The sequence below is a fragment of the Hakea prostrata genome, chromosome 11, assembly GCF_041222555.1.
Source record: "Hakea prostrata isolate BN-2017 chromosome 11, UWA_Hpros_2, whole genome shotgun sequence".
Classification (NCBI taxonomy): domain Eukaryota; kingdom Viridiplantae; phylum Streptophyta; class Magnoliopsida; order Proteales; family Proteaceae; genus Hakea; species Hakea prostrata.
In genome coordinates, this window is record NC_142610.1 from 20929322 (window position 1) to 21040486 (window position 111165).

The window sequence follows — 111165 nt, forward strand, 5'->3', positions numbered from 1 at the left end:
AACTTCTCCTTGACGGCCAAGAGCTTTGCCAAGTGATTTGCTTTCTCTAAACCGTGCTTTTAGAAATCTTGATTTGACTTTCAATGCCTTTGAGCTAGTCGGATTCTATCTTTTGACTTAGGGGTGTCAACTTGCAGTCCGAACCGTTCAAACCGAATTGCATGCACGCGGCCGGTTATAGCCTAAATTGGCTCGAACAAAACCTTAATGGCTGTGTTTGAACTGAGGATGACAGAGACCAAGCCCAAACCGCAACCCGTTATAACTCAGTTTTATAATTTTACATTAAATCAGGCAGTGGGAATAGACTATCTATCTGGAAAATTGAGCATGAATTCAAAGATCAAATAGTCATTCAACTATTTGTAAGGACAATTAGAAGGACTAATTAAGTATGAATGCCTCAATTGAATTTACCAAGTGTGTTTAAATTAAATAAATATTTATTCAATCCAAAGGTTTTTTTTTTTTTCATATCAAACTAAATACCAATACAAAAAAAAAATTTGAATTTGGGGGGAAAAAATCAATATTCTCAGAAAACAAGGACAAAATAGTGGAATCCTGTCACACTAAACAGGAATCAACATATTCTCATGTCACCAGATTAGTTACAAGAGATGAAAGAGAACAAATCTAAGAAGCATAATCACACTATTCATCCTCGTCTGTTGAAGATATAACATCTGGAGCCTCTTCAATATCTTCCTGTTCTTTCTCCAAATCATGGGACTCACACTTACGATCAGAAACAGCCAAAGCCTTGAACCTAATGAGGGTATTAACATGAGGTATCCAGCTGTGTCTTTTGAACTTAAGCCTCATCTTGATTCTGGTTAATTCTCTGGATTTGATGTCATATTTGTATAAGGCAGTATTTGAACCACCCACCTTTGACATGAAGAATATAACTGTACCATCAATTGCAGCAGGTGAAAAGTTGTCCAGATCTACTCTTGCCATACGCCGGTTAAGAGGGTTCAGATAATTTATATACTCTGAAACAATTCTATGCTGTTTGATCCATACTTGCTTCTCAAAGTCTTTCAAAATCCACACATCCATTCCAGTTCTAGAACTATAACAGACAGAAAGAAATCCACCCATATTTAGCATTGCATTGGTCTTGAATTTACCACCATCGATACTGTTATGAATCGGGAGATTCACTTTGCAAAATTTTTCGTTACTTACATCCATAGAGATAATGTATTCTTGTGATTCAACACCCCAGTACAACATGCTCTTATTAACCACTACAGGATCTGACCATCTGAAATCTTCATCAAAAGGCCTCTCTTCTCTGTCCTTGAAAGGCCCAGGAAGCTTTCTCCAAGTGTTATCTGGGTTCCCTAATGTAAATATCTCAAAACCAAATAGATCAGCATATACATGAACAACCTTATACTCACCTGTAGAAGGTACAAACCCAATCCCACACCCACAACTACATCTCCGGTGTGAGCAACCTGAAGGACATCGAGGGATTGTTGTTACCTCTTGCTTAGTGATTGGATTGTTGACTCGAAGTTGTCCTGCTCGATATCCAAGAGATGCAAGTAATAGACCATTACAACTACATCTAATTTGTCGACCAAATGGACAATTCTGTGGATATGGGTGACATGACCATTCCAACTCATCATCTTTGATATCTATTATTTTTGACTTATGGAACATATTGTCTTGAACGATATAAATTGGCTTAGAATGAAGCATAGATTGATCAACAAAGGAAGGTGAAGATATAATGGATTTCCATTGTTTGCAGACATACCTATGATTCTTATGAAGCAATTCAACTGGGATTCGAATGAGGATGCTGAAGATAATCTTTTCACAAAAACTTTCATAGGGTATGATGTTCTTCTTCTCCTTCTTCTGTTTGTTCATCTTCTTTTTTTCTGAGTTGCTCTTCTCTATGAAATATTCTCCATTATCTGTTGTGGATACTTGTTCCCATATGGAGTTACCCATGTTGTTTTCTTCCTCGGCGCCACTTATCTTTGCGTCTACGATGATGAAGAAGAGGGATGATGAAGAAGAGGGAGGCCGTAGTATATATAGGGATAGCTTCCTCTTCTATCTGCGAAGTTAAAAAGGAATTAGAGACTTCCCAACTGATTTCGAACTCTTCTTAATTTCACTCGACTTCTAGTCGGTCTCGAACTCTCCCTTAAGAAATTTTATAGATTTCCTAGTTGATTTCGAACTTCTCTTTAAGAAATTCTAACTGAGCGCATTAAATACAACGAAATTTTTGAAAAGTCGGTTGTGATTAAAAGATCAAATTTTTTGGTACAGGATCAAAATACCAAATTACTGATGCTGCATTTGCCTTCCAGCTCCTGCAAATTAGTCTTCTTGCCTTCTGAGGAGTTTTGAACTCATCATTAACCTCCTTATTTTGACGAGTTGATACATATTATACATAATAATTATTTAACGATCCAGAATTCTTCAAAACCCTAAACCTAGAATCATAATTACAAAAATTTGGTAAAAGTAGTTTAATTTATCTAGTCACCCCGTATCAAGATACTAGAGCTTTATTTAAGTACCATCACTACCATTAGCAATGTGAACATACTAAAATTACCACCACTGGAGGAGTAGTAGGAAAGTTAGAACCTACAATGTCATGGGATCAACTTGCATCCAATAATATAATGATCCCATTCAGACCCACTTTGATGAATTTTACACATTGTCAATAAAAATTGAAAAGAAAAAATATTTAAATTACTACAACTTAAATTAAGCAAAGTTGAATACAATGCGGCTTGCTCTTGCATCCAACTTTATGAATAAAAGCATCAACCCACTTTGATGAATTTTACACATTGTCAATAAAAATTGAAAAGAAAAAATCCATACTTCTCAGGTTGGCTGAATGGAGAGGTTGTGGGTTCAACCTTTGCCTACGGCATTTCGTTAGATCCCGACTTTACTTGTGCAAAAGCCTTTGACACTGTTTACCTTTTTCAAAAAAGATTAAGAGAACACACGCCTTAAAAGTACAATCACACTCATCCAAATTTAACAACCCTAAAAAAACCTCATCATTGCTTCTTTATATATATTCTACCGGTTCTTTCTCCTGACCATGGCATTCACGCTTGGCATCAGATTTCACCAAAGCCTTGAACCTAGTGAGGGTGTTTAGATGAGGTATAAAAATATGTTTATTCTTCACCCTCATCTTGAACTTCGTTAATGTCCTTGATTCCATCTCATATCTGAATAAGCCAGAATTTGAACCACACTGTTTTTTAATATAGAACACAAAGAACAAAACTGTACCATCAGCTGCAACAGGTAAAAGATTGTCCAATCTTGGCATACGACCAACAGGATTCGTATATGTTATCTTCTCTGGAACAATGCTATGCTGTTTGATCCAAATTTGCTTCTCAAAATCTTTTAAAATCCACACATCTATTATAGTTTTGGATCTATAACAGAGAGCAAGAAACCCATTCATCTCTATAATTTCTTCAGTCACGAATCTCCCACCATCTTTATGGTCATGAATGGGGAGATTGGTTTTACGCAATTTTTCATTATTTATGTCCATAGAGTATATGTGTGTATGTGTTTCAGAATCCCAGTGCAACATACTCTGATTAACCAAGATGGGATCAAACCATCCGAAATTATCACGGAATGGCCTCTCATAAGGGTTATTCAAATGCCCATGAACCCTTCTCCAAGTGTTCTCTGGGCACCCTAATGTGAATATCTCACACCCATAGAAATCATTAAATACATGAACTACCTTGTACTCTCCTGTAGAATTTTGCAAATGCAATCCCACAACCACAACTTCTGCTCTGGTGTGTACAACCTGAAGGACATCGAGGCAGTATTACCTCTTGCTTAGTGATTGGATTGATGACTCGAAGTTGTGGTTCTTGCTCTCTTCTTAGAAGAGATACAAGTAATAGACCGTTACAACTACATCTATGTTTTTGAGGAGTTTCTTCCCACGGTGGATTCCATGGATATGGGTGACATGACCATCCAAGCTCATCGTCTTCAATGTCAAATCTTCTTGTATTGTAAGGATACCAGTATTGTCGGATGATGCGGATCGGCTTAGAGTGAAGCATCGACTGTTCGATTAAAAAAGGAGAGGATATAATGGAATTCCATTGTTTGCAGACATACCTAAATTTCTTATGAAGCAATTCAACTGGAACTCGAACGAGAATATAGAAGATGATCTCCTCGGGTATGGTGTTCTTCTGCTGCTGCTGCTGCGCTGCTTGTTCGTCTTCTTTTTCTCTATATAGCTCTTCTCTATGAAGAATTCTCCATTATCTGTTATGGACACTTGTTCCCATATCGATTTCGATTTCACCATGCTGCTTTCTCCCTCGAAGCCGCTCATCCTTTGATTTTGTGCTAACCAAAGTTGAAGAAGGAGAAGAACACTAACCTATAGCCTTTTCTCTTCAGTTGTGCCTTTGAAGGAGATATTACAAATTTTCCTTTTTTTTTCGTAGGGTGGGGATGGGTGGAGATGTTACCTATGAATGAGAAGTATATTGGAATTCTACAAAGATACAGAGTCTCATGTTTTCGTTAAACTACGGTTTCTAATTTTTTGTTTTAATTTAAATATTTTGAGGGAGATTTTTAGTTTTTGTACGAAACGTTTTAATTCTTCTCAACGTATAAAACCTAAAAAAAACCTAAAAGGTTAGGTTTTTTTTTCTTTTATCTTCTTCTTTATCTTTTGTTTTGTTACTTGGTTTTTTGTGGGATAATTTTTTTTTCTTTTGGTACAAAGGCCTCTTTGTCTTTTTAATATAGGGATAATTAATTAAAGAATGAAAATAGTGCCCCGCAGTAGGAAGAAAGGGGGGGAGGGAATGAACCCAGGGAGTTTAGAAACCGCCAACCAAACCACAAAACCAAGAAGGGAGGTGAATTCGCCAAATTTGAGTGAATATCCCCCGGTTTCATTAATTATTCATATTATCTCCTCCATTTATATATTCTTTGGGATTAAGAATGCTTTTGTTTAGCGTTATGGTTGGGGGAGTGATAAAGTTATGGGGGGACCCAAGAAAAAATGGTTGAAATGTCTAAAACTTAATGATGTAATACGGAAAAGTGAATCCTATAATTCACCACCAATTTGGTAATAGTTTTTGCATATTCATGACTATAAAGCCTATGGTGGACAAACAAAATTTAATGGTTAAGAGAAACATAAGAATATATCAATAGAAGGGTCGAACATCGGCTGTTGTATTCCAAATAATTACAAGCACGATTAGATCGTGGTTCTCTAATATCAACAACTTTGTGGTTGATTCACCTCATCACTAAGCTTTTTTTGCTTCCTGGAATATTCAAGTCAATTTCACACTCAATCGGGAGATTGCTCACCATTGGCCTCCTCAACCTAGAGTCATTCTTACTAACTGTGACGGATCTTTGCATGGAGATTTTGATGGTTATAGTGGTTTTGGTACAATAGGGAGGGACTCTAATAATGATGTTATATTTTCTATCATCGATGAAGTAAAGAACATCTCTATTCTTCAAGTTGAGATGATCATCATTAAGATTGGTTTACTATTTGCTTATTAGAGGGTCTTATCCCGTGTCATTATTCAATTTGATTCATTGATGGCTGTTAACTCATTTTGGGAACCCATCAGGCTTATTGGTTCACCTTTGATATCCTTGATTTAATGGATTCTTTCAATAACTGTATAATTCATCATAGAGTTACAGAGACTAAATTTGGTGTCGTTTATACATTGAAAATACTATATAATATTTACCTTTCAGGTTTTTTGGGTAGAAATTTATCAGGTTAAGGATTGCATTCATGCAAAGCAACACAAACCCAGCTAGAAACCTAGTCCGATCAAACCCTTGGAAAACCTATTATTGGTTTGAAATAGAGGGATGCTTCTACTAGAAGGGTACCCTCCCAGAATCGCAGAAACTCCTCAACAACAAGAATAAAACCAAAGAATGATAAAGTAGAACAACAGAAGGAAACATGTTAAAGAAAAAAATAGAGATTTCCTACTTGGTTTCAACTTGGAATTTTCTGCAGAAGTAAAGCTCTTGTGCCATGCCAAACATCATCTGGCACGAGGGTATGAAGAGGTATTGTGTGATCTTTAGTTTTCAACTTTGATTTATACTCGATCTTTCCATTTCCTTGGTTTCTTTCTTTCATTTTTTTCTTCTATTTAAACGGTTTTCAACTTTGAGTTATATTCAAATTTTTCTTCGGTTTCCAATTTTGAGTTATACTCAATCACATTAAGTGCATCGAATTCTATGTAATTAAATTCTAAGGTCATATATTTTGGTTGAATTTTAAGGTGTCATATACCTCATTGTACAATGCCAATGATGGGTTAGTCAAGCGGTTAAAGACCCGCCCTCCCACGGAGAGGTCCTGGGTTACAGCCCGAACCAATTGGGTTAAACTTTGCTAACATTGGATCAGATCTTTTTTGACAATATAGATTTGAGCCACTTAATTTACAATATCATGTATTGATCAAACTTTACAAGAAACAAAAGGTGAACCACTTAATTTAGGAGTCATCATTCGATAAAGTCCGTTGTTTTGATGTACATGAACGGGTCAATTAAGGATAAAAGAAAGAAAGAAAACTATTCTGGAGGATTGAAAAAGAATATGAAAGATCCTCTTAACATTAGAGGTATCTTCAACATCCAATTGATGATGTCATGAGACCTTCTCATTAGAATTTGGCAACAAAAGATACTTTGATAAACAATACCCTCAATACAATATAAATCTAAAACATTGCTCATAAGCCTAATCTATACTGACATTCAGGCATCAACCAATCGTCCTCTATTAAGTTGATTTCATAAAGGTATAAATTTGTTTTTGTTAATTTTATCAATTCTTTTCTATTGTGTGGTATAACTTTCGAAAATTATGCCTTTTGTTCACGAGGAACTTTAGAAGAAGGGATAAGAAAAAAGGATAAAAAAAAAAAGAAATTAGAAAAGAATAATTCTGTTGTATATTTTAGAGGAAGAATTTAGCCTTTCTATGGGAATATATATTTCTTATAAAATTAATTTAAAAAAAAATTACATTGAGAATAAAATAATAAGGCAGCTTCATCACCAGCAGCACGATCCCTTGATCTTCTTATCTTGAATAGCCAGTTCGATCTTCTCCTTCTTCTTTTACTCTTTTCTTTTTCTTTTTTTTTCCTAATAAAGCTGAACACCTAACTCCATGGCCAGCAGCAAAGCAATGTAGCATGCTACAGTTAGAAAAGAAAGTAAGTGTAAGATAAACAATTGCAATCAGCTAGCCCAATTTGAAAATTCTAGAACAAATATACATGGCCATGTGTAACCCTTTTTTGTTTTGAGAGGAGGGTCTGAGGATCAGCTTGGGTGGAGAGGATCTCCACTTGTTTTTGTATCTTGTGAAAAGATTAAGAGAATAGAGAAGCAGGTATTGGTGCAACAGAGAGGAAAATTGTCCAGGCACTTTGCTTGTGCGGAAGCTTTTGGCACCAGGTTCGCCAATTTTTTGAAAAAGAGTAAGAAAACATACCTCAGAAGTATAATCACACTCATTGTAATTTAGCAACTCCATCAAAAATATTCCTCATCTATTGTAAATTCATCACACGGAAAGGCTTCTTCATCTTCTACCAGTTCTTTGTCCAGATCACAGGATTCACACTTAGCATCAGATATCACCAAAGCCTTGAACCTAGTGAGGGTGTTTAGATGAGGTACAAAAGAACGTTTTCTCTTCATCTTCATCTTATTCAACTTTGTTAATGTTCTTGATTCCGTCTCATATTTGAATAAGCGAGATTTTGAATCAAAGTGTACGTGCTTCATATGGAACACAAAGAATATAACTGTACCATCAGCTGCAACAGCTAAAAGGTTGTCCAATCTTGGCATACTACCAACAGGATTCGTATATGTTATCTTCTCTGGAACAATGCTATGCTGTTTGATCCAAATTTGCTTCTCAAAATCTTTTAAAATCCACACATCTATTATAGTTCTGGATCTATAACAGAGAGCAAGAAACCCATTCATCTCTATAATTTCTTCAGTCACGAATCTCCCACCATCTTTATGGTCATGAATGGGGAGATTGGTTTTACGCAATTTTTCGTCATTTATGTCCATAGAGAATATGTGTGTTTGTGTATCAGAATCCCAGTGCAACATACTCTGATTAACCAAGATGGGATCAAACCATGAGAAATCATCTCCTAATGACTTCTCATAAGGATCATTGAAAGGTCCATGAACCCTTCTCCAAGTATTCTCTGGGCATCCTAATGTGAATATCTCACACCCATAGAAACCATCAAATACATGAACTAGCTTGTACTCTCCTGTAGAATTTGCAAATGCAATCCCACAACCACAACCAATATTCTCGTGTGAGCAAACTGAAGGACATCGAGGGAGTATTACCTCTTGCTTAGTGATTGGATTCACGACAGCAAGTTGTGTATCTTTCCATTGACGACATCTTTGAATAATTACAAGTAATAGACCGTTACAACTACATCTAACTTCTCCATTCCCTGGGTATAGGAAACATGGCCATCCAATCTCATCATCTTTGATGTGTAACATTCTTGAATTAAATAACAGGTCGTCTTGAACGATATAAGATGTCTTAGAGTGAAGCATCGACTGATCGATTAAAAAAGGAGAGGATATAATGGAATTCCATTGTTTGCAGACATACCTAAATTTCTCATGAAGCAATTCAACTGGAAGTCGAACGAGAATATTGAAGATCATCTCCTCGGGTATGGTGTTCTTCTGCTGCTGCAGCTTGTTCGTCTTCTTTTTCTCCCTATAGCTCTTCTCTATGAAGAATTCTCCATTATCTGTTATGGACACTTGTTCCCATATCGATTTGGATTTCACCATGCTTCTTTCTTCCTCAATGCCGCTCGTCCTTTGTTTTTGTTTTAAACAAAGTTGAAGAAAATAAGGAGATAGTAAGATTATTTCTATCTGTACGATAATAATAGAGAACTATGTGACAATAGTTAGAAGAGGGACTTGCATCTTTATATAAACAAATTCGTCCATAATATTACTCAATCAAATCAATAAGAAAACCAAATCAAAGTATAACACAATCAATAAAACCTATCTTATATGAAATATTTTATTAATATTCTAATAAAAAAATAACACTAACCTATTGGCTTTTCTCAAGATGAATTAGAAGTATATTGAAATTCTACATAGAACATATAGAGTCTCATGTTTTGATGAAACTACCGTTTTTACTTTTTTTTTTTTTTTTTTTTTTTAAATTTAAATATTTTGAGGGAGACTTTAGTTTTGGTAAGAAATCTTTTAATTCTTCTCAACGCATAAAACCTAAAAGGTGGGTTTTTTTTTTGTTTTTGTTTTTTTTTTTTGGTTTTTCTTCTTTCTTTACTTTTTTGTTTTGTTGAAGAAAACATGGTTGGAATGTCTAAAACTTAATGATGACTAATACGGAAAGCAAATCTCATGATCACTTGGTGATAGCTAGTATCACACCTTGGGGTCGATTTTACTTACCCAATTTGTCCTCTATGTAAAATGGAAACTGAATCCCATAGATCACCTTTTTTTTGGTACAAAGGGGTTTTATTAAGTCGGGATGGAGATATTAATATGCCTCAGCAAGAGTCGAACCAACAACCTTTTTACTAAGAGGTGTTGTTTTCACCACTAAAACAGAGGCCTTGACAGATCACCCCTTTTTAAATGCTCATATTCATCTACAATTTGGCAGTAGAATTTGTATCTTCATGGCTATCATAAAACAATGGCTTTCAAGTGGACAAACGAAATTCAATGGTTGAGTGATTGCTTCACTAGTGATGATGTGTTAGCCAATGTACACTTCTTTAATTTGATCCCAACCATTTACTATCTCTGGCAGAGAGAAACATGAGAATATATCAACGGAAGGGTCGAACACCTTGTGCTATATTCCAAATAATTATCAGCACAATTAGATCCCATTTTTCTAATATCAAAAACTCTAATTCACCTCATCACCGAGTTTTCTTTGCTTCTTGGAATATTCGAGTCAATTTCACACTCAATTAGGAGATTGCTCATCATTGGCTTCCTCCACAATCTAGGGTCATTCTTATTAACTATGGCACATCTCCACGTGGAGATTTTGGTGGTTTTGATACAATAGGGAGGGACTCTAATGGTGATGTCATATTTACTACTTCTGGTGGAGTAAAGAACATCTCTATTCTTTAGGTTAAGATGATCGTTATTAAGACTGGTTTGCTATTTGCTTCTCAGAGCGGCTTACCTAGTATCATTATTCAATCTAATTTGTTGGTGGCCATTAACTCTGTTTTCGAAACCTATTAGGCTCATTGGTCCACCTTCTACATCTTTGAAGACATGATTGATTTAATGGTTTTTTCTGTAACTGTGTAATTCATCATGGAGTTAGGGAGACTAATAGGTGTGCCGAGTTACTTTCAGGACACTAAATTTTGAGCAAATAATTTCTTTTGACTGCTTTGTTTTCTTTGTTCATTAAGAGAGACAAGGTCGATGTTTCTACAGAATCCCTCCTCATATTCAATATAAGTATCCTTATATCCTATAAAAATATTATTTTGTTATAAAAATATATTCTGTTATTTTTTTACTATTTATTTTTATGGGGTTTTTTTTGAGGGGGTTAAAATTTGTATGATTTTTTTAATGGTCTTTGTTGTGGAAACTAGGGTTTAAAGTATCGGTATCAAGTATCGTATCGGTCAAGTGATTTTAAGAGATGTGTCGTTTTGTATCGAGTATTGTATCGCTCTGGCTAATGTATTTTAGTGTAATTTAATAGAGAGACGTATCGAAATGTATCGTATCGGTTGGGTCAAATATGGATGCGTATCACTAGTATCATATGGTATCATGGGATACTTTAAACCTTGATGGAAACTATAGCCTTACATCGAAAAGTAAAGAACTAAATATTTGGTTTATACATAGAAAACCTAGTCTGACCAAACCATTAGATTGGTTTGAAGTAGAGAGGTGCTTCTACTAGAAGAATACCTTCTCAAAGAATTGCGGAAAGTCTTCGACAACAAAAATAAAACTAAAGAATGATGAAGTAGAATAAGAGAATGAAACATGTTCAACAACAAATAGAGCTCTTGTGTGATGCCAAACGTCATCCTGCATGAGGGTATGAAGAGGTATTATGTGATCTTTAGTTTCCAACTTTGATTTATACTCGATCTTTCCTTTCCTTGGTTTCCTCAATTTTTTTCTTTTTTCTTTTTTATCCTATTTTCAACTTTGAGTTGTATTCAAAATTTTCTTGGGTTTCCAACTTTAAGTTATACTCAATTACATTAATTTCATTGGATTCTATGTGATTAAATTCTAAGGCGTCTGTCAACACAGAGTTGCTCTAACAGTAAGACATATGCCTCTTAATGAAGAGGTTTCAGGTTCAACTCTTGCTGAAGCACTTTCCAGAGGATGTAGTTGAGGTGGTCGCACACTGGCCTGGATGAACCTTAATTTCCCAAAAAAAATAAAAATTCTAAGTGTGATATTTGATTTTTTTTTTTTTTTCCCCTTTTGGTTGAATTCTAAGGTGTCATATGCCTCATTGTCAACCAAGATTGTGCTTGACCATTTTGTGTTAGTTCGATTAGTCAAAAGGTTTTAACTCTAATTGGGTCTTGATTGGGCTGAGCTTGAAGCAGTAGAGCGCGAACCAAATGGTTGGGTTAAACTTTGCTAACATCTTATCAGATTATTTTTGACAATACAGATTTGAACCAATTAATTTACTATCTCATGTATTGATCAAATTTTACAAGAGAAAAAGGTGAACCACTTAATTTAGCAGTCACCATTGGATGAAGTTTGTTGTTTTGGGGTATATGAATGGCCCAAGGATCCAAACAAAAAGAACACTATTCAAGGTACAGACTGAGAAATCTATTTGGAGGATCGAAAAAGAATATGAAAGACCCTATTAACATTAGAGGTATCTTCAACATCCAATTGACGACAGTATCTTTATAGATGTCATTGATACTTTCTCATTAGAATTTTGCAACAAAAGATACTTTGATGAACAATCCTCACAATACAATATAAATCAAAAACATTGCTCATAAGCCTAATCTATACATGCATTCTATCATTAACCAACATCCTTTATTAGGTAGATTTCATAAAGGTATAAAAAGTAAAATTGTGCAAATTCTTTTCTATTGTGGGATACCCTTGGAAAACTATGCCTTTTGTTTGCCAGGAACTTTTGAAGAAGGGATATGGAAAAGAAATAAAAAGACATTAGAAAAGAATGATTCTATCTTATATCTTTAGAGGAAGAAAGAAAGAATTTGGTCTCTTTAGGAGAATATATATTTCTTGTAAAAAAAATTAAAAATAAATAAATAACATTGAGGGTAAAATAATAAGGCAGCTTCACCAGCAGCACGAGCCCTTCTCTGCATGTATGAATAACGAACATCAAAGGAACTCAACAGATCCCATGCCCCAGGGATAAGATTTAAAGCTTTCAAGAAAACCACTGATTAACATATATTCTGAATAAGCTTTACCACTGAAAGGCTTCTTCATCTTCTACCTGTTCTTTGTCCAGATCACAGGATTCACACTTAGCATCAGATTTCACCAAAGCCTTGAACCTAGTGAGGGTGTTCAGGTGAGGTACAAAAGCATCTTTTCTCTTCACCTTCATCTTATTCAACTTCGTTAATGTTCTTGATTCCATCTCATATTTGAATAAGTCAAAATTTGAACCACTGTGCTTCATAAAGAACACAAATAATATAACCGAACCATCAGCTGCAACAACGGAAAGGTGGTCCAATCCTGGCATACGACCAACAGGATTCATATATTTCATCTGCTCTGGAACAATGCTATGCTGCTTGATCCAAATTTGCTTCTCAAAATCTTTTAAAATCCACACATCTAATACAGTTTTGGATCTAATTAGGAGAGCAAGAAATCCATTCATCCCTATAATTTCTGCAAATATCCGACCATCTTTATACCCATGAATTGGGAGATTGGTTTTACGCAATTTTTCGTCATTGATGTCCATAGAGAATATGTGTGTTCGTGAATCAGCAATCCAGTGCAACATACTCCGATTAACCAAGATGGGATCATCAATCCATCGGAAATCATCACCTAATGGCTTCTCATAAGGATCATTGAAAGGTCCATGAACCCTTCTCCAAGTATTCTCTGGGCATCCTAATGTGAATATCTCACACCCATGGAAATCATTAAATACATGAACTACCTTGTACTCTCCTGTAGAATTTGCAAATGCAATCCCACAACTACAACCAATACTCTCGTGTGAGCAGCTACCTGGAGGGAGTATTACCTCTTGCTTAGTGATTGGATTGATGACAGCAAGTTCTGCAGCTTCCCATGAATAATATATTGTTGAAGTTACAAGTAAAAGACCATCACAACTACACATAATTACTGGAGGAATTTCGTCCCGCAGTAGATCCCGTGGTGATGGGAAACATGACCATTCAATCTCATCATCTTTGATGTTTAATATTCCTGAATTTAATAACAAGTGGTCTTGAACGATATAAGTTGGCTTAGAGTGAAGCATCGACTGATCGATTAAAAAAGGAGAGGATATAATGGAATTCCATTGTTTGCAGACATACCTAAATTTCTTATGAAGCAATTCAACTGGAACTCGAACGAGAATATAGAAGATGATCTCCTCGGGTATGGTGTTCTTCTGCTGCTGCTGCTTCTTCGTCTTCTTTTTCTCCATATAGCTCTTCTTTATGAAGAATTCTCCATTATCTGTTGTGGACACTTGTTCCCATATCGATTTGGATTTCACCATGCTGCTTTCTCCCTCAACACCACTCATCCTTTCATCCTGTGCTATCCAAAGATGAAAAGAGGTAGAAGAACCAGTAACCTTTATATAGTCCTTTCCTTTCTACCGAAGAAACAAAGTATAATGGAAGTTACCTAATCTCATGTTTCTCAAACGAGGGTTTCTTTTCTTTTTTATTCCCACGTTTTCTTTAAATTTTGCCGCTTCTTTCTTTCTTTCTTTCTAATTTTTTTTTTTTTTTAAAGCTGAGGTTCATCCAGGCACCTTGATTACATCCACGGGGGAGACACTGTGCAAACCCACGGACCTCTCTACTAAGAAGATTTAATTCATTTTTTTGTACATAAGCAGGGTGGACCTACATTGAGTCGGAAGGGGTCATGCCCCTCCTTTTTTTTTTAATTTTGATTAATTTCCTTAACTTTTTAGTTTTTTCTCTTCTTACATATAAAATAGGGATAATTACTGTTGCCCCCCTGTAGTTTGATTTTATTACTAATGAAACCATGTTCTTTACGAAATTATTGTTGCCCCCCTTCCTTATAACGGTGTTAAGTTGCCGTTAAGTTTGAATATGTAATGTCTAATTTGCCCTTCATTAAAATTAATAAATCAAAAGACGATGCTACCCCATTTATAAAACCCGATTAAATGTCAATTTTAACCTAAACTTCATTTATTTTGAATTAATGAAATGGGCAAAATCCAAATCCGATTTGGTTTCCCACCTTCACAAAACTTCATCTATTTTGAATTAAAGAAATGAGAAAAATCCAAATCCAATTTGATTTCCCACCCTCACTACACTTCAGTTATTTTGAAAAAATTGTAGGTGTTATTCAGTTTCCAATTTGAGTTGAATTCGATTTTCTTTCCTCTCCGGTTTCTATTTGAGTTTTATTCAATCGTTCTTTCTTAATTTGGTGGTTTTTTATTTATTTATTTATTTTTATTTTTATTTGAGAATAAAACGGATTATAGTTAATTTTTTTTGTCCACAGTTAATTAAGGGTATTACTGTAACTTGACAAAAGGGTAAATAAATATAAGGATATTTTGGGGTGTTTGAGAAAATATAAAGATGCCACATCATCAGTTAACTAACGGAACTTAACAGTAGGGGGCAATAGTAATTATAGACAAAGTTAAAGGTTGGATTAGTAATTTTGAAAAGTACAGGAGATACAGTAGTAATAAAATCAAAGTACAGGGGGTCAATAGTAATTATCCCTATAAAATATCACTATTCGACCCCATCAATATTGAAAACAATTTTTAAACTTAAAATAATGGATATAAATGTCATTCTTAATTAAAAACTAACTTCTCAATCCCTATTTATTCTCTCATCTCTTCTCTTTCATATTTTCTTCCTATTTATTCTCTTTTTTTTTTTATAAGTGTGGGTTAAAGAAAATTTGGAAAAAAATCTTCTCCATAATTAGTTAGCTTTTATCTTTTTCAATTTTTTTGTCTTTTGCCTTTCTTTTTTTCAGTTTTTTTAGTTTTTTTTATTTGATTTTATATTCTCTATTTCTTTATTTCTCCTATAACTTTTGTTATTTGATTTTATATTGTGAATAAAATGTTTATAGTTAGTAAGGTAATTAATTATCATTGGTTTGCATCTCCTATCAAATAAAATTTTGTTTTGCATCTAACTCTTTAGGGTTGAAATCATATGTCATTTCTTTTATATTGTTGCTTTAATTTGCCTAACTAACAGCTAAATCAGACTAAATGATCTCCATTAATTCAGGATGAAGTCCTAAAAGAACACTGAATGTAGCTCTTCTCCGAAGTCCAACTTCACCATCTAATCAACATCATTGTTTGCACCCCTACATACGTGGTTAAAGCGTATGCTATTATTGTAGCCAACCATGGATCAAATCTTATCCAAGAACGGAACCAAACTCACTCCCCTCCTAGCCACATCCCCAATGAGATCGATGGCACTCGCCGAGTCCGACTCAACCATTAGGGGTTTCCAAACTCTCTCTTTTGCAACTTCAAGCCCAGGAAGATTAGCATGAAGCTCCCCCACTATAGAACAATCTAAAATCAAGCAAGCAAACCCTCCAAGAAAAATGGGTATCTATAAATTTTTCTTTTAATTATTTATTTATTGTTCATTTTTATGGTTTTTGTTACAAAATTTTTTGTCACAGTTGAGTAGTTAGTTACTTGATTTATAGAAAGCATCAAGTATCGTGCTTGACCATTTTATGTCAGATTTGGACGGGCTCGAGTGGTGAAAGGTTTTAACTCTAGTTGGGTCTTTTGACTGGGCTGGGCTCTAAACAGTGTAGCCCAAACCATAAGGCAGATTTAAATTTTGCTAACATTATGTTTTTACCATATAGATTTGAACTACTTAATTTACATTCTCATGTATTGATCAAACGATACATAGAGATGGACGTGAACCAACAGGGGTTGGTCCAAGTGGTAAGCAGCTTGATCCCCTTAAGCAAAGTTCCGGCATCGAAACCTTGTGGATGCAAAAAATCCCCACTGAGAGACTCACCCACCACAGATAGGTGTGTGACCCGAGTCGAACACCGGATTAGTCAGGGCAAAGCCTTGGAAACCGAGGTTGGCAAAACCAAAAAAAGAGATGGAGGTGAACTACTTAATTTATTGGCCATGAATTAACTAAATTCCGATTAGAACCAACAAAAGATACATCCCTTAGTTGTTCTACTACCCAAATGGAGATTCATCTCTTGGTTTTCCTCTTAATGAAATTACTTACAGTTGTTCAAAACTAAGGGAAAAAAATGTTAGAACCAACAAAAGCTGTTTTAGTGAGAAATGCCCATAACACAATATAAATTTGAAACTGTTCATGAGTCTAAATTGCATAGTGATTCTATCATCAACCACCATCCTTTAATAAGTAGATTCATAAAGGCATAAGAAAATTTGTACCAATCCTTTTCTTTTGTGAGATACCTTTCGGAAATTATTCTTTCTGTTGCAAGGAATTTTATAAAAGGGAATTAAAAAAGATATAAAAAGACAGTAGAGGGGAATCATTCTATTCTCAAACATGCATCTTTTTAGGAAGAAAGAAAGATGCCTGGTCTTATATGAGAACATACATTCAAACATATTTGCTCTTAGTTTCATCATCTTCTTCTTCTCATCAATCACACTTCCTTCCTTACACACTTATCTCACCCATCTACGTAACATGAATGTGAGAGTCAAAAGACTTCAAATACACATTAATTTTGCACAATGTGAAGAACCAGAAAGAGATCAATCTTTTTCTCAAATATATAAACCTCATTAAATGACTCATAAATTGCTTGAGTACGTCATTTAATGAAATGTTGTTTTGACCTTCTTCTTGAAAGAGACATTCATTTGCTTTAAATTGAAGCTTATCCACAGGTCATCGAAATTTAAATTTTCAACGATACATGAGTAAACAAGATTGTCTTTATCACAACTAACATCTTGTCTTCTCTTAATTTTTCATGTAGATATAGTCTTGTTCTATAGTGTGGTGACAGGACTACAAGAGAATCGACTCCGGATGAATACATGATCAACCAATATTGTGTTAACACTCTATATAGCCTTTCCAACTTTTGCATTTTAAAAGATAACATATTTTTTTCATTAAATTTTAAAGAAAACCACCTAATGCATTGTCTTTTGATGATGCAAATGGGATTGAATACATAGATCTCGCACTAAATTAGATCACAATTTGCGATACACTGACTCTTGAAATCCAACAAAAGAGACATTATTATACTTTATCCAAGAAAAAAACATCTCACGTAAGCTCTAATCGTCAAAGGGCCAAGGTAGTTAGAACCCTAATTTGAGTTGAAGTAGGAAAGTGTTATTAGAAGGGAAATACACTCCTTATTTGTTCAAGTGTAAAGCTCTTGTGCCATGCCAAACATCGTCCAACTCGATATTGCATGATCTCCAACTTCCAAATTTGATTTTGTATTCAATTTTTCCTTTCTTCAGTTTCTGACTTTGGGTTATACTTAATCACATTAATTGCATTTGATTCTATTTGGTTAGTTTTTAAGGTGTTGTATAGCCCAAAACATATAGAGTTTAACCTTTATTTTTGACCCATCTAATTAATCTGATTAGATTATTTTTGACCATATAGATTTGAAATACTTAATTTACAATCTCTGGTATTGATCAAACATACATAGAATGAACCAGTTAATTTATCGGCTATCATTGGCTAAATTTCAATCAAAAATTTAAAACCAATAAAAGATACATCTCTTAAAAAAATAATAATAATAAATAAATAAATAAAAAGAGAAAGAAAGAAAGAAAGAAAAGAAGAAGAAAAAAAAAAAAAAAGAAAGAAAAAGAAAAAAAAAAGAAGAAAGAAGAAAGAAAGAAAAAGAAAAAAAAAAAAAAAAAAAAAAGATATTTTGAAAGAGGAATGTCATGGTACAATATAAATTTGAAACATTATTTATGAGGTTTAACTACAAAGCAATATTATCATCAACCACCATTCCTCAATAGGTAGATTCCACAAACTCATAAGAAAATTTGTACCAATCATTTTCTTTGTACCTTTTGAAAATTACGCATTTTGTTGCAAATAATTTTATAAGAAGGAACGGAAAAGAGAGATAAAAAGACATTACAAGAAAATCAGTATGTTTTCAAAAATATGTCTTCATAGGAAGAAAGAAATATGCTTGATCTGATATGCGAACGTATATTCAAGGTATTTGCTTATTTCATCTTCTTCTTCTCTTCGATCGCACTTCCTTCTTTACACACTTATCCCACTCATCTACTGCTCCTCTCTCCCTAAATCAACCTCACTTCATGCCCAACAAATTCATTACATATTTCCATTCCCTTCACTACAAACTAAGGTTCCTCTGGGTATGAAAATATATAGGTTCTTCATGTAATCTAACGTGAGTATAAGAGAGAAAAAAAAAACTTCAAATATGCATGAATCCCACACAAAGTAAAGAACCAAAAATAGATTAATCTTTTTCTCAAATATATAAACCTCTTTAAATTACTTATAGTCATTTGACGAAATGTTGTTTTGACCTTCTTCTTCTTGAGAAAGACATTTTTTTGCTTTAAATTAAAGCTTATCCGTAGTTCGCTGAAGTTTAGATTTTCAATGATGCATGAGTAAACAAGATTGTCTTTATCATAACTAACATTTCGTATTCACTCAATCAACTAATGTTATATTAACACTATATAGCCCTTCTAGCTTTTAAATCTTAAAATATAATATAGTTTTTTTATTAATCACCTAGTGCAAGTCTTCTGGTGATGATGCAAGTGGGCTTAGATATATGGATCTTGCACTACAATAGTCAATAGATGACAATACACCGATTCTTGAAATACAACAAAAGAGACATTATTATACTTTTCCCAAAAGAACGACATCATAGTGATTCAATCATCATACAAGATTTCAATTTTTTTTGTTATACTTGTGGCAACACAATATCTCATCATAGTCACACATTGAGGATTAGCTTAGTATTATATAACTTGCCTGTCTTTACCAAAAAATGCTTGTAAGTAATGTTAAAATTGATAAGTTTTTATTCATTTATTTAAGTGGTCAAGAAAAATTCAAATTGGCAATCAAAAACAATTACTTACTTTTCAGCATTGTATGTAGAGTGTACTTCTTTTTGTATGCATGTATCCTTTAACTTTTAAAAAAGTGATAAGATGTATGATTTTTGTTTGATTAATACTCAACATTTGACTTATTGCAACAGTGAATCATATAGCATGTGAGTGTATCAAGATATGTGATAAATTTACGATTATATATGTAGTCCAATTAAAATTTTGAAATAGTTTTAAAAGTATATTTGAACCTTTCACATGACATTAAAGCATAATTATCTGATCAACAATATTTAATATGTAAAAAAGTTGTTATGTGCTGGCTTCGTTTTATTTTGAGCACTTTAAAAATGATCATGGATTGTTGTTTAGTGGTGTAGGTCTATACTTGGTGTGAAAATCAATGAGAGAAAAATATAGAGTATATGATATTGGTAAATAAATTCTTTTTATCTATAAAGGAGTAATTAGGTGGTGATGCGACATCTTTACAGTGTTTGCCATCCAAAATATTAAAATAAGATATGATTATTATTCATTTAAAGTTTCGGTAATAATAGATTAAGTATTGTTATGTTAATAAAAAAATATATTATTTGACTATTCGAAAGTTGTTGTACACTAATACTTTCATGTGTATCTCTGATCTCTTTTTCACATGAAATGTTATCCTCTTTTACTTGATATTCTTTATCACAAACCATCATAGGAGTATTAATTATTCTAGCTCAACTCATCTCATTTCATTGGATACCTAACCTTATTAATTCATATCTTGACTTTGTCTGATTGGCAATTTTGTTGGATTTTATTTTCCCAAACTCAACTCCTAGATTATGTTTGAGATCCCAAAGTAGCATTTATGACTAACATTTTGTGAGGATTCTTTTTTTTTTCATTGTTTTTCATTGGGTTCTAAGTATAGTTTGTATTTCCTATTCTTTACATTTTTCAATTGTTTCTATTTCAACTTGTATTTAATTCTAAATCACATCATGTCTAAGGGCTAGGCCACCAAAAAAGAGTGAGTCAGGGAAGCCTGAACATGTTATGATGAAAGATAAAGTAAGAGAGATAAATATTAGATTGTATATCGTATGATCGAGAAAGATACTCAAGTTGCAATGAGGTTTATTCTCGAGCTTGGATGCCTTCTTTATTCTAAGTCACATATATTTATTATATCTCATTCTTAAAATTCATAATTATTTATCTATATATTTTTTTTTCATTTTTTGCACATAATTAATTATTTGTGCTTTGAAATGGTTAAAAATGTGAGTATCAAGTGATGTAATTTTATTCGAAAACTTCACTAAAAAAATCATGATTTTCACAAATTATGTGCTAAAAAAAACAAGCTAATTTAAAATATAATGAATTTTAATACCCATTAGCTTTTTTGTTAAAATTTTATCAAATTGACTATTGAAGTAATGATATTTCACACGTGAAAAAATAATCACAGGAAAAAAATTAAAAATTTCAGTAAAGTAATAAGAAAATTTTCAAAAAATTAAGAGGAGAGGCAAATGCTGATATGTTACGCATGGAGGGGTGATGCATGGCCCCCTGGCCCCAATGTTGTTTTATCCATGCACAAGAAAGTTTGATCCAATTATTTTATTTTGTGAGATATTTTGCAAAAATTTTGTTTTTTGTTGTGATGAATCTTATAAAAGAAATCGAAGAGGAGATAAAGAAGATGCAATAAATGGATTATTCTATCATCCAACATACATTTTATGTAAAATATGGTCTTGTATTGTGAGAATTTATAAATTTCAAATAAGTAGTCTTCAAATCATTAGATTGGAATCGTTTATTAATAATCTTTGTTAAAATTAACTAAGAAAATAAAAAATCTTGATTAAATTTTAAAATACATACTCATTTTCTCTTTTAATATTCATATCCTCTTTGAACTCACTTTATTCTTACACACATTCTATTCATTTACTATTCATCCTTCCTCAATCCACCCCACCAAATGTCCTATAAATTTATCACACATTTTCATTTCATTCATTGAATTTGAAAATATATAGATTTTTCATGTAACCTAACATGAGTAAGAGAGTCAAAAGACTACAATTACATATTGATTCCGCACATGGTGAAGAACTACAAAAAAAATTATTTATTTTCTCAAATATATATAAATCTCTTTAAATTACTTATAGCCAATAAATAAATTTTTAGTAGTATAACTTCAAACTAAGGTGAAGAACCATATTAAAAAAATAAAAAATCAAAACAAACAAACAAACTCAAATGTATAAACCCCTTCCTTATAGTTATTGTTAAAATTTTTGTATGTATTTTATTCTATCCCTATCACTTGGATTATCTTACTTATAGCTTTGATGGATATCTAACAAAAAATGTTTTTATTTTTTATGCAATATTTCTTGTGGTTTTCATGGGTTATTTGGTAACTACTATAATATAAATATGAACGTTTTCATCACATTATGATAGAAGTGATACATCATTTGTTTAAACTTTTATCTTCTGGATCCAAGTTTAAAAGAATGTTATTTTGACTTTTCTCTTCTTGAACGAGACTTTCAATACTTACTTTAGATTTATGTTTATGAATTTTTTAAGCCATTATTACCTAAGCGAAAAAAATAAAAGACCTTTAAAGTGTAGAGTTTCAACAATGCATAAATAAATAAGATTTTATTCATCACAACTAATATCTTTATCTTATGTTAGAAATTAGACTATCATAATAAATTTTTAATGCAAATTTTTGTTGTGTAGCATGGTAAAATTGCATGGATATTCGTTCCAAATACATAAAGACAAACCAATATATATAATTGCTCCAACTTTTAAATTTCCAAAAAAAATACTTTTTTTTATTAATAATAAGACGTTAGATGCAAGAAAATTGATAAGTTGATTTCATGCATATTATTTTATATGATTAATTAACTATATTTCCATGTATTTACAATTGTTTATATCAATTTACCCTAATATGATATGAAAATGAATATGTTGCACCCTTTCCTTTAATTTCTATAATTTTGGTGATTTTATATATTTCCTAACAAATTCTAATAAAGATTTATTACTTTTACATGTAGGAAATTATCAATCAAATCTGGGTATTATTGCAAGAGTCCTACCTCAAGTCAAAAACATAAAGAGAATGAGTCCTTGCATGCTTCTACGTTTTATTTCCTATTTAGGATTTGATCAAAGAAGGGAAAAGAGGAAGAAGAATCCAATTCAAATAAGAAGGATAGAAGAATCCCGATTTTGAGGGTCTCTGTCCAGTTTTGATCAAGATCTTCATCGGATGGTCATATGATGTCCGATCGAGCTGATTTTTGGAGGAGAGCTTCACGACTTCTTGGTCTTCAAATCCAACGGTGGGATTATGCATTGGAGATCTCTAAGTTAGTCCGATTCATACGTCAAGACACTCCTTGGTTAAGTCAGATAAGAACTCTGAGTTTAATTAATCTATAAAAGGAGAGCAAACTCCAGGAAGAAGGGGAGGACGTTTTTGGGAGCTTTGGAGGAGCGGAGAGATCAAACCAGGAGACGTTGGTTGGCTTTGGAGATCTGAAGCTTGGGAATAAGTTTTTCTTGATCTTCTTTCAATGTTCTTGAACTCCTCTGTAATGTTTTTAGTTTCTAGTATGAACTAATTTAGTTTTTCTAGGGATCAGATGTAGCCTATCTTTGAATTCCCACTCTTGAATTCATCAATATAATTTTGAATATTGTTTCCTTTGATTGAGTTTTTACTTCTATTCTTCATGCTTTTGATTAATTGGCCACTAATCAACTGATTTGTTAATCATAATGATCTGAGAGGGGATTTATGTGTCTAGTTCATTGGAGTAAAAGCCATGAATTACATGTAGGATAGAGATATACTTACATGGTTTGTGTAGTTGTTACATGGGAATCCACAGAATTTAATGATTTCTCAGTTGTTGTAACCCACATAGAAATATAGTGGGTTAGCAATTGAGGGAGTTTCTATTAGTACTCGAGAGAGACTAATAGATAGGAAAGGGAATCTCGACTATCAATCAGGAAATATTTCTCAAATTATAAAGAGGGAGAAAATGGTGGGAATGCTTAGTTATGGTGAAATCTGACCCCTAGGTCTTTAGCAATTAATAATCTCAATTTAACTTTCAATTTGCAATATAGTCTAGAATAATTATCTTCCTTATTATTTGTTCAAATAAAATTGGTATAATTAATTTGGTACTTAATCTATAGTCTTCGAGGGATCGATCTTTTATCATATATTACTTGTTACGACAGAGTACACTTGCGTTGTACTTTTTCACAACAAAAATAACTTAAAAAATTGTTTTTTAAAAAAAAAAAAAAAAATAAGAGGGCAAAAAACGATATAAAAAAAAAAAAAAAAAAAAAAAAAAAAAATAAAAAAAAAAAAAAGACATTATTGTGAATCTACTGGTATAGTTATATATGATTTATATATATGTGCCTTTAATCCAAAAAAGAAGAAGCTTGTAGGTGATGTGACAGTTGACAATTTAATTTTTATAATTTTTTTTATTCATTTATTTAGACGGCCAAGACAAATTCAAATTGACTCTCAAAGTATCTTTTCGATCAGCATTTTATTTATAGTGTATTTCTTATTGTCTATATCCTAAATATTTAAAATATATGACACGTGTAGTTTTTATTTTATTAATATTTAATTTATTTATAATTTGACTTGTTACATTACAAGACCAGCACCAAGTGTTGCATCAAGATGCTACGTGATAAATATGTGAGTAAGTCTCTAAGGGCTTGTTTTTATTACTTGAGTATGGAGATTTCAAATATCTAGAGATTTCAAATTTATAAAATTAATTGTTTAGTTAATATGAATTTGTGGTTCGAAGAGTTCTATCAATATCATTTTGTGAATGCTTAAATGTTTAGTGCTTTTATAGTAGAGGTGAAATCTCTTATACCCATAAATCTATAAATTCACGTTTTTAATATAAAAATGTGAATCTTTAAATTTCATGAATCCAAGGATTCACACAATCAATCAAGTATAAATTTTTCATTTATGAATGCAAAGATTTGAAATTTCTGAATTCATGCAACCAAACAAGCCCTAAAACACTTGCATTCCTCCCTTTAGTCTTCACATATCATGGGTATTTATGTGTTGTTGTGTAGTGATGTAAGCCTATACTTGGTGTGAAGATTCATAAGAGATAACACGTAAAATGACATTGATATGTATGAATCGTCTTCTTCTTTCCTTTTTTTTTCTTCTTCTTCTTCTTTTTTCCTTCTTCTTCTTCTTGCTTTTTCTTTTTTTCTTTTTCTTTTTCTTCTTCTTCTTTTTTTTTTTTTTTTTTTTGGGATATGAGGTCCATCTAGATCAGTTCATACACACATCGACTACATTCTCAAGAGAATTTTTAATTAATATAGGTGGGCTTCGCCTTTAACCTCAAAAAGATTCGAACTATAGAAGCATTGGTCTTTTTTTATTTATTGAGTAATTAGGTGATGATTCTAAAAGCTTCATTGTTGGTATCTGATAATTACATTGCTGCGGCATGTTGCTTACAATCGAATAGATTATTTGTTGATGTTTTAATAATTAAATCTTATAAATAAAATATTATTTAGACAATTGGAATATAGTTCTATTGTTATACGTTTATGTCTGCTGCTTTCTTTGTCACATTAAAAAACTTTGTTATACTCTTATATTTGATATTTTTTTGTCACCTTCATTCTAAGAATCTAAAGCTCTTTTTGGTATCAATTATTATTTTCAATTATAAGATTTTTTTATTATTATTTTAAATTGTCTGGCATCTATTATTAGTTTTATTTTTATTTAAAATAATAGAAAAAATTTCAAAATCCATAATGAACTTTTTGTCTATTATGAATTATGATAAGAATTTTATTCTCTTCATTTATACACAAGTCTACTTAAAATTTTATAGCTAAGATGAGGGTAAAATAGTCAATATATATATTTTTAATAAAAATCATAATTTTTTCCTTTTTTATTAGTTGCTCACTATTATTTACAAACAATTTTTTATTTTGATACCAAACTTATTTTTCATTCAATTATTTTTTTTTTCCATAAAATCACCAAACCATATTTCATTTTGATCAATAATGAATTCTTGTACTTATTTATTTTAAATAGGCTTAATAGAGAATGATAATTGATACAAAAAAAGAGCCTAAGTCTCGTCCGATCCATTTTATTTACTAAATGAGTCATTCAACTTTCAACATGAGTGGTAAGAGGGAGCTTGAAACATGCAATACTGTTAGAGGTAGTAGTCATCGGATTTGACTTAGCACTGCGTTTGTTTGCAAAGGTAGGGTGGGAAAAAGGGGTAGGGAAAAAAAACATGTGAGTCCCATGTATAGTGGAGTGAGGGAAAAGGAAAGAAAATGAAAAAATTTTATGAAAAAAAATATTAATTGTAGGTCCCACATTTTACTTTTTCACAAAGTCCTACAAATTTTGTGAGGGTTTTGAAAAGCTTGGGGTAGGAAAGTTGGATTATCACCTCACCAGACAAGCATACAAAAATTTGTCTCTAACTTTTCCACTCCAAGCAACCAAACAATCTGCAATTTTATGATTTAAAGGAAAAATATAAAAAAATTTATTTTTTTCAAGAATTTTTCTACCCTTTTTTTTTCCACCGCACCTTTATTCCAGCAAACAAATGTAGTCTTAAGGAAAACCTTAATTTTAGCTTATGAAACAATTTTCTCAATAGGTGTGGAGATTTCTCGCTGATATAGCCTTATAATTAATCATTAAAATTATGAGATGTGACAATAAATGCTTCAGGGGAGTGAAGTTTTTCCTCATGGCCTCATTGGTTTTTACGCTTCTATATAACAAACTGCTATTATTGTACTTGCAAGATGGAACGATACATCATTTTTCAGTCTCTAGGATTCTTTCCTTATTGAGCTTTATATAAGGGTGTCAATCGTTATAGTACCAACCTTGAATACCGAAATCCAGAACCGTATCATACCGAATTTACACGACAAAGTAAGGTTTCAGTATTAAATCAATGCAAAAAAAATGATTAAAACACTGTATTTAGTATGGTACAATTTTAGTATAAACGAACCAATGTCACTTTTGTTATTAGTTCATTAAGATCATAATGAAATTGCGATCAAACAATCGATAAAATTTGATATTAATAGAGACAAAACAAGTAAATCTAATTAATAAAGACAAAACAAGTAAATATAAGAAGAGAAGTGAAAGACGGAACGAAAAGCTGAAACAGTAAATTAGGGATAGGGTAAAGGTAAAGTGTTTTAATTGTAACATTACATTTATATCCTTTAATTTGGTACGGTACCAATTCGGTACATACTGACAGCATGAATACCTGAAATCCGAACTGTCAGAAGAAATTTTGTTTTGATACGTACCGTATTGAATTTTGAATGGTAGAGTACGGTGCGATTTTAGACTGTACGGTTGAATACGATTAGACGGTTTTAATATACAATTGACATTCTTAGCATTAATATAGTCCTCTTTCTAACAGCATAGAAGAAAACCTCAAGAAATAAGTAATTACATTGCTGGATCTGCAACTGAAGCCTGATGGTCTTAATCATAAATGATAGAAAATAAATATTGTGACCTAATTTTTTCCGTTAAACTTGGTAGAGATCTCATTATCTCATTTGATAAAAATGAGACCCCACGGATCAAGGAAAAGAAAGTTGGTACACGTCATTGCAGATTTCGCCATTTAAGAAAATAAAAATGAAAAAAAGAAAAAGAAAAAACTGAGTGCGGTTAAAAAGAACAATCTTTTAATTATATTCTAGAATATTTATTATTCTGAAAGCGCAGAGTTGCAAGCTTGCGGCGGCTTTCGGAAAGAGAAAAAAGTAAATATCTTTCTTATTTTAAAAAGTAAAAATATTCATCCAATAGCCTCTCAACACGTGGAGCATTGGTGCCTTAAAACACGCGGCGCTATTGTCTCAACTTTTTTTTTGTTTTTTTTTAGGTCAAAATCCCTACTTTTTGATAAAGGTGTCATCGTTCCAATTGCCGATACTAAGTGGATTTAGTTTGGTTTTGACCTTCCTGCTCGCGTTCGTGGTTACATCAGCCATCAATAAAAATGTCTTTAAGTTCATCATTTTTTTCATTTATAACCAAAATATTGTTGAGCCTTCCAGAACCAAGGCTCGATCTCGCCTGGAATCCTTCGTTTGCGTCTGGCGTGGAAAGAACACAGAGAGAACCACACTTGCTGTCACTGCAAATTGGAGAAATGGCGGCGATCGCTGAAGGGCCCTTTCCGACGACGATTCAGGAGGAGAGTACCGGTGAGCCATCAGATGCTGTTGTCTTCTTTGGAATTAGTTTGGCCTTGGGTATTGCTTCAAGACATCTACTTCGAGGCACTAGAGTTCCTTACACGGTTGCCTTGCTCATCATTGGCATTGGTCTTGGAGCTTTAGGTCTGTTAAACTAACCTCTGTTTCTCTTTAATTGTAGTTCTTGTTCTTATTGCTGTTTGTGTTCCAATGGTGTTATTGGTGGAAGTTTTTATCGATTTGGGTTTTTAATTGTGTTTTAATTTCTCGATCAAGGAAGGTGTCAAGACTTAATTTTTCTGTTGGGATTTGCCGCCGGGACTTACCGTCTGCCAGCTTTGAGTTTTGGATGAGTGTCAAGAGTGTAACTGTGCTGTCAGAAGACTTAAATAATTCATTAGTCTTAACGTTTTCCTGCAAATGATTGCAATTTGGAGGTGGTAGGAAATTTTTGCACTTATCTGAAGTTCGAATTAACTGGGATTCCCCCCCTTTATCGGATTGTTGGTTGGGGTGGTGGGAAGGGAAGATTAGCTTCTATACCCATTGCTTGTGCCTGTTTGACTGGGAGATGAAGTAGTCATTCCTGAGCTGAAAAGAAAAATGTATCTGATCCTACTCAAAGTAGTTGATTCCTGTTATTCTGGATTAGTGGCTCCTACCTTTTTACCTAATTGCCTTTTTAAATGTTGATGTCATTGTTGCACTGGTGCTATTTTTTGAATAAAGAAGGGAAAATAATTTCTTTCTTTGCAGATGTAAGGTTGATAATTTTAGTGTTTTGGTCATTGATGTCTAACACTAGTTTAACATTATGGGATCCCTGACACTAGTTTTAGAATTTAGGGTTTGCCCAAAATCTTCCAGCAAATGAAATAGAAAATAATATGGGATGTCTAGGGGCTACTGGAAAGTTGTGGGAAGTTCTCAGGAATGATATGGTTCATCTGATTCAGATGGGAACTGGAGCAAAAGATGAGGAAACAAAATTATGTGTGATGGGTTAATTTGGAGAAAGGGAAAAATTGGTGTTTTATCAAAACCCAAGATGGGATCCTTTACTAGGTAAAAGGATATTACACTAGGGAAAAAGGGAAGGGAAAAGGAAGACTATGGGTGGGGTTTTCAGGGGTTTAGGAATGGTTCTCCGGAGGCCTATGGGTTGGATCTTGAAAAGTCTCGGGCAATCTTGGACTCTCTTTCTTGCTTTTTTCTTTTACTTTCTTCTTTCTCCTTTCTTTTCTTTCTTTTTTCTGTTCTTTTTTGTGGTTCTGCCACAAGACTTAGAAAGGGACAGGGAGGGGCCAAGAGAGAGAGAAAGAGAAGGGGGAGGGGGTCCAAGGTGGACGAGTCACGAGGGTGGGGTGCTGCCTAGGGTTATTGTAGGGGTGGAAGGGGATTCTTGGTGGCTGCAATGGGAGGGGAAGGGTTTCTTGGCTGTTGTACTTAGATTCAAATTCTGCTGCTGGAGTTGTTGATTGGCTGCCGGAACTAAAGGAAGGAATGCTGCAATTGAAGTGAAAGATCTGAAAATCCGCTGTGGCCCTCCCAAAGAGAACCATGAGCTGTTTCCTACAAACCATATTCAATTCTTATATCACTGCAGGCTAAAGTTTACAACCATTGGCTGGTTTATTTATAGCCTTACATAAAAAAGAATGAACTTAAACTAGGAGACTCTACCTGGACTCAACTAAGACCAACTTAACTAGGGTTTCCTTTATAAATTAGGATTCCTTTTTACAACTAATTAATAACCACATAAATTAAAAGAACTGACTTATCTATGAGAGTCCAACTTTAAAGAAAGTCTCCTAAGGACTTTAGAACTCAAGTCTCAGATCAAATGAAGACTTCTAAACAAAACATGATTATGGAAATAAAGAAATAAATTCTGAAATTAAATTCCAGCAGATAGTTAGGGCTGAAATTGACCAAATTACCCCTTTTAGGTTCAGCCAGCCCTGGATGGGCCTACTTTAGGGTTTTGTCATGGGCGGGTCAACTCTATTCACATCATTATGCTATCATTTGAACCATCTTAACATGAATCATACATTATACCATGGGTTTAAACTTAATTAACTTAATTAGCTCAAATCCTGAGTTTCAACTTTCAATCCATTAACCATTGAAATGTGCATTTTCATTAAAATAAGCTAATCGATTCATTAACCCTTGAAAATCATGATTCAGATCATAATTACCTTATTGCCATTGCTTAGTCCAATATGTGCTGGCTTCTCCTCGAACTGGACAGTGGAGACCTACTAAGTCTATAATAAAATAATATTAAATATAGAACATGGCATGTGGGGCATCACATATAGCATCTTTGTATAATTTCCTTTTGTATTACTTCTTAGAGTTCTAATGAAAAACAATCTATTTGATTCAGTCATTGGTTTAGTGTGAGATAAGAGAAGGTGCTAGCATTGGAAGAGCCGAAGATGAGTGGAGCACAGGTTCAGGGAAGTGAAGGATTTGGATTATTTTGTTACAATATGAATTTGATATATAGTGGATATGGTTTTACAAGAAATATATAATTAAATAGTAACATTTAGTCTCATATCTTTCATAACTAGATGATTTTGGGCAACTTGAAGGGTCTAGATGTCTTAGAAGATCTAAGTTTTAGTACCACGGTAGAGGTATGGCAGATGATCCAATGACCAGTCTTCTTGCAGTAATGTTTGATGATCCATCTAGATTAGTTGGTATTTTGCTCTGTAGATTTTGTATTTCATTTAAATCAATCTTATCTTTCATCACTGTTAAGTAGATTGTCTACATATATATTTTTATGTCTCTTAATCTATAATATGCAGAGTATGGTACAAATCATCGACTAGGAAGGGTCGGCGATGGAATTCGTATCTGTAAGTTAAATCCAAGTTCCTTAGTCTTCCTGCTCAATGAAATGTGTTTGTTTATCTGGTGGTTGAGGAATATTTCCTTGTTGAGAGTTATATTTTTGCCATGTGGAATTGATTCTTTTCAGATAATTTCGGCTTTGGGTAACAAATCTTTTTTGGTATTGACCTGAATGATCCAACTTGAAATCTGGATAAGGATTTCATTTATTATTTTTTAAAGATGCTTTGTCATCCTATATGATCACTAAATCCTTGAGTTTAACAATTGGATATCCTTTGGAATGGCCACAATTTAAATCTAGTTTCGCATCTCTATTGTATGGCTGACCAAGCATTGGAATTCTTCCCTTGTATTTTTTTGCCAAGGAAACCTTTTCTGCCAATTTCCAAAACTTTATTTTTACAAGTGGTTGATGTAGGGGGAACCCTAGAGACTGGGGGGGTATAATAAAAGGGCAACAAACAAAGAAAGGGATCGCAGCAGCTAATAGATGATAAACATGCTGATAATAGACAAATAAAAGGTAATAACCAATATCAGCCTAAAACTAATAAGCAAGATTAAAGAATACTCAATAGGGAAACATGGGGAAGGAGATTATGCAATGTAACACCTAATGTTTTTTGGATGAAATGTAACACCTATTTGAGTGCATGTTAGACAAGAACTCTTAATGCACTTGTTATCCTAGTCCAAAGACGTTAAAACTAACAATAAAATCCAGCAATTATTGAAGGGTAAAGATCCTAGGTTTTAATGCAAATAAACCTACTGCAAGGAGTGCTAAACAGACTGTTTTAAGTTAAAAAGAAGGTGAATATTTGAAAACAGCGGCATATGCAAGTACTTATCAAAACTGGGGCAGGGTTTTTCTAAGTAACAGCGAAAAGGAATTCCTGCTGGTTCTGACCGTGGCTGCTAAACATCAGTTAGAAAGTAATAATAAATGAAACAGGGGTAGATACAGAAAAAGAAGGAAAGGAAAAAAAAATGAATGCAAGAAAGGGACGGTAGGGTTATCGTTGCTGAAAAAAATAAGGGAAGGAAGAATATATACGGATTATTAATATTGCCCCCTATATTCTAGCTTAACTACTAAAAAGACCCTATTCTTTATAAAATTACTATTGCCCCCTTACTTCTAGCAATGTTAAGAAACCATTATGGTTGGACGTTATAATGTCTGTTTTGCCCTTCTAGAGTTAAGAAGCCAAAAGGCAGTACCATATGAAATACCAATTTTATCCTTGTTTATTGTTATTTTAGATCCCAAAAACTCGAATTTTGATGAGATGAAAACGGGTTTACCCCCCCACCCAAAAAAAAAAAAAAAAGAAGAGATGTTCCGGTAAGAGAAGAAAACAATTTTTTTTCCTTTTCTTCATTCTTTTATTTTTTATTTTGATAAGAGAAGACTATTTAACACTTTAGGTTTAGGGTTAATTTTTTCCTTAATTATTAAGGGTAGTAATATAATTTGGGGATAATAACTGTTGCCCCTTGTACTACAGCATAATTACTACTTTATCCCCTATTATTTTTGAAATTGCTAATCCAACCCTAGACTGTCTATAATTATTGATGCCCCCTGCCTTTAAGCTCCATTGGTTAAGTGATGATATGCCATCTTTGATTAATTCAAAAATCTAAAAATTACAGTGGAGTTTTATATTACTTATTTACACTTTATATTAAATTATATTACTGCCCTTATTAATTATTAGGGAAAAATTAATCCGATACCTAAAGTGCTGAGCCATCTTCTTCCCCTGTCAAAATAAAAATTAAAAAGGAAAAGAAATAACTTGTTTTCTTCTCTTACTTTTTCTTTTGAAAAAAAAAAAAAAAGGTCTTTCTTCCTTTCCCTTTCAACGATTCTGAAGCCAACTCTTTCCTCTCTCTAGATCAAACCCAAAACCGAGATTCAAATACAAAGTAAGAATTTTTTTTTAGGAGAACAACATATCGCTACGGAAGAAACAATACAAATTCAACCTACAATTAGAGAGAATAGAGGGAGAAGAGTCAAAAGAAACATTAGATAAAAAAAGACTAAGAAGAAGATTGATAGCAATGGGAAGAAGAACAAGAAGGGTTTCAGGTAGTTTTCAAGCTGGGAAAAGAAAAGTAAAGACTACATTGACAGTTGGCAAAGGATCAAGCTGCCCCAGCAATGTAGGTTGATGAATAAACTGCAGTTTCTGCAAATGGGTTCAACTAAAATTCTAATTTTGTAAATTAAATTAGGGAAATTTTGACTTTCTGTTTCCTTTCCTGTTTGATGTTCACATTTTAGCACTTAACTGAATTGAAGGATCTGGTGAGGTCTAATCCAAGATTGTGATTACTAGATTTATTGCTGTAGCGATTTTTTCTTTTTAATTTCATCTGAACCCATTCTTGATTCCGAAAAACAAAATTTCAGGAAGTTCCTAGTTTTAATAGGTTGTAATTCCCAATATTAAGCAATTGTGAGAGGAAGAAAGTGCTAAGTATGGTTTTTATTTATTTACTTTCCAATGTGATGTTATCAATTTTAGGAAGTTCCTACTTCCAATAGGTTGTATTCCTTGTGTTGAACTATTATGAGGGGAAGAGATTGCTAAGTATGTTGTGTCTAAAATAAGTATTTTGTTTTTTTTTCTTTCTAAATGAGGATAATATTTTCTTTTAGTTTCTTAATTCTAGTAGGGCAAAATAGACATTAAACATTTAACTGTAATGATCACTTAACATTGTTATGAGTGAGGGGGATAATAGTAATTTAATAAAGAACATGGTGCCTTTAGTAATTAAAGTATATTATGGGGGGGGGGGTTGGGCAACAATAATTATCCCTATAATTTAATATAAAGTGTAAATAAATAATATAAAATTTTAGGGTTATTTTGTGGTTTTTTGAATAAATAAAAAAGCCATATCATCACTTAACTAACGCAGTGTAATGGCTGGGTGGGCATTAATAATAACAAGCAAAGTCTAAGGTTGGATCAGTAATTTCAAATAGTATAGGGGATAAAGTAGGAATTAAACTATAGTACAGGGGGTCAACAATAATTATCCCTAAAAATTTTCACCATAAATATCCAAAATATCCTTTTATAGAGTTTTTTGGTTCCTAAAATTTAGTTACTATTCCTTATTTTTTTAACTACTTTAACAAGTAATTTACTCTCCATTTTAATTATCAATCATAAGCTTTGTAAAAAAATTTCATTTAAAATAAATTTGAGCCTTCCATACTGACTTTATTTTTGCTAAACCAATTTCACAATATCTTTTTTATCCATTGTATCTTAATTTATATAAAAATAATTCTTTAATTGTTAGGAGTGAATTGGTGGAAAATTCTAAAATTTACATCAATATTTTTAAGAGCAAATTACATTTACATCCCTATGTTTGTAGACAATTACATTACACCCCCTATAATTTATTCTATTATGTTTACACCCCTTATGTTTTTAATTATATAACTATCGTATCCCTACTATTAGAATGATAGGGTTAAGTGATGAGTCATCATGTAATGTATTTTCAAAATTCCCAATATTATCCTTCTTTATTTCAAAAAGATAATGCATGCACCACTTAACCCTATTATTCTAGCAGCTGGGATATGGTTGTTATATAATTCAAGACATAAGTGGTATAATTAATAGAATAAATTATAGGGGTTGTAAACATAGTTGTTTACAACATGAGGGTGCCAATCTAATAGAATAAAGTATAGGGGGTGAAAACATAAACGAATATATGTATGGGGAAAAGAACAAAAGGAAGAGGAAATCGTACAGCAGAAAATATTAAAGGGAAGTGAAAAGAACAAAAAACCGTAAAGGGGAATATAACTAATAAAAATATCGAGGCAGAAAAGAAGGGGAAGTTTTTTGTCAGAAGACGAACAGATAATTAGTAGAAATATAAAAGAAAAAGAAAAGGAAAGGTTTTCGTGAGAGAAGGGGCAAAAGAAGAGGAAAACGAAAAGGGAGCTGGGTAAAGGGCTGTTAAACAGAGAGAAGGAAGAAAAAGAAAAGGAAACTAAAGCAAGGGGCTGCTGTACAGAATAGAAAGAAGAAAAGAAAGACAGAAGTAGGTGGCACAGTAGTTTGACTGCCGTGCAGAAGAGGAGAAGAGGGCAGGGGCTGTTCACGCCCAAAAAAAGAGAAGAGAAGGCAGAAGAGAGACTCACCGTGAGAGAAGGGGAGAGAGGGGTGAGATGAGGAGATAGAAGACCTCAGAAAAGATTCCTGAGCAGAAAAATAAATTTGATTTTAATTCATTCAATAATTCAATAATCTGAATCATGCATACATGGCTTTATAAGAAAGAAAACTAAATTCAAACGGCCAAGTCTACTACTCAAAATCCCAAAAAGAAACCCGGGTGATCCTAACACTAGGGTCAACACTTGAAACCCACAAAAGGGTCAACACTTGAAACCCACAAAATAAGTTTAATTGAAAATAATCCTTGGGCTGATTGGATCGATCCAAAACCCAATTACATTAGAATAACACCCCCCCCCAAAAAAAAAAAAAAAAAAAAGGAAAAAAGAAAAAAGAAAAAACAAATTAACCTGAAATAACCCACATAAGTCTCAATGAAGAACCAATTAAACCTAAATAAAACAAATAAGCCACCTATGTATGGTACTTATCGTCGAACCAATGGAATTTGCCAATCTGGTAGCCTCTAAACTCGTTGTTGATCAACATAGGTGCTGCAGTGGTTTTTTTGTCCTGGCTGTTAAATGAAACTATGTTGTCAATATCAACATTTATTGATCATGTTCCATCTCAAACACAATTTCCTACATCAAAATATGGAGTTCTGAAATTTAGTAAAGGACTAAAATTTGTAACTTTCTTTGAACATGTGGGAATACAAGGCTACAATTTAGATATTTTTAGGGGCCAGATATTGGAGATGGGACATGAAACAGGATACATGGCTGTCGGGGGAGCTATCTATACAGTAGTTGCCTTGACCAAAGGACTTCGTACACATGTAGTTCTAAAGTCGTGGGATATATCACTAGCTAATCCTGATGCAAGGGTAGAGGTTGTTCTGTTGTGAGCAGGTTTGAGTCCAGAAGCAGCCTATCTGTGAAAGCCTCATGCACTGATACACCCATTAATTTACAATCTAATCTTGATGGCTGCAAGAAAAAGGATATTCTGCTTGTGTTGTTTTTTATTTTAAAATTTTTTCTTAATTAACATAATAGATACTAAATTTATCTTGCTAGTGTTAAGAATAATTAATGAAATATCAACTTATTGAAAGGTTTGTTACTGCTTTTTGTAATCTATTGGGGGTTTTTGTGTTGATAATCACAGGGGCAAATATTAATCCCGACCTTCTATTGGCTGTTTTTCTTCCTGCTCTTCTTTTTGAGAGCTCATTTTCAATGGAAGTGCACCAGATAAAGGTTCGTGTACTACTCTTTTCGTTTTCATTCGTCATGTACCTTCTTTGTGCTCCCCCTTTGCTTTCATAGAGGAGATTACCATTGAAAAAGGAAAATTTTTAACTTGGCCAGGTCAGAAAGGGTTAATGAGAAAAAAACTGAGATGCGCTTATAGGCAGATGAATTAAAAAAATGTTGAGATTGTAACCATAACAGGTGAAACACCTAATGACTCCTAACATATAGAAAATGATGAGAAATTCTAGAAATATATACAAGTTGCTTACATTTGTAATGGGACAACCTAAATGTCAAAATGGTTAGTAAACTTTTCTTGGGCCACACTTCCTTGTCACGTGCAAGGTTTGCAAACTTGATCTTGGGTGCCAACTTGGTGGTCAAAAAAAAAAAGGGAAAGAGTTGAGATAATTTTTTATTTTTTTCTTGAAATTATAGCCAGATTTGGGCGGGAAGCATCAAATTGATGTAAATTTCCAAGATATATCTCTGAGATCTTGAGATATCATGTATATATATAGTGATATGACCGAGACTTGAACTTGTATGTGATGTCGTCTCTGTCAGCCAAAAAGGAGATATTTCCAATATCTCTATGAGTTCTTGCATTTTGGTTATATGCTTGACATGGACCAAGAAGGTTTCTCCATGTGACAAGGGACAACCACAGATTCTCAATGTGACAAGGGACAACCACATACCCATCTCACTGGTCAAACTTTTGCCTAAAACAACCTTATGAAATATTCAGTAAAAAAAAAAATTTCTTGTGAAATTAGTAAAAGAGGGTATAGAATGTTCTAAGATCCAAATACTAAATAACACTAAATATTTCTCTGGCATGTTTACAATAGTGTCATTTTAGAGAGGTTTATATCGCTGTTGATAGAGCATTTCAGAAATTGTATTGATTCCGTTTGGAAATTATTATCTTGTCACAGACATTATATGATTCTCTATATGGTTTCATAGGCTGAAGTGTCTTTCAGTGGAAACCTAGGTCAGCTTACTTCTTGGCACGTGACTTACCTAGAAAAGGGGTTAGAGAAGCCTCAACTTGTGTTACTGCTTATAAGGACGGCAAGAGTTTGGGTATGGTGGTCCAGAGGGGGAGTTTATTCATAGACAGTTGAAAGGCAATTCTGCTCTGGCATTCAACAGGATTTTATTTTATTTTTGCAGTTTTTATAACATGTATCATGTATAAGTAATAGTTTTTACAGAATAATCAAAATTTGTCTTGAATAAAGTCTAATTTAGAAATTGTGGATTCTTTCAAGGGAGTTGCTAAGACCTAAATTCTGGATGTGGATTCCATCCAAATTTGGTCAGTGGCTTGAAAAATCCAATCTCAGTGCAGGTAAGAAGCCAAAATCATTGTTTATCCAAAAGCTCAGACTACTAAGGACTACTAAGGACTAAGGACCATATGTCATGTGACTCAGGGCAAAATATGTAGGGGCAAAAACGCATACACAAAATGATGTGGCTATGCATAGAAATTAGGATTAATTTATTTCAAAGATAAAATCTATATATTTTATTAGTTTAATTCTGTTTAGAGTCCTATGTGGAGTTTAGGAAAGTAGAGTTTTAGTCAGTTGAGCTCCACATAGAGTTAAATGATATTCAGTTCCATATTAGGAATATGTTCTTTCCCCCCTCTTCTTTTAAACAGTGTGCACTCCCATTGGTGAAGACAGATTTTGAATTAATTTTTTTTTGTGGGATTGAGGTTGATGGCTTCCATAAGATGTGTATGTTCTCCTCTGCTCTGATTTTCTCTCCCTCTCTTCTCAATCTCAGTCCTATTCCTAGGTTCCCTATTTTCCAAATATTGGTTTCTGAGTCTTTTTCCTTCTGTGTGATACCAGCAGAAATCAGGAAAATATTCTGTTGGATCATCAAGACAGGTCATCTGGTCCTGTGACATAAGTTATAAACTCTCTTCTCTTGGGCAATTATATTCCTGCTTCAGTTTAATATGTTGAGAATGATGACTGAAGTTCAGGTCCAGTTTGCTCTCAATCGTCAGGCTCTGGTTGCAGAAGTTTCCCTGAGGCTATTGCTTGTCTCAGGACCAGATGACCTGTCTTGATGATCCAACAGAATCTTTTCCTGATTTCTGCTAGTATCACACAGAAGAAAAAAGACTCAGAAACCAATATTAGGAAATTAGGGAACCTAGGAATAGGACTGAGATTGAGAAGAGAGGGAGAGAAAATCAGAGCAGAGGAGAACATACACATCTTATGGAAGCCATCAACCTCAATCCCAAAAAAGAAAAAAAAGAGGGTAATATGTCATTTCATTAGTCTTTGTTATAGTTGATGGAGAGTCCCTTACAAAAGGCTAATATGTCATTTAATTAGTCTTTGTTATAGTTGATGGAGAGTCCTTGTAAGGGTTGAGCTATAAATCCATGTCCAATTAGAGTTTGTTTTCAAATTCAGTCAAGTTGTTAGAGTCCAACTAGGACTCCTATGTTGTTTGCAATTAGTATGTGTTAGGGCCCTAGGATGAGGCCATGTGAAGGAGAGAGAGAGAATTAGGGTTAGGTGAAGGTAATAAATAGAGGGACAATTGAGTGGAGAGGTATAGAATGTTTTATGAGAGTTCTTGGGCAGCCGTAGGCTGAGGGACACCACTGTGAGGTGTGGGGGTGACTGGCACCATTAAAACCAGTTTATCAGTGTTATTTCTTGCAATTTTAGAATTGATTTTCTAAGATATTATCAGGGTCTTATCAGTATGTCAAGGCTTTATATAACCGCCCGTCACATGTAATGGCTATTCTATTCACATTATTATTAAGATCGGCTATTGCAGCCTGTCTTTGTTGTTCTCAGAGAATAACATGCTCCACCAGTGTAAGGTATCTCCAGGTGCTTGAGTGAAAGGGTCTGTAATGAAGTCAAGCTGAGATTTCTCTATGGCTATGGCTTCTGCTTGCTTACAGTTCTGTCCACCATCATTACCAAGGCTTTCCTTCCAAGTATTTGGTAAGCTGGCAATCTCCCATGATCCCGTATCCCTTCCTTCTCAGCTTTTTCTTTCCTTGAATTTTTGGACTCCTCAAAGCCCCCAAAACAAGAACCCTCATATCTTCCAATTTAACCATCCAAACCCAACCAAAGTTTGGGGATCATAGACTTACATCATTTGCCCGGATTCTGTCCAATTTCAACCCATTTTAACACCTGTAGACCATTTTCCCATGTCTAAAATATTCACCCATATCTCCAAGATGTTTCTTGGTCCCATTTGAGTTGGTTCTCATAAAAGAACTTGGAAGACTGTTCCTCATTAAATTGAGGCTACATCCATTATGCTGTTCATTCCCACTCAAGCATTTTCAGTTTCAAGAATGCCCCTCCACCCACACCTGAATCCTCTACTTATAATCTGATAATTTACAACTCTACCACCCCCCACCACTTTGGATTAGTTACAACATTGCAATCCAAGTATGAACTTCTGTTTATTTATAATTCTGTAACTAGTTTTTTGAACTTCCAAATACTCACGAATTGCCACTTAGCTTATGAATTGAGATATCTAATACTTGGGTTGCTCTATGAGCAATGCAATTTTCCATCCTGGATTTGCATTACAAGCCCCCACATTTACAAGAGATCTACCTGACTTCTTGGCTTTCATACAATGTTGAAGTATCAAATCCAAAAGCTTAAAGCTCCTAGGTGGAAAGGACCAAGTGGTATGTGAAGTCATCCGATGTCCTAGAGTTACTCCTGTCTCCATTAGTTCCTGTGACAACTATTATTCATGTTTCCTTTGTTGCTTTTTATCAGAACCATGAAATTAATAAATTTATTGACCGCTAAAATAACACTTAGAAGAAGTGGTGAAAAGACATGCATGGCTTAGGCCTTGTATCGAGTATGACCTTGACTAGAGCTGATTAGTTCTTGGAAGGCCGGGATGCATGTAGCCGACCCCATTTAGTTGGGCTGGGTTGTTGATTGATTACTGAAATTTATCAGCAATTTTTACTTACTGAGTCAAAAAAAGGAGGAATTGAAAGTTGGAATCTGGATATTAAATATTACAAGAAAACGAGAGAGAGAGAAGAGAAGAGGATGGGAGGGGGAGAGAGAGGTTGTGGCAGACTTTTGTCTGCTAGACAATTTTTTCTTCCAAATCTATATTTCCTCACTAAGATATATATGGAATTATGTACATGTACAACTTCCAAGGGCGGTGAAAAGTTAAATAATGGGAAAACACAATGTAAGACAGCAAGTTAACAAATTTGTTCTAAAGCATTAAGAACTTTTGGAATCTCATTTTTTTGAGAAGGCAAGACAAGATTGAAGACGAAACAGAAAACGTTACAAGATTCTGAGCTCAGTCTAGATCTTGGTTCAAGTGTTCAACTCAACACTTGAAAGTAACCAAATCTCGCTTGAGACGGTATATCTTGCCCCAAACTTGATCATTTTTTTGTGGTATTTTTCTGTTGGAAGCTAGGAAGCTCTTCTCTTCAAGTTTTTGGTGAATTTCCCCACGAAACTTGTCATTGTTGGCCCTGCAGTGCATTGCCATGTGTCCATGACATCTAGCTTTACATCTACGAACTTATTGTAGTCTGAGCATTTTTATTGTTTATTATTGGGGTGGGCCTTGGCGCAATGGGTTGGTGGATCACAGTTGTAGCCTTGAGGTCAAGGCATCAAAACAGCCTCCCAGCAAAAAGTGTTGGGGTAAGACTGTGTAGGAAAACTGGAAAATTGCCCCTTGCACTCTGCTTGTGCGGATGCCTTTGGTACCGGATTCACCCTCCATTGATTTATATAAGTTGCTTTACATGAAATGGATGATTTGATTTTTTTTTAATTATATTTTTTATGACTAGGATATCTATTGAATTGGATATTTCATAGTTCTGGTTTATCATAGGGTTTATAACCTGTACTTCGATTTCAGACTCTAATTTATTTATTTTTGAATAAATCTGATGGTGCCATTGTGATTGAAAGGCTAAAATAGGCTGCAGACTAAATTTCCGACTCATACCCAATCAAAGACCCTCCAAGATGGTCACCACGGTTGGCAGGAAAAACATACCTTCACTCACTGAGTTTTCATCTGAGTTGGTTTTTTGAGGGTCCAAGTTGATCACTGAGATCAAGATCTTGAGTGATGATGTCCAAGTACCTATTGTACATATTTCTGGCATTTCCCTTCAATGGGGAGAATAAATTTTATACCTTCACAGTTTGCACAACACGATGCTGAATTGACGAGGTAGAAGTCCCTTGGTTGAGATGTCAACTACTTGGTTAGTTATCTTAACAAAAGGTGTACTAATGTAGCTAGAGTCAGCCTTTTACTTGGTGAAATATTGGTCCACCTCAGTGAGTTTTGCCCTATCATATTGCATAGGATTATGTGCTATGTTTATGTCATCCTTTTCATCATAATATGGTCTCATAGGTGCCTTGGTGCCAATATCCAACCATGGATTAATGTTTCTGTTGAAATCTTTCAACCCTATGAAAATCCGAAATTGCGGTGAAAATGGCCAAAATTTCGTCGAAACTTGGAACTTTTTCCTACAAGTTTTGACAAGAAGTCTCAGAGGGTTTTAGGGGGTGTTTTGGGGTGGGACTCTGCATAAAGCATAAAGAACATATTGAGACATGCATTTTGCTAAAAAAAATCAATGTAGATATGCCATTCAAAGTCATGGTATACAATTATACATAGAGATTAGAGAGGTTTTTGACATATACACTATAAACATAATTTTTCATTATATAACTTCAAAGTTCAAAACTTCAAATACATAGTAACTAACAAAAAAGGGGAAGTACAAAACCCACTACTGACTTAATGCTAAGATGAGTGCCTCGGTGGATCCATCCCATGAGCCATGTAGTATTGATTCTGTCTGAATCTCTCCTCATCTCCACTGGACATACATGTCCCATGACATGTTCCTCCTATGGTTATCGAGGTAGTCGACCACTGCAGCTCTATAGGTTTGGTCATCCACTTTGGAGGGAATGTACAATACAGATGTGGAATAGAAGATGGCTCTAGGAGTGGTGGTGCTTCCTAGCCAAGCATGGACTCCACAAATGTCTCAGCCCTCAAGACATCTTGTACGTGGCGCTGGTGTACTGATATATTACACTATCAGGGCCTGGAAAATATGGTTGAATCTGCCCCACTAGTTTCTGATGACCGTAAGGGGTACCATAAGGCATGGAAGTAGATTCAACGCTCTCCGTGCCACTGTCCTAGGACTGGGAACCAATGGGTCTCCAGTATTTGGATTCTCTAGCTGTGGAGCCTTTGGACTCATCCACTCTCATGGATCCCATCGAGCATGCCAAGCTAGCCACATCCATAGGATGGTAAGAGTAAGACCCATATGATGAGATGTCATACTCATATCCATGCTGTTTTCTCTTCCCCTTCCGGCTGTAAGTTGTAGTATAAGCATGAGATGCTACTCCACCATGACCTGCATCCTTTGTGGCATGAGTGAATGACTCTCCCTCGTGAATCTCAGTGCCTCTCTCTACCCGTAACTCTCAACTGATGTTGCTGGCGCTGTCTCCCTAAGATCAGCCGAATCCTGATCACTAAGTCCATCATCATCCTCATCCTCATCCTCACTATCGTCTCCACTGCCAAGTCCATCATCATCATCATCCTCCTATGACTAAGTGGCATCATCATCGGTGTCCGACCACTCAATATTATCCTCACGGTGGGTGGATGCATCGGGGTATGGTATGAAGCAATGGTTAGGCTCGATGTGCACTCTCCCATCTATGGCCAAGAACTCATCCACATCAACTCCCATATCCTGTGTAATGTGGCTGCTGGGTCGACCTCCCACCTCATATAACAGTGGCTCTCTGACCCACTCAAATAGGGGGTTCTCTTCATCATCAACCGTGAAGATCTCAGCCAACTTGATCTTATTCTTATTTGGTCCTTCTTCCATCCTCTTTTTATATGCTACTCTCTTAACCTCATATTGTAGTGGACATATACAAGGTCTTCCAGCTGCTTCACCCCCAATTGATTTTGCCTCTTATAGTTGATCAAGTTGAATGTGCTCTAGTTATGCGCACACCCAGTGGCAGAAGATATCTGCGGGAGCACATTACTTGCAAGAAACAAACCCAACCCAATTAACAAGGCTAAAAAGTAATTGTACTTGTAAAAACTAAAAAGTAAAATAGACCATATAAGATTTGGACTATCTAGGAGTGGTGGTCTTGTGAGCCTGAATAGCCACTGCGCGATCGGAACTCCCAATGACATCTCTAAAAGCCTTTATCTACAATAAACAATAGCGATGTTAGTATTTAAAAAAGAGAGTAATTAACCTAAGTACTATTGTACTAGTGTTCTCACAATTCAGAATCTTACCTTATGATTGATGAATGCTTGTATAGTCAGATCCGGTTCCAACCTTTCCACTACTTGATGAACTGCTTGGATCAAGTCTTGCCTCATCCCAAGATCTTTACTACATTGGTACATAGGATTTAGATAATAGGGTATCAAATAGACAAACATATGAGATGGTAAGAAACTCGTCAACTACGCTACAACATAATAACTTAGAATAATTAATAACTTTCAACTCGCTAGCCAAATGTTGTGGATGTTGCAACTGCCTCTACCACCTCTTCCACCTCTCCTGAATGATCTGGAGGAATCTGTAATTGTCCCCAGGGTAGACCTTCCCAACCATCTCCTTCATCATCGCCACTACAGCCCATATTCGTGGTAAAGTTGGTTTCTTTTATTGATCTACCAACTTCAGGATGGTCACCAAAGGGTGAAAAAGCTTCACCACTATCCTAAGACTTCCTAAAAGTTATCACTTGATATGGTGATCCGTGCTTATCTTCCTTTTGGGGAGTGAATCGGACCAATTGAACCATTCCTGTGATACAAACTGCATGTAAACATTACATGCAGTTTGTACTTCTTTTTAAAGCTCTTTAAGGCTGCGTTTGTTTGCTGGAATAAAGGTGGGGTGGGAAAAAAGGGGTGGGAAAATTCTTGAAAAAAGTGTAGATTTCTTACTTTTCCTTTAAATCCCAAAATGGTACATTGTTTGGTTGCTTGGGGTGGGAAAGTGGGAGATAAGTTTCCTTGATTCAAGGAAACTTGTCTGCTGATGTGGCAGCCCAATTTTCCCACCCCATGCTATTTTAAAACCCCACATATTTGGTGGGACTTTGTGGGAAAGTTGGGAAAAGTAAAAAGTGGGACCCACCCCTATCACTTTTCCACAAAACCCTTTCCTTTCCTTTCCTTCTCCCTCACCCCACTACACATGGGACCCACATGTTTTTTTTCCCACCCCTTTTTTCCCACCCCACCTTTGCAAACAAACGTAGCCTAAGGAAATTAATTTGTCTGGTGATCCCATGCCTCACCAAGTCACCATCACTCATCCTTCTCAACATACTCAATGCAAATCCGTGTTAATAGATGAACGTGCTCACCTATCGTGCCCGTTCAACAACCTTCTTCACAAATTTGATTTGCCCATGTCCTTCAACATTATATTGATACGATGTGTGGCACAGGGTGTCAAAAAAGCCTATAGCTGGGATTCTTTATCAGCTTTATCCCAACCTTCCTAAAGTTGGAGCCATTACTGTAGCAACCTACACCAAGTGCTCAACTCTAATCTCTCTCATACTCTCTTTAGCAGCCCATAAATGTACTTTACATCCCTCTTCTCCTTAGATGCATCAATAGACTTGAGGAACACCGTCCTCCCATCACAATTCAACATAAAGTTGTTGATAAACTGTCTAGTGGTTGTAGTCCAACCATTACATATCATGGTCACCCCATAATGACTCCACATTGGCTTAAGACCATCAATGAAAGTCTTCAAGTCCTCTTTATGCCATGATAAATAGACATTGTAGATCTCATATGGGGTTGCCCCAAGCACCCCATGCCCAACACCACTAATCTTGTCCATCATAGCCTTATAATAGGGCCCCTGTGCAGCATTTACACGAATTCGGTGATAGAATACCCAATTCGAGAAGGCCATTCCCACCTTTTACTTCACATCACCTCATAAATGCTTCAATTTGTTTTTGTTTCGTTTGTGGCTTCCTAAACAAGTTCGGATTGGTGCGTAGTATTTGGATATCTGGATTAGTGTGACTAGGTCTAGGTGCATTAGATGTAGCTTGGGATCGTGGGGGTCGGGCAAGGGATCCGACTCTCATAACACTATGGCTCCTCCTTATAGTGGAGCTTCCTCCCCCACCCTCTCAAAATCTAGCTCTTTGGAGGACCCTATACCCATGGCCCTTTGTGTCCTTTTGACTTGATCGAGTCTATGAGACTCTCTACTCATCCTCAGTGCTCTCTCCATATCTGTCTCTCGGGATGATGCGTCAAGGTCCCGCTTAGATAATGTCCTGCTCTCCCACCTTCTCTAAGCATGCAACATGGAACTGATCCCTATTTGCCCTCTTCTCTTTCCCACCTTTTATATATTTTGCCATTGCAAGTTTTACCTCATAAGGAAACTAACTAGGGAAGTGTTTGCATATATTCTCAAAACATGTTAGTTGATGGATAAAGAAGGTTTTTGGTGGCTCCCAAATTATGTGGGATAGATTAGAGAAGAAGAAAACAAAAGAGAAATGTGGGAAGATTGTAGCGGGGAAGAGGGGGGAAGAACACTTGAAAGAAGAAGAAGAAGAGAAGAGGAGAGAGAGAAGGCCGGGGGAGCTGCAAATGTATGAAGCTCAAGCTTTAATTCATCATTTCTATTCCGTCCTCAACAAGCTGATTAGAGGTGTTCAAATCATGTACTGAGATTTCGATTTTGAGGCCGGTTTCAACTTGGAAAAAAACCGAAATCTCCATGTTTCGAAACCTAGTACTTTTTTATTTTTTGGAATTTTTGACCCTTGGTTTCGGGTCTTACATAACCTCCAAATGATCTGAATTCCTGCCTTGTACCTATTTAAAACATTATGAAAACAATGGAACTAATATTTTGCCCCCCCAAAAAAAAGATCCATCGAAAAGTTGATATTCAAGTATATTAACATATGACAAGAACCAAGAAGTAGCAACTGTATTTTACATAGCATGGTTGGAACTTAAAGCATCCAACTTATAGAGTTTCAAACTTTCAAGTTTCAATTAAATAAACAATTAGAAAACAAATGAACAAAAGTGCTACATTGTTATTGTGCTAGGTCTAATACATGTGTCCCTATATGATCTTCTCCCCATACTAAGCAGTAAACACAATACATATTGCATGACATATAGACCATAGTAGTCGACGACTATAGCTCTATATGTCGACTCATCCACATGGCTAAGATATCCTGATGGTGGGAAGTCTAGATAAATAAATCCTGATACAGGGATTGGTGGTCGTGGTACAACGTCAAAGATTTGCTCCACAAATGTACGTGACCTTGAAGTAGAACCCTGATAGTCGAGAGGGACACCATAAGGTTCCACTAGTGTGTGACTCTAATAGTTTGGAGGGATACCATAAGGCCTACCTCCATAAAGTCCATAACTTAAACCAAAAGCAAAGCCAACACTCTCAATAGCACTATTATGTGATTGGGAATATGTGGGTGTATACCATCTTGATCCTGTAGAGGTGGAAGCTCTGAATCATCTAAGCTCATGGATCCCATAGAGCCCACCAACCTCCCCGCATTAACTGGACGGTAAGACCCATATGATGATGTGTCTTCTATGCCATATCTATGGTTTTTTCCCCTTCTCCTTCCTAGTATATGTCGAAGCAATATGACCTCGAGATGTAGCTCCACGATGGTCCAAATCTTGTGTTGCATGGGTGAATTGACTCTCATCCATGAATTTCAGTGGTTGTCCTATCTAAGATCAACTGAATCTTGATCATGAGGGGGGGATGCCTAAGTTGCATCATCCGCGGTGTCTGACCACATAATCAAATCCTCACTCTGGGTGAATGCACCACGGTGTGGCACGAAGGGACGGGCATGCACCGTATGTGCGCTCCCCTCCTAAGTTAAGAAGTCATCCACATCAGGCCCCAATTGCTCTGCAATATGTCTATTGGGACAATGTCCCTCCTCATCCAACAATGACTCTCCTCTATCCTTGATCCACTCAATTGATGGGTTGTCATCATCATCCTCAATCTCAAAGAAGTCAGCCAACTTGATCGTGTACTCTCTCTGTCTATCCCCTGGCTAACATGATCCTCCCTCAGTCTCATATTATAGTGTATGTAGACAATGTCCTCTAGACGCTTCAAACCCAATTGGGTTGCGTTTCTCTGAGTGGATGTGGTGAAGGCACTCCAATTCTACTCACACCCAGTGGCATAACGTGTCTGTGAGAGCATTTTACATGCAATTGCAGTCAACTGGGGTGAGTTGCGGCTGTATTGCAACCACCATTCAGATTTAGTTGCAACTAATATAGATTTCTAGTCAATACGTTAGATATAAATATAAATAATTAAATATATAATGAATTAACTTACCATCTGGGGTGGATTCTGGTCTTGATATGGCCACAGAGCCATTGAAACTCCTCGTAGCATCCCTAAATGCCTTCATCTAATATAAAGTGAAAACAATAGCTTGGTTAATACTTAATAACTGAGGGAACACCGGACCCCCCGAGGGGGAGCAAACCACAAAACCGAGACGCACCGCCTCCCGACATAGAAAAACAACAAGGACAAACACAAAGACAAGCCCAAAAGTAGAACTAGGAGAGAAGAAGAGACCCACCCACCCAGAGAGAGAGAAAGCCGAAGGAGACCACGAAAACAAACCAAAAAAAAAAAAAAAAAAAAAGCGAAGAGGATCCAAGAAACGCAGAGAAAACAAAAACAACGAAGAAGGAAAACACCAAACAAGGAACCCAAACACCGACAAACCAAGAATTCAAAACCCCAAAAAAAGAAAAACAAAAAAACACAACGAACAAAACTACGGCCGAACCACAACGAGAACCAACAAAACGAGGAACCACACGCGAACCCAAAGGAAAACAAAAACAAACCAACGAAACAACACCACAGAGCAAACGAGAAGGAAACAAAAAAAAAACACAAACACCACACCCACCAAAGGAAAACCCACAAGAAAAACAAAAAGAACACAGCCAGCCAAGAAGCACCACAAGGAAGAGAAAGAAAAACGGGGGAAACACCAGAGGAGAGAGAAAGAGCGACCAAACCAAAACACACAACACACAAGAAACGGAGGGAGGGAAGAAAAAGGAACAACGAACAAAGAAGCGAAACACAAAACAAGGAGAACGAACAAACCAAAAGCCGGAAGCAACCGAAAGCCCCCCCAGGGCCACCCAAAACCCGGAGAACAACACCGAACGAAGGAGGGCAGGCAGGACACCCCAGGGGCAACGAAAGACGAAAACAACGAGAACCCCGGCGGGCAGGAGGGAAAGGGCAAAGGGGGACAGAGAACAAATTCCCCCAACCACAAGAAGAAGAGGGGAAGAAGAACCCATCCACCACAGATTCCAATAAAGGGCAAAAGCAAAAGATAGTGCGTGCTAAGACGGGGGGGGGGGGGCAAGTCGTTGTGGATTAAGCATCACCAACCGGGGTCCAAATGAAAATTACCCTAACTTAGAATGAGATTGTGAAGTTTGAATTATGAAATCACAATCTCACCTCTATATTGATGATTGCCTCTCCAGATGGATTCGGTTCTATACTCTCCACTATAGTTTGGACGGCATCTATAAAATTTTGCCTCATTCCAAACATGTCTTTGTAGTGGTACTTGGGATTTAGATAGTATGCTATGTAACAAAAAGTAAGAATAAGAGAGAATAGTGTGATACTGAAATGAAAATTAAATCCACCACTAGACTCAATAACTCGCCAGCCTTACGTAGTGGATGTTGTAGCTGCTGCTCCATCTGTTTTGGATGATTTGGAGGATTTTCTAGTTGCCTCGTAGGTAGATCCGAGCAACCTGCTTCTTCATCAAACCTATTGCAATCCATATGTGTGGTAGAGTAGGTCTTCTTTGTTGATCTACCATCCTCAAAACATGCACCACGGGCTTAAGCATCTTCACAACAATCTTCACATTAGTCCAGAAGGTGTCACTTAATATGGTATTCTGTGCTCTCCTCCCTCCTATGGTTGAAGAACCCTCCCAATTAACCACTCCTTCGATGTGAACATGGTCTTAAAGCCAACCTTCTTACTCTCAAAGCTTTGTAGTGCAATCCAATTGGTTACAAAGCAGCCTGGCCTCACCAAGTCACCCTTACATTGGCCCACATCATCCATGGTGCATAGGTATGGTATAGATGAAGGTGCTGATTTGTCAAGTTTGCTCCATCACCTACTTCACAATATTGCATTGACTTACGTTTTAGCATGAGGTCAATGTAATGAGTAGCACGTGGAGTCCAAAAAAGCTTATATTTGTCCAGATAAGAATGTCAAAATTAGTAATGAACCATCAACATCAAGTATGTCTGTATGTTATATGTATTTAAAATTAGTACTAGAAGTAGAGCCGTTATCTGTCACAATCTAGGGGTTCTCCATCATCTTTAATCCAGCTTTCTTGTAGTTTGAGCCAGTATCTGTCACAATCTGGACCACAATTTCCTATCCAACCTTCCTCACCACTTGCTTCAACAATTTATAAATATATTTTGCATCCTTCTTCTTATTGGATGCATCCACTAACTTGAGGAACACTGTTCTCCCATCATAGTTCAACATGATATTAATGATGGACTGTCTTGTGGAACCAGTCCAACCATCACATATAATAGTCACTCCATAATGAGCCCACATAGGGTTCAGTCCTTGAATGTAGTCATTCAAATCCTATTTTTGCTTAGGCAGATACGCATTGGAGATCTCACGTGGGGTGGGCTCTGTATGCCACTCCCAAGCTTGTCTATCTCCTCAATTATATCCTTGTAGTAGGGCCTTTGGGCTGCATGTGTTGGAATGCTATGGTACAATGCCTGAAGAAAGCCATCCCCCTTTTTCCTTCACACTCCCTTACAAGTGCTTCAACTTCTTTTGTTTATAGTTTGACTGCCTAAATAGGGCCGAATCTGTATGAAGAATCTCAAGATTAGGATCTATAGCATGTGCTGATGAAGATCAGGCCCCGTATTGCGGCCTGTGAGATAGGAATCTCCTCCCTCACGCTTTGACTCCTCCTCATAGAGGCTTGGGAGCTGTCTCCCATACCTACTGGCTCTTTAGAGGACCCATATCCCATAGCCCTTTGCTGCCTCCTATTATTTATCCTTGCTTGCTCCTTACTCATCCTAATTGCTCTCCTCATTTGTGTTGTTTCTAGGTTAGGACCGGATCCATACTTTGCTTGCTCATCTAAATTGAAGTCCTGCTCTCCTAGCTCTAGGAGGTCATTTAAACAAGCATCCTCAAACTCCTCCCTCTATAATCTTTTCTCTTTTCTCTTTTGTTTTCCACTAGTCAAGTATTGTGCCATTGCCTTCTTGATCTCTGAGGGCACTTAGGGCATCCTGTTACATTCCTATCTCCCCTAGCTAGGTGAAACTTCAATCTAGTGGCCCCACCTCCTCTTATTTGTTTCTTGCAATAATTATACTCACTCTTCTTATTAGCTGTTAGTAGACCTCCCGTGTTGCCAAGCTATGTTTGACATCTTTCAAAGAAAGTGCCTGATATCATATAAAAAATACACACTACATATCTTAAAATGCATTACAATATGCTCCAAAAATTGCATACATGCTTTTACTAATATTCTCCTACTTTTAAATATAAATGAAAATTAATTAGTATTTTTTAGATTTTAAATAATTTTATAAAATATTTTTAGTATTTTTCATATAATTAAAATAAATAATTAACAACAGTAAATTTGATTCAACACCATCATAGTATAGATCAAGTGATGGTGTCTCACATACATTAAGTTGAAGCTTATACATCATGTATACATATGTATTTTAGCAATATACCTAATTTAATAATAATTTCTAAAAGAGAAAAATAAAAAATTAGTAGCAAGAACCAAAAATTAATTTTAACACTACACTATCATAGATTAACACCTTAGGCTAAACATACTTTAATTTGAAAGCAATCCAACTTGATTTGAGGCATGAACAAAACAAAATAAAAAATGGGAAAGTTTGTTAACTTACCGTGTAAGAAGCTCAACAAACGACTAATGGAGAACCAAATGTGGTGTTTGAAGGCAATGGAGTTCTAGAAATTAGTTGAAATGGGGGTAGAAACCAACAAAAATGGATTACTAGGGTTGAAACCAACTTGGTGGAAGAGAGGGAAATTTGTGGAACCTACGAAATATCGTAGGTTCCGCACGAAACATGGTATTTTTATTTAGTAGTTTGTGTTGTTTCGGTCGAAACTGGTCGAAGTGTCGAACCGTATATTTCAACCAGTTACGACCGAAATTTCGTGTTGTTTTGGCCAAAACAATGTAAGAATACGAAATTTTGAACATTTCGTTTTGATTTGAAAATTTGTACGCATTTAGGTCAAAATTTTGCAAGTTTCGACCAAAATTTATTCCATGGTTCAAATGACAAGAGACATACTTCAATAAGAAAACAAGTATTGTCAGACTCTTGGCAATGTAAAAACTAACTAAAACTGATCTTACTAGGGCTCTTAGCAGTTTAAAACTAAGACGGATCCTTAATATCCTACCCACATGAAAAATTTGATTGCATAATTATCTTAATAAATAAACGATAAAATCCTACATTATCTAAAACTCCCACATAGAACAACATCTCCTATTTTATCTCCTTGCAAGTGGACTTGGCACCCACCAAGAAGGAAGAAAAATCTCCTAGGTGACTGTTCACATTATTGTAGTGTGACCAGTAACTGGTTGTGATGCATCACCAAACACCGAGTTTAAGGTGAAGGGTGGACACAACTAGTAGCAGAGAAAATGGCAGAACTCGATTGGCTTGAGTCAAGATATCGCGAATCGATGAGTTTTGGGGGCATTTATATGTCAAGTTGGGTTGATATCTGGTCCAACTTAGATCTTGTTTTGGGATGTCCACTCAACCTAGATTTGTTATTAGATTTTTCACTTTTTATTTCGCTTGGGATCTCAGCTTGCCTTTTGGAAAAAGTGACTAGATCTTGCAAAATCTTGACTATGCATCTAATCCTATGTTTGATGAAATAATGTAAAACATTGAAATAGATTGTAGTTTTGTTCCAGAGATGCTGGAACAACCGAACAAGGACTTACTTCCTTCCCATCATGTTGGTTGAAGAAGTTGTAGATGTGTTCAACAGGTCTTTTGGGGATGGATTATGTTTGCACAACATCAATGCTCCAACTTGAGGGGAACTGTTATTGTGTTTAGTGTACTCTTTATGTGATGCATACTAGTTAGGGTTTTAGTAATGGTTATTATATACACCCATGACCCAACAAAAGGAAACCTTATTTTTTAACTAAAATGTAGAAAGAAAAGGTTGATCACATAAATAATCCTCGGATGAATTTTGCCTCCCATTGGAGGGCGTGAATTTCACACTTCTAAACATCTTTGTATATGATTTTTTTTTCCAGGTTATTCAGAAGTACTCATTACTATTAAGTAAATTATTTGTCTTGGCATTGTGGTGGAGCCTGTATTATCTAACTTTCTTGGATGCAGAGATGCATGGTGCAAATGGTTCTACTTGCAGGTCCAGGTGTTCTAATTTCAACCTTCTGTCTTGGAACTGCTTTGAAGGTATCCTTTGACTCTTTCTGGTCAGATCGATGCTTTCTTCCCTTTCCAATAATTATTGCAATGACATACTGCAGGTCACGTTTCCTTATGATTGGGACTGGAAAACATCATTGTTGCTTGGAGGGCTTCTTAGTGCAACTGACCCTGTTGCTGTTGTGGCTTTGCTGAAAGAGCTTGGTGCAAGTAAAAAATTGAATACGATAATTGAAGGAGAGTCCTTGATGAATGACGGGTACGTCTGTTATTTGTTTATTTTTTGTTATTTTCTTGGTTACAGAAATTAGAGTTATGTTTCTGACAGGAATAATGGGGTTGGGTGTTTACTTACATAAAACTAGTTTTATCTCTACACATATTAGTTGGTCTTTCTTAGAGACTTCACTTTCTATTCCAGGACAGCTATTGTGGTATATCAGCTATTTTACCAAATGGTGCTTGGCCGGAGCTTCAGTGTCGGAGACATAATTAAATTCCTAACACAAGTTGCACTTGGAGCGTATGTGACATAAGTATTTGGGATGGATTTTTGTGTCTGAAATATAATTGTGACTATAAGTCTATAACATGTTTTCCTTGTGCAGTGTAGGCATTGGTCTTGCCTTTGGAATAATATCTGTATTCTGGCTGGGGTTTATTTTCAATGACACAGTAATAGAGATTTCGTTGACGCTTGCTGTGAGCTACATTGCATATTTCACTGTAAGACTCCGTCTGAAGCATGGTTTCCTATCTTAAAATCTTTAATGCATCTAGTGTTGCTGATTGATGTGACTGATGTTTTATGGTTTTATGCATGTCAAGACTTCTTATTTCAAAAGCTAGAGTGGTCAAATTAGGGCTGCAACAATGTAAACACTGTAACACACACATGCACATACACACACACAAAAACACATACAGCTTTGCAAGTGACACCATCACTGGGCAACAAAGAGTCACAACCATGGTATGACTTGGTGAAACGAAACATGAAGGTGAAATGAAACTGGATTAAGTTTTGGATCAAGAATTCGGCCGTGGGGGTGCTCTTTCTAATTTTGACATAGTATATATATATATACACTCATGGAAATTTCACGCCAAACACAGAAGCTCCCATTTTTGTTTCATTTTGTGATTTTGGACCATTTTGACTCCATTCTTGCTTAAATCAAGGGGGAAACTCTCAGAGTTTTACCGGCAAACACGTGCTTTAGTAGATGGGTTACCTTCAGTGTGTTGGTATTGCCATATGCATGGAGGTGGAGTCTCATTATGTTTGGCACTTCTTAGAGTCTATGTTGTGAGATGCTACGCGGCATAGTCGTGGTGCAATACACGTCAGGTTCGATAAGACTTATAGTGGGATTGAACAAGGCCGATATAGCAGCTTCTATTACCCTAGGTTTTGAGGATTTTGTTTGGTTTTGTATTTGTTATGAGTTATGAGTTATGACTTGGTGTTTCGTAATTAGTAAATTGTAATTGAAATTTAACCACTCTTGGGATGTAGTTATCAAGGCCATGGTTTGAGATGATGAGATCTCAGTTCCTTAAAAAATGATGAAAATCCTCTATCATCTTGGTGGGTATTAAATCCTAGTTTGTTTTGGAATTTGGTATCTAGCCTATTTTAGGCCTCCTAAACATAGTGGTGGTCTTAGATTTGTGAGAAAGGAACTGTAAGTGTAAGTTCCAATTCGACCCTGATTTTGAAACTGATACGTTGAAAGACTCAACATAATGACTTATAAAACATGATTTACACAACCATAACTTGATATAAATGAAAACAAAAAAGTTTAAAAGTTAAATAATACATCAAACATGTTTAGTTGTTCACAACTTTACATTACAACATCGATGCACTTATAAGTTACACCTCGAGAGCACAAAAGTTGAATCATTGACCATGCAGCTCTTCCAACTTCTGCTCCACCAGCGTAGAACACAGTTTTTGAAAGAAAAAAAATGAAGTTTAGGAAGTACACTCACCTTACTTCAAGATTGGCTTCAAAGTCTAGATCATTGTTTTGGATGAGCTAAATAGCTTGTTGATGCAGCCTTGGTAGAGATCTGACGAACTTTCTGGTGGAAAATCCGGTCAAATCACTAAAACCAACAAAGGGAGAAGGAGTGTCGAGATACATCGAGATTGTGATATCTCATCGATTGAGATGGATCATTTACAAAGGCTGGGTTGAGCCAAGATATTGCGAGATCCAAGATCTTGGCCCAGGTATTGAATTTTTTTTTCCGGTGTTATCAACTTGTCGCACATGAGATCTAGTCTCGAGGTCTCAAAAGAGTGAGATCTCAGTGAGATTTTGCGAGACCTCAAACTATGGTCAATGCAACGAGGCAAGGCGAGGTGCTTTAGGCCAGTTGAGGTGGTCAGATGATGAGGTGCTTGTCGAGGCAGTTAAGGCGTTCTAAGTGACATTCTTGGTGAACATCCTATACATTCTTGTTCATTATGAATATGCATAAATATATCATATCTTACATAATAAAAAGACTAAGATTAGGCTACCTTAAGTCGTCCAACATACCAAAAACATCTACAGTAATCCACTGGGTCCTAAATAAATTATATGTAGTATGCAAATTAAAAAAAAAATGTAATTCAAGATATTAATAAAATGGGATTAAGGACATGGACGCATAAACAGCATAACGTGCCTTCATTAGATATCTCTAAGATTAGACTACCTTAAGTCATCCAACATACCAAAAACATCTACAGTAATCCACTAGGTCCTAAATAAATTATATGTAGTATGCAAATTAAAAAAGAAGTAATTCAAGATATAAATAAAATGGGATCAAGGACATGGACGCATAAACATCATAACGTGCCTTCATTAGATATCTCCAGCACTAGCCCCACCAGCACCACTGATAACAAAACTAAAATTCCCCTTTCTTCTACTTTTAAAAATGTTAGAAATCAGATAACAAAACCAATATTTCCTATGATGAAGTACAAAATACAGAACGAAGAACTTGATGGAAAATAATTACTGGGACAAGTATGAATGAAGCCTGAGAACAAGCAGCCTATAATGAGTTTGATTTAGGAAAAAAAAAGCCATGAATGAAGAAAACCTGTCGGGCAAAGAGAAGTTGCAAGAAAATGCAAAAAACTGAAATTGTTTTTTGCACCTGATTGTTGCTTGAGAAGAACGCTCGCCGGAGACTGTGACGGTGCTCCTATGTCTCTCAGAAGCAAGAAATTTAACAAAAAGGTTTCCATCAAAGAACCTTGCCAGAGTTAGCTTTTACTCAGAAAGGATCTTGGTTGAGTGGAGTTGGGTTGCCCAAATCAGGTAAAGTATCATGCTGCATTGATGATAATGCTTCTATGCCTCACAAAAGCAAGAAATTAGAAGAAGGTTTTTGGCGAAGAACCTTCGGAATCATGGGAGAAATATTGGAAATATAAGGATCGAATCGAGATTGCCGGAAAATCGCCGATTTTTCCAGGAAATAAAATCGCCATTTCGAACAACAACCTTTGGTGTGCCGTTAAATCTTTTGACTCATCGTTTGGGATTCTTCTGTGGTAGAAAAGAAGAGAAGAAGTCATCTTTAACACTATGTGTCCGACCAAGCCAGAGACCGGGAAGAAGGAGAAGGCCAAGTTCGAGAAAATACCCCGTGGCGGGGACGTGCCACCAGCTACCCCTCTCTCTCTTCTCATTTCCTCCCCCCCCCCGCTCTTCACTCCCCCCCCCCCCCCCCCCCCCCCCCCCCCCGCCCCCCCCAGGGGGAGGGGTAGGGCTGGCTGGAATAAGCCTTCGCCTGAGAAAGGGGTATTGCTGGAGAAGAGATGGCAATGTGGGCAATGGGAAGAAGGTAAGCTGGAGAGTCAGTTGGAGAAACCTAATATGGCTGTTGTATTGTGCGAAGAAGCCAAGACCCTGCCTTATGCACATTTACTAAGGTGAGCCTCACCTTATGCCTTAGCACCTCTGCTTGGACACTTAGGCGATGCCTTGACAACTATTGTACTTATTGCTTTTGTGTTATGCACATTTTAATGAAGTTTCAGTGTTTTTTTTTCTTTTTTCAATTATCAATTGAAATTGCTTCTTATTTATGTCAATTTGTTTGAATTTGTGAAAATACAACATTTGGTCTCCTTCACTTACAACCGTGCACGTGCTTCACCGAAAAAAAAAAAAAAAAGGAGCATGTGCGTATAAAAAGACCGATATGTGTTGTGTATTAGTCTAACAAATAATACAAATGCATTTATTAGCTTTATGATAGGCTGTCCAGAAAAAACCAAATGAAAAACATGTACAAAAATCCACCGAAACCATCCACTGAAACCTGACACAATCTTGTACCAGTTTCCCCGAAATTTTGGTCCTCTTGAGGTGGTCGAAACCTCGAGTAGAGACAAAATTTTGAACTATTGTCACAGCAACAATCAAGATATTGGTTCAGGACCAGCTTTAGTCAGGCCTGAAAGCAAGATGTGCTGGATATCATTGCAATGTTTTAACCTGAGTTCCATTTCAGCCAGGTCCAATACTGGAACAACTCGAAGATTTTGGTCAGTTTTTTGCCAAGAATTTGTTCCATAGGCACAGCAATGCAAACTATTCATGCTTACCAAGGATTGGGACTCCCAACCTCTTGATGGATACAATGTTAGCTTTTGTCTGTGAAGACTTAATACTAATATTTTGGATGTATGTAGCAGACATGTAATGCCACAAATACCTCATGAAGAATCAAATGATTTTACACAAACTGTGATTCGAGTCCCTCCCCCCTACTGTCACATGCCACCTGAACTACTTGGTTTGGGGCATTACTGGGATGCTATACTGACGCACCATACAATCCAGGATTGCTTGCTTAATTGTGACATCTCACATCCACACAAGAGATCTCAAAATCTATGTCATTAGGCAGCGGAAAGGAAATTAAATTACACTAACTAAATGATTAAGCTTCTCACAAACTAGTTATCGTAGTGCTCTGGTATCTACTTGTCTTATTGCATTCCAAGTATCATTAAAAAAAAAAAGTAATGTCTCTAAGCTCCAATGGCACAAATGTCACACAAACAATTTGGATCATGCATATGAACCTCCTACGCCAACCAGGTGTACTCCTTCAAAGCTGGAATATCACCTGCAGCATTGACTATAAAAGAGCATTTGTTGAGTATCAAGTCTTTTGACACAAGCTTAGTGAGGGAGATGCAAGTGCATTGCAGTCTTTATCTCTAAAATGTAACAAATAAACACAATAGAGAACAAACATGTAAGTGAGCAATTAAACAAAATCACATTCTCTGCAATGCATCTTTTCCAATTATTAGGAAATAATACCTAGCAAATCATCTCTATGTCTCAATTGTATAGTAATACTAGCAACAGGTTCAGGTTAAGTAAATTTTAGCCTTCCCCAGTGCAAAAATGCCCAGAGACGCAATCCTTTATAGCCTCATGAGGCATAAGAGATTCGTCGATGCATACCGTTTGCCTTTTGAAGCCATTAGTCACAACCACCTGGTGACCTCTAATATTTTTTGGCTTCATCGCCCTTAGCTGGTTCACAAACTCATGATGGTCTGACCTATTTCTGGTAGAAAACATCTATTATAGGCCTGATAGCATAGCATGTTCTCATCATCTTTACTGATATAAGATTATCCAACGCCTAAACCATTGTTATGATGTGAACAAGGCTGACCCCCCTTGGCCGCCGAAACCCTAAAGTGGGCTCATCTTGGGCAGACCTATTTCTTTTGTTTGTTTCTTTTTTGTTCTGAAAATTGGGAACTGCTGCAAGGTCCAAGGAAGGGGGAAAGGAGGGGTGGTGGGGGCGTAAGGTTTAGGAAAGGTGGGGGAGGATTCTGGGGTTGCTGCAGGGTGGGAAAGGGTTTCTTGGGTGCCGCAGGGGTGGGGGAGGAGCTGGGAGGTCTGAGCAAGGGGGAAAAAGAGTGGGGGATGGGGACTACGGCTGCTGCAGGGTAGGGGAGGGTTGGGGAAGGGGCTGTACTTAGTTGAGGGAGAGGGAGTTGCTGTAGATGGAAGATTGCTTGCTGGCTCAATAAAGCCTTCTAAATCCATGTGGCCCTCCCAAGTAGATCATGACCTTGTTTGCCTCCAAACAGAAAATTTTATTGATCAATTCAGCGTGTTACAATGAGGTAGGGTGGACTATAGACAGCCTTACACTTGGAGGGAAGAGACTTAAGACTCAATCTTGGAAACCTACCTTGACTCTACTAGCGAATCCTTTATACACTAGGAACCCCCTTACAACTCAATAAATGACAACCACAAATAAAAGAAAGCATCTTGCAAAAATAACAACTGATTACCCAAAAGGAATTTTAATTTAAAATAGATTTCAATTGGGACTTCCACTCTAACTGGGATTCTCAATACTAAATCAATTTAAGAAATTAAGTTAGATATGGACTCACAAAAACAAAATAAAATAAATCTATTGGACTAAAATAATATTCAAAAGAAGTCGGAAAATGACCGAAATACCCCTGAAGCCCACTAGGTGCACTACTTTGGCTTGTGTCTAGGGCCCAAGTTGCTGGTTTGGCTTTTTTTTTTTTTTTTTTTTTTTTTGTGTGTGTGTGTGGGGGGGGGATCGTCAAGAGGTTTTAGCCATATCTGTTGATCCAGAGGAAGAGGACGACTAGATTTACCTATTCTTGAAATCAGACTTGCAGCCAACAGTCAAACTGATGACTTCAGCCTACCTAACCAAGGGACCAGGCGCTTGCTTGACGCAGGGCTTCCTCTTCTTGGGCTAGTTCTCCCTCACCGGCTACCAGCTCTCCTTACATCAAAGGTTCTCTTGAATGCTTTAGTGTTTTGGTGAACTTCAGATTATCTGGGTCACATGATCTTTTTGATCCAAAAGAACAAACTTCAATGGATGTCATGATGTAGAGATTTGTTGAGTTGTTTCACCTTTGGTATCTGAAAATTCCAACTTTTTTGTGCTAGGCTCAAAATGAGGCTGCTGTTTCAGGTGTCTTGACAGTGATGACTCTTGGGATGTAAGTTAAAGATACTTCCACACATATTTTATTTGTATATGTATATGTATATAGGGATAAATGGAAAATGAGAAGAAAGATTCCCCCTTGATGTTTTCTTCTGGATGAATTATTCCCTTGATGTTATCCATGCTCAGGTTTTATTCTGCAGTTGCAAGGACGGCTTTTAAGGGTGAAAGTCAGCAGAGCTTGCATCATTTTTGGTATGTAGTATGAGACTGGCATATGTAATTTTCCACTGGTTTAAGTGATAGCTGGGGCTTCTTTTAGTTTCACGTCTGATTATTTTTAACTCCAAAAAAAGGCGCTACTGCTGAGTTTTTTCAGCAGTTGACTGAAATTCATTATGCTCAGTATGATCACTTGTGCATTATCAATTGGGATATCTTTCTAAATTAAACACATTGATTTTAAGAGTTGACTGTGTAAGCAAGAGCCTGATAATTGATTACACATGCATTAGGCTCCTTTATGGACTAGGCTCGTAATTGATGATATTCTATTAATGTGATATAGCCTTGGGCATTACAATAAAATCATCCCAAATAATTTGTCTGGTTGTAAAGATTATAATATGAATCTAATCTCCCTAGCTTTATGAGTGGATTCACTGTGGTGTCAGGTCTTGATACGTATCAACAACAATATTGATGTGGTGCATGTTAGAATGAACACCAAGAACTGATTTAACCGAAACAGAAACTAATTGAAGGAACATAGAGAATTAATGTGGTTCACACACAAATGTGATGTGCAGTTTGCTTTGTCCATGGGTGAAGAAGAACTTTCAGTATGTAGGAAGAACTAAGAAGATTATAATGGAGATCTCTCAACTAATCACCAAAATGGCGTTATAGAATCTCTCACCCAAATTTTAAGGCAAAGATCCCAAATCTCACAATGAGTGTATAATCTCTTTCGCTATTCTAAGTGGTTTTTCTATTCTTGGTAATGAAAAACTTGTCATTCTTAATTCTTGGCTTCAGGATTTCCTATATAATTTAAGAGATGCAATAAAAGCTTTTTCTATTCTTTTGTTAAGCGATTTATGTATTGGATTTCACTCGCCCCATGGTTGGGAATTAATGATTGGCTCTGTCTCCAAAGATTTGGGATTTGCTCATAATGATCAAATTATATCTGGTTTTGTTTCTACTTTTCTAGTTATTTTGGATACAATTTTTAAATATTGGATCTTCCGTTATTTAAATCGTCTATCTCCGTCACTTGTAGTGATTTATCATTCAATGAATGACTAAAAAAGGTCCACCATCATTATAATTAATTTGATCATAATCTTTCTTACTTTGTACATAGTACATAAAGTATTAAACATCTTAGGCACTCTTTTATCTTTCTACCCACACAGGGTATTCTTCCTATATTTTAGGAAAACTATTCTAGTACAATACCAGAATTGTGGATAAGAAACTATCCTAGCAACCTACCTAATTTATTATAGTAATTTTTGGGATCAATGATTGTACCATGCAAAATAGAAATACCTTTTGTATAAGAGAACAAGAGGTACATATATATGGAGTTCAAATCGGGTACATGGGTTGACCCATCAGGTCGGGTTGTATGGTCCAAGCCATCTGCTTCTATCACTAATCTCATGATAAAATAGGTCACTTAGATGTTGGTGTGAGTCCATTTTTGAATTCTGGGTATTAAGAATTTGGCACATATAGTGTGTAACCAATAGCAACCTACCTAATTTATAGTGTGAGCTTCATGATGGAGATCGAGTGAGGACGGGCAGCTTCTTTTCGTGTGAGAGAGCGAGAAGTAGATGGAGAATGATAAGATAAGAGTTATAGATGGAGAGTGATAAGATAGAGTTAAGGGTTTGAGTTTGGTAGGTTTGTGTTTTGTTGTCAAAAAGACAAAAATACCCCTGTTGGAAGATGGGGTTTCTCTTCCTTTTCAAGAGAAACTTTTAATTTTTTTGGGTTAAGAAACACCAATTTGGTGTTTCTCAAAGGTGGGCTCCAAAGTGTTCCAAAACCTCGGTGTGTTCAACACCCCCCCCCCACCCCACAAAAAAAAAAGAAAAAGAAAAAGAAACAGAACAGATTACCCATACTTGATTTGGTCCATTTCTGGTCCAAAAATGCAGAAAATCACAAGAAACAGGAAACAAGAATGTTACCATACAACCCCTAAACTTCTCTTGTTTGATAGCATTGCAAGGTTGAGACCTCAAGCTAATGAACTAAAGTTACATCGAATAAATGTCAAGTGAAGCTTGACCTATGCTTCACAAAATAGAAATGTCACAAAAAGAGGAACTTAAAAAAGTATATACTTCTAAACAAACTAATAGAGACTCTAAATCATCTCAGCAACTAAAATAGAAACTTACAATAAATCTAGTATCATACATCAAAATATAAACTCCTAAAAGAAAAATAGTAACAAACTGAATTAGAAGCTGCCTAAATGAAATATAATATACTTTCTAAAACTCAATATTGAAACTAAACCGTGCAGTGTTAGGATATAATCATTGTCAACTTGATGGGCCCGCAAGATTTTCTAGAATGCATCCCTAGACAAGGCAATAGGTTATAATGCAAACAATGTTTTGATTCCCCCCCCCCCCCTTTCTCTTTCATATTTCGAGATACATGAATTCCCCATCAAAAAACCCCACCCACTCAAAAGGGAAAAAAAATCAAACAAAAAAGAAAGAAGACGAATGTGTAGATATTGCATGTAACTCATGAATGGCAAGTGAATCCTCATTTTTTGTAAAATCCAAAATAATTGAGTTTTGTCTTTTTTTTTTTTTTTTTTTGGGGGGGGGGGGGGGTGTTGTAAATATTGACTTCTCATCAAATTTCATTGTGTTATCATTTATCGGTTGTTTGAGTGGTTTTTCTTGCTTTATTTTCAGGGAAATGGTTGCTTACATTGCTAATACTCTTATTTTCATCCTAAGGTATAAGAGTAACTGAGCATTCCTTCTTGGTTTTTACTGTATTCATTTGATACTGAAATGTATTGATTGGTTGGCCATGCTTGTTCAATTTTTTTTTGGGTATGAATGTATGATTTCATCACCAAAGTGAGAGGAAAAGGCTTATTTTTTTAATTTTTTTTTGGGGGGTAGGGGGTAGGGGACTAGGGGTGGAGCATCAGATCAGGGTGTGACAAACAACTTAAGTAGGGTCCAAAGGCCTGCAACAGAGGCATGGTCCCTGATTTTCTCAATGGAAAGATCCTCAAACTGGAGGCCAGGTAGGGATGGGTAGAGGGTTTTTGTTTTTTTTGGGGGTGGGTAGAGTTTTGCCAGTGGGAAGCATTAAGGGTGGAGGGAGAGGGGGCGAGGATAATAGGATGGGATGAAGGATCATGGAGGGGTTAGTATCCATAGTTAGATAGGCCAAGCAAGTAGGAGGCCCACGAAGGCAGCCAAGGTCAGAGGCGAGGTTCAGATTAGGGGGAAAGCAACGGCTCAAGTAGGATTGGGCAGAAGAACAAGAGCAACTATGCTTTTGCCCAGGTTGAGGGTTGGGGGCCATTAATTGTAGAGGGGATGGAAGCGGTCCACCTGAAAGGTGTAAAAAAGGGGTGTTGCGTGGATTGAGGAGTAAAAGAAGCCTGGTCGAGAACATCAATTGGAAGGAGATCAAGAGGATATGCTCAGGAATTGTCGGGGCGCAAGTTGAGTTGGTCAGAGAGCTTGTCGACGGAAGACGAGAGATAACCATCTATGGATAGTGCCAAGCACTATCATGTCGATTTGGTTAAAGCCTATTTAGGACTCTGACTAGTGGAGAAATCATTGGAAGAAATGATCCTGGATTTCTTTTCTTCCTCTGCTTTCTCCATCTAGGGCTTTATATCTCCCATGAGAAGCCTGGATCTATGCAAGTCTCCTTCAAAGATGGGATTCTCAGGCATAGAGGTATGACGATTATTAGGAGTGGGAAGACAACCATACTTGCAGATTCAGGGTTTTGAATCACAACAGTGGAGAGTTTCGAAGGGGGAAGCATGAACTCCATTCAGCTTCATAAAGAATCAAATCATCATGGGGCTTAGAGACTGATGTCCAAAGGATTTGCAATGGAGACTTGTGTTTTCTATGGGGTTGGGGGTTGGGGTTTGGGGTTACTTCTAATTGTAGAGAACTTCTTGCCCGATGGAGAAGCCATCACTATTGTTAATCTTGATGAAAGTTGGAAGGGGAGAATCTGTACGAACCTCAACATAAATTTTTGTACGAGTTAGACAATCTTTGACAGTAATTCTTACATTTGAGAAGAGGGGGATTCCTATAACAGGTCACATCGTGATTTGGCCTTCCAAACACCATGAGCGAAGTGGTAGTCCAGGGGATGAAATCCACAATGGAACAAAGGAAGGACAACCCATCTCAGTTGAACGTTTCTATGCTGGTGCCTAAGGAAAAGTGTATTTCTCCCTACATATGTGTACCCTCCTTTGAGATTGTGACATTTGTTTGAGAACATGAACATGAAGAAACCATTGTTGATAAGAAAGGTTTTCAGAAATCCTGAAGGTCTCGCATCATTTGACAGTGGAAGCCTGACTATGTGAAAATGAGGTCAGGAACCAACATCCGGGTCTTTCGAACAGTTATCTAAGAGTCTGGGTCATTCATCAAGCACGCCCGTGTGGGGGGGGGGTGTAGAGGGCAACTGTGGAGCCGTTGAGAGATGGAGCTATTACGCTAGGGGATGATCCTTATCTGGAGGGGTTAGAAGCATGTCGGAAAAGGGGTTTACGTTGTGGAGTAGATGAGGGGAGTGGTAGTAGCAAGTAGATAGGGAGGGGTGGTGGTAGTTTGGAAGCAGATGATGTAGGCTGTGTTGGTGAGATCTCTGGATGAGGAGGTTTGCTATGAAGCTTCCAACAAGAATATTGGATATGACCAGGTTTGCCACAATGATGGCACATCTTCACAAAACCAGATTTGTGAGAGGAGATCTGATGTGAGCCAGGATCTGATGAGATCGAGGTCCACCACAGGATCCTCTTCTAGAGAATCAGTAATCTTCTAGGTTTTGTAGCCTATGGTTGCTGGTACTTGGCTGGTTTATGGGTGCTAGGGTTCAGAAAGGGGTAGAATGGGTTCAGCTAGGGTTTACAATTTCAAGCTTCAGACTTCTCCGTCCTGTTGAATTCAGATCTGAATCTTAAAGTTTAGGATTTTGGAATTTAGGGTTTTATGGGTATTAGGGTTTCTGCGGTTTAGTTTAGGGTTAGGGTTAGGGTTACGTCAAGTTTCAATTCATGGTAAGAAAAGTTTTGCTGAAAGCGTTATGGCGTGGGCGAGTGGTTTGAGAGTTTGGTTGGGATTAGGGTCAGGTTCCTAGGTAGTGAAGGGACTGTAACTAGAGTTTTCTATAGGATTTAAAGAAGGAAAAAGGCTGGAATTGGGGAATCAAGGGTAGGGGAGATAGAAGGGAACTTAATTCTTGAAGGGCGTGGGGATTAGATGAGGGGTTAGGGAATTCTAGGGTTTGAGAATTTTGGAAAATTCTGGTTTTATGTTTTCTGGGTTTCTTATGCTGCCGCAGGTAAGAAGGATGAAGAAGAAGAGAAAGTAAGAAGGGAGGTGCTGTAAGGTTGTACTAGGGTTGGCAGAGGAGAGGTTAATGAAATAGGGGTGGGACAGGTATGGGGTTGCTGCTGCAGGCTCTGGGAAGGGGCAAGGTAAAAAATTCGATCGAAATGAACATTTCGACCTTGGAAAAGGTTGAAATTTCGACCGAAACTAGATACTTTTTTCCTGATTCTTGAAAACTCAATTTCAAGCCTCAAATGCACTCAAATTGATTTGGATTTTTGCATACTAGCTATTTCAAGCATAATAAACACTATAATAACTACTAGTTTACTAAAAAACTACTGAAAATGTAACATCCAACATTCCAAGTATATAGTACATGAATCAAAGAAGAAGCTGTATTGTTATTACTTACAAGTTACAAGTTACAACTTACAAGTCTATTCTATTCAAGCCTCAAGGTCTCCCTCTTCCGTCTGCACCCCATACAAATGACAATATAACTCCCATGATGTTTGCCCCCGCCCCATATAGTTTTGGACATAGTCAAGAACTGCACCTCTGTATGTTGCCTCATCCACATGCATAAGATTCCCTAACGGTGGGAAGTTGTGAATCTCCAAAGGAACTGGTGGTGGTGGGCCTTGTGGGCTGTGGAATAGTGTGGAAGATCTCGCTCAACAAATGAAAGACCACCCCCGCCCCGGCTCTCGGGACTAGGAGAAGGATAAGGATACTGATAAGGTCGCAGTGGCTGACTTCGATAATCGACAGTGGGAGGGACACCATAAGCTCCATAGGTCGCTCCATAACCATAAGGCTCCAGTCGTGGCCGACGGCCCGACCACGAATCCGATAGCCGGGGAGGGACACCATATGGTCCATAACCATAAGGACCATAACCATAAGTCGACTCGGTAGAACCAATACTCTCCACAGCAGTATCATATGAGGACTCTACAGGCCTATGCCATCCGGATCCTCTGGAGGTTGAGGAGTCTCTAGCATCATCAATGCTCATCGATCTCATAGATCCCACCAAGCTCTCGGCATCGGATGGACGGTAGGACCCATATGATGGCGTGTCCTCTCGTGCTCCAGCCATGCTGTCTCCCCTTCCCCTTCCTCGAATATGTAGAGGAAACATTTTTGCCTCGAGATGCAGCTCCGGTATGGTCCGAATCTGTGTTGCGTGGGTGAACCGACTCTCTCCCGTGAATCTCGGTGGTCGTCCGTCCTCCCCCCTTGACTCTCACGTACTGCTGGTGGTGGTGGTGGTGGTCTCTCCCTAGGATCAGCTGAATCCTGATCACAAGGTCCCACACCCTCTTCATCCCCTCCATCATCATCATCACCGTCATCATCACCACCATCGTCGTCATCGCCGGAGGCCTGAGTCACCTCATCCTCAGTGTCGGACCAGAAAATCAAATCCTCACTCTGGGTGGATGCACTAGGGTGTGGCACGAAGGGACAGGGCGGGCTCGCATGTGGCCTCCCCTCCCGGGCCATGAAGTCCCCCACATCAGCCCCCATCTCCTCTGCAATCTGACTATTGGGAAGACCTCCATCCTCATCCAGCAATCCGTCTCCACTATCCCTGATCCAGTCAACTACTGGGTTATCATCATCATCCATCTCAAATATGTCGGCCAACTCGATATTGGTGCTCTCTCTATCCATCCCCTGTCTAATATGATCCTCTCTCAGTCTCATATTATAGTGTAGGTAGACAAGGTCCTCTAGACGCTTCACACCCAATCGGTTGCGCCTCTTCGAGTGAATGAGGCTGAAGGTGCTTCAATTTCACTCACAACCAGTGGCAGAACATGTTTGGGAGAGCACTTTGCTTGCAATCCTACTCAAGTTGTGTGAATTACGTCCAAATTGCAACCACCACTCAGCTGCAACAAACATAGACTCCAAGTCATTTTAATACTTAAATAACTAAATTAAAGATAGAATATAATAATTAAATGTATAATGAAATAAATGAATGAACTTACCCGCAGGGGCGGTTTCCCGTCCTGATACGGCCACAGCACGACCGAAGCTCCCAGTGGCATCCCTAAAAGCCTTTATCTAATATATAAAGAGAAAAAACAATAACTAGCTAGTAGTTACTAGGTTAATGACTTAGTATAAAACTACGAATTGTGAATATCAAATGATTCTAATCACTATCTCACCTCCATAAGGATGACTGCTTGTTTAGTCGTATCCGGTTCGAACTTCTCCACTACGGTTTGGACATCATCCATCAAATCTTGCCTCATCCCAAGATTGTCCTTGTAATGGTACTTGGGATTTAAATAGTATGCTGTGTAAGAAAAAGTATGTCATAAAAGGGAATAGTTAATGCTTAATAGTGTGATAACATAATGAAAATTAAATTAAATACTAGACTTAACAACTCACCAGCCTTATACAGTGGATGCTGCAACATAGACTCCCATCTACTGTTGATGATTTGAAGGACTTTCTTGTTGCCGTGTGGGTGGACCTGAGCAATTTGCTGCTTCATCCTATCTACTGCAGCAAATATGTGTGCTAGAGTAGGTTTTCTTTGTTGATTTACCATCCTCAACACATTCACCACAGGCTCAAGCATCTTCACCACTATCCTCACATTGTGCCAGAAACTCTTATCAAGGATAGTCAACTGAGCTCTCCTTCCTCCCACTGATGAAGAACCCTCCCAGTTAAACCACTCCTCTGATGCAAACATACTCCTAAGGCCAGTCTTCCTACTCTCAAAGCTCTGCAGTGCTATCCAATTAGTAGCAAATCTGGTTATGCCTCGCCTCACTAACTCACCCTGACACTTGTCCCTCATCATCCTTAATGCATAGGTGTGGTTATATATGAAGGTGCTAACATGTCGAGCTTGGTCCACCGTATTCTTCACAAGCTTGACCTTTCCAATCTCCTTCAACATTAAGTCAATGCAGTGAGTAGCACAAGGAGTCCAAAAGAGCCTATATCTGTCCATCCATCAAGGCATCAAGCCATCAATACAAAGTTATAAAGTGTACATGTATATGTGTAATGTAAATATATGTATTTACAAATGAAAATTAATACTATATGTTTAGACTTTAGATACCTGGAGTTCTCCTGCATCTTCAACCCAGTTTTCTTGTAGTTGGAGCCATTATCAGTCACAATTTGAACTACATTTTCCACTCCAACCTCCTTCACCACTTGCTTCAGTAATTTGTAAATGTATTTTGCATCCTTCTTCTCACCGGATGCATCTATTGACTTGAGGAACACTGTCCTCCCATCACAATTCAACATGAAATTGATGATGGACTATCTAGTGGGACCAGTCCAACCATCAGCCATCAGAGTCACTCCATAATGATTCCACATGGGCTTTAATCCCTTAATGTACTCATTTATGTCCTCTTTATGCTTAGGCAAATACACATTGTATATCTCATATGGAGTGGGGCCCCGTACACCACTCCCACATTCTCGCCTATCCGCTCAATCATATCTCTCGTAGTAGGGCCCCGGGCTGTATGTGCTGGAACACTATGGTAATGCGCCCATTTGGAGAAAGCCATCCCCACTTTCTCCTTCACACTCCCCCATAAGTGCTTCAACTTTCTCTGTTTATGCTCAGCCTCGCAAATAGGGCCGGATCATTGCGAAGAATCTCAAGATCCGGATCTGTAGGATGTGCTGAGGAAGCTCGACCCCTTGTAGGGGCTTGTGGGATAGGAGCCTCTTGCCTTACACTCTGAGACCTCCTCATAGGGACTTAGGAGCCACCTGTGCCTCCCATACCTACTGGCTCTCTAGAGGACCCACAACCCAGACCCCTTTGTTGCCTCCTGATGTCATCAATCCTCTGTTGCTCCCTACTCATCATCATCGCCCTCCTCAGCTGATCGGCCTCTGGATCAGGGTCACTTTCTCCTGGCTCATCCCTACCATAACCCTCAGGATTTGGAAGGTCATCTAAGCAGGCATCCTCGAACTCATCCCTCTGTGTTCTCTTCTCTTTCCTCTTTTGCTTTCCACTACTAATATATGAGGCCATTGACCTCTTGACCTCTACAGGCACCTTTGGGCACCCTGTTACATCCCTGTTGCCACCAGCTAGATGCACCTTCAATCTAGTGGCCCCACCTCCTTCTATTTGTTTCTTACAGTAATTACACTCGCTCTTCCTCTTATCAACTGTCAGTGGCCTCCCATGATCCCAAGCTATGTCTGACATGTTTAAAATAGAGTGCCTGATACAAGAAATACACACTAAGTATCTTGAAAAGCTTCACAATATGCTCCAAAAATGACATACATGCTTCTAATAATAACCTCATATTTTTAAATGTAAAAAAATATATATGTATAACTATATAAGAATTTTTTAATATATAAATAATTTTAAAATATATAAAATACACACTAACTATCTTAAAAATATCCACAACATGCTTAAAAAATTGCATACATGCTTCCACTAACACTCTCCTATTTTTAAATTTAAAACATAAATTAATTATTTTTTTAATATTTAATTTTTTTAATTATTTAAATATATATTAAATACAGTAAAATTACATAATTAACAGAAGTACCAACTGAAGAAACTTGGAAGCTTGTAAAAGTTTTACCTGAAGTAGCAAGGTAGTGGGGGTGTCAAAACCTAACCCGAACCATTAAAACCGGACCGAACCGACCCGTTATAGCCCAAACCGGCCCGCACCGAAGCTTAATGGGCTGTGTTTGGGCTGAACAACCTCAGCCCGCAATGGTTGGGGCTGGGCCGAGCTAGCCCGTGTGTGGCCCACTAGCTCGAACCGTTTGGCCCGAAATCGGCCCGAACCTGAACCAACCCGTTAAACCCATTATAAATACAACAACAACAACAACAACAACAACAATAAGCCTTGTCCCAACTAAATGGGGTCGGCTACATGGATTCTTGCCCTCCAATCAGTTCTGTTCGAGGCCATGCTAGATACAAGGCCTAAGCTATACATATCCTTTCTCACCACTTCTCCTAAGGTTATCTTAGGTCTACCCCTAGCTCTTCTAGTTCCTTCAATATGGATTATATCACTTCTCCGTACAGGAGCATTTATAGGTCTCCGTTATAAATAAATAAAATAAAATAAATTTAAATGTAAAAGACAAGAAAACCCCTAAGTTTCTATTTGTTTTCTTAATTGTTTTACTTTGGAATATGCAAACAACAAGCCTATCAAAGCCTTCACCATTTGGAAGACGGGCTTAGTAAATATTTAGCAAGTGTATTATCATTTGAAAATCTTTTAATGTTTTATTTTGATCCATTTTTACAAGCGTTAAGAAGGGAAAGGAGAATAAGCAAATACAACCCACTAAAATTCATCAAGATGCTAGCTTTCTTTTGTATATTAGTTCTATAATTTTTACTTCTTTGTAGAAAAAAAGTTTTTGGTTTTGGACACCCAACACAAGAGACTTGAAAATAACTTAATGCTTATATGTGTTACATGCTCTTGATAAATTCCAAACATCAACAAAGTACTCAAAACATAGCGCTAGTAAACCCGAACCCAAACCGTTAGTCAACCCGAACCCAAACCCAAACCGCACCGGCCCGAAACCGTTATTTTCTTAATGGGCCGTGTTTGGGCTGAGTGCTTTTCAACTCGAAACCGGCCCAACCCGAACCGTTGACACCCCTACAAGGTAGGAGTTGGTTTGATTAGTAAAGGAAGCGGTGGTAAATGCTGTACCGGCTGTAGAAGACTGTAGAATACGTCGCAGAGTAGCAAACTCCTCCTGTGAAAAACCAACGTCTGCAGAGGGTGTGGTGGGAACTGTCTTAGAAAGATTAGCCTTTGGTTTTCCCTTTCTTCGTGCTCGTTTTTGCTCAAAATCAGCAGGCTTTCCATGCAGTTTCCAACAATTTTCCTTGGTATGATATGGTTTGTGACAGTGCTCACACTTGACAATCTCCTTAGCCGGATCAGATTTAGTACGAACAGACTGTAAAGCTGATTTCTCCATAATAGGAGTATGAAGCATGGCTAATCGATGACTTTCCTTACACTGAACAAGAGCATAAGACTGTTCTAGTGTAAGAAAGGGAGAACGACTTAAGACTTGCTCTCTGATCTGATCGTACTCCACATTCAAACCGGCCAAGAAGTCATATACTCGAATCTTATCAATGTGCTTCTTATAAGTCGCCATCTGGATTAGTGGGGTGATAATCCCCATAATGATCCAAGTCTTGCCAAAGAGATCGCAACTCAGCATAATAGTGGGCCACAGTCAGTTCCTTTTAGGTAGTCTCATGAAGCTTTTTTCGTAGCTCATAAATCTATGCATCATTCCCCAACTGTCCATATGTTTCAATAGTAGCCTTCTAGATTTGGGCAGCAGTATCAAGTAATAGATATCCACGGGCAATATTTGGAATCATGGAATTCAAGAGAAATGACATAATAAGAGAGTCATTCGAGATCCATTTATCCTGTGAAACGCCTGTGGTAGTGGGTTTGATAGTGGTGCCCGTAATGTATCCAACAAGTCCTCTTCCAGCAATAGTTAAGTAGCCAGATCGGGACCAAATCAAATAATTTGTCCCATCAAATCTTACCGAAAGAGGATGAAGAGTGGGGTAATGTTCAGGGCCAATGGGAGCAGTAGTACCCTCAATAGTTGCCATGTTGAAAAAAATTGTCTGCAGTTCTTCAGTCTTCACCTTTTGAAAAAAAACTAAAATGTCGCAGAATGAAATAGCCAAATCACCTAAAAAAGGTTATAAATACCCCCTCTTTTTTTTTTTTGGCTAATAGAACCAGAGAAAAAAATCTGGTCTGGTCTACTGGTTTTTGGCTAATAGAACCAGAGACAAAAAAAGGAAAAATATGGTTCTGGTCTAGTCTATGAACCAACAAACTGAACCAAACAAAACACCGAACCAGAAGTTGAACCCAACCAAATAAATCAATAACCAATTGATATCTTCTTCCTCATACCTGAAAAAATCGAAGACGGTAGAGGTTACCTGGTTCAATGGCGGAAGCAGCAATGACGTCCCTGGAAGCTAGAAGCAGATCGATGGACTTTCTCTTTCTTTTTTTCTTTGTGTTTCTTTGGTCGATGGTGGAAGCAGCGATGAGAGCAGCACCAGTAACAGCGACGATAGCAGCACCAGTAGCAGCGGTGGAAGCAGCAGGGTTCTTGACGATAGCAGCAGCTGTAGCAGCGGTGGTATCAGCAGGGTTCCTCTTCTCTTCTTCTTTCCCTCCTTTTTCTTGTTCTTGCAGTGGCAGATTTCTGTCCAAAACTGAAGAATCGATTGGTGCAGAAAATTTCTGAATTTGAATTTCTGCGATAGTTGCAGAAAAAAACCTGCGATGGTTGTAGAAAAAAATCTGCAATTGTTGTAGAAGAAAGAACACTATGATGGTATTACAGTTGCAGAAAATTCCTACGATGGTTTTTACGGAAGGAAAAGAATTGAAGAAGATCAATCGAACGTAGGCTTTGATGCCATGTTGTAATTGTTGTGGAATGGCTTATGATCCATGATCTCAAGCCCTTTATTTATAATTAAGTGGAAAGTAGACTATTACAAGGAATAGAGTTTACATGAATGCAAACTCTAATTTAACTCCTAGACAAACTCTAATTGGATTCCTAGTAGAATCCTACACTGCAGCTCAATGTTTGCAGAAGTTGAAGAAGCAGACATGGTATAATGACCCTTTCTTCTGTTGTTCTAATCTGAAGCCTTAATCTGTGTAACTCAGAGAACTTGAAATGGCTTCTTGCAATCCATCTTCCTGCCGCAGCGTCGATTGGGTTTTCTGTCATTTTTCAGGTATGCCTGGTCAAAATCGCTGCTGTTCGAATGAAAGAAAGAGATATCCAGCGACTGGATCAAGATTTCTCTGAAGTTTCAGTGATTTTCGCCTGTATTTCGCTGGTTCGCTGTTCCAGTGAATTTTAGTAAAGTTCGTTTCGGGCCTAGATTTGTATCTCTGTATAACGAAACGGCAAAATACGTCGAGTTTGGGCGATATTTTGCCGATTTTTCCTTTCTTGCCTTGATGGACGGTGTTTGCTGTTCCAATGTGTTGATGCATCTATCTTTCACTTTAATTAACATTTTTTCCCTACTTAAAAAAGGAGGAAGGTGGTATATTTAAGAACTTAGCAACGTCTCTTCTTTTTTAGACAAGTTGACCAGCTATTATAGACTTATTGATTGAAACAATCATCAATGTCTTATTACAGTGCATTTTATTTTGTCTTCGGTTTTGGATAATTAATCTGCTAGAACTATAATATCTCCGGTTATAGTATGATGCATGCATCAATTGCTTAATGTGTTCCATTGCTTTTGCAGTGGGGTTGTAATAGCTCAAAGTCTTTTCAGCGATGACAGTCATATTGAGGGTGATGGTTAGTCCTTCATAGATGCCTTGAGTTCTGAAATATTTTGTTGTTTGTGCAGTCGAATGTAATTTGTGAATTTTTCACCAGCTCTGTGCTCTGCGTCCTTGTTTCAGGAACTTCATGGGGCTACCTCATTCTCCTCTATGTTTTCATTCAGATCTCACGAGCCATAGTTGTAGGATTATTGTTCCCCTTCCTTCGGTATTTTGGATATGGTTTGGATTGGAAAGAAGCAATCATTCTTACATGGTCTGGTCTGCGAGGGGCTGTGGCATTGTCACTTTCACTGTCAGTTAAGGCAAGCTCCAATCCACCTCCCCTCCCCAAACATGTTGGACTGAATTTTAACCTCGACTAACAACTTAAGACATTAAAAGCTTATAAATGTATTGCTACAAACTGGCATGGCTTATTAGTTCTTCTTGATCACATTGAACATATTATTAAGGTGTGTATCTGATGGTGAATGGAGATTTAATCTCTTTTGGATGTTAAGGAAAAAACTTAAAATCTGTCTGCCTAGTCAGCCTATTAATTGAAATTCATACTACTATTAAATTTTAATCCCGTATTGAAGTCTCATCCTGTGTCCAGGAGTTCTGCACCAAGTGAATGTACTGGTTTCTCTTTGGTATCTCCAACTGATATTCTAAGGATTCATTATTCTTATTTTCATGGACTACTTTTGTTCTACCTTTGGGGTCATGGTAGCAGGATTTTAAGTATTCTTATCATTTAGATTGTCAACTTATTCATACTATTATTATTCTGTCTTGAAGCGTCATCCGTGCTAGGAGTTCTGCACCAAGTAGACATATTTGCTATAATTCTACTGGTTTCTCTTTGGTATCTCAGTTGTAGATGTGCTAACTATTTTTTTTTTCCCCTGATGCATTCTGTGGGTAACATTTTACATGGTAGAATATTTTTAAGGTTTTGTCACCTTGGTATCGTTTGTGCTGTCTGATCTGAAAGTGGGTAGAGTTCTGTCTATTCATCAGAGAACTCTGAAGCTAATAGAGAAAACTTGTCAATAAAATCTTTGTATTTGTTTAAGAACTCTTAGTTAAGAGTCCTTTCCTAGTTTAAAAAGTTAAGTCTAATTGTTATAAGGAATTCCAATCCAAATTGGATTCCCTAAGTTGAGTCCAAGTATGTTTCCTAATTCGAGTCAAGTTAGAGGGTCCTTGTTGCATTCCTTCAATGTAATGAGGCTATAAAAAAGCCCCTACTCCTTGGAAACAAATCAGATTTGAATGAATAAAAAAGAGCATGGGAGGAAGACTGGGAGTCATGGGAGAGATCCTACGACCGGAGTTTTGAAGTTTTCTTATTTTTTTGCAATTTTAGAGTATCTTCATCATCCCCAAAAGCTTGCAGCAGTAGGATTGTCAATAAAACCTCGTTGACCCGGACCAGCCCACACCTGCCCTGGGGCCAGCCCGATCCCAGCTTGATTTTTTTTTCAACCGGAAGGGTGGGCTTGGGTTACAAAATAATCAGCTTTGACAAGGTCGGGTTTGGGTCCGGATTTAACCCTCGGGCAGACCTAGCCCAGCCTAACCCGACCCTGTGTTAGTTTAGTTTAATTAAAGTTATATTTAAAATTTAAAATGGCTTTAAACAAAACAAGTATCTCTTTTGTTTTGGTAAGTAACAATTGAGTATCCCTTCTTTTTTGGTACTTAACAATCTCAATAAGTCAATATCCAACTAATCTTAAATATCCAAATATATTTCCATGAATCTCACATTCCCAAATCAATAATTGTGTATGCTTTTCCTTAATAATAACAGTTAGTACCCACTAAAAAGATGTTTCTCTCCATAAATAAAATAAAAAATTTATTTGTAAATATGTGTAATATAGTTGGATGCTATACTTTTTCTCATTATTATCTTTTTCCCCATCGGTAACTTTTATATAGGAGTAGTCAATGGTAGATACTAAAACAACTAGATTTGTCGCAACTTTAGATGGTTAGATCTGACCAGCAGCTATGATGAGATTGAGAAGTGAAAAGAAGAGGGGATGAGCAGGTGACAAAGGAGAGAAAGAACGAGAGTGTGTTTTAAATTATTAAATTAACCCTTGAAAAATAAAAATTTGGGTCAGGGTTAGGGTTAATCAGGGCCAACCCGACCCTATTAGGGTTAATTAGGGAGGGCTGAATAGGGTCAGCCCTATTAGGGTCGGGGTAGGGTTGGGGATAAACCGTGATAGGGTTGGGTAGGGCTTGGGTTCTAATTTCAATCTTGGTATGGTTAGGGTTCAAAGCTGGCCCAACACAACCCATCCCGTTGACACCCACATGCGTTAACCACTAAGGGCCTCCAATTTTCTGCAACAGTCTTACGGCCCCAACCCTATTCCTTTCCCCTAACCCTGTGGTAGCATCTCCTCACCTCCCGTATCCTTTTTTTTTTCCAGAATTTTTTGGGTACTTTTGGACTTTTTACCTAAAATTCAAGGTCAGATCTATTGCAATCTAACCATTAGATGTGTCCCAAACTTTAGGAATATCATTCCTCTAACCGTAGTGACCTTCCCTCCTAATTTTAGCCCAATCGAACTAACCAAGTGTCATAAGCCAATAGGAAACCTAGTTTGAACTGTAGCCTCAAGGGATTAATTCTGAAGTTATAAAATAAAAAAAATCAGAGTTAATTCTAGCCTAACTGAACCATTCAATACTTAACCCTAGAAGCCTTAAACATACAATTCCTAATTTTGTTTGAATTCAGCAATTACATCTCTGTTAAAACAAGTTATTTTTCATTAATCTCAGCCTCGGACCTAACCTGGCTGAACCCTAAAACCTTCCCAATTAATCCTAAAACTTGGAGCTTCAAATTAACCTATCCGTAAGGTGTTTGGTATCCCAAAAAAAAAAAAAACTGCTGTCCACTGAGATTTCAACCGAACAGCAAGGGTTCATTTTAAACCTCGATTTTCTGCTGGTTCTATTTGAGAAGATACTGAAGACTGGTCCAGACCTTGGGTACATCAAACAGTTGAAAAGTTGCATCACTCTAGGAAGTAATTAATTATCTGGTGTAACAAGAATTCCTCTATGCTAACTGATCAGTTGTATCAATGCATGCTTTGGAGGGTATAGACTGACAGAAAGAACAATGAGTCTAGTGTTCCATATGGCATACCTAAGTTAAGAATGGGCATGTCATATGCTCCCATATTTTGGTACATAGTCCCTTTCTTTAGTCCCTATATGGTGTTGAGTCCCATTCTTTTGTTCCTATATGATGGTGAGCTTTGTTATTTCATTTTCTCAAGTTGTGGACAACTTTATTAGTTGCTTATTTCGTTTCTTACATTTAAAAAACTTCAGTATACTTTCAGCTGATCTATGGCTTTTTCATGGTTACAGCGTTCCAGTGACACCTTATCTTCTCTTGATGCTAAAACCGGAGTTCTGGTACCTATTTTTTTCATAATATCATGTTGGATTCCTGTGTAAATCAACCCAGATTTTCAGAACTGAAATTTTCTTCTTTTCTGCAGTTTGTTTTCTTCACTGGCGGCATTGTGTTCTTGACTCTTATTGTAAATGGCTCAACTACCCAATTCATTTTGCGTCTTCTGGATTTGGGTAAGCTATCACCAGAAAAGGTAAGGCTTTATCTATTTGGAGAATACTGTTCCCATTTGATTGTATCATATGTTCCATCTTTCTGTGTATCATATTCAACTGTTGAAATAATGTACTCCAGTACCCCCACGATATCCTGGTTTTTCCTTTGGTTTTTATTATTTAACACTATTCGCATCATGAATGGTGCAAGGCAACCAAAGCGTTTGGGTCAAAAATTTTCAATACAACTACTTTTACACTACTTTTTAATTCAACTACTTTCTATAATAAGCTAAACAAACATTCAATAGTCACATTCATCCAACAAAGAAAGCATTCAAGAATCATAATTATCAAAAATTATCCAAAATAAGAACACAAACATAAGTTCATCTCATCAAGCATCATAGAAATGACTATGTACTAACAGGGCCAACACTAAAAATTAATAGATCTCATTATCCCAATTTTCAAGTCATTGTCCATTTAATGATTCATTGATTCTCGATGTTGAGTATGGCTCATGCTTCACATTTTGTTGCCAATGGGCATGGGGGTCCCGCTCCTCAGTGAGTAGGTGGGTCTAGAGAGGCTACTCCGGCGGGGGTGTGGGGGCGTGGCCCCTGGAGCTTGTAGAGGTCGTAAGTCACTTTGGGCCTTGAAGTTCCTTTGCAATTTGGACATCAATTTGGAAATGACTAAGCTATTAAATTTATATATGGCTTTGTAGAATAAAGTTTGATTTAAAAAAAATAAGTGAAGAAAAAATATTATGTACAAAATATAAAAAAAGCAGCTGCTTTAGCATTTAGGGGGCAATAAGGCGCACAAGGCGACGAAGCAGTAGCGCTTAGGCGAAAAAGTGGCAAAAAAAACAGCGAGTCAATTAAGCGGTTCAAAACAAGGTGATTGAAAAATCACCTTGCCGCCTAGGCGGTCGCTTTGACAACACTAGTGTTTGTAGAATTACAACTTGTAGTTTAAAGTTAACTTAGAGACAGAATAGGAGTACAAATCAGATTAGAAAATAAATAAAACATAAAAAGACCAAAAAACACAAGGAGAGGGGGGGGGGGTTCCTATTTTGGTTAAGACTCTGCCCAATCTCTTGCGTTAGCACAGGCTAGCGCTGGTTCTGGTTCAAGTCCCTCACAAAACACGACAGATATTGATCCTTTAACTTCGATTCAGGTTTTTGCACTTTGATATCCTCTGCATATTTTGCATGGCATATTTCTTTTCCTGGGAAATATTAATTCCAATCAATATGATTTATCTGATATAAATTGCAGAGACGCATAATGGACTATACAAGGTATGAGATGATTAATAAAGCACGAGAGGCTTTTGTTGACCTTGGAGATGATGAAGAACTAGGACCTGCTGACTGGCCCACAGTGAAAAGATATATTGCTTGCTTAAGGGACCTAGAAGGTGAAGATTTACAGCCTCAGATTACATCTGACAATGGTCACAGTTTGCAGCTTATGAGTTTAAAAGATATACGTATACGCCTTTTAAATGGTAAGCTCTAATTTGGACACATGATACAGTGAAGCATGTCACAAGCACATTTAAATTGGACTTTAACACTCACCATTGACTATTGTATTATCTGTGGTATTGATTTTCCTTATTTTATCATATAATTGAATTGGTGATAGTAATATCCAAAACTACCATGGTGAAACCACTTATTACCTCTTGTATTAACCCTTGTATTTTGTAATCTGTTCTGGATTTTATCATAGATCTAGAACTCACAAGATATCAGCAGGACCTCCCAAATTGTCTTGCTTTTCCGAAAGGCAAGATGAGAACCCTGGCAAAATAAGGAGGTGCAGTATCTTGGTTGAGTCTAGATCTTGAACCAAGATCTCAGTTTGATCAGATATTGACCCAACTCAACATATAAATACCTCAAGAACTTGATCGAGTTCTTCCAGTTCCTCTGCTGGAAGCTGTGTTCTTCACCCTTTGGACTTGATCTTTTGCTGGATTTTCCTGTAGATGATTGCTATTATATCTACCTACACCCTACAACCAATCTGGCCTTCTTTCAAGATTCAAGCACATCCAAGAGAATGTTATTTGAAATTTGCTTATGTTTATTGAAGTTATTTCACACAAAACGTATCTTGCCAAGATCTCACCTAAACTCTGTTTTATGGGGTAACAAGTTGGCACATTCAGATGCTTTTTCTGTGAAGAGGACTTCTGTTGTTACTAATTTCCTGCTGTTGTATTCTCAATCTCTGCTACCATAGTGCACGTTCACTGGTGGTAATTAATAATTGGGGCCTTAAACCAACTTGCTGTGGATTCTGTAAATGCTTGACTCAGTTGTTTTCAGTTATGCCTTTGGCTTCATGAATCAGTTGTAGGCTATTGTTACTAGCTAATTTGGTATTATGCTTTAAAAAGTTAAGCATTTCTGTTATCTGCTCAAAACTTCCATTATGTGTAACAGATCAATTATTTGTCAACAGTGGAATAGTCATTTTCTCTTTCCTAATTCGAAGGTTTTTACAGGTGTTCAAGCTGCCTACTGGGAGATGCTTGATGAGGGAAGAATAACCCAAGCTACAGCAAATCTTCTGATGCAGTCAGTGGATGAAGGGATTGATTTAGTGTCCTATGAAGCATTATGTGATTGGAAGGGCCTTAAAGATCATGTTCATTTCCCAAATTATTATAGATTCCTTCATATGAGTGTTTTTCCTCCGAAGCTGACAACATATTTCACAGTTGAACGTTTGGAGTCTGCATGTTACATTTGTGCTGCCTTTCTCCGTGCCCACAGAATTGCAAGGACACAACTCTATGAGTTTATTGGTAGGAATCTTTGTTCATAAACTCAAATTATTTTGACTTATTTGTTTTATAGAGTGACACTATTTTATTAAATTCCTTCCATTACATATTTTTATTGAATTCCTTCCATTGAATAGAAGATTGCAAGAATTACTTCTTTTTTTCCTTTTTTTTTTTTGGGGGGGGGGGGGGACAGTTGCAAATTTTCATAATTACGTAATGCAATTCAATTGTATTGCATCAAGGACATTCTTTTTTCCTAGCTTTTGTGATTTTTTCCCATGCCTATTGAGGTACAAACACTACCTTGGACCAACCGAACCCAGCTAGGTCTCCATACCAAGATTAATCCAATTGAATTGTGTCACACCCCACTTGAACTACCAGGTTTCGTGTGGTACACCGGTACACCCCACTATCCAGGATCGCATAGGTTAAGAGCCACATCTGACATCCACACCATAGATCTCAATATCAACAGCATAAAGAGAATCCATTAATCTTTTTTTTTTTTGTGGGTAATTAGTCCGTTAATCTTAGCAGTAGAAGAAGGTCTAAAATATATTTTATTCAAATGATTAAGGTTCTCACAAAAGAATGCTACCTATTTGTCTTGTTACATCCAAAACACTGTTACAAGGTGACAAAACAATTAAATGAATTAAACTAATTATCTTGAATAAAAGCTCTAATGTCCATAATTGCAATCGGCAACCAAACAACAAGCGTCATGTATCTCTATCTCCCTCGCCAAACAAGCATATTCTTTCAATATTAGCACATCACATGTCACAGTATCAGTATCTAAAAGAAAACATTCTTCAAGGAGTAAGCTTTCCATCACAAGCTTGGTGAGGTAAAAATCAAGTGCAGTGCAACTCTACTTGATGCACCTGGTTGTCTAGCAACAGTTTCAGGTGTAGGGGTTCCTCCCTACACTAGCACCATTAAGTGGAGATCATCTCCCCTACACCAGCAGCTAAAATTGTGGGTTTAGCTTTAGGTTCTTATGAATTTTAAATAGCCTACAAATTGCTTTATTTAAGTATTTTTGAAGTTGTAATTCCAACAGGAAAGCTGAAGTTACTGTTCATGTGAACGGTAACTCTAGTTTATATTTTAGTCCTAGTTCTAGTCTAAGTCTTGTGTCAGCCGGTATGGCTATATATGTTGATGTAATTAACTAATTGCTTAGTTAACTCTACAATTCGATTAATAAAAGTCTATTTTTAGCATTGATGCTTTATGAGTTTGTGGTACTAATTTCCTTTCTCTCTCCTATGATTCCCCTAAGCTTTCCCATTCGATCTTCATGGAAGAAGCTTCAAGGTTGTTGGATATTCTACAAACTTCAAGGATTAATCCAAGCATCCTATGGCTGTTCTTCAATAACAGTGAGTTCTTTTTCTTCTGGTCCTCTAAATTCCAATCCCCAATGACCCTTCTTCTTTCCATTTTTATTTTCCTGAAAACCTGGCCAGTAAAACTTATTTCCAGCCCAAGCTATCCATTATAGAAATGCATCTCGTATCCCATACTTATCATCCCCTACTTATCATCCCCTTCTTCCAATCAAGATTGTACATCATAAATTCATAATACCATCCAATTCCACGGTTTTAAACCCCTTTCTTGAATTTCCCTACTCCCTAAAAAAACTAAATTTAAAATTAAGATCTACTCCAATTGAACCCTTAAAACTGTCCTGAACTTTAGGGATCATTACCCAAGTTTCACCCAAATGCAATAACTTTTTCTTCCCATATCTCAAGCACCTACTCTACCCATCTAGACACCCCATTACTTTGGGTTTGGAGAGATATAGGCTAATAAATGCATGGCTGTATGTGTCAGGTTCTTGTGATATGGGGATGGAAAAAGTTACTGTAATGGGTTGAAACATGGAGGGATTGTAGGTAATATAGTGATATGATTCCCCAAGTAGGTATGGATGGTTAAATTAGAGAATATAAGGGTTTTTGTTTGGGGGGCTTTTAGTGAGTACAAAAAATAATAATCTTGAAATCCGATGGTCAGATTGGGGTCAAACGGGGATCTACTAAGTCAGGGAGATGATGTACGTAAAGCATGGGACAGATCCAACGGTTAGATTGGTGGAGATCTAACCTTGAATGGTCTCTTGAAAAGTCGGGAAATTCTAGAAAAACAAAGATGAGTAGTATGAGAAGGGAAAGTGGAGTGTAGGCTACCAGGTACCTGGATGGGGGATCCTTGTGAAGCTTTGGAATGAATGAGGGTGGAGTTTATAGGCTGTCAATTCAGGTGTAGCAAGAATCTAATCTTGACTTCACCATGGACCTTAACTGTTCTTCAATCTTGGACCTCCAAGTTGAACAAACACAGTTGCAACAGCAACACACAAGAGAATACTCGAATTGAGATGCTTTATTGATCATATCAAATCTGCCTAATTCCATCAAGTGGAAGGACTTGTTTATAGATAACATTGATTAGGACTCCGAGCTGGTTATGTTGCCCAAATTCTAGGGTTTTTGCACTTGATTATTTCCCCCCTAAAATTAGGGTTACTCCACGATCCTCTCCTTTTGAACCAGCAATTAAGGACTAACAATTGTAGTTGATGATTATGTGGGATTGTTAGGTAACAAATCAGGTTTATCGATCACTAAGATAGGATAAATTTTTGGTGGGTTAGGGTTTTGGGAAAAGATATGGAGAAAGTTTGATTAATAAAACCTAGATGGGTTGGGATAAATTAGGAAAATGTTAGGGTAAGTTATGGTTTCAACAAAGCCCAAGGTTGGATGGTTTATTTTGGAATTGAAAGAGGTGGGAAAGGGAAGCCTACAATTGGGTCTAGGGAGGGTTTAGGGATGAATGGATGAAGGTATGGAGCTGTTTTAAGGTTCTTGGCTGATCTTGAATGGTTCTTGGAAACTTCTCTTTCTTGATCTTCCTTCTTTCTTCTTTCTTCTCTTTTTTTTTTATTTTCTATTCTTTTCTGGAGCTGTTTTAAGGTTCTTGGCTGATCTTGAATGGTTCTTGGAAACTTCTCTTTCTTGATCTTCCTTCTTTCTTCTCTTTCTTTTATTTTCTATTCTTATCTTTCTTTGGTTTAGGAGAGCTGGTCACTTGAGAGTGAGTTGAAGAAGGCTGGCGCAGGCATTGAAGACAATGCAGGAATTGCTTGACTTAAACTCTCAACCCAGGTGGCAGGCTAGCTTCCCACAACGCCAAGTCGTTCAAATGTTATTAATCTTCAACTGAATTGTTTAAAAGGAGGTGGGGGCTTTAAATAGCCATGCACTTGGAGGGAAAGGACATGGACTCAATCAAGGAAACTAAATTGCACTCAATTTGGGAATCCTCTTTAAGGTAGGATCCCCTTTATGACTTAATTAACCACTAAAAAGGAATCTTCTTAAAAAACTGTCAAAATTAATAACTAATTATCCAGAAGAAATTTACTTTAATGTTGATTCCAACTGGACTCCATCTCTAACTAGGATTCTCAGTACTAATCCAATTTATTTAAAAAAAACAAAAACAAAAGCAGATACAGACTCAAATAAATATTAGAAAAATTACTGAATTCTTTAAGTGTCCAAAGGAGATGGGGAAAGACCAAACTACCCCTTGGAGGGTTTGGCCAACCCATTTGGTGCGCCCAACGGGCTTTGGTTCTTTGGCTAATTTTGCTGCTTAAATTTTTTTTTTTTTTTTTGGGGGGTGGTGGGGGGTGGGAGGTTGGCCTTGCTTACATCAGCTAGACTCAATTGAAATAAGAAACTAACCCAAATAAAAACTAAATGACTTTGACTAGGATACTTAAAGTGAAAGAAAAACATATGTAAGGACTATTTTGCCCTTATAACTTAAGGAATTTACATTGACTAAATTAATTAATTAAACTATTTTCATACTTAGCCAAGACACTAAACTTTTGGTCCTATAAAATACCATGACCACAGAAACATATTAATCAAGGCCCAACTCTCATATCAAAAGAAAATAGGCCAATTCAGTGCTAGATCTACATCAATACGCCTTCCTTTGTTTTATTTCCTGCATTCCTTGTTCATTTTCCTCGTTTCCAGTTTTACCCTCCCATCTTTGCATGTTAAGTTCTCATTGAGTTTCCATTTCAACACTTAGATTTATGCTGCCATTCTTTTAGAGGGATCCCTCTATTTAAAATCTTGCCATCCACTTGCGTTGTTCTATTTATGGACAATTCTGCCATCCCTTAGGTCAGCATATGGTGGGCTTTCATAGAGAAATAATTAAAAGTATACGGAAAACAGGAAGACAAAAACCACATTGGAGAGGAGGGGAGAAGATCTCTCTAAACAAAAACTGCATTCATGTTCCCATTGCTTTTCATTTTTTTTTTTTTTTTGGGGTGGGGGGGTGGGGTGGGGGAGTCACATCATATATAAAGGAGGCTATTTGACTTCTAGAATTAGCCTAACTCTCTATCTAAGAAACTAATTCAAATTGGGAAAACCAAAAATAATTCAAAACCAAATATCATATGAAGTATGAATCTAACTTCTAGAATAAATAGAACAAAAGAAATAATGACATTATTTCCCCAGATAACATGAACTCCTAATTTTCATTAGGCAGATGACTCGAATTGGACCAATCTCATTTTCGCCTGGAAACCTGGTTGGGTTTAGGTTGGTCCAAGGGCAGAATTTCTGCATCACCTGTTTTTGGGGCTGAAACAAGAATATGAGACTAAATGTAATTTCGAGGGAGGATATAAAGCAAGATTAAAAAATTTCCATTTCTACTGATATTTAAATGTTTTGCCAAAATTGCTGAAATTTTATCTATTTTGGGGAATTTTGCCATATGATGCCTCAAATCCATACAGAAGTTGAAATGGGCACCAAATGGTTGACTACCAAGCACTGATTCAGCAGCAAACTTAAAAATTTTCCCAGTCTGAGGTCCTGTAGCTGTCCTAGCACTCTCAGGTGTAAAGGGAGTGAAGTTGCTTTTTTGTCGAAATCTTGCTTTTTTCAATGTCCAAAATCTGCCAAACAAAATGAAATTTACCAAAATCTGGATTCATCACCAATTGACTAGCATTACATTGTGGCTTTTTTGAAACCAAAGTATTTTGGTAAAATTTTATATACTTTGTCAAATTTCACAATTGTGCTAAAAGTCATCTGCATACTCTTCTCTGTGTGCATCACTATGTGCACCTGCAGCTGAAGGTGCATCTTTATCTCAACATCTAACCAATCTATTTGGGTTCTACAACATAGTGACCCAAATTTTCACCCTCTTTTTTTGTAGGGGCAGGGTTTGTGGGGTTGAGAAACACCATATACCACATATTCACATGAGAATGGGAATGTTAGTCGTATTTTAGTGCAAACTGCGAAGTAGTGTTTTATTTATCACATACTTTCTACCTGTCTTTGTAGGTGAAAATGAAGTTACATCTACAGTCATTAATGAAAGTCTGGCTGAAGGAGAGGAAGCAAGACAATTCTTAGAGGATGTTCGTCTTACATTCCCCCAGGTTCGTATTCTAAAATAGTCAATGGTACATTTTTCATAAGTGAAAACTACAGTTGCATGAGGGATAGGATTTGATTGGTTTGTTCTGTGAAAGAGTTGAAAGAAAATTACCAAGAAAGATTTAGAAGAAATTATTCTACTCTTCTTTTCGCATTTCTTGGGGCTTGGGTTGGACAACCAGTGTTGGGATCATTTTGATTGTTCGGATACTATTTTACTCTTCTTATCGGTCTCTTATTGTGCAATTAAACATCCTGAGCAAGTAAACTCGTGTATGTATGTCTGTGTGTGTGAGAAAACCTAGTTTTGGGTTCCTCCATCCAATGTAAAGAGATAGAACCTAGTTGTGGGTTCCTCCACACAATGTAGTCACACACAGTAAGATGTTATATTCTTTTTTTTTTTTAGTTTCATGAATTTGATTCAATGGAAATTCTCAGGTTTTGCGTGTTGTGAAAACACGGCAAGTGACACATTCAATTCTTCAACATCTAAGTGAATACATCCAAAATCTTGAGAAGGTTGGATTGTTGGAAGAGAAAGAGATGACTCATCTTCATGATGTGGTTCAGGTAATCTGTTACTGATTATTTTTCGTGTTCAATTTTATTCTTATATTTCACAGTTCCTGACAATCTGCATTGAACTCTCTCACCAGACTGACTTGAAGAAACTTCTAAGAAATCCTCCCTTGGTGAAGATGCCAAAAGTAAATGATTTGCTAGGAACCCATCCATTTGTTGGAGCTCTTCCTCCCAAAGCACGTGAACCTCTTGTGAAAAATACCAAAGAAATAATGAAAATGCGTGGATTTGCACTGTACAAAGAGGGATCCAAGACAAATGGGATATGGCTTATTTCAAATGGGGTAGTGAAGGTAACAAATATTCTTATTTCGAGTTAAAGCCCATCAGTTGTCTGGTTACATCATGTGTTTGTTGAGATGTTCAAATTAACAACCCCTCCCCCCCCCCCCCACCCAAAAAAAAAAACCCTTCTTCTGGCAGTGGGAAAGTAATATGTTGAGAAACAGACACTCATTGCATCCAAGATTTTCACATGGAAGTACTTTGGGCCTCTATGAGGTTTTAGTTGGGAAGCCTTACATATGTGACATGATCACGGATTCTGTTCTGCACTGTTTTTTTATCGAAACAGAAAAGGTACTCTCAGCACTCAGGACAGACGCTGCTGTAGAAGATTTCTTGTGGCAGGTAATTGTAATGGCATCTCATTTGATATAATTTCATCTTTGTGGCCTCATAATGAATAAGGAACCATTAGAGTTGGAATATGTCTTGATGGTTTATGATAAATTCATTCTGGATGGCTTTGCATGATTAACATTATGTCAGTATCTGAGAATTTACCAGATTATATGACATGACATATTTCTTTTGCAGGAAAGTGCAATTGTCTTAGCCAAACTCTTTCTTCCTCAGGTATTTGAGAAAATGCCAATGCAAGAATTGAGAGGTCTTGTTGCAGAGAGATCAATTATGAACATATACATAAGGGGGGAAACTATAGAAGTACCAAACCATTCAGTAGGTTTACTTTTGGAAGGGTTCATAAAGAACCATGATGTTCCGGAACTGATTAAATCTCCAGCCGGACTTCTGCCACCCTCTGGAAGGCTAAGCTTTATCAATCTAGAAACATCAGGTAATTCTTCTTCCAGATTAATTTTAGTACCTTATTAGTAATACTTGTGGTACGTCCTACTACGGTACTATCTAGACGATTTTTCAGCTTATTAATGTTGACTCCATATTATTGAAACAATTACCTGCTTAAAAATACAGAAGGTTTTCTTTTTAAGCGTACACATTTGATATGAAAGTAAACTAGTTGGAGAAAAGGATTGGATCATCAAACCCACTGTTTTTGGCACTTGAATTGTCAAAAGACAGGTATTATTTTTCGGTACCACAGGATTCATGTCCACGATAGCAATTTTTGGTACCGTGCTGCTATTTTCAGTTTTAAGTAATCCATTAGATCTTTTTTTGTTCCGATTTTATTAATCAACAATACCCAAATAAATTTGAGACTGACATTTTGGTAATTGGGTGTTCCATATTTTCTTATGTCAAAGATTATTTTAAGCATACTGAAATACCTACAGGCTTGAAAATTCATAAAGATGAATTTCGGCTTTGGTTTCTAACCCTATTGGAAATTATCAAGAGCATCAAACCAAATCTCATCTGAAATACAAAAGAGACGAAAATATGGGTAGGGTTAAAAAATCATATGTCTCGATGGGTTTTGACCTATTCCAACTGAGATGCTGGTAATTTCACAAGTTTCAATGCTTATGGCCCTTGAAGCTTGAGGAAACCTAAATTGATGCTAGGACATACATTTATTCCTAATATCATTTGTTTATTTCATTTGCTTAAGATTTACAAATAAGCAATTAAGCCTATTCGAATCGGATGAAAATAGGTAAGAAATGTTTCAAAATGATAAAAATTCATGTACCTTCCTATTCAAGAACAGAAACTGGTTTTTTTGGCTGTAGGTGCAAGTTTCCACATTTAAATGCCTGCAGGATTCTCTCAAATCTATGAATTTCTTAAATCTTCTTTTCATGTGTGTGTAAAATAATCATTACCAAACCCCAAGTCAAGAAAAGGATAGCACATACGGAGAGAGGGGAGAACTGCTAAATCTAATCCACTCAATCTAGTAGGTGGAGGAGAGAAGTTCCCATGCCCGAAGTAATAATAATGTGCTTATTCGTTGGGTATCACCAAAAGGTCTAGGGGCTAACTTTTGACTTTTAAAACTAACATCAAAGTATATGGCTTCCAAATCATATGCAAAGGATCAGATTTGGAGATCTTCAGAGATTCCATTCCATCCAAATATGAGTGTTATAGCAGAACACAGGCTTCCCCGTAGTGTCACAAATAGAATTACTCGAGAAATTACTAGTCAACCAATGACACTTCCTTGCAAAAGTAAAGGGTCTCTTGCTAAGGGCCCAAAGAGAGGTCAAAGCTTTTTCCTAGATGGATAAAAGGTCCAGGAGAAGAAAAGGTGGTCTGTGGCTTCCCTGCCATTCCAATAAATGATACAAGAAGGGGAGAGAAGGATGTGACAATTAAGGAGCACTTATTGGATGGGAGGGCACTACAAAAGGTGAAGGGAGGGGGAAACAAATGCCCAAACAGTCGAAATTCAGAGAAAGTATGATACCAAAGAAAAGGATGAAGGTACAAGGTTGGACAAGAAGGATGATGCCATGACAGAGACTTGGAGAGAAGAGAGGAAGGAAAGAAAAGCTGGTTGAATGTGTCGTATGTTAGAGAATGTTCTCTCTCACAACTATATTACTTTTGCTAACGTAATATATGAAATTACATACAGCTCCCTAGAGAGATGAAAAGGAAAAAAAGGAAAAATACAAATTGTACAATTAATGAATGTAAGACACTAAATAAATATACTTGTTCCTAAAGTATCCGTGGTACATAATACTGATACTCATGCTGAAAAATAATTGTAATACATTCCCAACTTGAACTGGATTCTGAATTGATGAGGAAGAAGTCTCTAGGTAAAGATGTTAGCCCCTTGGTCAACTGTCTTAAAAAACGAAGTACAAATGTAGCCAGGGGCAATCTTTCCTTGATAAAATCTCAGTCCACTCAATTAATTCTGTCCTATCATGCTGTATAGGTTTGTGTTACATGTGTGGCTACCATTTATCACAATATGGTCTCTTAGGTGCCTCAAAATCAACTCAGCATCATTGGACCACTCTTCTCAAACATGGAAGTTCACACACTCCACGAGCCATAACCTCAACTCTTTGAGTCTTGCCTCTGCATCTGATCAAGTCGCAACAGGCCTGGTTTTTGCTTCCCCAAGCTACCAAGTCACCACTAACAAATGTACAATTTCTTGATGTAGATACCACCAAAAACCAAACCAGCTCAATTTGCATGACCATGGTCCTCCATCTTCAGTTCAAAATGTAAGTCATGTCAGTTTGGGAAGCTCCACCATGTGAGTTACCCTTCTAGAGTTAATACTAGGTCTGCTTTCCTTTTGCATTAGTACATTCTGATGTTTGGGGGGCTTGCCTTGTCTATTCTGAGTGGTTTTAGATATTTTGTGATGTTTGTTGATGACCACTCCAGGATCACTTGGTTATATTTAATGAAGAATTGTTATGCACTATTTTCTATATTTTGTGCATTCATGTCTGAAATGAGGACCGAGTCATTATGTGAATCTTGTGTGGTGATGATCCAAAAAAGTGCTTCTCTACCCCCTTTTCTAAGTTTATGACACAAAAAGGTATGCTTCATGAGTCTTCCTATTTTAGCACACCACAAAAAATTGTGTAGCAAAAAGGAAAAATTGCCACTTGATGGAGGTCACTTGGTCCTTGATGTTTGAAATAGAGGTTCCTAAAATTTTCTAGGCTAATGCTGTTACAACTGCATGCCTTCTCATAAACTGCATACCTTCTCATAAACTGCATACCTTCATCCATTTGTCATGGAGGTATCCTTTATTCTGTCTTGTTGCCTAATACTTCTTATTTCCTATTCCACCTTAATTATTTTTTTTTTTTTGGCCATTTCTTTTACTTGGTTTACTTAGGATCATCGTCTAGGACTGACCAAACTGGATGCTGGTATTCTTGGACTCAGAAAGGGTATCGTTGTTGTTCTCCAGACTTAGAAAAATATATTGTCACTACTGATGTATCCTTCTTTAGATCCACCCCATTCTTCGCCACCTCTTTTTTGTCCAATGACTTGGACAGTAACCTCCCTATCAGTCTGGTTTAATCTTCTTCACATATTTCACCTGAAGTTTCAACACAAGCTCCAAATGTTCAGAATCTTCAAATACAAGTGTATATAATTACAAGGCATCCTCATGTAATCTCTACTCTTCCGCCACTTACTGGCTCTGACATGTCCTTCTCAGGTGCAGAGCCTCCTAAGGGTACTCCTACCCAATCATTTTACCTATCAGTCACAAAAGAAGTATCTATAGTTGTGCTCAGCATCCCATTGCTAACTGTGTTTCTTATTCTTTTGTTTCCCCCTGTTGATGCTCAGTCTGTGACAGAAGCATTATCTGATCATGGACAAAGGATAGCTATGGAAGAAGAACTAACTGCTTTAAAGCAAAATGAAACCTGGGATCTTGTTCCGTTGCCCCCAAGGAAGTCTGTAGTTGGTTGTCACTAGGTATTTGCTGTCAAAGTTAATCTTGATGGTTCCCTTGCTCAACTGAAGGCAAGATTGGTTACAAAAGATTATGCCCAAATTTGTAGAGTGGACTATCTGGATAAATTTTCTCCTATGGTGAAGCTCACCATTGTTATACTCTTGATTTCTCTAGCCATTGTGTACCAATGGACCTTGTGGTAACTGGATGTTAAAAACGCTTTCTTGTATAGTACCTCCGGGATTTGTTGCTCAAGAGGAGGCTAGGGGGACTAGTATAAGAGTTGAAGAAATCCTTGTTTGGCCTTAAACAATCTCCATGGGTGTGGTTCAACGGGTTCACTGAGGTAGTACTTAACTATGGATTATCTTGGTGCAGAAGTGATGACTCAATTGTTATAAGTTCTAACTACTCTCACATAAGGTTTCTTGATAGTGTATGTTGATGACATCATTACTACAGGTGATGATTCTATTATGATAGATGCATCAAAGATATATCTCCAACAGAAGTTTCAAACTAAGGACTTGGGCAAGTTAAAATATTTTTTGGGTGTGGAAGTTGCTAAGTCCACGAATGGAGTGGTCCTTCCTCAATGGAAGTATGTTTTGGATTTACTCACTAAGACAGGAACGCTTGGATCAAAGCCTTTGGATTCTCCTATGGATAAAAATGTGAAGCTTGTTCTTAAAGGATGAGGATCCTCAAAGATACAAAAAACTGGTGGGTTAGCTGAATTATTAACAAGAACTCGTGGATTTGTTTGAAAGCTTTGTTGGGAATTTTATTTGATAATACACCATGCAAAACTCGAAAATTTGTCTTGAAGAACCATCTTAGACCAAATGAGTTTCTCAAAATCTCGAACACAATAGTTGATGTAAACCAAATTCTAGGGTTTACCTTGTAATGATGTTCCCTTGATTTAGGTTCAATCCAGGATCCTCTTCATTAGAATCAGCAGTCAATTAAGATTTAGAATACCCTGCAGTTAAAGGGAATGAGTTGGTTTTGGGGTTCTAGGGTTTGCAAAGGTCTAGGGTTTTGGGAAGGTGGGGGATATGGGGTTCCTTTGTGATATGTCTTGTGAAGGTTAGGTGAATATTTATGGTCAGATATGTCAAAGATATGAAACCCCATCTAATGGGTATGGAACAAATTCCTTGAGATGGGAGCTTGGGTCTATGGGTTTCAAAACGGGTTAAAACTTGGAGGTAATTTACGTAATCATATAGACATGATTCCCCAAGTTTGGTGGGGTTTGGATGACTAAATTGAAAGATATTGAGGTTCTTGTTTTTAAGTTCTTGAGAAGTACAAAAATAATAATGTCTTGAAATTTAACCGTAAAAATGGGGTCAAATTGGGATCTTAGGGAACTAGGATGGGGGGGTATAAGGCTCCTAAAAGTGTGGGACAGATCTAACGGTTAGATTGGTGTAGATCTGACCTTGAAATTTGATTCTCTAGAAAAGTCCGAAAATCCAAGAAAAATAAAAAGAAAGGGTGTGATGGATGGGGGATGAAGAGAGAAGGCTTGGGATGGGGTTGGGGATATAGTACTTACTTGCAGATGGAAGAAGCTTGCTGGTATTGTTGAATTGTTGCTGGAATTGAGGAAGAAAGCTGAACTTGAAGAAAATAAACTCTCAAACCCGTTGTGGCCTCATTGTCTCCAAACTCTCAATTTTCTATTCAATTCAACTTAATTTTACACAGTAGATCCATAGCTTCTATACACAGATGACCCGGTCGCATATGCAATAGTTCCAGATTAATACCCCTCCCCTCCATTCGTATGTTTCCAGGTCCGAACGCATAGGCAAGTCCAGTCCTTGCCGCAGTGCAGTAGTTAGTAGGTGATCCAAGACCAGAGATAAAAGACGCAGCAGATTCATATTCTGACCGTAGTGATATAGACTCAAAAAGAAAAGAGGAGCAGAGAAGCAGAATTATTGCCCTCACCACTACCGCTTCTCGGTAAGATGCGGGAACCTGATTCGAGACAAAGGATTTGCTGGGTGGGATAAACCCTTCTATTCCCTTCCTTCCCGGATCAAGGACCCCGCTTAAGTCGAAAAAGTATTGGATGACTTTGCAGATTAATGCCTCAGTTCCTTCTAAAGATGCCTCCACCTCGAAGAGCTATTGACCACAAAATGGAGTTGGAACCGGGCACGGAAGTTGGAAACCAATTAGGACTCTAATTGGCTACTGAAATCTGGCTCTAACTACTTAATTAACTAGAACTTTAACTTGCTCAAGGAACCTCCAACTTACTCTAGAGGACTCTAATCCAAATTCTAAGAGTAGATATGGAGTCTTATTAGAAGTAGAATCAAAGAGGGTTCAAATTAGGGGATCCCAAAACAATTGGGAACCACACCTAGACAAGGACTTTTAAGTAACTTGTAAAATACTAATCCAAATAGTAAAACAAAAATAGATCTAGGGTCTAGACAATGCACTAGATAGACCTAAGAAACTGAAATTTTGCCAAAATGATCCATAGGGTGCTGGTAAACCCCTTTGGGCTCTCATTTGGTGGTCTTGGATTTAGTTTACATCAATAATGCATTGTTTTTCTTTTTTTTTTTTTTTTTTTTTTTTTTTGGCTAAATGTTCCAAAAATGTTGTTTCGCTAGGCAAATGATCATGGTCGTTTGAAGAGTGTCTTCAAAAGAAAAAATACACGCACAATTTTATGGTTTGGGTTTGGACTCTTGGTTGGTACTTGGTAGTATAGGCTGAAACTAAAAGCATGTTTGTAGTATTTCCTGTTCTACACACTTTTTAAATGATATTAGAGAATAGGCATGTAAAAGTGTGAATCAAGTAAATTATGCAATTATGGATGAAGACACATAAATAAAAAACTTAAAATGTTTCTACTACCATGTAAAATCTATAGTGATCAATGTGTCAAAATGACATAAACTATACCATCATTGTGGCCATTCTACGTGAAAATAGACACCATGAAATAGTGAATCGAAAAAGAAACAAAAATAGAAACACACAGAGATTTAACGTGATTCACACAATATGCTATGTCCACGGACAAAGAAGTAGACTTTTTCCACTATGTAGAAAAAGAACAGAAGGAGATCTCGCAAACAATCGCTAAGAATGGCGTTACAAGAATTCTCTTCCAAACCCTAATCGAAATCCCCAAATCTCTCAACAATATGTGGTATGCGAACATAAGATGCATATATATAGACTCCAATTGGGTAAATGGGTCAACCCATCGGGTCAGGCCCAAGCCCTCCGCTTCCACCACAAATCTCTGCAAACAGGTCATTCAGGTCGCCCACCAGAATATGTCGGTGCGGGTCCATCTTCTAAATCAGGTACGATAATTCAGGTCAAAACATAACATTCTACCAAGAACGTTGAGCAGTATATAACTCATAGACACCCTGGTCTTCCATGTCCCAAGTCTCAACTCCTAGCTACTGCCTAATTTCTAACCCTAGTCTTCCACATCTTAACTCCTCAATCCAACAATACAATACTAGAGTATGTGACTGCCAACTGACTAGTAACTACTTGAGGTTGAGATTCTTGAAATATTTGAGATTTCACCGAGTTATTGCCGAGATACTTGAAACATTAGAAATCTTGGATGAGATTTTCAAAATTTGCATATGCTATCTCGTCATCACTAGCTTGAGTTTCTCATATTTTTTAGATCTCAAGAGATTTGAACTATGAACCCTGTTTAAGAACAAAATATAGAACCAAATCTGGATCAAAGCTATGGCTGGGTTAAAAATGTTACAATAAGAAAAATAAATAACCAGGCAGCCCAAGAAGAATCGGGCCAAAACCCAACTTTTGGGCATCGAAACCAAGGTTTGAGTTAGCTTCATGGAAGTCCCAGGTTTTCACCAAGATATGGTACTTACTTGCAGATGGAAGAAGCTTGCTGGTATTGTTGAATTGTTGCTGGAATTGAGGAAGAAAACTGAACTTTGAAGAAAATAAACTCTCAAACCCGTTGTGGCCTCATTGTCTCCAAACTCTCAATTTTTTATTCAATTCAACTTAATTTTACACAGTAGATCTGTAGCTTCTATACACAGATGACCCGATCGCATATACAGTAGTTCCAGATTGATACCCCTCCCCTCCCTTCGTATGTTTCCAGGTCCAAACGCGGAGGCAAGTCCAGTCCTTGCCGCAGTGCTGTAGTAGTAGGTGATCCAAGACCAGAGATAAAAGACGCAGCAGATTCATATACTGACTGTAGTGATATAGACCCAAAAAGAAAAGAGGAGCAGCGAAGTGGAATGGTTGCCCTCGCCTACCGCTTCTTGGTAAGATGCGGGAACCTGATTCGAAGGATGTGCCGGGTGGGATAAACCCTTCCATTCCCTTCCTTCCCGGATCAAGGACCCTGCTTAAGTCGAAAAAAATATTGGATGAATTTGCAGATTAATGCCTCAGTCCCTTCTAAAGATGCCTCCGCCTCGAAGAGCTATTGACCTCAAAATGGAGTTGGAACCAAGCACGGAAGTTAGAAAACCAATTAGGACTCTAATTGGCTAACGAAATCTGGCTCTAACTCCTTAATTAACTAAAACTTTAACTTGCTTGAGGAACCTCCAACTTACTCTAGAGGACTCTAATCCAAATTCTAAGAGTAGATATGGAGTCTTATTAGAAGTAGAATCAAAGTGGATTCAAATTAGGGGATCCCAAAACAATTGGGAACAACACCTAGACAAGTACTTTTAAGTAACTTGCAAAATACAAATCCCAATAATAAAACAAAAATAGATCTAGGGTCTAGACAATGCACTCGACTCAATGGGACCCAGACCTAAAACACCGAAATTTTGCCAAATTACCAAAATGCTCCCATACGTGGACCAAATTACTGAGGTTGCTGGTAGGGCCATAGGGTGCTGGTAAACCCCTTGGGCTCTTAGTTGGTGGTCCTGGATTTAGTTTACATCAATAATGCATTGTTTTTTTTCTTTTCTTTTTTCGCTAAATGTTCCAAAAATGTTGTTTCACTAGGCAAATGGTCTTGGTAATGCTCCCATACGTGGACCAAATTACTGAGGTTGCTGGTAGGGCCATAGGGTGCTGGTAAACCCCTTGGGCTCTTAGTTGGTGGTCCTGGATTTAGTTTACATCAATAATGCATTGTTTTTTTTCTTTTCTTTTTTCGCTAAATGTTCCAAAAATGTTGTTTCACTAGGCAAATGGTCATGGTCGTTTGAAGAGTGTCTTCAAAAGAAAATACACACACACATGCACAATTTTATGGTTTGGGTTTGCACTCTTGTTTGGTACTTGGTAGTATAGTCTGAAATCTAAAAGCATGTTTGTAGTATTTCCTGTGCTACACACTTTTTATATGATATTAGAGAATTGGCTTGTAAAAGTGTTAAGTCAAGTGAATTATGCAATAATGGATGAAGACACATAAATTAAAGACTTAAAAGTTTCTACTACCATGTAAAATCCACAATGATCAATGTGTCAAAATTACACAAACTATACTGTCATTGTGGCCATTCTATGTGAAAACAGACACCACAAAATAGTGAATCGAAAAATAAACAAAAATGGAAACACACAGAGATTTAACGTGATTCACACAATATGCTACGTCCACGGACGAAGAAGTAGAGTTTTTCCACTATGTAGAAAAAGAACAACCACTAAGAACGGCGTTACAAGAATTCTCACCCAAAACCTAATCGAAAATCCCAAAACTCCCAACAATATATGGTATGCGAATATAAGATACATATTTATAGACTCCAATTGGGTAAATGGGTTAACCCTTCAGGTCAGGCCCCCAAGCCCTCCACTTCCACCACAGATCTTTGCGGACGGGTCATTCAAGTCGCCCACCAGAATATGTCGATGCGGGTCCATCTTCCAAATTGGGTTCAATAATTCAGGTCAAAACATAACATTCTACCAAGAACGTTGAGCAGTATATAACTCATAGACACCCTGGTCTTCCATGTCCCAAGTCTCAACTCCTAGCAACTGCCTAATTTCTAACCCTAGTCTTCCACATCTCAACTCCTCAGTCCAACAATACAATACTAGAGTATGTGACTGCCAACTGACTAGTAACTACTTGAGGTTGAGATTCTCGAAATATTCGAGATTTCACCGAGTTATTACCAACTGACTAGTAACTACTTGCGGTTGAGATTCTCGAGATTCTCGAAATACTCGAGATTTCACCGAGTTATTACCAAGATACTTTAAACATTAGAAATCTTGGTTGAGATTTTCAAATTTTGCATATGCTATCTCGTCTTCACTAGCTTGAGTTTCTCATATTTTTTAGATCTCAAGAGATTTGAACTATGAACCCTGTTTAAGAACAAAATATAGAACCAAATCTGGATCAAAGCTATGGCTGGATTAAAAATGTTACAATAAGCAAAATAAATAACCAGGCAGCCCAAGAAGAATCGGGCCAAAACCCAACTTTTGGGCATCAAAACCAAGGTTTGAGTTATCTTCATGGAAGTCCCAGGTTTTCACCAAGATAAGGTTGAAGTAGAGACATTATCTTTTTCTAGCTGGTCAGAAAAGAACCTTGACCAGTACCAACATGGTCTTGAGGACTCCAAGTGTAGGCCATTGGCCTGGCCACACGGGTTCAGGACTAAATCCAAAGACAATGTGCCAGTGGTTGTATGGACCCTTAATGGGCATTGAAAGAGCATTAGCTTATAAAATTAATCGCTTGAGACTTGAGATCTCATAAATAGATTGAATCTACAATTGTCCTTCATAAACTGGTACTCAAATCTAAACTGACTAAATTAGAGAGCTTGGTAAAAATGCCAATCAAGATGATTGGTAAGTACCTATAAAGATTGTCAAATTTTTAGAACGAGGCGTCTAACCCAATTCAGAGGGTAGAAAGCCAAGGAAAAGAAAGGATCTGATCTCTCAGACTGTGATATGGAACTTTTCAAAAGGCTTCAGGTACAAGCGACCTCCAAGACAGTGGAGGAATACAGGACATCAAAGGCTTGAACATTGAGGCTCTGGGCAGCTTCTCTCCTTTGGCTCCAGCCTGTTTGCGGGGGAATCACTCAGTGATATGTCTTTTGTGATTGAGTAGTTGATAATCCCCCCCCCCCCCCAAAAAAAAAAAAAAAAAAAAAAAAACTGCCATCATAATCCCACATGTTGCACTAAGCAATTGACTGGTAAAAACCCTGGCATTAATTCAGTGGAAGTCCCTTTTTATTGGAAAAGTTGTATCTTCTATAAAACTTGATGATATGTTATCAAGAAAAAAATCCACTGATAATTTGGAAGATATGGGTGATCTACATATTTTCCTTGCTTTTCAGTTGCTCATGCTTCTGTGCGTTCTGATTAATTTGACAGCAGCCTAATACAACATGTGACCTAATTTGGGAGAGGATGTAATCATCTCTTGTCAACATTTATGTCCAAAACTGTAAATTGAATTATCTTGTCATTATTGGTTGGCCCAGGTACAAGTGTATTAGGTTTCTGTCACCAAGGATACAGCTATCAGGTTGAGACTAGGGCAAGAGTAATCCTTTTCGATATTGCAGCATTTGAGCCTGACAATGAGCTTCTGAAAAGGCCAGCTTCATTGATCTCTCAATCAATCGACCCCCAAAGGCACCCTAGTAAAGAGTATGGTCGTCTAATGAGTTGGCCTGAAATTATCTTCAAGCCAAAGCGACGCCTACAACACCCTGATGCAGCCGATCGGGAAGATCACAATCTGTCTGCAAGAGCAATGCATCTGAGCATTTATGGTAGCATGGTATGTTTACCTGTGAATTGGACCTTTAGTTTGCATTCATTTTTTATTATACTGAACTTATTTTTCATGGCTTTTTTTGGGTACAAACAAATTGTTTCATTGTTTAAATGTTATCCTATAGGTGGACGATACACGAAGGCGGACTAGAAGCTTCCCAAGGAACTTGCAAACAAAGCAATCACATGGAATTCCATATTCAAGAGTTCAGTCTGCTGGAGTTCTTGGCCATCGACTAGAGGCTGTTCAATCAGGAGGAGCTACTACAGTAAGCAAGCGCCTCAAAGCAAAAGAATCAAGAGCGTCAAATCCAAGTACCCAAATTCCACGTAGAAGAACCAAAGAAAGGCATTCAGCTCAGGATTCTAGTGATGAATCAGGTGGTGATGATGAAATTGTAAGAATTGATTCCCCGAGTAGTCTACATTTTCACTAGGCATTTTGGAGTCAATTCTCTGCTATCTTGAAGGATTACGCATATGCATTTCATTTCTTATCATTTGTAATTAGCTGTTCAGTGTTCTTCGTTGTTCACCCTTGTGTATAAAGCAATAACAGTTAAATAAGCTTTCTGATTGTTTCTGGCTGAAAAGATCTGAATCATCTCCAATGGATGGAAGGTCTGATACCAAATTGTTCCACCCATGCATGAGGTGTTCTCCCCCCCCCCCCTTTTTTTCTTTTCTTTTCCTCTCCTCTTATTCTTTTCTTTTTTGTTTCTTGTTTTTTTTTTTTTTGGTGGGTGGCTTAACCATGCATGAGGTATTTGAAGGAAACAAAAACTAGGGTTTAGTGTTACTTCCCAATACTACAATGTAGTGCATCAAAAGGAATGCATTGCTTTACTTAAAACAACGCTTGAAAAATTCTAACGGTGGAACAAAAATTCTCACACTTTAAGGAGTCTTGGTATGGTTTTTGTTAAAAGTATTGAAAGAAGAAAAAAAAAGCCTCTGTTATCGAAAACTTCTATTTAACATAAATGAGATCAAAGATCAAAAAAATAAAGGGAAAAATTTTCAGTCCTAGAGTTTCTTCCTATTATTATTGTCACCCCTTGAGTTACATCATTGTAGCAGGAATTGTCACTGAGTAGTAGTGATAAACAACCTCCACAATCTCGTGGTGGCCCATATTTTTATACCCCTTTGGAATTCATTCTCTTTGGAATTCGTTCTATTACAAATGTCTCATAAAAAAGATTATTTATTGTTGTTGAATCTTTTAACTTTCTCTTCTTTTCTTTCTTTTTTTTTTTTTTTTTCCTTTTCTTTTTCTCTCTCTTTTTAAACATTGAAATAGTTTTGGAGGTAAAAGATGACAATGATCTGCACCTCTCGAGTTTCTATTATAAATGTATCATTTGTTCAAAAACATTGATTTGCATAAGTGTTCAAAAGAAGCCTTGAAATCTAAAGATGCGATAAGCAAATAAAAAAACTCAAGAAAAATAAATAACTAAGCGTAAGAGAAGCACAGGGAGAGTGGTGATTGGATCTACAACTCGACAAGAGACTAAATATTTGGATTTAGCCATGAGTTTTAGGTAGAGGCAAAACACAAAACGATTTCAAAAAATAGGGCACTATTTTACCCCAAAAAAAAAAAAGAAAAGAAAAAAAAAAAAAAAAAAAAAGAAAGAAAGAAAGAAAGAAAGAAAGAAAGAAGAAAGAAAGAAAGAAAGAAAAACAATAGGGCATTACACCTAAGGTTATCTATTATATGGATGATCTTGTAAAAGCCTTTAGCATACTTAATTCAGCTAAGAATCTACCTCGATTCAGTTTTATGTTCAATTTCTTCAAAATTCTTTGGATAATTCGAACGGAGAGAGGAGAATCCAAAGTTTTTTTATTTTATTTATTTATTTTTATTTGAAGTTCCTATTACTTAGAATCATCTTCTCCGAGAATGATGAGGATGCGAAGAAGGTATAAAGGTAATTTTAATTAAGGGTATATTTGTCTTTTGCTTTAATTAGTTAACAACACTAACAGAAAAATCAGTGATTGCCGATTTACCCTACTCTTGAGTGTTTGTAATTTTCATCATTTATGTTCGTGTTGTATGTAATTTTCATCATTTATGTTCATCTTGTATCCAAAAATAAGGAAATTATATGAATAGTTACTTTAAGGTTTCTTTTTACAAATTAGCCATTAAATGTTTTAGTTAATAAAATTAATTAAAACTGACTTTATATTTATAAAACTAGTCAATATTTTTCATTTCCTTTGGATATTTTATCCTTAAACTATAGACAACCATGAGAATAACAGAAAAAATTAACAAAAAAAAAAACAAAAAACAAAAAGAACAGAGTGGTTGGGTTATATGAAGACGAGTCCACGCACTCGATGCAACTCTCTTGGCGATGGAGCTCGTGCCCCCTGGTCTTTGAAAAAGACCATTAGCATCTGTGTTGCATCTAATTGATTGCTCTTTCTTTCGATTGAGCGTTGATACTTGTGAAGTCTCTCTCAGCTGGCGTGCGTCACAACTGAGCCACTGCTCGGGGGGGGGGACAATTCCTAAACTCGGCTTCGGAGGAGCAACCTTGGTTGAATTGATACAGCTACGCTCCTCAGCTGACAAATCTGCTGCTTACTGCTCACGGAAACATCCGACCTATACAATAGTCAAGTCGCCCGCCTATCTTTCTGATCTCCTTTCTTTCTATTCATCAGATTTTTTCAAATGACCAAAACAACAGTGGTTGATGGTGTTGGCTAAAAAAGGGGGAGAGAGGAGAGCATGGGGCCTTATTGTTCTGCATTTTTGTTTAGGTTCTAATATGGGGCTACAATTAGTTTTGGGATAAAAATATAAGGAGATGAATCATTGTTTTGGCTATTTTTTAAAGATTGGGTGGCTATTTTTTAATAGGAAACCTACAGTAATTTAATCATGTAATTTTCCTTTTTCTGTATGCTAATTTTGATAGGATGAACATCAAATTCATTATTACACTAGAAAATAGAGGAATGTATAAAGAATTCCCATAATCTTTCCCAATCTCATAATTTGTCCCTTTTGTACGTCAAATTTTCTGTTGTTATGTAGTATAATATTATGTAATGTCATGTGAATCTTCCCAATATCTCATGTGAATTTGAGTTAACCAAGAAATGTTTAAACTTAGTCTTACAATGAACAACCGACAGTTGTAAGTTGTAACAGAGACAGATCACACTTCTCTAGTGAGCAACAGTAGGCGGAGGAGAAGGAAGATGATTTATAGGAGTATGAACCATGGTGGAGCTCAGTGTGCTTTTCATTGCCTTTGTGTCTTCCTCTGTGTTTTTCTTCCACTCTGTTTCAGTAGCCATGGCGAAACCTTCTTACAGAGATTCAAGTATTCCAGTAGAGTCACGAGTGTCCGATCTCCTTTCTCAAATGACGTTACAGGAGAAGCTTGGACAAATGGCACAAATAGATCGGTCTATTGCCTCCCCAGAAGTTTTGAGAGACTTCGCAATAGGTTAGATGTTTCCAAATGCTCTTATCTTTTGTGATTCAATCATATGGATTGTTGATGTTGGATTCTTCAATTTTTATGAAATTAATGTGAAATGAGTTGTCTCTGTAAATGGGTTTGTTTCAGGGAGTGTGTTGAACGGTGGTGAGAGTGCTCCAGAGCCGGGAGCAACACCTGAGATGTGGGCAGACATGATTGACGGGTACCAGAAGGTTTCGATGTCGACGAGGCTTGGAATTCCTATACTTTACGGTACCGATGCTGTCCATGGCCACAATAATGTCGTCGGAGCCACTATCTTCCCCCATAACATTGGCCTTGGAGCTGCAAGGTGTCTCTCTGTTTCTCTGTGTGATTTTTCAATGGGAAACTGTTGTTTCTTTGTGTGTGGATCATGTTTATTCTGGGTTTATTTTTCTAAAACTTTTTTTTATTGATAAAGGGACGAAGACTTAATGGTGCGCATTGGAAGGGCGACTGCTTTGGAGGTTTTGGCCACGGGGGTCCCATACCCTTTTGCTCCTTGTATTGCGGTAAAACCATGAACCCAGTTCAGCTTTTTCCACTTTCCTGCGGTTTTTGCATCCTGTATTACTAGACACCGTTCGCTCAGATAGGCTACTTTCTGTCAGTAACGTATGCGACTGAAAAACTGAGCTACCTTGGTCCCCCCCCTCCTCTCCCCACAATTGTTTTTCTTTGGAGGCTTGTATAGATTTTAAAGCCTTCTTTGTCTCCACACATTAAGATCCCCACACTGGTTGCTTTGTGAAATTGACATGGGGGGGGGGGAGTGGTCCCAACTCACTCCCTAGCAGTTTGGTAGCCCTCATGTCTAGGTTGTCGAATCCCCTCTGCTCCTCTGTTTCTCTCACTGGGCAGTTGCCTGCTCTTTGACCTGAGTGTGGGATCACTTCTAGCTTCTGTGGACTATACTAGGCCTCCGGTGGGGCTACACTGATGGGGCTAGTATTTGTGCTGGTAGTTCACAGGGCTAATGCTTGCATGGGTTGAACTTGAAAGTTTGAGCATTGCATAGCGAGGGGCACTAGGTCGCCACTATTGCATCCCCTCTTTTATTTTTCCCTAGAAAGAAAATTTCTACAGGATCGGCTACCCACTTAGGAGTGCCAGTTGAAATTGATCTCATTGTCTAGCAGGTTTGGGTCTCATGTGCTAAAGTTGGATCCTTGTCTCACATGGATGAAGAATTTAGACTCATATTGCTCTAGGTTGTGATAAGATTAAATGAATCAGCCCTAATACTGTGTAATCTCCATGTCCCTATCCGTCAATTCCACTCTATTGCCACCCCACCTATTGAAAGGTAGTAAGTCATACCACATTGACAGAATGATGTGGGCAATACAGCCATTAGATAGATACAGATGACTGAAACTCCTAAAAGTTCCGGGGCCTTGTATGAATCCCAACCTCCCTCAGCCCACATGTGCACACACATGAACACCCACATACACATGTAAGTTTATGTATTGTATATGTACATGTATGCAAGATAAGGACCATGGCTTAAGCATCATAATTTACTTCTAGTATTTATATTTGATTAGTATATGTCTATATAAAATAAATAGAGATAGCAAATTAAAGCAATACCAAAGCCAGCCCAGTACTTCTGGGCTGCTTGGAGTGAGGTATTTCTGCCTGATCTTGGAACTGGTCAGACTGTATCTCAGCTTGACTTTGGACCTGTTGAGCCTGGGTTGGCAGCCCCTCTATAGCTCCTTCTAGACTGTTTATGTGTCAAAGTTTATGGAAATGTCAGACTTATTATCCTGTTGAGTTCTCCCTGCTTTCAATTTTTGCCCTCTTGGCAAGAGTGGTATGACAAATTTAATTCTTACTTTAATTGGTCATCTATTGAATTTCAGAGAACTCATTCATATTGAATCTTTCCCAAATGTATATATGTTGATAGAGATTGACTTCTTTTTTTTTTATCATACGACATGTCAACATGGAATGAAGTTAGGTTGAACCTTGCCACAAACATATGGCAACAGGGCGAGTCAAACCCAGTCTGACCCTCCATTGTATTACAGTCAAAGTGATAGGTATATAGATGCATGATCACCCACTGATGGCCAATAATTATTTTGAGTAATACCGTATGAGTCACTTAGATGTTGAAAGAGGCTCTATTATGATTTGTTTTCAGTTTTGATGTTTATGTAATGAGGTACTTTCTTATTTCAGGTTTGTAGGGATCCACGGTGGGGTCGGTGTTATGAGAGTTACAGCGAGGACACAGAGACCGTGAGGCGCATGTCCAAAATCATACTAGGACTCCAGGGATTCCCTCCGACCAATCACACCCCGGGCTACCCCTTTGTTGCTAAAGGGTAATTTCTTCATTACACACTTCTAACTATATTTTTCTAAACTCAATCGTGAAAATGGTTGTGGTATATGTTAGGTTACAATTCATTGCAATTGCTACATTTTCATGTTCTATTTTGTGTATTTATTAAAGTTTCAATAAGAATTACAGAAAAATTCCAAACATAATGTAGTAAAACCATATGAAGTTCATACTATGATTTGTGGTATGAGCTCTTATTGTTTGCAAAGTTTCCTCAATATCTGAAAACACAGAATTCAGTGTATGATATTCACTTTTTCAGTGTATGCATAAAATATAGTATGTTTCTAACTCCATTTGCAATTGCTTTAGCATTTCCTTTGTTACTATCCAGAAAAGGGTTTGCTTGATGATAACAATGATTCGGGCTAATGACCATCCTATTTAAATGGTGCACTTGGGAACCTAAGCATTGGAATGCTTTTAGAACAGGGAGAAGGGGAGAATAAATGAAAATTATCACATTTAATTGGACAGTGACATAAGTCTCATTGTGACATTAGCTTCTTTTTTATATATATATATATATATATATATATATATATATATACATGTACGATGGATTAGTGGACCTCTAAGATAAGCTCTTACTCACCCCATAAGTACTGGTTTCTGGCCAGGCTTGATCAAGGATATCTGCCTGATCTGAGGGCTACTAATTAGGCCTTAGATAGGCCACCCACCTCAAGGTACGTGCCTTATTCTGGCTAGCCATATTATGGACTTGTGGGCCACACAATAATGGTATCTCAGGGTTGGTGGGACCTGCCATGGCAGATGCTTTTTGATGGATGATGATTATGAATTCATTAATGGGTTTAGCAGGGGAGAGCATGTAATGGCCTGTGCAAAGCACTTCACAGGGGATGGAGGGACTGAAGAAGGGGTGGACGAACATGACACTGTGGCCTCCTATGAAGACCTCTACCGCATACACACGCTGCCTTACATAGATGCCATTGCCATGGGTGTCTCATCAGTGATGGTCTCTTTCTCCAGCTGGAATGGTGTCAAGATGCATGGCAACCGCTTCCTCATCACTGAAACCCTCAAACAAGAGATGTCCTTCCAGGTATCAAATACACATAATATGCCACATGTTTCTCATATCAACTTACATAAAATTTTGCTTCTAAAATGAAATAACTTATTGAAGAACAATATATGAATGTTCAATAAGGCATTTCACTTTAGAAATAATTTATTTTTTCTTTTTTCTTCACTTTACCATGAATAATTTATTTTTCTGCACTTTCTATCTTTACCAAACTGGGTTTGGTGCCATTGCAATAGGAAAGCGCATAAACTGGGTTTGATTCTGGATCTAGAACTTGCTATGTTTTCTAAAGTTTATCCCAAGAGATTGTGGTTTTGACTCATTTGTCTATCGTTGGGCACAGGGTATGGTTATATCTGACTGGGAAGGGGTAGATAGGATGGCAAATCCTCCTGGTTCAAACTACACGGAATGTTTGAAGGCAGCAATCAATGCTGGGATCGACATGATCATGATTCCACTGAAGCATGAGAGGTTTTTTACAGCTATGAACTATCTAGTATCATCAGGTCAGGTTCCGATCAGCAGGATTGACGATGCTGTGACCAGGATTCTGAGGGTGAAGTTTATATTGGAGCTCTTTGAGAGGCCCATGACAAATAGGTCCCTCCTTGGCATGGTTGGCCTCAAGGTCTGTAAGGAAACTACATTATTCATGCTAGAGAAATTCTTTATTTTTGGGTGGGTAAGCATATTCATTAGATCTTATGTTATATGGAAATCTGATGATTATCAGGAACATAAAGAATTGGCTAGGGAAGCAGTAAGAAAGAGCCTGGTGTTGCTGAAGAATGAGAAGGGGGATGAGAAGATGCTTCCCTTGAACAAGAATGCCCCAAAGATTCTGGTGGCTGGGTCTCATGCTCACAACATTGGCTGCCAATGTGGGGGTTGGACTATAACATGGCAAGGCAGTTCAGGGAACACCACCAAAGGTAATATTGAAACATCATCTAAATTTCTCAAATTTTTTTTTTTTTTAAAATTATGTACGTGCTAGGCTGCTAGCTGTTTTTCCATACATCGAAAACTTGATTTGGCATTTTGGCCATTGGATATATATTGGACTCTTCATATGTGAAACTTGCCAACATTTCATAACCTAACTGTATGGCCCTGGTCATGGATTCATGTACGAGTCTTTCCCCTTTATTTTTCTCCACTTCTCTTTGTTCTGTAAACACCACTTTGACATGGAGGAAACTTATGGTGGTCTAAAGTTGGAATCTTTATGACTAGATGAAGGTAGATTACTCCATGATATTCTGGTAATCATCATGCCCACAGAATAAAATAGAGGCCTTATGGAATTTTTTTCATTTTTATTTTTGTATTTTATGGTGGTTGGATTGTTTGGGAAGCATAAGAAACACAGAATTTGCTCTGATATGCTAAATATCAACCCATATGACTTACACAGGAACAACAATCCTAGACGGGATCAAAAATGCAGTCAGCAAGCAAACCGAGGTGGTGTTTGAAGAAAGTCCCAATGAGCAATTCTTAAGAGAGAACAGTGATTTTTCTTATGCAATTGTAGTTGTAGGTGAGCTTCCTTATGCAGAATTCCTCGGAGACAGCAAGGAACTAAGATTGGCACTTGATGGTGAAGAGACGATCAAGACTGTATGCAGCAAGTTAAAATGCCTCGTCATCATTGTATCTGGCAGGCCTGTGGTGATAGAACCTTATGTGGACATGATGGATGCATTGGTAGCAGCTTGGCTTCCTGGAAGTGAAGGCGGAAATGGTATTGCAGACGTTATCTTTGGGGACTTTGATTTCCATGGTACACTATCAAGAACATGGTTCAGACGGGTTGAGCAGCTGCCAATGAATTTTGGGGACCCACATTATGATCCACTGTACCCTTTTGGTTTTGGCCTTCAAATGAACATCTCCTCACTAAGAACTGGTAATGTCATTCTTCTTTTCCTCTTCTTCTTTCCTGTCTGTTTGATTTGTTACGTTTCAAGTTTCAACTACCTGTCTTCTTCTACTTGACCCTGAATTTTTTTTTCCCGTAACAGGGCTCCCGATGTCAGAAATCCCATATACAGAGGAAGCAACTCTCAATCCTTCCATTTGATCTTCGATTATACTGTTGACAGCATTACACTGTGCCCAAAAATTTATGTATAAAAAGAGGTATTATCTCATTCCAACAATACCCAATGTCTCGTGTAATCCCAAGTTTGTCCTCTAATACAGGAGATGGTTTCCTATATGATTAACATAGGATGGTAGTCCTGTTTAGCCCATCCATTTGTGCTTGAGAAGGGCTAGTAGTCTCCCCTGTTAGATAATCTATGTGAATAATATTTACATATTTTAGAATGACTTTAATGCAATGAGTACTTTTTCCATGGCCATCTTTTATTTGACTCATACATTAGCCTCTTCTGGATGTGTCCTTGTTCTTGTGCTGCCAACAGCCTTTTGTGCAATTGACGAACTTTAGATTATTCAGAGTTTGGAGGGGAGCCAGGTGGGTAGCATACATGTGTAGGGTGGAAATTGGAATCTTGAGGGTAGAGGATAAACCTCCCTAGAACTTTCTCCACCATATATTTAGGAGCAATGGCAGGATGAACAGTTCACATATATTAGGTGGGAATTGGGATCCTGAGGGTAGAGGATAACCCTCCCCTGAAACCTCATCCACTGTACATTCAAGAGGTCCATTACGGCAATAGAGTGTTGAAATGTGTGATTTAAACGCTAGACTGACGATGGCGCAATGCAAGGAGGCTCAACGAATACAGCACGGCATTCACATATGTTAGGTGGGAACTGGGATCTTGAGGGTAAAGGATAACCCTCCTCTGGAACCTCCTCTATCATGCATTCAGGAGGTCTGTTAATGCAATAGAGTGCTGAAACATGCGATATAAACGCTATAACTGGCGATGGCACGATGCAAGGAGGCTCAACGAATACAACATGATGTTCACATATGATGACCTCTATTGCATCCACATGATGCCTAATATAGATGCAGTTGCCATGGGTAAGTTGTCAACAACACAAGTTGGGGATGACTCCAATACCTCAACAATTCTCGCTAGAATGGCATCAAGATGCATGGCAACCCTTTCTAACTAGCATTCTTGAACAAGAGATGTCCTTTGAGGTAACACAAAATCTCATACGACATCTCTGAATTGACATTTCTACCCTTAACCTTGTCCTCATTCCAGAGGGGTGCTTCTTTGCACAGGGAATGCCCATAACAGACTGGTGAAGCAGTTGACAGGTTACAACCCACCCCGTTCAAACTACAAAGGGAGCCTGAGATTACATTGATGTGGCCATATGGGTATCTTAGCACTAAAATTATCATTTGAAAGCCACGGTAACACAGAGAAGAGACTATCAAAGACTCTGTGCACAGGGATGAAATTTCTGATAATGTGTGAGAGTGAGGGGATAGAAGGATGGCTAGTTTGGTGGAGAGGATTTACACTAATCTGAAAAACGTTGAACACCATTAGATGCATGAGGTCTAAGAACAAAATTTTGAAAAGGCAGTATTCTATTTGAACCACATAACTGGTCATGGCTAATCCAAATTCTAGACCATTATCTATTTATCCAATTTCAAAGACCAACTCAACGGTCCAAACGATTTATCTATAAGGATAAGATGACTCACTCCCGAGTCACAAAGTCCAATACATCTAACCAAAAAGAGAGAGAGAGAGAGAGAGAGAGAAAGAGAGAAGTCCAATATTATTCTTCTAGCATTGCCAGTTTGGGATAAACGTTATAAATGCAATCCTTCATATCTGGTAGGGTTGTGATATGGATACCATGTCAGATATAGTTGTGATGAAAACGATCAGAGTAAGGAATAGAACACAAGGTCCAGAAAAAGAATGCAAAACTCGTGTCCATAAGACCATAAAAAATGAATTAAGCCATTGGAATGAATTATTTTTCAATCAAAATAAACCTAATAGAGAAACTAGAAAGAAAAAAAATAGCTTAACCATAAATTTCAAGAAAAGCAAATCACAAACAAATTAAATAAAGAATGCAAAACAAGGTGACCTTCATGTTATAAGGAGATTACATTTGTAAGTTAGGATTAAAAGATGAACTTGCATGGAGGAGGTTTCTTGGAATCCATTGATTCATGGATGGTTTAAATTGATCATGCATGTGAATTCTAATGGAAACTCAAACATAGGGGTGTAAACGGACCGGATTCGGATCGGATAGTGGTATATCCATATCCGCATCCTATGATATTCGGGGGATTCGGATAAACTCAAACAACGGATGTAATCGGATAGTTATTTTCTTAAATAGATTCTTCTAAATGGGCATGAATATAGATTGAATACAAGTTTTCAACTACATATTTACATCTTTATCTTTTTATTTGTGAGGGCTAAGTATGGAATTTAAGAATTTAACAACTTTGGTAGCTATTTTAGTAGAAAATCTAGAAAAATAGTCACATATCATAGGTAAAATTTATAAAAATAAGTATAATAAATCTAAATAAGTAACTTAATCGGAGAGTTTACGGACGGATAATATTCGGAAAAAGGGGTACACACTATCCGCATCTTATTAATAATCGGACGCGGATACCCCTAAACGGATGCGGATGCGATTCGGCATTTACCTAGCCTCAAACAACAGGGTTGTAGGTTAGATTAATAAGAGATTCATTTGTAAAAGATATTGTGGATTCATTTCGAGTTTTTATAGGAGTTTGTACAAACTATGAGACTGAGCCATGTATGCTTCATTGTCACGGTAAAAAACCTTAGGTTAAATATGTTTGGTGGAAAGTAACTCTCAGCAACTATGGTAATGACATTTCAACTCCAGAGAATTTTGTTGTTTGCGATGCAACGATGGAATATATTATTTTCTTTCTTAGGGTTTAGGGTTTAAGGTTTAGGAGTTTAGGTTTGATTTGACGTCTCAACTAAATATCTAATTGCAAAAAAACTTAGGTTAAATATTACTTTCTTTCTCTCTTTCTTTTTTTTAATCTTTACATTATGTTGGAAAAAGATTACAACTGATTTCTCAATCAATTGTTAGAACAACATTACAAAAACTCTCACCCAATCCCTAAAGTGAAAATCTCAAATCTCACACATAACTCATAAGATAACATAAATTGCATATTTACAAACCTTAACATAGTAAAATCATTTGCTTCCATGATTTGAGTGGAAAGTTACTCAACAGCTATGGTAATGACATTTCAACTCAGGAGAATTTTGTTGCTTGCGATGCAAAGATGGAATATATATTTTTTTTAACGCATTTTCACCATGTATAGGAAGAAGATTACAACAAAACTC

General features: G+C 37.0%; 1 protein-coding gene and 1 pseudogene across 2 annotated transcripts; both read left to right on the plus strand.

Annotated features, from left to right (window-relative positions):
• Nucleotides 1-27620: 27620 nt before the first annotated feature.
• Nucleotides 27621-99556, plus strand: SOS1 (sodium proton exchanger, putative (NHX7) (SOS1)). The gene is made up of 23 exons (XM_089139397.1): nt 27621-28048; nt 30736-30786; nt 36127-36218; nt 52926-53003; nt 53078-53235; nt 53398-53499; nt 53585-53702; nt 59978-60030; nt 60168-60233; nt 62933-62977; nt 73941-73996; nt 74104-74288; nt 77380-77427; nt 77514-77621; nt 78876-79107; nt 80116-80418; nt 85824-85921; nt 86361-86492; nt 86579-86797; nt 86928-87134; nt 87324-87585; nt 98619-98920; nt 99042-99556. Exons 1-23 carry the CDS (start codon nt 27706-27708, stop codon nt 99351-99353), a joined length of 3570 nt encoding a protein of 1189 aa, XP_088995523.1. The 5' UTR covers nt 27621-27705; the 3' UTR covers nt 99354-99556.
• A 2401-nt stretch (nt 99557-101957) lies between these two features.
• On the plus strand, nt 101958-107810 carry LOC149000805 (uncharacterized; annotated as a pseudogene). Its single transcript, XR_016170683.1, has 8 exons — nt 101958-102398; nt 102522-102726; nt 102838-102928; nt 104613-104758; nt 105604-105850; nt 106179-106466; nt 106572-106770; nt 107256-107810. The product of XR_016170683.1 is annotated as an uncharacterized LOC149000805 (transcript).
• Nucleotides 107811-111165: the final 3355 nt, after the last annotated feature.

Excerpts from the sequence above, each read along its gene's own strand:
- SOS1 (XM_089139397.1), top strand. The coding sequence starts at position 27,706 with ATGTCTTTAAGTTCATCATTTTTTTCATTTATAACCAAAATATTGTTG. Across the intron at positions 73,997-74,103 it reads CAGTCATATTGAGGGTGATG|GAACTTCATGGGGCTACCTC; the intron begins GTTAGTCCTTCA and ends TCCTTGTTTCAG. Across the intron at positions 77,622-78,875 it reads GTAAGCTATCACCAGAAAAG|AGACGCATAATGGACTATAC; the intron begins GTAAGGCTTTAT and ends TATAAATTGCAG.